This window comes from Loxodonta africana, chromosome 18 (assembly GCF_030014295.1).
Source record: "Loxodonta africana isolate mLoxAfr1 chromosome 18, mLoxAfr1.hap2, whole genome shotgun sequence".
NCBI classification, from domain to species: domain Eukaryota; kingdom Metazoa; phylum Chordata; class Mammalia; order Proboscidea; family Elephantidae; genus Loxodonta; species Loxodonta africana.
Genome location: NC_087359.1, coordinates 8215584 through 8359762, shown reverse-complemented (window position 1 = coordinate 8359762; position 144179 = coordinate 8215584).

The window sequence follows — 144179 nt, the reverse complement described above, 5'->3', positions numbered from 1 at the left end:
TGGAGCTTCAAAGTCCCAGATCACTTCATATGCTCATTCAAAACTCCCCTTCTGTGTTGTTAGGTGGCCTCGAGTTGACTCTGACTCATGGTGACCCCATATGCAACAGAATGAAACATTGCCTGGTCCTGCACCATCTTCACAACCGTTGGTATGCTCAAGTCCATTGTTGTGACCACTGTGAATTTTGTTTTTTCCAACCTAGGGAGCTCATCTTACAGCACTATACTGGACAATTGTCTGTTGTGATCCATAGGGTTTTCACTGGCTAATTTTTGGAAGTAGATTGTCAGGCTTTTCTTCTTACTCTCTCTTAGTCTGGAAGCTCCACAGAAACCTGTCCACCATGGTTGATCCTGCTGGTATTGAAATACTGGTGGCATAGCTTCCAGTATCATAGCAACATGAAAGCCACCGCAGCACAACAAACTGACAGATGGTTGGTGATTTGCTGACCTTCTGTAGCTGCCTTAAATGGATTGTAACTTTCAGAGAGATAGAGAAAGGAGAGAAGTAACAAGGGGCTTTGACAAAATTCTTGAATTTGAAAAGAAAAGTGAAAGTGGAAAAGAAAGCCAATGGGAGTAGTGGTGTGTATGTGTGTTTGGTATATGTGGTGTGTGTGCGTGGTGTGGAGAATGTGTGTCTAGTGTGTACAATATGTATGTGTCTGTGTGTGTGTGGTGTCTGTGTGTTGTGTGTGTGTGATGTGTGAGTGGTGTGTGTGTTGTGATGTGGTATGTGTTGTGTGTGTGGTGTGGTGTGCTGTGTGTATTGTGCTGTGGTATGTGATGTGTGTGTGTTGTGGTATGTTGTGCATGTGTGTGTGTGGTCTGTGTTTGTGATGTGATATGTGTGGTGCATGTATTGTGGTGTGGTATGTGGTGTGTGTGTGTGATTTTGTGTGGTGTTGTGTGGTGTGTGTGTGGTGTGTAGTGTATGGTCTGTGTGTGTGATGTGATGTGTGTGATGTGGTGTGTGAGATGTGTGCAGACGGTGTGGCGTGGTGTGTACGTGTGATGTGTGGTCTGTGCATGTGATGTGATGTGTGTAGTGCAGTGTGTGATCTGTGTGTGTGATATGTGTGTATGTGCGGTGTGGTGTGGGGGATGAGGGTGAGACTAGGGAAATGAAATTATATAAATCAGACTTGTACGGAGTGTCCTGCTTTTTTATTGGTTTGTTCCCTGTGGTGCTTTCACTAAAAGTACTTCCTCTTTTTCTAAACTCATTTTGTTCCCAGTGCAGAAGGTGTTGGCCTATGTTGGTGAGATGCCAAACATCTGGGTTGAAAGAGAGCGAGAGACAGGGGCGCAGAGGACTGACTGATTTAATCTTTATGTGTCCAATGGGATGCTCTGGGTCTTGTGATGTCTCTGCTCTGCAGAGATATTGTCACACAAGTGTGTGGACGGATGTCTCACCATTTTGTTGGAAGATAAATAATGGGCAATCAAGTTTGATACATTGTCATAAAATCCAGAGTTATAATAATTACATTATACCAAATATGTACTATTTCAATATTTCATGCATAATTAGCATACATACCATTATTGGGAACCCTGGTGGCTAGTGGTTAAGAGTTCAGCTGCTAACTAAAATGTCGGCAGTTCAAATCCACCAGGCACTCCCTGGGAACTCTATGGTGCAGTTCTACTCCATCCTACAGGGTTGCTAGGAGTCAGAATTGACTCGACGGCAGTGGGTTTTTGTTTTTTTTTTAATCATTATTAGAGCTTCCATTTTTGGAGCATTTGTCTGTGTTGGAAACCCTGGTGGCATAGTGGTTAAGAGCTACGGCTGCTAACCAAAAGGTCGGCAGTTGGAATCCACCAGGCTCTCCTTGGAAACTCTGTGAGGGCAGTTCTATTCTGTCCTATAGGGTCGCTATGAGTCAGTAATCAACTCAACAGCAGTGGGTTTGGTTTTGGTTTTTTATCTGTGCTAGGCTCTGAGATAAATGTTTTATGTACAGTAGCTCATTTAATCCTCACTGTAATCCTGTTGTTGCTGTTACTTGCTGTGAAGTTGGCTCCAACTCATAGTGGCCTCATGTACAACAAAACAAAATGTTGGCTGGTCCTGCACTGTCTTCACGATCATTGGAATGTTTGAGTCCATTGTTTCGGCCACTGTGTATTTTAAGTGCCTTCCAACCCAGGGGATCATCTTCCAGCACTATATTGGACAATATTTTGCGGTGATCCATAGGATTTTTATTGGCAAGTTTTTGGAAGTAGATTTCCAAGCCTTTCTTCCTAGTCTGTCTTAGTTTGAAGCTCCACAGAAACCTGTCCATCATGGTTGACCCTGGTGGTATTTTAAATGGTGGTGGCATGGCTTCCAGCATTATAGCAACATGCAAGCCACCAAGGTAATTATTATTATCATACCTATTAATTATTTTTACTTCTATTGTGTAGATGAGAAAACTGAGGTTCATAGATACAATATAACTTGCTCACTGTCACCTAGCTAGAAAATAGTAGACCTGTGCCATGGATTGAATTATGTACCCCCAAAAATGTGTTATCAACTTGGCTAGGCCATGATTCCCAGTATTGTATGGTTGTCCTCTATTTTGTGATTGTAATTTTATGTTGAGAGGATTAGTGTGGGATTGTAACACCACCCTCACTCAGATCACGGCCCTGATCCAAAATAAAGGGAGTTTCCCTGGCGTGAGGCCTACACTGCCTTTTATCTCTCATGAGATAAAAGGAAAGGGAAGCAAGCAGAGAGTTGGGGACCTCATACCACCAAGAAAGCAGCACTGGGAGCAAAACGGGTTCTTTGGACCTGGGGTCCCTGCGCCTGAGAAGCTCCTCGACTGGGGGAAGATCGATGACAAGGAATCTTCCTCCAGAGCCCACAGAGAGAGAAAGCCATGCCCTGGAGCTGACACCCTGAATTTGGACTTGTAACCTGCTAGGCCCTGAGAGAATAAACTTTTCTTTGTTAAATCCATCCACTTGTGGTATTTTTGTTATGGCAGCACTAGATAACTAAGACAACCCGGTATTTAAATTTGGGTCTTTCTCACTTAAGAATCCTGAATAATGATGATTTTTGGCATTGTCAGTCGATTATTGCAAATATTAATACAAATAATGAAACTAATAAATGAAGCAGTGGGTCTCCTGCTTTGTTTGTTTGAAGCTTTTTAGCTAAAATATATTAAAATACTGGTTTCAATTTTCTGTGCTTTATTTATTTACCTAAGTGCATGTACCCTTCAGTAGTTAAAAAAAGTTGTGAGCTGTTTTTACAAAGAGAAAACTTTAAATTATTCAATAAGTCTGACACTCTATACTTGCTACAAAGAATTAATATAGGCAAACTATAAGGCATTATGTTACAATTCATTGACCATCATTGTAAAAATACTTGGCCTATCAAATTTCTTCCTTCTCAATTCTAAATGGTTGATCATGATTGCTATCAATTACTTAATACTTTTTATGCATAATTAATTTAGTTGTCTATTGCTATGCAACAACCTTCTCCAAAACTTAGTAGCTTAAAGTGACAATTCTTTCATTATATTTTACAGATTATGTGGGTTAAGAATTCAGGAACAGTTCAGCAGAATGGCTCTTCTGCTTCCTGTGACAATGGCTGGGTCACTCACCAATGGTCCACTGATAATTGGGATGGTCTAGAACAGTGTTGTCCAACAGAAATACACATATATAATTTTAAATTTTCTAAGAACACATTAAAAAGTTTTAAAAAGTGGAATTAAGTTTAATGACTTATCTTATTTAACATAGTATATCCAAAATATTGTTATTTCAATATGTAATCAATATTAAAAAAAGAGTGTTTTTATGCTACTTTTTTGAAATCCAGTATGTAATTTACTGTTACAGTACATCTGTGTTGAATACCCACGTTTTGAGTGTTCAAGAGCCGCAGATGCCTGCTTACTACCGTATTAGATAGCGCAGGTCACTGGAGGGTGTAACATGTCTTCTGCCTCATATTTGCTTCCCTGATGAAGTCAGCTGGATGGCTGAGTTCAGCTGAGCCTCTGTCCCTCTACAAGTGTCTCAGGACTTTCCCACATGGTATCTCTTGCAGGGTAGTCTGCCTTTTCACAAGGGAGCTCAGGAATCCAAAAGACTGAGGTGGAAACTGCCAGTCCTTTTAAAGGTTAAGTCCTGAATGGACACAGAAGCATTTCCTCTGTTCTGCATGTGACAGAGCAGCCACAGGGCAGCCCAGATTCAAGAGAAGAAAAATAGAGCCTGCCACTCAATGTGAGGATGGTCAGAGAATTTCTATCTAACCGTAATCTGCTGGAAAAACATATTAGTTTATATCAAATTATGGTACTGTAAAATTACATGTTTTAAAAGCCATCTACACAAATTTAAAGAATGTTGAGATACAGTGTATAATGAAAGTGAATCAATAGTTATACATATTTTCTAAATTTGCTGCAGTATATTAATGTTTGAACACACACATATATACTTTTGGGAATGTGATTTATTTCATATTAGATTCTTGGCTAAGGACACACCACCTTTGTTAGTTATCTAGTGCTGCCATAACAGAAATACCACAAGTAGATGCCTTTAACAAGGAGAAATTTATTTCCTCATGATAAAGTAGGCTAAAAGTCCAAATTCAAGGCGTCACCTCCAGGCGAAGGCTTTCTCTCTCTGTTGGCTCTGGAAGAAGGCCTTTGTCTCAAACTTCCCATGGCTGAGGATCTTCTCAGGCCCAGGGACCTTGTGTCCAAAGGTCACACTCTGCTTCCGGTGCAACTTTCTTGGTGGTATGAGGTCCCCAACTCTCTGCTTGCTTCCCTTTCCTTTTATCTCTTGAGAGATAAAAGGTGGTGCAGAGCACACCCCAGGGAAACTCCTTCTACCTTGGATCAGGGAGGTGATCTGAATAAAGGTGGTGTTACAATCCCACCTTAATCCTCTCAACATAAAATTACAATCACAAAATGGAGGACAACCATGCAATACTGGGAATCATGGCCTCACCAAGTTGACATATATTTTGGGGGGACACAATTTAATCCATGACACCACCTGATATCAACATTGTTTCTACGGGAAAATAAAATCATTTTTTTCCTATTCTACCATGTTTCCTAATTCTACCAATATACCAAAAAACCAAACCAAACCCAGTGCGGTCGAGTCGATTCTGACTCACAGTGACCCTATAGGACAGGGCAGAACTGCCCCACAGAGTTTCCAAGGATCGCCTGGCGGATTTGAACTGCCGACCCTTTGGTTAGCAGCTGTAGCACTTAACCACTACGCCACCAGGGTTTCCTCTACCAGTATATATAAAAAAAAAAACTAGCATGGTGAAAAGCAAGGGGTACGCTATTTTATTTTTATAGCTATATCAAAAGAATCACCATGCATCTGTCAGCTTATTATACTGTGAGTGCTTTCGTGTTGCTATGATGCTGGAAGCTATGCCACCAGAATCTGAAATACCAGCGGGGTCACCCATGGTGGAAAAGTTTCAGCTGAGGAGCCAAATCAACTACATCTATAGAAAGAGATGATGGAAAAGCTCAATATCATCAGTCAGAACAAGGCCAGGGACCAATTCTGGAACAGACCATCAGTTGCTCAGACGCAAGTTCAAGTTGAAGCTGAAGAAAATTTGAACGAGTCCATGAAAGCCAAAATATGACTTTAAGTATATTCCACCTGAATTTGCAGACTATCTCCAGAATAGATTTGATGCATTAAACACTAATGACCAAAGACCAGATAAGTTGTGGAAAGACATCAAGGATATTACACATGAAGAAAGCAAAAGATAATTTAAAATACAAGAAGGGAAAGACCAAAATGGATGTCAGAAGAGACTCTGAAACTTTCTCTTGAATGTAGAGTAGCTAAAGCAAATGGAAGAAACGATGAAGTAAAAGAGCTGAACAGAAGATTTCAAGGGGCAGCTCAAGAAGAAAAAGTAAAGTATTATAATGAAATGTGCACAGACCTGGAATTAGAAAACTAAAAGCATAGTACACACTCAGCATTTCTGAAGCTGAAAGAGCTGAAGAAAAAGTTCAAGCCACAAATTGTAATTTTGAAGGATTTTATGGGCAAAATACTAAAAAATGCAGGAAGCATCAAAAGCAGATGGAAGGAATACACAGAGTCACTGTACCAAAAAGAATTGGTCACCATTCAAACATTTCATGAGGTAGCATACGTTCAAGGACCAATGACATCGAAAGAAGAAATCAAAGTTGTACTGGAGGCCTTGGCAAAAAACAAGACTCCAGGAATTGATGGCATATTAATTGAGATGTTTCAACAAAGGGATGCAACTCTGAAGGAGCTCGCTCATCTGTGCTAAGAAATTTGGAAGACAGCTACCTGGCCAACCAACTGGGAGAGATCCACATTTGTGCCCATTCCAGAGAAAGGTTATCCAACGGAATGCAGAAATTATCAAACAATATCATTAATATCACACTCAAGTAAAATTTTGCTGAAGATTATTCAAAAGCAGTTGCAGCAATACATCAACTGCCAAAAAGTCAAGCCAGATTCAGAAGAGGATGTGGAACAAGGGATGTCATTACCGATGTCAGATGGATCTTAGCGCAAAGCAGAGAATACCGGAAGGATGTTTACCTGTGTTTATTGACTATGCAAAGGCATTCAACTGTATGGATCATAACAAATTATGAATGACATTGGGAAAAATGAGAATTCCAGAACACTTAAATGTGCTCATGTGAAACCTGTACTTAGACCGAGAGGCAGTCGTTCAAACAAAGCAAGGGGATACTGCATGGTTTAAAATCAAGAAAGGTGTGCATCAGGGTTATATCCTTTCACCATACTTATTGAATCTGTATGCTGAGCAAATAATCTGAGGAACTGGACTATATGAAGAAGACTGTGGCATCAGGATTGTGGAAGTCTCATTAACAACCTGTGATATGCAGATGGCACAACCTTGCTTGCTGAAGTAAAGAGAACTTGAAGCACTTACTGATGAAGATCAAAGACTACAGCCTTCAGTATGGATTACACCTCAACGTAAAGAAAGCAAAAGTCCTCACAACTGGACCAATAAAAAATGTCATGAAAAATGGAGAAAATATTGAAATTGTTAAGGGTTTCATTTTACTTGAATCCACAATCAATGACCATGGAAGTAGCAGTCAGGAAATCAAATGATGCATCGTATTTGGCAAATCTGCTTCAAAAGATCTCTTTAAAGTGTTAAAAAAAAAAAAAAAAACAATGATGTCCCTTTGAGGACTAAGGTGCACCTGATTCAAGCCATGATATTTTCAATGGTCTCAAATGCATGTGAAAGTTGGACAATGAATAAGGAAGAATTGATGACTTTGAATTATGGTATTGGAGAAGAATACTGAATATACCATGGACTGACAGAAGAAGGAATAGATCTGTCTTGGAAGAAGTACGTCCTCCCATAGAAGGGAGGATGGCAAGGCTTCATCTCACATACTTTGGACATATTATCAGGAAGGACCAGTCCCTGGAGAAGGACATCATGCGTGGTAAAGTATTGAGTCAGCAAAGAATAGGAAGACCGTGGATGATATGGAATACCACAGTGACTGCAGCAATGGTCTCAGTGGGCTCATACATAACAAAGATTGTTATGATCATGCAGGAGTGTGTAGTATTTTGTTCTGTTGTACATGTTTTGTTAGGTGCTGCCGAGTTGGTTCTGACTCATAGCGACTCTGTGTACAAGACAGTGAAGCACTGCTTGGTCCTGCTCCATCCTCATGGTCATTGTTATGCTTAAGGCCATTATTAAAGGCACTGTGTCAATACGTCTCATTAAGGGTCTTCCTCTTTTTCACTGATCCCTACTCCAACAAACATGATGTCCTTCTCCAGGGACTGGTCCCTCCTGATAACCTGTCCAAAGTATGTTAGAATAAGTAGCTTTTTGAGCCACACATTGCTGCACAGTGAGAGAGGTTTAAAATGGATGTTGGGGCCTGTATTTTGTCAGGTTTCCCAGACTCACACCCTGAGATAAGGATTTGTGTGCAAATGGTTTGTTAAGGTAGTGCTCCCAGGAGAAACTGGTGCAGAAAAGGGAAGGTAAAGAAGTCAAGCTCTGTGTGTTCCAGGCAAAGTCCTGAGGGGAGAAGTACCGGAATGACCCTGCAGGGCAGCTATGCAGTATAACAGCACCTCAGGGGTGTTCTGACCTGAATCTAGAGAGCTAAGCTTTTGTTCCTATCTGGCATCCTTCAGCCTGAGGCTTAGGCCACCTGGAGAAGCAAGTGGGCAGGGTAGCTCCAGCTGCTGGAGCTCAATCCCAACAGTCTCAAATGTGGCCATGGGAGGTAAGTGCACAGAAAGAGTACAGGGATTCAAGGAGATAGGGTTGGGGCCCCAGCTGTGTCCATGAAAGGGCATACACTACACCAGGCTACAGATTTAATCTTATATGTAAACAAAGAAGGAAAAGTGGGATGGTGAGGGGAGATAGTCCCTGAATTTGCAAAATGGGGATCTAATTAAAATTAAATAGCAGTCTTCCCTGAAGTACTTTCTGGAATCTTTACTACGCATATGGATTTTGCGAATTGGAACAGACTCCGCAGCACCAAACACCAACATCTGTTTAAAATTTTTTTTTTTAATTGTGTTTTAGGTGAGAGTTTACAGCTCAAGTTAGTTTCTCATACAAAAATTTATACACACATTGTTATGTGACCCTAGTTACTATCCCTGTACTGTAACAGCACACTCCCCCTTTCCACCCTGGATTTCCTGTGTCCATTCAGTCAGCTCCTATCCTTTTCTGTCTTCTCATCTCACCACCGGACAGGAGCTGAACATTCAATCTCCTGTATGTACTTGAACTAAGAAGCACACTCTTCACAAATATCATTTTATGTCTTATAGTCTAGTCTCATCTTTGTCTGAAGACTTCCCTTCAGGAGTGGTTTTAGTTTGGTTTAGCAGAGAGCCAGGGGTCAGGTTTTGTGGGATTCCTCTAGTCTCAGTCAGACCATTAAGTCTGGTCTTTTTACTAGAATTTGAGTTCTTCACCCTGCTTTTCTCCTACTCCACCCGGAACTCTCTGTTGTATTCCTTGTTAGGGCAGTCATTGGTGGTAGCCAGGCACCATCTAGTTCTTCTGGTCTCAGGCTGATGGACTCTCTGGTTTATGTGGCCATTTCTTTCTCTTGGGCTTACATTTTCTTTGTGTCTTTGGTGTTCTTCATTCTCCTTTCCTCCAGGTGGGTTGGGACCATCTTAGATGGCCACTTGCTAGCTTTTATTCTTTATTTTTTTTATATAATTTTTATTGTCCATTAACAGAAAGTTTACAAATCAAGTAAGTCTCTCACACAAAAACCCATATACACCTTGCTACACACTCCCAATTATTCTCCCCCTCATGAGACAGCCGGCTCTCTCCCTCCACTCTCTCTTTTCATGTCCATTTTGCCAGCTTCTACCCCCTCCACCCTCTCATCTCCCCTCCAGGCAGGAGATGCCAACATAGTCTCAAGTGTCCACCTGATCCAAGAAGCTCACTCCTCACCAACATTCCTCTCCAACCCATTGTCCAGTCCAATCCATGTCTGAAGAGTTGGCTTCCAGAATGGTTCCTGTACTGGGCCAACAGAAGGTCTGGGGGCCATGACCACTGGGGTCCTTCTAGTCTCAGTCACACCATTGAGTCTGGTCTTATGAGAATTTTGGGTCTGCATCCCACTGCTCTCCTGCTCCCTCAGGGGTTCCCTGTCAGGGTAGTCATCGGTTGTAGCCAGGCACCATCTAGTTCTTCTGGTCTCAGGATGATGTGGCCCCTTCTGTCTCTTGGGCTAGTAATCACCTTGTGTCCTTGGTGTTCTTCATTCTCCTTTGATCCAGGTGGATTGAGACCAATTGATGCATCTTAGATGGCTGCTTGCTAGCATTTCAGACCCCAGACGCCACTCTTCAAAGTGGAATGCAGAATGTTTTCTTAATAGATTTTATTACGCCAATTGACTTCGATGTCCCCTGAAACCACGGTCCCCCTCTGACCCTGCTATGTTGGCCTTCAAAGCATTCATTTTATTCAGGAAACATTTTTGCTTTTGGTTCAGTCCAGTTGTGCTGACCTCCCCTGTATTGTGTGCTGTCTTTCCCATCACCTAAAACAGTTCTTGTCTACTATCCTGTTAGTGAATGCCCCTCTCCCACGCTCCATCCCTCCCCCCCCATAACCCCAAAAGAATGTTTTCTTCTCAGTTCAAACTAATTCTCAAGTTCTTATAATAGTGGTCTTATACAGTATTTGTCCTTTCGCAACTGACTAATTTCACTCAGCATAATCCCTTTGAGATTCCTCCATGTTATGAAATTTTTCACAGATTCATCACTGGTCTTTATCGATGTGTAATATTCCATTGTGTGAATATACCAGAATTTATTTATCCATTCATCCGTTGATGGGCACCTTGGTTGCTTCCATCTTTTTGCTATTGTAAACAGTGCTTCAATAAACATGGGTGTGCATATACCTGTTTGTGTAAAAGCTCTTATTTCTCTAGGATATATTCCAAGGAGTGGGATTGCTGGATTGTATGGTAGTTCTATTTCTAGCTTTTTAAGGAAGTGCCTAATCAATTTCCAAAGTAGTTGTACTATTTGACATTCCCACCAGCAGTGTAGAAGTGTTCCAATCTCTCCACAGCCTCTCCAACATTTCTTATTTTGTGTTTTTTGGATTAATGCCAGCCTTGTTGGAGTGAGATGAAATCTCATTGTAGTTTTGATCTGCATTTCTCTAATGGCTAATGATCGTGAACATTTCCTCATGTATCTGTTAGCTACCTGAATGTCTTCTATGGTCAAGTGTCTATTCATATCTTTTGCCCATTTTTTAATTGGGTTATTAGCCTTTTTGTAGTTGAGTTTTTGCAGTACCATGTAGATTTTAGAGATCAGGTGCTAATCAGAAATGTCATAGCTGAAAACTTTTTCCCAATCTGTAGGTAGTCTTTTTACTTTTTTGGTGAAGTCTTTGGATGAGCATAGGTGTTTGATTTTTAGGAGCTCCCAGTTATCTAGTTTTTCTTCTACGTTCTTTATAATGTTTTGTATACTGTTTCTGCCATGTATTAGGGCTCCTGACGTTGTCCCTATTTTTTCTTCCATGATCTTTATTGTTTTAGATTTTATATTTAGGTCTTTGATCCATTTTAAGTTAGTTTTTGTGCATGGAGTGAGGTATGGGTCTTGTTTCATTTTTTGCAGATGGATATCCAGTTATGCCAGCACCATTTGTTAAAAAGACTGTCTTTTCCCCATTTAACTGTTTTTGGGCCTTTGTCAAATATCAACTGCTCATATGTGGATGGATTTATGTCTGGATTCTCAATTCTGTTCCATTGGTCTATGTATCTGTTGTTGTACCAGTACCAGGCTGTTTTGACTGCTGTGGTGGCATAATAATAGGTTCTAAAATCAGGTAAAGTAAGGCCTCCCACTTTGTTCCTCTTTTTCAGTAATGCCTTATTTATCCAGGGCCTCTTTTCCTTCCTTATGAAGTTCTTTATTTGTTTCTCCATCTCCTTAAAGAATGTCTTTGGGATTTGGATCAGAATTGCATTAAACAAATAGATCGCTTTTGATAGAATAGAAATTTTTATAATGTTAAGTCTTCCTATCCACGAACAAGATATGTTTCACCACTTATGTAACTCTCTTTTGGTTTCTTGCAGAAGTGTACTGTAGTTTTCTTTGGATTAGTCTTTTACGTCTCTGGTAAGATTTATTCCTAAGTATTTTATCTTCTTGGGGCTACCGTAAATGGCATTGATTTGGTGATTTCCTCTTCGATGTTCTTTTTGTTGGTGGAGAGGAATCCAACTGATTTTTGTATGTTTATCTTGTATCCCGATACTCTGCTGAACTCTTCTACTAGTTTCAGTAGTTTTCTGGAGGATTCCTTAGGGTTTTCTGTGTATAAAATCATGTCATCTGCAAATAGAGATACTTTTACTTCTTCCTTGCTAATCTGGATGCCATTTATTTCCAATTGCTCTGGCTAAGACTTCCAGCACAATGTTGAATAGGAGTGGTGATAGAGGGCATCCTTATCTGGTTCCTGATCTCAATGGGAAAGTTTTTATGCTCTCTCCATTGAGGGTGATGTTGGCTGTTGGCTTTGTATAAATTACCCTTTAATATGTTGAGAAATTTTCCTTCTATTCCCATTTTGCTGAGAGTTTTTATCATGAATGAGTGTTGAACTTTGTGAAATGTCTTTTCTGCATCAATTGATAAAATCATGTGATTCTTGTCTTTTGTTTTATTTATGTGGTGGATTACATTAATTGTTTTTCTAAAGTTGAACCATCCCTGCATACCTGGTATGAATCCCACTCAGTCATGGTGAATCATTTTTTTGATACATTGTTTAATTCTATTGGCTAGAATTTTGTTGAGAATTTTTGCTTCTACATTCATGAGGGATATAGGTCTATAATTTTCTTTTCTTGTGGTGTCTTTACCTGGTTTTGGTATCAGGGATATGGTGGCTTCATAGAATGCGTTTGGTAGTCTTCCGTCCTTTTCTATGCTCTGAAATACCTTTAGTAGTAGTGGTGTTAACTCTTCTCTGAAAGTTTGGTAGAACTTTGCAGCAAAGCCATCTGGACCAGGGCTTTTTTTTTGGGGGGGGGAGTTTTTTGATCACATTTTCAATCTCTTTCTTTGTTATGGGTCTATTTAGTTGCTCTACCTCTGTTTGTGTTAGTTTAGGTAGGTAGTGTGTTTCTAGGAATTCATCCATTTCTTCTAGGTTTTCAAATTAGTTGAGTATAGTTTCTCATAGTAATCTGATATGATTCTTTAAATTTCAGTTGGGTCTGTTGTAATATCGCCCCTCTCATTTCTTATTCGGGTTATTTGCTTCCTCGCCTGTTTTTCTTTTGTCATTTTGGCCAGTGGTTTATCAATTTTGTCGAGTTTTTCAAAGAACCAGCTGTTGGTCTCGTTAATTCTTTCAATTGTTTTTCTGTTTTCTATTTCATTTAGTTCAGCTCCAATTTTTATTATTAGTTTTCTTCTGGTGCCTGTGGTTTTCTTTTGTTGCTCTCTTTCTATTTGTTCAAGTTGTAGGGATAATTCTTTGATTTTGGCCCTTTCTTCTTTTGGGATGTGTGCATTTATCAATATAAATTGGCCTCTGAGCACCGCTTTTTCTGTGGCCCAATGGTTCTGATAGGAAGTGTTTTCATTCTCACTGGATTCTATGAATTTCTTTATTCCATCCTTAATGTCTTCTATAATCCAGTCTTTTTTGAGCAGGGCGTTGTTCAGTTTCCAAGTGTTTGATTTCTTTTCCCTGCTTTTCCTGTTATTGATTTCCACCTTTATGGCCTTGTGGTCGGAGAAAATGCTTTGTAATATTTCAGTGTTTTGGATTCTGGTAAGGCTTGCTTTATGACCTAATACGTGGTCTATTCTAGAGAATGTTCCATGTGCACTAGGAAAAGAAGGTATACTCGGTTGCTGTTGGGTGGAGTGTTCTGTATATGTCTGCGAGGTCAAGTTGGTTGATTGTGGCATTTAGATCTTCCGTGTCTTTATTGAGTTTCTTTCTGTATGACCTGTCCTTCACTGAAAGTGGTGTGTTGAAGTCTCCTAGTATTATCGTGGAGCTATCTTACTTTTCAATGCTAATAGAGTTTGTTTTATGTATCTTGCAGTCCTGTCATTGGGTGCATAAATATTTAATATGGTTATATCTTCTTGGTATATTGTCCCTTTAATCATTATATAGTGTCCTTCCGTATCTTTTCTGATGGACTTAACTTTAAAGTCTATTTTGTCAGAAATTAATATTGCCACTCCTGCTCGTTTTTGATTGTTGTTTCCTTGATATATTTTTTTCCATCCTTTGAGTTTTAGTTTGTTTGTGTCTCCAAGTCTGAGGTGTGTCTCTTGTAGGCAGCATATAGAAGGATCTGGTTTTTTAATCCATTCTGCCACTCTCTGTCTCCTTATTGGTGCATTTAGTCCGTTTACATGCAGAGTAATTATGGATAGGTATGAATTTTTATGAATTTAGTGCTATCATTTTGAAGTCTTTTTTTGTGTGTTGACAGTTTCTTTTTCCCACTTGATTTTATGTGCTGAGTAGATTTTCTTTATATATTGTCCTTTCCTCATATTTGTTGTTGTTGATTTTGTTTCTGCTGAGTCTATATTTTCCTTGTATTTTATTTTGACGACTAGGGTAGTTTGTCTCCTTTGTGGTTACCTTATTATGTACCCCTATTTTTCTAAAATTTATAACTAATTTTTGTTTCTTTGTATCACCGTATCTTCCTCTCTATATGGAAGGTGCATGATTACAGTTCTTAGTCCCTCTTTATTGTTTTAATGTTGTCTTCTTTCATGTAATAACATCGCCATTACCCTGTGTTGGGCTTTTTTTTTTTTATCTTGCTTTGGTTTTTTGGATTTCCCTGTCTGGGCTTACTTCTGGTTGCTCTGCCCAGTGTTCTAGTCTTGGTTCGATACCTGATATTATTGATATTCTAACCAAAGAACTCCCTTTAGTATTTCTTGTAGTTTTGGTTTGGTTTTTACAAATTCCCTCAACTTGTGTTTATCTGGGAATGTCTTAATTTCACCTTCATATTTAAGAGATAGTTTTGGTGGATATATGATTCTTGGCAGGTGATTTTTTTTCCTTCAATTTTTTAAATATGTCATCCCATTGCCTTCTTGCGTGCATGGTTTCTGCCGAGTAGTCCAAGTTTATTTTTATTGTCTCTCCTTTGTAGGTGACTTTTATTTTATCCCTCGCTGCTCTTAAAATTCTCTCTTTATCTTTGGTTTTGGCAAGCTTGATTACAATATATCTTGGAGACCTTCCTTTAACATTTACCTTATGTGGAGTTCGATGAGCGTCTTGGATAGATATCTTCTCATCTTTCACAATATCAGGGAAGTTTTCTGCCAACAAATCTTCAAGAATTTTCTCTGTATTTTCTGTTATCCCTCCCTGTTCTGGTACTCCAATCACTCGTAGGTTATTTCTCTTGATAAAGTACCACATGATTCTTAAGGTTTCTTCAATTTTTGTAAATTCTTTTATCTGATTTTTCTTCAAATATATTAGTGCCAAGTGATTTATCTTCAAGTTCAGAAGTTCTAGCTTCTACTTGCTCAATTCTGCTCCTCTGACTTTCTATTGAGTTATCTAATTCTGTAATTTTATTGTTAATCTTCTGAATTTCTGATTGCTGTCTATGGATTTTTCCAGCTTATTAAAGTTTTCATTATGTTCCTGAATAATCTTTCTAATTTCTTCAGTTGCTTTATCTGTGTGTTCCTTGGCTTGTTCTGCATATTGCCTCATTTCCTTCCTGATGTCTTGAAGGGTTCTGTATGTTAAACTTTTGTATTCTGCATCTGGTAATTCCAGGAATGCACTTTCATCTAAAGGGTCCCTGGATTCTTTGTTTTGAGAGCCTGTTGAGGTGATCATGGCCTCTTTCTTTATGTGACTTGATATTGACTGCTGTCTCCGAGCCATCTGTAAGTTATTGTATTAGTTTATGCTTGCTTACTGTGTTGTAGCTGCTTGCTTTGTTTTGTTTTGGTATACTCCTATGGGTTGCTTGAATGAGGTAGCTTGATTATTTTTGCCTTTGGAGCTCTCGTGTCCTGTCCCCAGCTGGCTAGAGCTGTTATCAGGCATATCAGTCTAGGATTCCATTCAGTTTTCTTGTATGAATTCAGCTCAGGTTTCCAGGTAGCTGATATCAAGTGTGTGGTACAGGCTCTGTCCTACAGTCTTAGAGGGGCAGGGGTGATTGGCGTATATACTGGTATCTGATTGTAGCAGGGGGGTCATGCTCTGAACAAAGCAGGGGGCTGAGAACCTACCCCCAAGTGTCTCTGAGGAAAATGTGTCTCTGTTCCCTAGAGTGTGCTGTTGGGTGGGTTCTGCAGAGGGAGCATGGGCACCCAAAGTTTTTGGTTGTAAGTACTGCGAGGTACCAGTTATCTTTGGACCCCTGTTGCGGGTGGCTGGGTGACCTGAGTGGAGCTACCAGTCCTTAGGTCCCTATTGTGGGTAGGTGAGGACCTTGTTTAATAGGCAAAGCAATATCCAAAGTCGAACACCCATCTCTCCACTGCACAGCTGAAATGGTTGGAGTTTGCCAGCAAGGGCCTATTCTCCTGAAATAAGCCCACACAGATCCATGCAGAAGGGAAAGGTGCTCAAGGTCCATGGACGGTTTGTGCCTAGACAGGAGCCGCTTCTGTCCTGAGCTCCCCTGTTTAATGGAGCTAGCAAATTATCTTTTCCCCCCAGGTAGAAATTTTTTCCTTCCCCAAGTCCAGGAGGACGGCTCTAGGTGCTCACCAGGGTCTATCTCAGGCCCAGAGATTCAGCCGCTGAAGCCAACTTGGGAGTGCGGGGGCATGGTAAAATATACACAAGTACACGGCTTTTGCCGAGAGCACGCTGTTCTCCTCAGGTTTCGGAGGTGTGAGTGGGCTGTGTGGCTGGCTGCTTCTCCTTGAGGAAACTGCGGCCAAATGCTAGGACCAGCCCGATGCCGCCACTGCTGCCACCGCCACCACCACCGCTGCTCCAGGAATGGTGCCTGAGGTCTCCCTGCAATTCAGGTTCGGTAACTTCTCTCCACTTCTGAAAGGCCTCTTCCTTCCCCTGTCCTTCAGTTCATTGTCTAAGCTTGCCTTTGATGCTCAGGGCTCCTAGCTTGTCACAAGTGTACTCGTTTCACTTGTTTTCTTGGGTCTTTGTTGTAAAGAGGACTCGACGGAAGCATCTGTCTGTTCTGCCATCTTGGCTCCGCCTCTCTATGTGATTTGATTTTGACTGTTGTCTCCGAGCCATCAATAAGTTATTGTATTTATTTATTTTGTGTTTTTTTATTGTGCCTTAGCTTCTTGTTTTGTTTTGTTTCGATATGCCCATGTAGGTTGGTCTTTTGAGCTACTTTGATTATTGGTGTCTTTAATGCTCTTACAGCCTGTCACCAGGTGGTTAGAGCTGTTACTAGGTATGTTAACCCAGGAGGACATTTACTTTTCTTCTGTGGATTCAGCTCAGGTGTCCAGATCATTGGTCACCAAGTGTGTGATGCAGGTTCTTACCTACAGTCCTAGTCGGGCAGGGCTATAAAGGGGTGACTGGAGCAGACACAGGTATCTAGCTGCAGTAGGGAGTTATGTGCTGAGCAAGGTAGGGAGCTGATGGCTGCCCTCAAGTACCTGGGTGGAAGGTGCGTCCCTGTTCCCTGGAATGTGTAGGTGGGTGGGTTTTGCAGCCAGATTTTGGGCATCCAGTCCTGTTGTTTATAAGGACTGGGAAGCACCACTTATTCTCAGACCTGTGTTGTGAGTGGCTAGGTGGAGTGGGTGGAGACACCAGTCCTCAGGCCTCTGATGTGGGTAGGTGAGAACCTTGCTTAATGGGCCGGGCAGTGTCAAATGTCGCAAATCTGCCACTCCTTCTTAGCTTTTTTTGTTAAAAATAGGCTTCAGGTATACACCCTGTTGTACTATGCTAATGAGGGGCTACACTGTTGAAATGGGCCCACACAGGTCTAGGCAGGGATGAAAAGCATTCAGAGTCTGTGGACCCCTTATGCCTGTGCCTAGGCAAAGGTCTGTGCCTGCCCTGTGGTCCCGGCTTAGGGGAACTGGCAGATTATTTTTTTCCTGTTTGTTTATTTTTTCCCTCTCCAAAGCTGGGAGACTGGCTCAGGCGCATGTGATGGGTCCCAATCCTGGCCCAGGGGGCATGGCAATCACAGAAGCCGGACTGGGACTGGAGCAGAGTGAGGAAGGGGTGGGTGAAGGAGAGAGAGGCGCTTCCCAGCGGGGGAAGGGTTATTTTGATCCTATAGGATAGGTTAGACACTTGCAGTTAACATTGACAGATGCAGCACCGCTCCTCCCTGGCTCTGGGAGCTTGTGCAGACTCTTCGCTGCTTGGTTTCTCCCAGTGTGGAAAATGCATCCTGAGTGCTAATGCCTGCGTCGGCCTGTGCTGGCCAGCTGAGCCAGCCTGCAGGGTGCTGGCCGGGTCAGAGCTGGCAAATCCTCACAGATTCTGAACTGTCTCTCCCTCCTGTTGCTGCTCAGTCCGATTCCTCGACTCTGCCTTTGATGTTCAGGGCTCCTAGATTGCCATATATGATTGATTCACTTGTTTTGGGGGGGTCTTTTTTTTAAGAGGGACCACAGGAAGCATCTTCCTATTCCCTCATCTTGGCCCCAACTCCAGGGTGTGTCTTAACTCAATCTCTTTTAAAATATAAAAAAGATTAAACAAGCAATCAAAAAGCATAGATGGGGGAAGAGAGATACCAAGCCACATGAACGTCGCTCAGATGAAACAAGGACCTTCCTCTAGAGTCAACAGAGAGAGAAAAAGCCTTGCCCTAGAGCCAGCACCCTGAATTCAGACTTCTAGTCCCCTAAACTGTGAGAGAATAAATTTCTGTTTGTCAAAGCCACCCACTTGTGGCATTTCTGTTATAGCAGCACTAGATAACTAAGACAGGATTCAACATATGTTTTGGGGGAACAAAAATACAATCCCTAACATCAAGTAAATATAGAAATGTCAGGGAGAAAAAGCCTGAAGAATATTAAACTTCAATCTTCTTACATGGCACAGAGTGAGATTAACAACTGTAGAAGCTTAATTATCATAATTAACATAAAAAGTGATTTCACATGATCTCCTTGTAGTCAAAAATAAAATTTTCAAAGAAAATAAAACATATGACCATATTATTTATTAAGTGCTTTCTTTTATACTGGCTGAAATTGCTTTCAGTCTGCTTTCTCTCTCTTCTCTGATTGATTGCAGAGATAATGGGGATTGTTTCACCGTGACATCGGGGAGTATTCACTGTGATTATCTGTTTGGGATCACCTGACAGTAGACAGAACATGATGAAACATAGTTTGACAGAGCCCCAGAGCTCCTGACAGGGCCCCCAGCTGCAGACAGCAGAGGGGATGCAAGGCAGTGGCCTGGTTTGTGCTGAGAACTCAGAAGGGGGGCTGAATCTGTGAATCATTTTCTAAGATTAGGAATGAAGCTACCAACCTATTCTGTGACTGGCAGTAATCCAAGCTACCCACCTCCCTGTGTATCTTATTCTGTTGTGAGTCTCCAAAACATGTGAAATTAAAATAAAAATACAAAACTTTCTTCAAAAGTGTTTAAGTCTTGCTTTGGAACTTATGATTCATTTTTTAATAGAGAAAAATAGTTACAAAAATCATGTTTGTTCCCTGACCAAACTATATGTTTAATTAACCAGTAGTGTCCCTGAAATAGAGCACATGCTAAGTATTGTGGAGTAGGGAGGGAAGACAGAGAAAACTAGGAAGGAAGATGAAGAGGGAAAGTGGTTTTTACCCACTAAAATACCCAAAGCCAAATACCAAACCAGTAGCTGCTGAGTCAGTTCCAACTCATAGCAACCCTATAGGACAGAGTAGAATTACTTCCCAAGTCTGTAATCTTCACAGGACTCCCATGGAGTAGCTGGTGGGTTTGAACTACTGACTTTTCACTTAGCAGCTGAGTGCTTAGCCACTGCACCATCAGTGCTCCCCTAAGGCCCCCAGGCCTAGTTATATCAAAAACAGCAAGTGGTGCCTTTACATTCTCCCATCTTGCTTTTTGTACCTCTCCTCTCCTGCCTCCTGGCATGGACTTCCCCAGGCTTCAGTTCCTTACCCGGGGTGTGCTTACCTTGGGTGTACAGAGCACAGGCACTGTACACGTGCACCCTCATTCAAACTTTGGATTTTCCCCAAGGTGCACCCTTGGGAGAAAAATTTCTAAGATCATGTACATTTTCCTTTTGCCCCCCCCTTTCACAATCACCCTTCTCCCACTTGACAAAAACTAGGCACACCTGTTACCTGTCCCCGTGAAATGCATGATGGAGCTGAGCCCTTCCTAATGTTGGTGCCTGTGTTGAGAAAGTGAATGACCCTTCTGAAGTCTAGTGGTCTCCAAATCTTTCCTTTCAATAAAATTGATGGAGACTGTAATGCTTAGGTTTACGGGTAAACTTGGCTAGGTATGGTGCCCAGTTGTTTGGTCAAACACTAGTCTAGATGTTGCTGTGAAGGTATTTTGCAGAGGTGATTAGTATTTACAATCATTTGACTCTAAGTAAAGGAAGTTACCCTCAATAATGTGGGTGGGCCTTATCCAATCAGTTGAAGGCCTTGAGAGCAAATACTGAGGTTTCCCAGAGAAAAAAAATTCTTTCTCAAGACTGTAGCATAGATACCCTTTCTGAGTTTCCACATTGCCTGGCCTTTAGATCTGGACTTACCAACCCCCACAATCACATTAGCCAATTTCTTAAAATATGTTAACCTCTCACTCTCTTTCTCCACCCCCCCTCGCATATATATATTCATTCTTTTTCTCTGGAAAACCCTGATAAATACAGAAACCTAACAGAGTTTCAGCTGATAAATCATCAAGAAAATGTTTCTGATGGTAGAGCACAGTGATTTTAGGCATATTATCAAATATTGTGAGATACTGCTATGAAAAGCACCTTCCTGACCATTTGCTTATTTATTTATTTGGACAGGGTTTCTCAGCATTTACATCTCCAAAAACAAGAAAATAGGAATAGAATTGATATTGAATTTGAAGTCATGCTAGCAATAAGTAATATTCATAATTGTATACATGAAAAAATTGAGTTTCATATGCTTAAAATGCATTCCCAATAACATTGTACTTGTTATTGCAGGCAATTATTTATCAAAATGTACTGTATTTTTGAGTTACTATGCTCTGAAAAGACAACAATGATTAATCAAGCCAGAAAAAATACTTTTCGACTTGTAGAATTTTACAGTCAAGGAGATTCATATTGCATAGAAGAATCATATGACTTGCAGATGAATGTATTGTTGAGAGAGAGAAAAATGTATTGATAACGTCTACATGGTTTGAGAAACTGTTAGATGATGGTAACATTAAAATAGGAAAATCATACGCAGGTTTGAGAGGAAAAAAAAATCACTAGTGTGAGCTGCCCGTTGTGCTTCCCAGTGGGGATGCCAAGGAGACAAACCAAAAGTCTAGGGTTTGGGACAAAATCAAGCCTGTAGATAAAGATTTTGGAGTTATTTGCATATAAATTGTACTTAAAGCAATGAAACTGGTGCTGACATGCAGGAAGAATGTCAGGAGGAAAATGAGAAAAGGGAGCCCAAGTCAAATCCTTGAATATTCCAGCATTCTGAAGTTGTAGGGGAGAAGGAGTTGGCCAAAGGTAGTGAGAAGTAGCCAGTTGGGTAGGAGAACGTGGTGTCAGGGAAGCCCTGAGACAGAAGTATTTCAAGAAGAAGGGTAGTGCAATGGAGTAGAATTCAAGAGACCAAGAAGGCAGTCTTGGTCATCTGAGGGGCTTTGGTGATCTTTGGTGGTGATGAGTTCCAGATAACAACGGGGATGTGTGGAAATCACAAAGTAAAAAAGCCAAGAGGTTGATTCAAAGAGAATGTGTCCAAAGGGAGATGCCAGGTAAAACGAGGTCTTTGGGTCATTATTGCTATTGCTGTTTACAAAATATTCTTTGGAGAGGAAGAACATGATGGTGTGGGAGAAGAGGTGGCCGCTATTGGAGTGAAGACAGGTCTTGAGAATATAGAAAAGGAGGAGACTCAGTTGGAGCTCCAGGGTGGGGTCAGCACGCAAGGAGCCCAGATGCTTGGTCCATAGTCAAAGCACAGGCAGAAAGCACAGGTACAGGTGTGGGTAGATTCAACAACTTGGTCAAAGGGAGAGGAATTAGTTGCAGTCAAGGTGACTCCAATTCATGGCAACTCCATGCTTGTTGGAGTAGAACTGTGCTCCATAGGGTTTTCAATGGCTGATTTTTCAGAAGTAGATCATCAGGCCTTTCTTCTAAGGTGCCCTCGGCTGGACTTGAACCTCCAACTTTCTGTTAGCAGTGAGAACATTAACCATCTGCACCGCCCATGGAAGTGGAGGGAGATTCTGAGAAAATGTATGCACAGATATATACTTTTCTTTGGGATATTTTTTAATTTACCACAATTTAATGGTATCTCTGAATGTGTATTTTTTTACTTTTATGTTTTCCATTCAACCTATGTTGTCAAGATAAATATATATCTATCTCATTAATTTTAACTGTTGTATAGAAACCTGTTTTGTGACTATAAAACAATATATAACAATGGATTATCACCCATTTCCCTACCATAGACATTTAGGTTGTTCCCAATTCTTCATCATTATAAACAGCACTTCAATGAACATTCATTTTCTCGCTTCCTGTGCACATATAGTACATGAGAACGTGCGTTTCAGTTTGAGTGGATATTGTCAAATTTCTCCACAAGTGTTGGTAGCAACTTACACTCTCCCCAGCATCATAAAAAAACCCAGCATCATATGAAAATGCGTTTTCCAGACATCTTCCCTAGCACTTGATATTGTCAATCTTCATTTTTGCTAATGTGATATGTATGAAATGATGTCCTGTGATTTTAAATGGCATTTGGCTGAGTCATGAGGCCTTCTTCCTTGTGATTTAACGGGAAAAAGGCATTCATTTCTTTTCACACATCTTTTTTTCTCCTCTGAAGCTCCATCCTCTCCTAGGATGCCACAAGAATCCACATGTATATTTACCACAGCACTTCCCACTCTGCACCCAACCACCTGTTGATCTGACTCACTAGATGCTTCTCATTGTGAAAACCTCCAGGATAACAGCCAGATCACCTTCATTCGCATCCTGGTAGAGGTGCAGGAGATGTTTATGGAACGTAATTATTTTCCCTTGCTTTTGTTTTATGTAATTTGTATTTTTTTTTTGTTTTATGTAATTTGTATTCTTTACTTATTTACAACCTTTAGCTACGGTTTTACTGTATTTTTTAAGAAATGCTTAGAATGAATAATGACTTAACACCTCTCATAACCCCAAATTTTGTATACTCGCTTAGTGGAATTATCATTTGCAATAAGACTTCTGAAGAAAAACAGTCAAATTTGATTTTGTTGCACAGGAGGTGAATTAGAGAGGAGCCTGTTATATAAAGAAAGCAATGATCTTGAGACGTCATCGTTTAAGCTGGAAATTAATAAAATACAAGCTTGTATTATTGGTAAAAACAAAATCCAATTCTTGGTAATTGTTACATTACATATTCAGTGACTAATTTTCACAATTTATATTACTTTGAGACTAAATCATGGAAAATGGTATCTTTGAAATACGTGTTTAGCCACAACAGATAGATTTTAAAAAAAAAACAAACCCAAACCCGTTGCCATCGAGTTTATTCTGACTCATAGCAACCCTATATAGTTGCTACCAAGGCAACTCCAACTCGTGGTGACCCCACGTACAACAGAACAAAACATTGCCTGGTCTCGTGTCTCCTCAGGATCACCAGCTCGTTAGAGTCCATCATTGCAGGTATTGTGTCAACACATCTGACCAAGGGTCTTTCTAGCCCTTGTTGGCCCTCTACTTCAGCAAACATGACATCTTCCTCCTGATGATGTGCCCAAAACAAGTGAGTCAGACAGTGTTCTGTTGCGATCCATAAGGTTTTCATTGGCTAATTTTTGGAAGTAGATTGCCAGTCCTTTCTTCTGAGTCTGTCTTAATCTGGAAGTTCTGCTGAAAACTATCCACCAGGGGTGACTCTACTGGTATTTGAAATACCAGTGACACAGCTTCTAAGATTATAGCAACACGCAAGCCACCACAACATGACAAACTGACAGATGGGTGGTGGTTAACAACAATAGCTAATGTTTATTGATCACTCACTCCAGGCACACTTCCAAGTGTTCACATTCACTCGATCCTTTTAATAACCTTAGGATGTTGATTCTATTGCCACCATCACCCCCATTTTATAAATTGGAACATCGAGGCACAGGGTGGTGAAGCGACTTGGCTATCACCGTGGAGCTGAGCTGTTTCCCCACTGATTCTCCTCCAGGACTCATCCTCTGACCACTGTACTTCACGCTCTGAGGGCTGTGGTGTTCTCCCTGTGCCTCCATGGACAGTGAACTTGAGAAGAGGATGACTTCCCCTGCTCTAGAGTGTATTATCGCTATTTCATTTGGTGCTAGGCTTTGATGATGATTGATTAGACGCATCGATTTTATTTCTATAGAGTAAAAACGCAGTAGGCTTAAGTTGTAAGAAATATTCACAGATTCAGGGGTTTGGAGAAATACTGAGATATTTAAAACAAAATATCCCGTTACCATCTCCCAAATCATGTCCTTAGAATACTGTGTGCCTTTATGGAAGACATTTCAAGCCTAAAATCCGCTTTCAAGTGAGAGCTGTTCTCTGTCTAATATTTCAGATGAGTTTTCCTGAAGGAATCACTGTTCCAGAAGTAGGTAGGAGACCACATCTTCAGTGAGTCACGGTGGAAAATGTTCTCCAGTAAACAGCGCATAATTACAACATACAGATCAGCAGAGGACGAGTTCCCAGCAGGGAACATTGCTAAGAGCAGGCCTAGGGCATCAATGCCTGGACGTCTATGAAAATGTAATGTGTGTATATATATAAATGTATATATAAGTACATATAACATATATACGAAAAAAAATTTTTGTATGTATAATATATACATGTGTGTATATATAAATGCATACACACACACATATACATATAAAACCCACCAAACCCACTGCCATTGAGTCGATTCTGACTCATAGCAACCCCACAGGACAGAGTAGAAACTGCCCCATAGAGTTTGCCAGGCTGTCAATCTTTCATGGAAGCAGGCTACCACATTTTTCTGCTGTGGAGCAGATGGTGAATTGGAACAGCTGACCTTTTGGTTTGTATCCAAGCGCTTTAACCACTGTGCCATCAGGGCTCTTATAGAGATACGGATATATATATTGTACCAAAGTGTATATTTTTTCAGTCCATGTGGCACTCTAATATTCTCAAATTCATAACAGCAGCGTTTAAGGGTGGAAGCATGTAAAACAGGCAGAGGAAATGAACGCTAATTGAGCTCTGGCAAGTCATGTGTGGGTTCCTTACAAATTTGATTCTTATATTCAAAAAAAGAAAAGGTGTGACGATCTTATTATCCCCATTTTAGATGGTTAAAAAAAATTAGAAGCAGACAGATTGTCACTTATAACACGTTCCTTCTCATCTCAACGCTCTCCTTAGGGGTGACACACGCATGAGGAGTTGCTGCTTTGATTCCGGAAACCCCATGGCCCGTCTCCTTCCTGTAATCCTGCCCTCCTTGGGATTCTTCCCGGAAGAGAACCAAACAAAACTGACATTTCTCTGGGAGGCATCATCTAAGCACTGTGGAGCTTTTGAAGAGGCCAAGGGAAGACGGAACCTAGAGCAGCAGGAACTGCCGAGGGGTGGTCTACCAGACACTTTATTTTTTAGAATAGTTTTAGGTTTCCAGAAGAATTATGTAGAGAGTTCCCATATGCCCCTTCCCTCATAGTGTCACAATGTGTGAAGCAATATTGATAAGTTACTATTAACTAAAGTCTATGGTTCATATTGGAAACCCTGGTGGCGTACTGGCTAAGTAAAGGGTCTGCAGTTCGAATCTGCCAGGCATTCCTTGGAAACTCTGTGGGGCAGCTCTACTCTGTCCTATAGGGTCGCTATGAGTCGGAATCGACTCGGGGGTGCTGGGTTTGGTTTTTTGGTTTTCATGGTGTATATTAGGGCTCATGCTTTACATTCCAAAGTTCTATAGGGTTTTGACAAGTCCATAATGTCATGTATCCACCATTAAAATGTTGTCTACCATTACAAACCAGCAGTGGAGCAAACTTCCAATCGCCCCTCAACCTTGCCAGCATTTGTTGTTCTCTGTTTTTTTGAGAACAATGCCATTTTTGCAGGGGTGAGATGGTATCTCATTGTGGGTTTGATCTGCATCTCTCTGGTGGCTGATGATTGCAAGCATCTTTTCCTGTGTTGGTTGGCCACTTGAACGTCCTCTTGTTAAAGTGTTTTTTCATGTCTTTTGCCCAATTATTAATTGGGTTGTTTGTCTTTTTGTTGTTGAGTTGTTGAAGTTGTCTATATGTTTTAGAGATTAGACCCTTACCAGGTTTGTCATTCCCAAAGATTTTTTCCTAATCTATAGGTTTTCTTTGTGCTCTTTTGATAAAGTTTTTTGATGAGCATAAATATGTAATTTCTTGGAGGCCCAAGTTATCTAACTTGTCTTCTGTTGCTAGTGAATTTGTAGTTGTGTTTGGTCATCTATTAGTGAATAAAATTAGCTCCCATAGTTTTCTCTGTATTGTCTTCAGGAACTTTATAGTTTTGGCTTTAACATTCAGGTCTTTGTCCGTTTTGAGTTAGTTTTTTGTGTATGGTGTTAGGCATGGGTCCTATTTCATTTTTCTGTAAATAAATATCCAGCTTCGCCAGCACCATTTGTTAAAGAGACTGCTTCTTCATCATGGAATGGACTTTGACCCCTTTTCGAAAATCAGCTGCCCATAGATGGATGCATTTATTTCTGCATTCTCAATTCTATTCCATTCGTCTACGTGTCTGTCATTGAACCAGTACCAGGCTGTTTTGATTACTGTGGCTGTGTAGTATGTTTTGAGATCGGGGAGTATAAGGCCCCCTACTTTATTCTTCTTCAGTTTGTTTTGGCTACTTGGGATCGCTTCTCTCTCCATATCATGTAGATGATACGCTTTATTTTTATTTTTTTAAATTTCGATACAGAATGTTGTTGGAATTTGAATTCAGATTGCATTATATCTACGGATTGTTTTTGGTAGTGTTGACATTTTCACAATGTTAAGTCTTCCAATCTATAAGCATGGAATGCTTTTCCAATTATAAAGGTCACTTTTAGTTTCCTGCAGTAGTGTTGTATCATTTTCATTATTTAGACCTTTTATACTCTTGGTTAGGTTTATTCCTAGGTGTTTTATCTGTTTGTGGACTATCGTAAATGGTATTGTTTTCTTGATTTCCTTTTTGGAGTTCTCCTTGTTAGTGTAAAGGAACCCAACTGATTATAGTGTGTTGATCTTGCATCCTGCCAGTTGGTTGAATCCTTCTATCAGATCCAGTAGCTTTCTTGTGAAATCTCTGGGATTTTCTACACAAAGAATCATGTCATATACAAATAGGTTTTTTTTTTTTTTATTGTGCTTTAAGCAAAAGTTTACAAGCCAAGCCAGTCTCTCATACAAAAATTTATATACACCTTGCTATATACTCCTAGCTGCTCTCCCTCTAATGAGACAGTACACTCCTTCCCTCCGCTCTCTCTTTTCATGTCCATTAGGCCAGCTTCTGACCCCCTCTTCCCTCTCATCTCATCTGCAGACAGGAGCTGCCCACAGAGTCTCATGTGTCTACTTGATCCAAGAAGCTCACTCTTCACCAGTATCATTTTCTATCCTATAAAAAAATAATAATAATAATAATTCCAGTCTGAAAAGTTGGCTTTGGGAATGGTTCATGTCTTAGGTTAACAAAAGTCTGGGAACCATGACCTCTGGGGTCCTTCTAGTCTCAGTCAGACCATTAAGTCTGGTCTTTTTACAAGAATTTGGGGTCTGTGTTCCACTGCTCTTCTGCTCCCTCAGAGGTTCTCTGTTGTGTTCCCTGTCAGGGCAGTCATTGGTTGTAGCCAGGCACCATCTAGTTCTTCTGGTTTCAGGGTGATGTAGTCTCAGGTTTCTGTGGCCCTTTCTGTCTCTTACACTTCTAATTACCTTGTATCGTTGGTGTTCTTCATGCTCCTTTGATCCAGGTGGGTTGAGGCCAATTGATGTATCTTAGATGGCCACTTGCTAGTGTTTAAGACCCCAGACACCACTCTCCAAAGTGGGATGCACAATGCTTTCTTAATAGATTATATTATACCGGTTGACTTAGGTGTCCCCTCAAACCATGGTCCCCAAACCCCCACCCCTACTACGCTGGCCTTCAAAGCATTCAATTTATTCAGGAAACTTCTTTGCTTCTGATTTAATCCAGTTTTGCTCACTTCTCCTGTATTGTGTGTTGTCTTTCCCTTCACCTAAAGTAGTTCTTGTCTACTATCTAATCAGTGAAAACCCCTCTCCCTCCCTCCTCCCTCCCCTCTCTCGTAACCATTAAAGAATATTTTCTTCTCTTTTTAAACTGTTTCTCGAGTTCTTATATAGTGGTCTCATACAATATTTGTCCTTTTGCATCTGGCTAATTACACTCAGCATAAAGCCTTCCAGATTCCTCCATGTTATGAGATGTTTCATGGATTCATCATTGTTCTTTATCAATGAGTAGTATTCCATTATGTGAATACACCATAATTTATTTATCCATTCATCCGTTGATGGGCACCTTCATTGCTTCTGTCTTTTTGCTATTGTAAACAATGCTGCAATGAACATGGGTGTGCATATATCTGTTCATGTAAAGGCTTTTATTTCTCTAGCATATATTCCAAGGAGTGGGATTACTGGATCGTGTAGAGTTCTATTTCTAGCTTTTTAAGGAAGTGCCAAATCGATTTCCAAAGTGGTTGTACCATTTTACATTCCCACCAGTAGTTCCAGTCTCTCCACAGCCTCTCCAACATTTATTATTTTGTGTTTTTTGGATTAATGCCAGCCTTGTTGGAGTGAGATGGAGTCACATTGTAGTTTTGATTTGCATTTCTCTAATAGGTAATAATCGTGAGCATTTTCTCATGCATCTGTTAGCTACCTGAAGGTCATCTTTAGTGAAGTGCCTGTTCACATCCATTGCCCATTTTGTAATTGGGTATTTGTCTTTTTGTAGTTGAGTTTCTGCAATGTCATGTAGATTTTAGAGATCAGACATTGATCAGAAATGTCAAAGCTAAAAACTTTTTCCCAGTCTGTTGGCAATCTTTTTACACTTTTGGTGAAGTCTTTGGACGAGCATAGGTGTTTGATAGGACCTCCCAGTTAACTAGTTTCTCTTCTGCATTGTTAGTAATGTTTTACATACTGTTTATGCCATGTGTTAGAGCTCCTAACATCATCCCTGTTTTTTCTTACATGATCTTTATCATTTTAGATTTTATATTTAGGTCTTTGATTCATTTTGAGTGCTTTTTTGTGCATGGTGTGAGGTATTGGTCTTGTTTCATTTTTTTTGCAGATAGATATCCAGTTATGCCAGCACTGTTTGTTAAACAGACTGTCTTTCCCCAATTGACTGACTTTGGGCCTTTGTCAAATATCAGCTGCTCATATGTGGATGGATGCATGTCTAGGTTCTCAATTCTGTTCCACTGGTCTATGCATCTGTTGTACCAGTACCAAGCTGTTTTGATGACTGTGGTGATATAATAGGTTCTAAAATCAGGTAGATTGGGGCCTCCTACTTTGTTCTTCTTTTTCAGTAATGCTTTACTTATTTGGGGCCTCTTTCCCTTCCATATGAAGTTGGTGATTTGTTTCTCCATCTCATTAAAAAATGTCATTGGAATTTGGATGGGATACAACTATCTATAGATAGTTTTTGGTAGAATAGACATTTTTACAATGTTGATTCTTCCTTTCCATGAGCAAGGTATGTTTTTCCACTTATGTAGGTCTCTTTTGGTTGCTTGCAGTAGTGTCTTGTAGTTTTCTTTGTTTAGATCTTTTACATCTCTTGTAAGATTTACTCCTAAGTATTTTATCTTCTTGGGGGCAACGATAAATGGTATTGATTTGGTGATTTCCTCTCCGATGTTCTTTTTATTGGTGTAGAGGAATCCAACTGATTTTCGTATGTTTATCTTGTATCCTGATAATCTGCTGAACTCTTCTATTAGTTTCAGTAGTTTTCTGGAGGATTCTTTAGGGTTTTCTGTGTCTAAGATCGTGTCATCTGCAAATAGAGATACTTTTACTTCTTCCTTACCAATCTGGATGCCCTTTAATTCTTTATCTAGCCTAATTGCTCTGGCTAGGCCCTTCAGCACAATGTAGAATAAGAGTAGTGATAAAGGGCATCCTTGTCTGGTTCCTGATCTCAAGGGGAACTCTTTCAGACTCTCTCCATTTAGGACGATGTTGGCTGTTGGCTTTGTATAAATACCTTTTATTATGTTAAGGAATTTTCCTTCTATTTGTATTTTGCTATGAGTTTTTATCATGAATGGGTTTCGAACTTTGTCAAATGCCTTTTCTGCATCAATGATAAAATCATGTGGTTCTTGTCTTTTGTTTTCTTTATATAATGGGTTACATTCATTGTTTTTCTAATGTTGAACCATCCTTGCATACCTAGTATGAATCCCACTTGATCATGGTGAATTATTATTTTTTTTTGATATGTTGTTGAATTCTATTGGCTAGAATTTTGTTGAGGATTTTTGCTTCTAAGTTCATGAGGGATATAAGTCTGTAATTTTCTTTCTTTTTTTTTTTGTGGTGTCTTTACCTGGTGTCTTTGGTATCAGGGATATGCAACTAGAGATAGTTTTTCTTCTTCCATTCCAGTTGGATACTCTTTATTTCCCTTTCTTTTCTTATTGCTTTGGCTAGGACTTCCAGTACAATATTGAATAAAAGTGATTATAGTGGGCATTCTCAGCTCATACCCGTTCTTAAGGAGAACCACCCTCTAAGTCTTTCTCTGTTGAGAATAATGGTGGCTGTTGGTTTTGCACATATGTCTTCAATTATGTTGAGGAATTTCCCTTCTATTACTACTTTGCTAAGAGTTTTTATCAAGAAAGGGTGTTGGATTTTATCAAATGCCTTTTCTGTATCAACTGAGATAATCATGTGATTTTTGTTTGTTTGTTTTATTTATGTGGTGAGTTACATTAAATGATTTTCTAATGTTGAACCATCCTTGCATTCCTGGTATTAATCTCACCTGATTGTGATGTGTGATTATTTTTACATGCTTTGAATTCTGTTGGCTAGAATTTTGCTAAGAATTTTTGGCATCTGTATTCATGATAGATATGATCTGTAATTTTTTTTTTTTTTTTTTTTGTGGAGTCTTTTAACTGGTTTTCATATCAGGGTGACACTGGCTACTTACAATGAGTTTGGGAGTATTCCTTCTTTTTCTATATTTTGGAAGAGTTTGAAGAAAATTGGTCTCAGCTCTTCTCTAATTGTTTGGTAAAATTCTCCAGTGAAGCTATCTGGGCCGGAACTTTTGTTATTGATACTGGGAGTTTTTTCATAACATCTTTAATTTCTTCTTTTGTTATGAGTCTGTTTATATTTTCTACCTTTTTTATGTTAGTTTAGGTAGGTAATATGTTTCTAGAAATGTGTCCGTTTCTTCTAGGTTTTCAAATTTGATGGAATGAAAGGGGCAGAGTGAGGAAGAGATTGTAGATGCCCAACATCTTGGGTACTATAGCATTGTTTTTACACGGCTTGCATAGTCAGCTTTTGCATACCCCATTGATTTTGTGATTTGTGGTTTGTTTCTTCCTTTCTACCTCCCATTCTCCATGATTCTATGAAGTTTAAAACTAACCTATGCTCCTCTTAAACAAGCAGAGCAAAGATCAATAAAATCTGGGACGAGACAACCAGACAATGGGGACCTGTCTTGTGGCCGAAACCAGGATGGCATCGGAAGACCTCTACAGAATATCCACAGAAGGTCAACATGACTGAAGTGTGGTCAACATACCCCCCTCCAAAGGGGAACTGCCATTCTCCAGATTCTTTAAGCTTACGCCCTAACCCTATAAAACCCTCTGGTCAGACTCCAGCAGACAGACAGACTTTGGAGGAGCCCATTCCCCTCTGTCTCTTGTATGCTGGTATACAATAAAGCCATCTTGCTGCTTACCTCACCCCTGTCTCAGTATTGGCTTTATGGCAGGCAGCTTGAATCCATCTTTTGCAGAAACAGGAATATAGTTTTTTATAGTATTCTGTCCTCATCCTCTTTATCTCAGATCCGTTGTAATGTCTCCAACCTAATTTCTTGTTTTGGTTATTTGCATCCCCTTGTTTTTTCCTTTGCGTGTGAAAGCTGGACAATGAATAAGGAAGACTGAAGAAGAATTGACACCTTTGAATTGTGGCGTTGATGAAGAATATTGACTATACCATGGACTGCCAAAAGAATGAACAAATCTGTCTTGGAAGAAGTGCAGCCAGAATGCTCCTTAGGGGCAAGGATGGCAAGACTGCGTCTCACATACTTTGGACATGTTGTCAGGAGGGGTCAGTCCCTGGAGAAGGACATCAAGCTTGGCAGAGAACAGGGTCAGCGGAAAAGAGGAAGACCCTCAATGAGGTAGATTGACACAGTGGCTGCAACAATGAGCTCAAGCATAACAACAATTGCAAGGATGGCGCAGGACGGGGCAGTGTTTCGTTCTGTAGTGCATGGTGTCACTATGAGTCGGAACTGACTCGACGGCACCTAACAACAACAACAACATTTTTTCCTTTGTCAGTTTAGCCAGTATTTTGTCTATTTTATTGATCCTTTCAAAGAACCAACTCCTGGCCTTGTTGATTCTGTCATTTTTCTGTTCTTTATTTCTGCTTTGATTTTTATTGTTTCCTTTCTTCTCGCAGCTTAGTTCTTCCTTTGCCCTTCCTTTTCTATTTGTTTGAGTTGTTGGGTTATTTATTTTAGAACTTTCTTCTTTTTTAATGTATGCATTTGTTGCTATACATTTTCCTCTGAGCATTGGTTTTGTTGTGTTCCAAAAGTTTTTGTATTTTCTGTTTTCATTCTCATTTAATTCTACGTGTTATTTAGTTTCCATGTATTTAAATTATTTTCCTTGTTCTTCATGTTATTGATTTCTAGTTTCATACCGTTACGATCAGAAAATATGCTTTGTTTAATTTCAATCCTTTTACATTTATTAGGGTTTGCTTTATGGCCTAAAATATGATCTATTCTGGAGAATATTCCATGTGTGTTGGAGAAGAATGTGTAGCTTTCTGTTGTTGGAAGGTATGTTCTATATGTCTTTGAGGTCCAGTTGGTTGATAGTGCTGTTTAGGTCCTCTGTATCTTTGTTGATTTTCTTTCTAGGTGTCCTGTCCATCTTTGAAAGTGGTGTGTTAAAATCTCCTACTATGATTGTAGATCCATTTCTCTCTTTATTCTGTTAGAATTTGTTTTATAAATTTTGGAACTCTGGCATTGTGTGCAGAAATATTTGTAATTGTTTTATCATCTTGGTGAATTGACCCTTTAATCATTATATAGTGTCTTTCTTTGTCTCTTGTAATGAATTTTGACTTAAAGCCTATTTTGTCAGATATTAATATTGCCACTCCTGCCCTCCTTTGATTACTGTTTGCTTGGTATATTTTTTGTCATTTTTTGGATTTTTTTTTTTTTTTTACCTGTTTATGTCTTTGTGTCTAAGATGTGTCTCTTGCAGACAACACATTGGTGGATTTTTTTTTTTTTTTAATCCACTCTGCCACTCTCTGCCTCTTGACTGATGCATTTGAACCACTTATATTCAGTGTGATCATTGATAGGTATGGATTTACTGCTGCCATTTTCTTGCACTTTTTTGTGGTGTTCGTGGATTTTTTCTTCTTTACTTTCTGTGATGAGCTCTTTTTTATACGGATTTTCTTTTCCTTTCATTCGTTATTGTTGTTTTTGTGTTTGTTGAGTCTTTTTTATTTTATTTTTCTTTGCTTTGGTTGGTGGATTTATTACTTTCTTTTTAGTTACCTTGGAATTTATATTTATCACTCTAAATTTTTAAAAAGTCTGTTGTATCTTGAGATCTCCTTGACTTCCTCTCCATATGGAAGTTCTGTAACTTCACCATTCATTCCTCCTTTTGTTTTGAACTTGTCATTGCTTACTTCTTTATATCTTTGATTTCCCTTAATTAATTTCATAGCTTTCTTTTTCTTTTTTGAATTCTTTGCCTGATTTGGAATCTGGGTGATGCTGCCGTGTGTCTTTATCTCAGGTTGTAGTTTGATGTCATTGGTTTTCTATCTGAAGGATTTCCTTTAATATTTCTGTAGGGCTGGTGTGGTGGTTACAAATTCTTTTTTAATTTCTGCATATATGGGAATGTCCTAATTTTGCCCTCATTTTTGAAAGACATTTTTACTAGATATATGATTACTGATTGGGAGTTCTTTTCTTTCAGGGCTTTGTATATGTCATCCCATTGCCTTCTTTTGCAAGGTTTCTGCAAGAAGTCAGCATTTAGTCTTATTGAGACCCCTTTGTAGGTGATGCTTCACTTTTCTTGTGCTCCTCTCAAAAGTCTTTCTTTGTCTTTGGTTCTGGAAAATTTGATTATGATATGCCTTGCTGAATTTCTTTTGGGGTGTGTGATGGTTAAGATTGTGTGTCAACTTAGCTGGACCATGAATTCTCAGTGTTTTGGCAATTATATAACTTTGTGATCACTTCCCTCATGAGATATGATATGTGATCACCCCATGGTGGTATCTGCTGTGAGTAGCTAGTCAGTTGCAAGGCATTTTCCTTGGGTGTGTGGCCTGCACCCAAATGTAAGTGAATATTCTGGCTTTTGCCTTCTCTGGATCCTGCAGCTGGGTCCTATTCATCTGACCTCCAGTTCTTGGGACTTGAGCTAGCAGCTTACCTGCAGTTTTGCCTGCCAATCTTAGGATTTGTCGATCTTTACAGCTTGTGAGCAAGACCTCTGCTCTCTGGCCTGCTGATCTTAGGTTCACCAGCCCCTGCTGCTAAGTGAATTAGGAAAAGCCTTTATCTTGAACCACAGACTTGGGGTGTTCCAGCCACTACAACAACCTGAGGCATTCCTTGATATAAATCTCTATATACATTCATACACTTTATTGGTTTTGCTTCTCTAGAGAATGCAGCCTAAGACATTTGGTACCGAGAGTGGTTCAAGGGAAACAAAATTGTAAGGATGAGTTTTCAAAATTATTTCTCAAGTCTGGTTAGTCTTAAAGATGTTGATGACTCTGCTTCCAGTAGTAAACAGGGCACTACTAATCCATGGTGTGAGGTGGTGATACAAATATGCAAAATATCACCACCAATAGATCAGGTACTGGGGAAAGGCAAGGCTCTGGGTGAACACATGTGTGGTATCTTTCTATAGTTTTGTCATGATGAGAAGTACAAGGAAGCTGGTTGGTTGGTCCTACTTTTGCTAGACAAACTGGTGGAAGAAAAAGATGTGCTCAAGTCCTCAGAGTCAAAGCTCAAGTGTCACATAAATGACCTCAACATTTACACTCATGCTTTGAAAGAAAGCCTTATTTCTTGAAGTAACAGAACTGATATTGCCAAAAACCAAACCCAGTCTTAGTGTAAGAGTGGCTGAATTACAACACTAACTCAATTGTCAACCTTGAGAGGTGTCTGAAGTTAAAGTGAGGGCACTGACTGGGAAGAAATGGGATCCTGAAACTTTGGTTGGGGATATATGGGTAGATAATCAGGAGGTTGGAGACACTGAGCTCCTAAATTCTGTTGAATCACTGCTGCCAATAGAACCAGCCCTGTCACTCCGATCTGAAGAGATTAGTTCATGTTTGCCTGCTAAACCACACTGCCCAGAAACACCCTTAGCCCTCCACTCCCATCTAATGAGATTAGTCCAGCTGCCTCTAAAGAGCCCTTGTCGGAGTCATTGCAGGGAACATCACCTGAGGCAGATGCTTTACAAGACGATGTTGAACATTCTCGAAACAATTCCACACTACCAATTTTTGATTCTAGGCCTATAACTAGACCTAAGTCCCAACAAGCCCCAAAAGGTAAAGTACAAAGTATGACCCAGGAGGAGGTGTACTACACACCAAAAGAACTGCTTGACCTTTCTATTATGTACAAACAGAAACCTCGGGAATATGTGTGGGAATGGCTATCAAGGGTGTGGGATAATGGTGCAAGGAACATAAAGATGGATCAGTCTGAGTTTATTGATATGGGTACACAAAGCACGGATTCTTCAGTGTTTCAGTTTAAGAAGTTGGGAAAGGATCTAATAGTTTATATGGTTGTGTGGCTGAAAAATGGATTATGTGGTGACTTACACTAAATCAAGTTGAAGTACCAGACCTGCCTTGGTATACAGTAGAAGAAGGTATCCAAAGGCTTAGGGAAATTGGCACGATAAAGTAGGTTTATCAGGCTAGACACACAGAACCACACATGGAGTGCCCAAAGGATACACCTTTTACCACAACTGTGAAAAACAAATTTGTGAAGGGAGTCCCAGCATTCTTGAAGACCGCTGTGATTGCTATTTTATGTAAATCAGATTCGACGGTGGGAACCGTCCTAACTGAATTGAGACACTTAACCACAATGGGGCTGATTGTGACTGTTCATTGGGGAAAAGGAAATAATCAGACTTTTTGGGGATTACTGAATACTGTCTCTGAACTGACACGAATTCCAGGAGACCCAAAACATCACTGTAGCCCACCAGTCAAAGTGGGGGCATGTGGAGGTCACATTATTAATGGAGTCTTAGCTCATATCTGTCTCAAAGTAGGTCCAGTGTGTTCCTGAACCCACTCTCTAGTGATTTCCCCAGTTCCAGAATGCATAATTGGAGTAGATATACTCAGCAACTGGCAGAATCGCCACACCGGATCCTTGAAAAATGGAGTAAGTGCTATTATGGTAGAAAAAAACAAGTGGAAGCCACTGCCCCTACCTAGGAAAATAGTAAACCAAAAGCAATACTGCATTCCTGGCAGGATTGCAGAGATCACTGCCACCATCAAGGACTTGAAGGATGCAGGAGCAGTGATTCCCACCACATCCCCATTCAGCTCACCTATTTGGCCTGTGTAAAAAAAGATGGATCTTGGAGAATGACAGTGGATTATCAAAAACTTAACCAGGTAGTGACTCCAATTGCGGCTGCTGTTCCTGATGTAGTTTCATTGCTTGAGCAAATTAATACATCTCCTGGTAGACGGTACACAGCCATTGATCTGGCAAATGTCTTTTTTTCTCTATACCTGTTTCGAAGGACCATCAGAATCAGTTTGCTTTCAGCTGGCAAGGCCAGCAATAGACCTTCAGTTGCCTATCTCAGAAGTACATCAACTCTACAGCCCTATCTCATAATTTAGTCCATGGGGAACTTGATTGTCTTTCTCTTCTACAAGATGATGTCACACTGGTCCATTACATTGATGATATTATGCTAATTGGACCTAGTAAGGAAGAAGCGTGAATGACTTTGGACTTACCAGTAAAACATTCACGTGCTAGAGGGTGAGTAATTAGTCCTACAAAAATTCAGGGACCTTCTGCCTCAGTGAAATTTCTAGGGTACAGTGGTATAGGGTATGTTGAGATATTACTTCTAAAATGAAGAATAAGTTATTGTATCTGGCTCCTCTCACAACTTAAAAGGAAGCACAATGCCTAGGGAGCCTCTTTGGATTTTGGAGGCAACATATTCCTCATTTGGGTGTGCTACTCCAGCCTATTTATCAAGTGACTTGAAAAGCTGCTAGTTTTGAGTGGGGTCCAGAACAAGATGAGGTTCTGCAACAAGTTCAGGCTGCTGTGCAAGCCGCTTTGCCAATTGGGCCATATGATTGGGCTGATCCAATGGTGCTGGAAGTGTCAGTGGCAGATAGAGATGCTGTTTGGAGACTTTGTCAGGCCCCTATTGGTGAATCCCAGTGCAGACCCTTTGGATTTTGGAGCAAAGCCTTGCCATTCTCTTCAGATAACTACTGTCCTTTTGATAAACAGCTTCTGGCTTGTTACAGGGCCTTAGTAGAGACCAAACATTTAACCATGGGACACCAAGTCACCATGCAGCCTGAGCTGCCCATCATGAAATGGGTGTTGTCTAACCCACAGGACCGTAAAGTTGGACGTGCACAACAGCACACCATCATTAGATAGAAGTGGTATATATGACATCAGGCTTGGTATATACAGCAAGGCCTGAAGGCACAAGTAAGTTGCATGAGGAAGTGGTCCAAATGCCCATGGTCTTCACTTCTCTCACATTACCTCCCAACTCCCAGTCTGTATCTACGACCTTATGGAGAGTTTCTTATGATCAGTTGACTGAAGAAGAGAAAACTCGTGCTGGTTTACAGATGGTTCTGGGCAATACACAAGCACCACTTGAAAGTGGACAGCGGCAGCACTACAGCCCCTTTCTGGGACCTCCCTGAAGGACAAAGGTGAAAGGAAATCCTCCCAATAGGCAGAACTTCAAGCAGTGCACCTTGTTGTTCACTTTGCTTGGAAAGAGAAATGGCCAGATGTGCAATTGTATACTAATTCATGAACAATGGCCAACTGTTTGGCTGGAAAATCAGGGACTTGGAAGGAACACGATTAGAAAATTGAAGACAAGGATTTATGGGGAAGATGTATATGGATAGACCTCTCTGAATGGGCCAAAGAAGCGAAGATGTTTGTGTCTCATATGAATGCTCACCAAAGAGTGACCTTAGCAGAGAAGGATTTTAACAATCAAGTGGATAGGATGATGCATTCTGTGGAAACCAGTCATCCCCTTTCCCCACCTACTCTATCATTGCTCAGTGTGCTCATGAACAAAGTGGCCATGGTGGCAGGGATGGAGGTTGTACATGGGCCCAGCACCAGGAAGTTCCACTCGCCAAGGCTGACTTGGCTACAGCCACTGCTGAGTGCTCAATCTGTCAGCAGCAGAGACCAACACTGAGTCCCTGATATGGCACCATCCCTCGAGGCAACCAGCCAGCAATCTGGTGGCTAGCTGATTACACTGGACCACTTCCATCATGGAAAAGGCAGTGTTTTGTTCTTACTGGAATAGACACTCTAGATATGGATTTGCCTTCCTTGCACACAATGCTTTGGCCAAAACTGCCACTCACGGACTTACAGAATGCCTTATCCACCATCATGGTGTCCCACACAGCATTGCCTCAGATCAAGGGACTTACTTCACAGCAAACAAAGTGTGGCATTGGGCCCATGTCCATGGAATTAACTGGTCTTACCATGTTCCACATTATTCTGAAGCAGCTGGCTTGACAAAAGGATGGAATGGCCTTCTAAAGACACAACTACAGCACCAGCTAGGTGGCAATACCTTGCAGGGTTGGGGGCAATGTTCTCCAGAAGGCTGTATATACTCTAAACTAGCATCCAATGCATGATGCTGTTTCTCCAATAGCCAGCATTCATGGGTCCAGGAATCAGGGGGTGGAAATGGGAGTAGCACTAGTCATTAGTGACTCCCTAGAGAAGATTTTTGCTTCCTGCCTCCATGACCTTATGCACTGCAGGTCTAGAGATCTTAGTTCCAAAGGGAGGAATGCTCCCACCTGGAGACACATCACTGATTCCATTGAACTGGAAGCTAAGGATGCTACCTGGCCACTTTGGGCTCCTTATGCCTCTGGATCAACAGGCAAAGAAGGGATTTACCATACTGGCTGGTGTGACTGATCCTGATTACCAAGAGGAAATTGGACTGATATTACATAATGGAGGTAAAGAAGAGTATGCCTGGAATGCAGGAGTTTTCTTAGGGCATCTCTTAGTACTGCCATGCCCTGTGGTTAAAAATTAATCAAAAAGTACAACAACCCTATTTCGACATGACTACTAACGGTCCAAACTCTTCAGGAATGAAGGTTTGGGTCACCCCACCAGGCAAAGAACCATGACCAGCTTAGGTACTTGCTGAGGCTAAAGGGAATAAGAAATGGGTGGTGGAAGAAGATAGTTCTAAATACCAGTTATGGCCATATGACCAGTTACAGAAGCTAGGGCTGTAATTGTTATGAGTCTTTCTGTTTTGTATGTATACATCAAATATTTTTGTTTTCTTCACTTAAAAAATATAAGATGTAAACAGGCTAGTGCATTTTCAGTTGTATATGTGTTTGTTGTATCATGTTAGGCACAAGTATGACTTTATAATTGCCTTTATTCAGAGATTATGAATAGTTTAAGGAGATGTGTACAGGTGCCAAGTTGACTGTGATGGTTAAGATTGTGTGTCAACTTGGCTGGGCCATAATTCTCAGTGTTTTGGCAGTTGTATAATGTTGTGATCCCTTCCCTGTTGAGATTTGATATGTGATCACCCCCATGATGGAATTTGCTGAGAGTAGGCAGTCAGGAGTTTCATTGACCATGTGGCCTGGATCCAAATATAAGCAGAAAGTCTGGCTTTTGCCTACTATGGATCCTTCAGCTGGCTCCTATTCGTCTGACCTCTGGTTCTTGGGACGAGCTAGAAGCTTACCTGCAGTCTTGCCTGCCAATCTCCACAGCCTGTGAACAAGAGCCTTGCTCTCTACCTGCCGATCTTGGGTAGATATGTGAATCAGGAGAAGCCTGTGGTCTTGCTGCCAATCTTGGGATTTGTAGATCTTCACAGCCTGTGAGCAAGACTTCTGCTCTCCAAGCTGCTGATCTTGGGCAGCTATGAGAATCAGGAGAAACCTGTATCCTGATCCATGGACCTGGGACATTCCAGCTTCTACAACCACGTGAGCCATTTTCTTGATATAAATCTCTCTTTCTACATACGTTTATATGCTTTACTGGTTTTGCTTCTCTAGAGAACCCAGCCTAAGAGAGAGTCTCTCCTTTGTAGAGTTCTTTGAGTTTCTTGGATGGAAATCTTTTTGTCTTTCATGATATTTGGGAAGTTTTCTGACATATGTCTTCAAAAACTCTCTGTACTCTTTTGTCTTCGTCTGTTCTGGAATTCCTAATATTCATATATTATTCCTCTTGATGGCGTCCCACACAACACTCAGGCTTTCTTCATTTCTCTTCAACCTTTTTCTGATTATTCCTCGAACAAATTAGTATCAAGGGATATGTCCTCTATTTCCCTGATTCTTTCTTACATTGATTCAATTCTACTTCTGTGTCCTTCCGTTGAGTTATTCATTTCTGTCATGGATTGAATTATGCCCCTCAAAAAATGTGTATCAACTTGGTTAGGCCATGATCCTCAGTATTGAGTTGTTGTCCTCCATTTTGTGATTGTAATTTTATGTTAAAAGGATTAGGGTGGGATTGTAACACCATCCTCACTCAGGTCACCTCCCTGATCCAAGGTAAAGGGAGTTTCCCTGGGGTGTGGCCTGCATCACCTTTTATCTCTCAAGAGAAAAAAGGAAAGGGAAGCAAGAAGAGAGTGGGGGACCTCATGCCACCAAGAAAGCAGCACCAGGAGCAGTGCACTTCCTTTGGACCCAGGGTCCCTGCACCTGAGAAGCTCCTCGACCATGGGAAGATTGAGGACAAGGACCTTCTTCCAGAGGTGACAGAGAGAGAAAGCCTGCTCCTGGAGCTGACGTCTTGAATTTGGACTTTAGCTTACTTTACAGTGAGGAAATAAATTTCACTTTGGTAAAGCCATCCACTTGTGGTATTTCTGTTATGGCAGCACTAGATGACTAAGACAATTTCTGGCATTTTATTGTTAGTCTTCTAAATTTCTAGGGTTTTTTTTTTTTTTTTTTTTTGGTATAGCTCCTATTTCTCTATTGAATTTGTTGTTTTGTTTTTCTGAATTTTTCTAGGGTATTCTGTGTTTTCCTTGATCTCTTTGAGGAACCTAAATGTTAGTCTTTTGAATTTCTTGTCAAGTTTTATTATCAGTTCTTCCTCAACAAAGATTTCCACCCCTTCTTTTTCTCTTTTGCCAGAGCCACCGTATCTTGTTTCTTCATGTCATTTGTAATTGACTCTTGTCTTTGAGACATTAGGGTTCATTTATATTTGTTTATATATTTCTTTATTGATTTTCTGTTTATTTGCCTTTTTTGTATTGTTTTGCTCTTGTTTTGATATATGTGGAGCTTAGCTTCTTCCCTTTCTCTTTATATTGTTTACCTTTCTTTGAATTGTTTTAATTGATATTATTTTGTAGTATTGGTCTATATAGGCCAGATATCTGGTCTATACATGGGTTTAGGGCTTTCAGTTGGTTATGTGTACTTCACTGGAAGGTATGCTGGGTTGCACACACACACTGTGCTCCTATTTCCTTAGATGTGTATGATTTCTCTTAAAGGATTGTTTGGTAGTGTGTGAACAAATCCTTCCCTGATGTGAGGTACCAACTACCAGGTGGTCAAGGTCCTTTCACGGCTTTTGAGGAATAATGCATGCCCTTTGTGCTGCCTTGAGCAGTTAGTGTGACCACTGAAGAGCAGGGTGGGGTGCAGGGAGGGGTAGGCAGGATAGGATATGGAGGTCCACACGGTGAGGGAAGGGTAAGCAAAGGAAGGCATGGAGTCCCACTCAGCTGGGGGGTGAGCAACTGGGAAGGCCATGGAATTTCTCTCAGCCAAGGGGCAAGGTGTTGACTGTTCAGAACACAAAGTCCTGCTCAGCTGAGAGGGGTCTGTGGGTGGGAAGGGGAAGGGGCAGAGGCCTGCATGCCCAGGATGAGGTGAGGGGTGAAAATAAGCCTGCTTGGGTTTGTACAGGTGGTCTGCTACTCAGAGGAGGAAGTGGGCATAGCCAGCTTGCTTGTGCAATTATGAGCCTCCTGTGCCTCAGGGAGGGGTGATGGGCATGGCTGGGCTTGTCCACACAAGTGAGCTCCCTGCAACTACGGAAAGGGGTAGTGGGCCAGGCTTGCTCACGTTGTCTAGGTTCACCTGCACCTAAGGGCACACACTAATGCAGATGGCAGGCATGTCTGGTAAGAGAGAGGAGCAAAGCAGGGTCTGCAGGGACAAGAGATGACAACTGCCTGCACAGAGCCAGTTCTGGTGGGGGCTTCCTAGTTGTCACTCTGTGGGTTCATTTCTCACTGAGTGTCTCCCATATAAATGGCAGAGTGCTTCCACTGACAAGTAGCCCCTGCACTAATTCCTAGCTCCCTCCCTTCTTGCAGTCACCAGAAGTGCTAGAGCTCTGACCTACCCTTCTGTTCACCTTCTTTACTCCCCCACAAATGTACACTCCCTGTCTATACTTTCTCCTTCTCTCAGGCTCCCACCACTCAGTCTGTCTCACTTTGCTCCAGAGGCAATCCCCGTACTTCTGTGGCTTCAAAGCTATACCACTCCCACGTTTCCCCCCCTCAGGGGTGCCCTGTCCCTGGCTGTGTCCTGTCCACCTTGTTGTTTCTTTCTGGGGTTGTTCGCATAGAATCTCTGCCACCAGCTGTGCTCTCCTTGCTGTTGTTTTCCTGCGTTCCTCACTCTGCAATGTTGTTCAATTCTATGCCCAAATGACCATGCTGCCCCACGCCAGCATGCACGGCTCATTTGATCCATAAATCTCTGTTTTCCCACTGGCTTCATTCTGCATTTCCTTCCAGTAGGTGCTCAGTCTATTTCTTCAACTCTCCATTTGACATTCTGTGATCTGAAGTAATTTTTTTTGTCTGTTTTACTTAGTTTCTCAAGCCTTTGTTGTCAGGGGGTCATTACAGCGTGAGTATCTAAGATGTCATATTGACTGGAAGTCTCTGATGGTTTCAGTTTTTATTGCTTTGCTTTATTTTCTAAAGAAAAAGAGCAAAAGGTAGAATGTATGCTATAGGGTAACACACTGCCATAATTCCTCCAGCTTTTCTGTTTTAATAGAATATTTAAATGTGTAAATATATTCATTTTTTTACAAAATCAGATCACATGACACATGTTCTGATTTTTACATTATCACTTAAAAGTATGACAAAGACTTTCTTCTATGCTAAATCATTTTTCTTAGTATACAGGTACCGTTGCTCTGTTGACCATTTGTATCTTTTCCCTTTCATACCTGTTTGCCCTTGTTGGGTTCATAGTCCCAGATTTTCTCCTGGGGATTCACTAGTGGGTCCAGGAGAGTAGACTCACCTCTCATCCCAGCCCCAGCCCCAGGCCCAGAAGTTGTAAATGGTTCAGGCCTAGTCAATCAGAGCCTTGGGTTCCTCTGGTGTCAGTGCTGGACTGGAGAATGGGTGTATGTCACCATCAAAGTTAACAAATGAGGGTGAGGTGTTTGCTGAGGCTTCTGAAACTGAAAAGTGTGATCTTTTTTTCTGTAGTGTCCCTGGAAATAGGTTGGCTGAAGCTCCTGCCTCCATCTTGCCACTGTGTGAGAAACATGAGAGTATAACCCCATGCAGAGGGCAACACCGATGAAAGACAGAAGAAACCAGGTCCCAGCAATTTTAGTTGAGTCCTTATCAAGCCTTTCCTGAGTTCAGTCTTATCTCTGGACTTTTCAGGTTGAGGGGTTAATTAATTTCGTTTGAATTCAGCTGATTTATTTTGTGCATTCTGTCACAACATTTAGGTTGGAGGGGGCAGATTCAAAATGGTGAGAAATTACTAATCCTCTCCCACGTTTCTGAGATGATAGGAGAAGCGGGTCTTTTTCATTAGCAAACCTCTGCATTCCTATGAACTTGTTCTCTGAATTAGAGCATGCAGAAATTTTACTTTAGGAAAAAAGAATAAGAAATTCTTTAAATAATATGGGAGGTAGTAGAGTCCCTAGCTGGCACAAACGGTTAATGTGGTATGCTGATAATCAAAAGGCTACTGGTTCAAATCCACCTAGAGTCACCCCTAAAGAAAAGCCTGGGGATATTCTCCGGAAAGGTCACAGCCTTGAAAACCCTATGGAGCAGTTCTACTCTGCAGGCATACATTCACCATGAGCCCAAATTTACTCAACTGCAACGGGCAAAGCATTGAAAATGTTTGTACGACTGGAATAGTTTCATCTTATACTCCTGATATTTTTGCAACCCAAAGGGCACTTTTAAAGTCAGATACAATTAAGATGATTGCATAGCTAGTAATGTAAAGTGATCTTCTGCTACTAAGAGTAGGAAGAAATTGGTTTTCCTCCCTTCACCCCGGCTCCTCCCTCTCCCTGACAAACAACCTTTGTTCTCAGTACAGGCTGGCTCAGCGGCTTGGCTGCAGTCATACGTGGACAGATTTTTGTTTACCTTAAGTGAGAGATGGACAAAAGGAAACACCAAACAGATGACTGAGTAAAAGTATGAATAAACAACTCCTGAAGCTGAATAACAGATGACTGCTAGGCCTTCTTGAGTAAACAAATGGATTTACAAGAGTTCTGGAAGGAGACACTTGTTAATGTTTTTCTCAAGCAGAAATTATAATGATAGAATAAAAAACTATCTCATTGTGACTTAGCCTACCATAAAAACAAAGAAAACGTTGTTTTAGAGGAGCAAATGAAGGCATTCTTGTTGAGTTGTCCTTCATTCTCTCATTTATTAATATATCCCACAAATGTTTGCTAAGTGTTCTTTATTCGCTGAAAATAGTGGGGATCTGGGAATGCCAAGAAGAACAAAATGCCCCTTGTCCTCTTTAGTCTTCAAGAAGTTCTCAGGCTAATTGAGGAGAATGTCTCCCACACACAGAAATTATAACGTGCTCTGAGGAAACTCTAGTCAAGGTATGGATCACACATTACAGACAGTGGTATGCATTGTGGAGAATGGCAAACCTCATGAGCTTAGGAAGCTGACAGACCAGGGTTAGAATCTTGAGTGAGTCTTTCCTGGCTTACTTAGCTTTTCAGTGTTTTGAATTTTTTCCTTGTCAAATGAAAATAATAAAAGTTGCCCATGCCTTTATTTACTAAGACAACATGTGCTAAAAGCACAGTTTCTGGTTTTCAGACACATGGAACAGAACGAAAGGTTAAAGGAAGAAGCACATCTCTCATATGAGAAATTCTGAAGGCTGTCACCTCCCTCACAAGCTGTGGTGAGAATTGCTTAGAGGCTTATCGAAAAGACAGCTAAAGTCGGTGGTTGAGCTCACACATCCTGGAACCTTATTCCTGGGTTCAAATTCCAGCACGGAATTTACTATGTGATCTTGAAAAGGTTACTTAACTTTTCTGTGCCTCAATTTCTTCATTTGAAAAAATGAGGATTATAATAGTAACAGTCTTAATGGGTGTGGAGAAATGAGTTTATTTACGTGGCCTTTGTTCTTTGAAAAACAGCTTGAGAAGTTTTTTTCCCCTAAGCCCTGAGGGGTTAGCTTTGCCCTTGATTTCTACACCAGAAGGTTTGTTAGTTTTGTCCAGGTTGATTGTCATTTCCTGGTAAACTGTAAACAACTTGGTTTTCATACTTTTTATCTGGTCCTGGGCTGCAACCTGCCCTATGATTGGTTTGTGCCTCACAGGCACTGACCAAGAGACTTTGCAGATGAAGTGACTATAGACCAGGCAAATGAAGTGTCTGTAGTCTGCTATGCAAATGAAGTAACTGTGCCTTACCAAGAGGAGATTAGTCAATTTGTGGCCCTGGTGGGAAAGCCGTGGCTTGAAATTGATGAGGAGTTTGTAGACATAAACAGCCAACCCCACAGAGGTTTTAGAGACAGAAACAAGCAGGACACGAAGCAGCAGGAAGAAGCAGGAGGAATATAGAAGACAGAAGACTCAAGGAACTGCCTAAAAAAGCTGTAACACAAGTCAAGGGCTATAACACTGAAGACAGTGAGAGGCCTAGTAAGGGGCCCAGTAGTAGAGTCGGTGGTGACAGATGGCAGGTCCAAGAGGAGCCTGTCCTCAGGGGCCCAAGAGGAGCCTGTCTTCAGGGGGCCTACGTAGTTAAGAGGATCTAAAAGAGCTGTCCTGCACTGAAGAAGGGAGCCTTTGCCTACAGGCTTCTTGATCTTGATCCTGAGTTGTAGCCTGTTGATCTTAATCTTGAGCTGTACCGTGCTCCTTAATAAACCACTTAGCTGTAAATATGGTCTGCGAGTTCCGTGAGGCCATTCCAATGAATTACTAAACTCAGAAGAGAAGTAGACAGCTGGTGTCAGAATTGGTAAAAAGGTTGGAGAGTGAGGGTATGTCTGACCTCCACCTCATAGAGATCAGTCTTGGGCTGATCTTGTTTTGCATTAGCCCCCCTGAAGTTAGACAGGTTCTGACAATGCTCCTGCTCCTGCTCCTGCTCCTGCTCCTGCTCCTGCTCCTGCTCCTGCTCCTGCTCCTGCTCCTGCTACTGCTGCTCCTACCACTCATATTTCACACTGGGTTACTATGAGAAGTAAGTGAATTAATAATACACGTAGACACTTTAGTGCAAGGCCTGGTACATAGTATTATTATGGCAATAAAATATTTGCAGTGAGGTTTCTAATACATAAACAAAAATAAAACAACCAAACTGTTCACTTTTGTTCTTTTAAGAAGAGGAGAGAACACAATAGTTACCTGCTGCCTCTGTGTCCCTTGTTGTCTCAGCATTCTGGGATTGTGCTCCCCTAGGCTTTTAAAGATGGCCTTATATTCATAGAGTGAGTGGTCCCTGCATGGTACAGACATTATCTAGCTGCTAACCAAAAGATTAGTAGTTCAAGCATACCCGGAGGCATCGCAGAAGAAGGGTCCAGCTATTTACTTCCGAAAAACTAGCCATAGAAAAATCTATGCAGCACAGTTCTACTCTAACACACGTCGGGCCACCACAAGGTAGAGTTGAGTCCACAGCAACCGGCTTTTAATATAATGAAATAGTACTTAAATGAGTGGCACTTGGCCCAAAACTGGAAAAACAGATGGTCCACACAAAGGAATCTATCTTACAACCATGGAGAAGTTTGCACAGTGTGAATCATTTTCCTAGGTCACAGGCCATGCAGAAATAGCAGTGGCCTGAATCCCAGCCTGCCCTGGGCCTACTCACAGAGGGACTCTAGACAAGGTCCACTGTCTACTCTTTTCTCCCTGGTAGGATATGAGATTCGTCTGCAGGGCACTCAGAGTGCTTACCTTTCCCTGGGCTTTGGGTGTAATAATAGCAAAGAGACCCTCAATGAGATGGATTGACACAGTGGCTGGAACAACAGGCTCAAACATAGCAACAATTGTGAGGATAGTGCAGGACCAGGCAGTGTTTTTTTCTGTTGTACAGGGAGTCTCCAGGAATCTAAAACAACTCGATGACATCTAACAACACAACTGTTTATTAGCCAAGCGCTTTCTCAGATTATCTTCCCAGCAAAACTCTAGTTCCTTGTTTATTTTCCTCATTGTTTAGGTAGAAAAAATGAGAGAAAGGACAAGATCTTGCCAAAAGCACACAGCTAGGAAAGGGTAAAGTGGAGATTGTAACTCTAAACCCATGCTGTTAACTTCAAGGCCTACATTCTCAATCTTGGTTGCTTTGAATTGGCTTAAACAAGCAGGTGAGACAAAGACAAGTTTTTAGGGTACATAACTTATTCCAAAATCAAATTTTAATGGACTCTGTCTTTTAGAGACATTTTTGTTTTACAGAAAAATTGTGCAGAAAGTACAGAGTTCCATATACCCCTCTCCCCCCTGCACACTATTTCTTCCATTATTAATATCTTGCAGTCCTGTGGTACACTTATTACAATAAATTCTGATACAGTATAATTTACTACAGTCCACAGTTCACATTAAAAATCAAACCAAACCTGTTGCTATCCAGTCAATTCTGACTCATAGTGACCCTATAAGACAGAGTAGAACTGCCCCACAGAGTTTCCAAGGAGTGCCTGGTGGATTCGAACTGCTGACCTTTTGGTTAGCAGCCGTAGCACTTAACCACTATGCCACCAAAGCCCCATATAGTTCACTTTAGGTTTCATTCCTTGTGCTGTACTGTCCTATGGAAAAAAAAAAAAAATTGTCCTATGGGTTTTGACAAATGCATAATGTCATATATCCACCATTACAGTATCATACTGAATAGTTTCATTGCCCTAAAAATGTCCTGTGCTCAAGCTATTTTTAAAGTAGATAACTTATTCCAAAATCAATTTTATCATTTTAATGCTTTTACATCTAATAACTGGCTTAGTAAAGGATCAGAGAAATTCCCACATGAAACTCATCAGTTGTGAGTGGCACCATCTGACTCCCTGGGTCTGGAATCCTGGATACAGCAGAAGAGAGGAGCTAGGGCCCAGCTGACTCACCAAGGCCCCTTTCTCCTTGCTGGACTCATGATATCGCTTCTCTGAGCTGCAATAATAAGCCCACAGGAAGCGAAACTCAAAAAGGCCCCAGTGCTGTTTACTGGAGAGGTCACAGCGAGAACTGATGAACACGTGAATGCGGGCACCTCTGTGTTTGGCCAGCTTCCCACTCACATGTGTTTTAAATTGACAGTGAATAAGGGAATGGAAGAGCAGTCCCTTGAAATGACACATGGGTGACTGTTGAAAAAGTGCAAGCTCTATTTGTATACCCAAGTTCTCTGCACAGAGACTGAAGTCTCTTTCCCTGGTGGTTACAATTAGTGAGAGGCAAGTTGATTTTGGAAAACAAAATTAAGAAATTATTAAGTGTTATTATCAAGAACTCCCTTTAATCATGTACACAGAATGTATTGAAAAGAGTCCACTGTATCTTCGGTTTGCATTTTAAAGACTACAGTTTGAAAAGTATTTCATTTTGTTTTGAGTTTTGCTTTTCCTCATTCGTTCATTTATAAACATTCATTGCAGGCCTACTCTGTGCCAAGCTCTGTGCTATGTGCTAGGTAATGTAAGGATGAAAACACATGGTCCTTCCCATAACAGTCAGGCAAATAAATTAGTAGAATTTATAAGAAATTTGCTCTTTTGTAAAGGCTAAGCAGCATTAACAACCAACCCGAGAACATTAGTAATTATCAGAGCAAGCTCTTTCTTGCACCCGTCACAGTCTGACCCGTCTAATGTAGGCCAGAAGCAGTGTCTGGAGGTCTCTGTACCGTGCCGCCTTTCAGGGACGCGAGAAAGAGTGAGAGTTGCTCTTGGGAGGTGTGTCACACCCTTCCTATAAGTAGCACACATTACATCTGCTCACTTCCCTTTAACCAGAATTCAGTCCTATGGCCACAACTAAATGCAAGGGAGGGTAGAAAATAGTCTAGATGTCTATCCAGAAAAAGAAGGAGAATCTGAATATTGGTACGCGCCAGAAAACTCCTCTATGGAATTATGTTGAAGGGTGAAAGCATGAGTTATACTGCTGGTATACTAACTAGGATAAATTAAAGCACATTGACTGGGGCCCACATAGTTAGTTATATACCCAATAAGAGTTCTCCTCTTTATTATGTGTTTAACAGAACCCTGATTTTGTTCAATGGGCTCCGTCATAAGTAATAAACTATTATTGTGCCAAGCTGATCAGGACAGTCCTGCTTCTATTTAGCAGATGCACATTATCAGCCATTCTTGCAGCTAAGGGTGGGCAATAACACGTCTAATGGGAGATTCTGGAGAAGCAACTGTTTTCCGATAAAGGGTCAGGCCTGGGAAGCAAGTTTGCTGGCATTACCTCTTGTTATGCATTCAGTTGTTTCCCCCCAAAAAATATGTGTTGTAAATCTCAATTGCAATACCCGTGAATGTAATCCCCTTTGGACGTAGAATTTTCTTTGTTATGTTAATGAGGCCATATCAGTGTAGGCTGTGTCTTAACCCAATCACTTATGAGATATAAAAAGAGCAGATTAGACACAGAAGCAACTAAACACAAATGGGGCAAAGATAGATGCGATACCACATGAAGATCACAAAGGAATCAAGGAATAGTAGCTGAAAAGAGGCAAGGCCCTTCTCCCAGAGCTGAAACAAGAGAAAGACTTCCACTAGATCTGGTGCCCTGAATTGGGACTTCTAGAGAAAAAAATTTTTTTTTTTTTTTTTGTTAAAGGCATCCTCTTGTGGTATTTCTGGTATAGCAACACTAAGAAACTAAGACATCTCTTCCCCTTGCTTCTCGTATTTGAAAATGGTGTGAGGAGCAATGCTTGAAACTCAGCTATTTTGGAACCATGAAGCAACAGCATGAGCAAAAATAGGGTAATTATATGTACTGAGTGGTGCAAACGGTTAATGTGCTCAGCTGCTAACTGAGAGTTTGAAGGTTTGTATCTACCCAGAGGTGCTCTGGAGGAAAGGACCAGTAATCTACTTTCAAAAAAATCAGCCATTGAAAATCTTCCAAAGAGCAGCTGTTGGATTTGAACTGCCCACCTTTTGGTTAGCAGTCAAGCTCTTAACCACTGCCTCACCAGGGCTCCATTGAAAACCCTACGGAGCACATTTCTACTCTGACACAGATGGGGTTGCCATGACTTGGAGTTGACTCAATGGTAAATGTTTTTTGTATTTTAATATGTGCTGGTTTGCCCTGGAAAGTTCCAGGTGACACTTAATTATATTGCTATCCCAATATAATTATTAATAATGCTTTCTTCCATACTCAAAAGTGTACTGGATTAAAGAGTGTACTGGATTAAAGGAAAAAAAAAAAGTTTTTTTTTTTAGACACCAGAAATTACGGTTACCCCACGAGAAAGCTTCAAATACTGAGGCAGGTGGAGCAGAAAGAGAAATAACATCAAGGCTGTTCAGTAGCTGAACAATTACTTGGTTTCTATTTTAAGTGAACAATAAATGCCTCATGTTTACACATATGTTAGCCCAGTTTTGTGTTACTTTTGGCTAAAAGCTTTCCTTACTGGGGTATAATTATCTCCAACTAAGAGATTTTGGAGTACAGTTAGAGCTTGACCATTGCTTTCAAACTAAAAGCTTTTAAAGTTCAGAAATTTTTGTGTAAGCTTTTCTTTATTTTTACATTTCTGAATTGGCACCATGATTACTGAAATGTTGCACAGAAGGCTTATTTTGTGGTATTTCCAATAGGACTAGAAGTAGAAGTGTCAAAACTCTCACCAGAAAGCTGGTTATGAGATGTTCCACCCAAGCTGGCAGCCCCAGGTGGTTTGGAAAGTACAAATAAGAGGTATAAAAAAACTTTCTTCAGTTCATCTGATTTTCCGACCTTTTAGGCTTCAACTTTTTGGAGCAGACAGTACGCCTTTCACAAGCTTTTAAAGATGTTAATTGTAATCTTCCTCTCCATTTCAAGTACAGAACAAATTGTCAAAAAAAAAAAAAAAAAGACTGAAGGAAAAAAAAATTCTGGAGGAAAATATAAGACTTTGCTCTCTGTTAAATATGGGAGGGTAAGGCTTTTTGGGAACAATTAGATTTCTAGCTTTTTTTTTTAGTCTTTCTCAAGAAAGTTAAAAATATTAAAAAAAACACCTAAGAATTAAGTATAAATCAATAACAGGAAGAGCGAGAAAAAAAAAAAAAAATACCTGGAAATTGAATAACATCTTGCTTAAAAACAACTGTTTAACAGAAAAAATCAAAGAGGATATTAAAAAAAACTCCTAGAATCAAACAAGAATGAAAACACATCATACCAAAACCTTTGGGACATAGCAATAAATGCATGCATTAAAAAAGAACAGACCAAAATAAAAATGTTAACCCTATAACTCAAACAAAATTGACAAACTTTTGGCCAAACTGACAAAAGAAAAACAGGAGAGGAAGTAAATAACCTAAGTATGAAATGAAATGGAGGACATTACAACAGACCCAACTGGAATAAAAAGGACTGTAATAGAATACTATTAAAAAAAAAAAACTGTACTGCAATAAATTCAAGAATCTAGAAGAAATGGACAAATTTCTAGACACACACTACCTACCCAAACTAACACAAACTGAAATAGAAAACCTGAACAGACCCATAACAAGAGAAGAGCTTGAAAAGATAATAATAATAATAAAACTTCTAACAAAAAAAGCCCTGGCCTGGATAGCTTCACTGGAGAATTCTACCAAACATTCAGAGAAGAACTCACACCAGTACTACCCAAACTATTTCAGAGCATAGAAAGGGAAGGAATACTCCTGAATTCATCCTATGAAGCCGGCATAACCCCAAAGTCAGGCAAAGAAACCACAAAAAAAAGAAAGAAAGAAAGAAAGAAAATTAAAGACCAGTATCTCTCATAAATATAGATGCAAAAATTCTCAACAAAATTCTAGCCAATATAATTCAGCATCGTATAAAAAAAGGAATACATCATAACCAAGTGGGACTCATACCAGCTATGCAAGATGGTTCAACATTAGAAAATCAACCAATCTAATCCACCACATAAATAGAACAAAAGACAAGAATCACATGATCATCTCAATCGATGCAGAAAAGACATTTGATAAAGTCTAACACCCATTCCCGATAAAAAGTTTCAATAAAATGGGAATTGAAGGGAAATTCCTCACCATAATAAAGGACATCTATACAAAACCACCTCATAGGGTGGCTATGATTTGGAATTGGACTCAATGGCAATGTTTTTTTTTTTTTTCTTAAAACAAAACCAAAAGGTTGGCAATTTAAATACTTGGAAACTCTATAGAGCAGCTCTTCTTTGTCCTATAGGGTCACTACGAGCCAGGATTTATTCAACGGCAATGGGTTTGACCTTTTTGGTTTATATAAAATGAGCAGCCTCTGTCTTTCTTGATGGAGAGAGATTGAAAGCATTCTCCTGAGAACAGGAACAAGACAAGGATACCCCTTATCCTCACTCCTATTTTACATTGTGCTGGAAATCCTAACTAGAACAATAAGGCAAGAAAAAGAAATAAAGGGCAACCAAAATGGAAAGGAATAAGTAAAACTATTCTTATTCACAGATAATGTGATCCTGTACATCGAGAACCACAAAGATTTCAAAAGAAAATACTGGAAAGAAAACTAATAGAAAGATTCAGCACAATAGCAGGATACAAGATGAACATAAAGAAAGTCAGTTGGATTCCTATATACCAACAAAGAGAACTTTGAAAAGGAAATCAGGAAAACAATACCATTTATAATAGCCCCTAAAAAGATAAAATAGGAATAAATCCAAGCAGGGATGTAAAAGACCTATACAAAGAAAACTACAAAACACTATCGCAAGCAACCAAAGATCTACATAAATGGAAAAACATACCATAAATGGAAAAACATACCATGGTCGTGGATACAAAGACTCAATATTATGAAAATGTTAACACTATCCAAAGCAATCTACAGATATAATGCAATCTTGATCCAAATACCAACAGCCTTCTTTAATGAGATGGAAAAATAACCACTAACTTTATATGGAAAGGAAAGAGGCCCCAGGTAAGCAAAGCATTATTGAAGGAAAATAACAAAGAAGGAGGTCTCACACTACCCGACCTTAGTAGGTCAGAACCTACTAAACAGAACCTACTAAACAGCCTGGTATTGGTGCAATGACAGATACATAGACCAATGGAACAGAATTGAGAACCCAGATATAAATCCATCCACCTGTGGTCAGCTGATTTTGACAGAAGTCCAAAGTCTACTAATTGGGGAAAGCACAGTCTTTTTAACAAATGGTACTGGTAAAATCGATGTCCCTTTGTAAAAAAATGAAACAGGACCCATACCTCATGCCATACACAAAAACTAACTCAAAATGGATCAAAGACCTAAATATAAAACCTAAAATGACAAAGATCATTCCAAAAAATTGGAAACAACACTAGGGACTCTAATACACAGCATAAAGAGAGTGTAAACTATAACTAACAATACACACACACCAGAAGATAAACTAGATAACTAGAAGCTCTTAAACATTAAACACTATGCTCTTCAAAAGACCTCACCAAAAGAGTAAAAAGAGATCCTACAGACTGGGAAAAAAAAATGGTTATGACATCCAACAGATGTCTAATCTCTAAAATCTATAGAATATTTCAACACCTCAACAACAAAAAGACAAATAATCAAGTTAAAAAATGGGCAAAGCATAGGAGCAGACACTTCACCAAAGAAGATATTCAGGCAGCTAACAGACACATGAGGAAGTGGTCACCGTCATTAGCCAGTAGAGAAATGGAAATCAAAACTACAGTGAGAGGCCATCTCACCTCGACATTACTGGCACAAATCAAAAAAACAGAAAATAACAAATGTTGGAGAGGTTGTGGGAAGACTGGAACTCTTATGCACTGCTGGTGGGAATGTAAAATGAGACAACCACTATAGAAAACGCTATGGCATCATCTTAAAAAGCTAGAAATAGAAATACCATACTTTTCATTCTACTTGTAGCAATATATCCTTGAGAAATAAGAGCCATCACACAAATAGACATATACAAAACCATATTCATTGCAGCATTATTCAGAATAGTAAAAAGATGGAAACAACCTCAGTGCTCATCAACAGATGAGTGGATAAACAAACTATGGTACATACACACAATGGAATACTACACAACAATAAAGAACAATGATGCATCTGCGAAATATATCACAACATGGATGAATCTGGAGGGCATTATACTAAGTGAAATAAGTCAATCACAAAAAGACAAATATTGTATGAGACCACTATTATAAAAAATCCAAGAAAAGGTTTACATGTAGAAAAAACAGTCTTTGACAATTATGACGGAGGGTAGGTATGGGAAGGGAAATAACTAACAAGTGTTAACTTTGGCAAAGGGAAAGACAACACACAATACAGGGGAAGGCAGCACTACCTGACTATGGCAAAGTTGCAGAAGCTTCCTAGACACGTTCGAACACCTTGATGGGCCAAATTACTGGGGCTGAGGGCTGGGGACCATGGTCTCAGTGGTTATCTAGGTCAATTGGCATAACATAGTTCACAAAGAAAATGTTCCACATCTTACTTATGTGAGTAGTGTCTGGGGTCTTAAAAGCTTGTGAGCAGCCATCTAAGATGCATCTATTAGCTCCCATCCCAACCAGAGCAAAGAATAATGAAGAAAACCAAAGACACACAGAAAATGTTAGTCCAAAGGACTAATGAACCACAGCCTCCAACATCCTGAGCCCAGAAGAACTACATGGTGCCAGGCTACCACTACTGATAGTTCTGATAGATATCTAAATAGAGGGTCTGGGACAGAGTAGGAGAAAAATTGTAGAGCAAAATAGAGTTCAAAAAAGAGTAGACTTACTGGTCTGAAAGAGACTGGAGGAATCCTCGATACTATGGCCCATGGACATCTTGCTAACTCAGAAATGAAGTCACTTCTGAAGTCCACCTTCACCTAAGCCAAAGATTAGACAAACCTATACACATAAGTTCAATCAAGTATACAAAACCAAATGGGCAACACTTGCCCAACAACAAAAATGAGAAGGCAGAAAGGGACAGGAAAACTGGATGAACGGACACAGGGAACTTGCGTGTAATGGAAAAGTGGAAGAGTGCTGACACATTGCTGGGATTGCAACCAATGTCACAAAACAATTTGTGTATAGATTTTTGAATGAGAAATGAATTTGCAATGTAAAATTTCATCTAAAGCCCAATAAAATTAAAAAAAAAAACAACTAGAATTTCATACTAAACAATAGAATAACAGAAATAACTCAATGGAAGAAAACAGAAGTGGGACTGAAGGAATGGAAGAAAGAATCATCTATACTGAGGACAAATCTCAATATTACTCTGTATGGGAAACAAAAAGAAAACATATTGGAGAGAAATGAAGAAAGCCTGTGGATTATAGGGGACACCAATAAAAGGAAATCCCAGAAGAAGAAGAGAGAAAAAAGTACAGATAGAATTTTTGAAGAAATAATGGCACAAAACTTCCCCAATTTTATGACAGATGAGAAGACTTTCATCCAAGAAGCTCAGCATACTCCATATAGGATAGACTTCAAGAGAAATTTACTGAGACATATCATAATCAAACTTTCCAGATCCAAAGACAGAATTTTGAGAGCAGCAAGTGAAAAGCAAAATATCACCTACGAAGTGTTCCTAATAAGATTAAATGCTGATTTCTCATCAGAAACTATTGCAGGCAAGTAGGTAATGGATGACATATACAAAGCCCTGAAAGAAAAGAACTGTCAATCAAGAATTATATATCCAGCAAAATTGTCATTCAAAAATGAGTGAGAAATTAGGGCATTCTCAGATAAGCAGAAATTAAGAGAATTTGTAACCAGCTCTACAAGAAACATTAAAGGGAATTCTTCAGATATAAAGCCAACCACATTAGATAATGCCTGAAGGTAAAGACACATGACAGCATCACTCTGATACCAAGCCAGGGAACACAACACAACAATAAAATAAATTTTAAAAAATGATTAGAGGGAATACAATGTACAAAGTTGTAATTGATGACAACATCAAAACAAAATGGAGAATGATTGGTGTAGTTATTGAACTTTCATATGGTGAGGTAGTTTAGGCAATTTCAAATAGACTCTTTTAAATATAGGATGTTAAATATAAATCTCATGGTAACCACAAAGAAAATTAATAAATCTACTCACAAAAACAAAGAAAAACAAAATACTCAGTAAACACAAACACAACAATAATAAATGAAAGAAAAAAATCCATATGCAAAAAGAACTCAGTACTTACCACTGAGTATTGAGCGTTTTTAAAATATCATCTATATGACATTAAACGGTCAACAATTACTCTAAAGCAAAGATGAAGGGGAAAGGGAACAGGGAAACCAGATTACTGGAAGGAAAACATCCAGAAGAGAATTAATGAGAATATAAAAACATTGTGAAAAATATAACCAATGTTTCTGAACAATGTGTGTAGTAACTGTTAAATGGGAACTAAGTTTGTGGTGAAGAAATCCTGCGGATTATACAGGACACTATCATGAGGAATAATATGCACATATTGCGAATCTCAGAAGAGTGAAAAAAGTACAGAAAAAATTTTGAAGAAATAATGGCACAAAACTTCCCCAATTTTATGAAAGAAAGTTTTCTACTCTGTCATATTGAAATCAACTCAATGGCAATGGGTATTTGGTATATGTATTTTTGTGCGTGCACATATATATAGGGGCACAGTTACGGATACTTCTTAGACATAACCAAACACCTTGTAGGATTGGGTTTCTGAGTTTGAAGGCTCAAAACCATAGTCTTGTGGCACAACTTGGTCATTTGGCATAATATCGATCATAAAGACTATGTTCTACTTCCTCGTCTGAGGAGTAGTATCTTGGATCTTAAAACTTGTGAGCAGCCATCTAAGATACAACCATTGGTCTCTACTCATCAGAAGCAAAAGAGAAAGGATGAAACCCAAGACTCAGAGAATAAACTAATCTATAGGACTGTCTACATGAACACAGCCTCAACTACTCTGAGACCAGAAGAACCGGATGGTGCCCAGGCTACTAATACCAATCATTCTAATCATGGCCACAATAGACAGATCCTGACAGAATGGGAAAGAAACATGGAACAGAACCTCAATTCTTAAAAAAAAATCAGACTTACTGGACCAGTTGAAATTAGAAGTTTTCTCAAGACTATTGCCCTGAGATACTCTTTAAACCTTGAATGAAAACTATCCCCTGAGGTCACCTTTTAGTTAAATAACACCGTGGCTCACAAAATAAAGAATATCACCCATGAGTACTGCACTCCTTTAAAAAACCATCTATATGAGACCAATGGTCAACAATTACTTTAAAACAAAGATGGGAAGGTAAAGGGGCAAGGAAACTAGATTAAAGGAAACAGCACAACCAGAACAGAAACAGTGACAATGTTCACAGTGTGAAGAATGTAACCAAAGTCACTGAACAATTTGTGTAGAAATTGTTGAATGGGAACCTAATCTGCTGTGTAGCCTTTCCCAGAAAACACAATAAAATATTATTTTTAAAAAAGTGATTGGGTTTAAGACACACCCTACACTGATAATAGACTCATTAACTTAACAAAGAAAAATCTATTCCCCAATGGGATTATATTCACAGATATAGGGGTTAGGAATCCAGCACTTGTTTTGAGGGGGACACAATTCAGTCCATATTACCCTTGTTTACTTCTCCAGCCTCTCGTGCCCTCAGCTCCCACCCTGTACCCACTCCTTGCCCCAATCATAATAAATTTCTTTTAGTCCCTGGCTTTGGTGATGCTCTTTCTCCCCTCTCTGGCTCTCTGGGCCTCTGCATCTGATTTTCTTCTACACGGAATATTATTCTCACCCTCTCACCTCCATAACCACAGTTTTCACTGTCTTCTTTTTTATGCCTACTTTTTTTTTATTCTCTAAATGTCAGCTTTGGTGTCACTTTCTCTGGAAGCCTTCCTAACCTGGAGTTCTATGTTAGGTGACCACTGTGCAGTGAAGGATTAACTCAACTCTAGGTTCCCTAAACCCTGAACATTCCAAAGAAAGTTTTGACCCTTGCCTGGCTCTTGGAAGAGAACCGCTAGGCCGTTGGAATACCCTGCCTAATAAGAGTATCCTTGTTTACTCGGGGGGCCTTTGGTCTATGCTGACAATATGATTTATGGTGGGAACCTTGGGCCATGTGGTATCAGCTTGACCTCCTCAGAGGCTGGAGTCTAAGGTCAGCCATGCATGTAGTCTGCCATGCCTCACTGATAAAAACCCTGGGTACCAAGGCTTGGGGGAGTGTTCCTGCTTGGGAATGCTCTGTACTTGGCATACTGTTACATGCTGTTCCTGGAAGAATGAAACCCTATCTGCACGACTTCACTGGGAAGGAACAACCACAAGCTTGTACCTGGTCTCTCCTGGGCCCTGTCCCATGTACCTTTTCCTGTTGCTGATTTTAATCTATATCTTGTCATCTATAATTGTGAGTAAAATGGCTTTGCTGAGTTCTGAGTCCTGTTAGTGAATTATGATACTAATGGTGGTCTTGGGGACCCCAAACACACCCTTCTAGGCACTCCCGGAGCACATGGACCTTCCCCCATCAGGACGTATAGACTGTATGGTGACTGCCCTCTTACTTCTTCAGATGCACCGCTAAACCGTAAGATCTAGGAGAATCTGTGGTCGGCAGAATAATTGTCTCCCAAAAACATCTGCGTACTAACTCTTGAAACCTGTGAATATGTTACCTTACATGAAAAACGGGAATTAAGGTTGCAGATGAAATTTAGGTTGTCAATCAGTTGACCTTAAAATGAATAAAGTATCCTGGATTAACCTTGTGGGACCCATGTAATCTCAGGGTTTTTTAAAAGTGGAAGACAAAAGTAGAGGAGTTAAAGGGAGATGTGGCTGTGGAAGAATGGCCAGGGAGATGCAATATTGCTGGCTTTGAGGATGGTGTAAGGGGGTCATGAGCCAAAGAATATGAGTGGTCTTTAGAAGCTGGAAAAGGCAGGAAAACAGATGATCCCCTAGAGCCAACAGAAAGGAATGCGGCCCTGCTGACATCTTGATTTTCGCCGTGTGAGGCCATGTTGAACTGCTAACCTACAGAGTGATAAGATAATAAATTTGTGTTGTTTTAGGTCACTATGTTTGTGGCAATTTGTTTCAGCAGTAATAGGAAACTAATACAGTAGAGAAATGCTATCTTTCTTGCACATAGTTATGTCCCCAAGGACTATAATTGTCCCTGGAATGCCATAAGTGCTCATAGCCATCTGTTGAACAGGAGAATAGAATGTCAGCACAGGAATGGCCCTTGAGGACTACTCTGTAAAGATAAGTGTAAAGGATAACAATGAACTTCATAGCCGTCACCCCATCATCCTGCCCACGAAGGACGATTCTTTATTGTCCACTTACTTCCTCCCCTCTGTCTTGCTAAAGAGGAAGAATATTTTTCTAATTGTGAAAGAGCTTAATATTACCCAAATGTTGTGATAAAGAAGAAAGGAGAGCGACCAGGCCAGGAGTGTTTTAAGTTTTAGCATCTGAGAGAGTCCACAGCAGCTAAAAGTCCTGAGTACTGAGGCATGGTTTCAGGTCTTTTGAGAGGTGTTACCATTGTTATGAATTAGATCCTCCGTAATGTCCCTTGAAAGACATGAATACAAAATGGAATTATTTTAAAATCACTTATGGCTACTAAGCTGTTATGTCTTTAAATTCAACTTTCTGCAAAAGTTTAGTTATTTGCATGTTCTACATTTATTAAAGGAGCCCTGGTGGCATAGTGGGTTAAGGGCTTGGATGCTAACCAAAAGGTCAGCAGTTCAAATCCACCAGCCACTCCTTGGAAACCCTACGGAGCAATTCTACTCTGTCCTATAGGGTGGCTATGAGTTGGAACCCAGTCAATGGCACCTAACAACAACAGATTTATAAAGGTTACAATTTTTTAGACATCACAACATAATGATATGGATCCACTGTTAAGTTCATTTTGGGAGTCTAACGTTTAAGCAAACAATGTGTACATTTCCATCAACTGAATGATTTTTTTTCCCTAGCTAGTTGAGCTACTGGGAAGCCAACACATGAGTTCTTGGTTTATCAAATTCAACACAATGTAAAGCGATATGCTAGGATTTAACTGAGTACCTTTGGAATCCTTCATTATAGTAGAAGTGTTCAGGCAGAAGCCATGGGGTATTAATAGATCTCAGAGTAGTAAGAAGTCCCTGCAGAAGTTTGGCTCAATTGCTCTAACATTCACACTTACCTTACTCTTTTGTTAGTTGCTGTTCTTCTTTTGTTAAGTTTAAGTGAGAAGAAGCTTTGTTTAATTAACACCACTCTGAATAAGATGATACTTTATACATTAAATTTATAAGCAACTTTCTCTCTTCAACATCCAGCTACAGAAAAAGCTAAAAATAAAAGGAAACCTTAAAAAAAAAAAAAAAAAACCTAGCATTTTGGAATTTAAGAAAAGTGGGGAAAAATTTGCTGTGGAAACTAAAGAGGAAACAGTAGACTGATTTCCAAAATTTCTAGGTTATAGAAAAAACAAAGCAAAACAAATTAACAACCTTAAATTTTAAGCCTGGAGAAAATTTGTAACATCTATTTTTGTGCATTTGCTAAATAGGACAAGAGCATTGGGAAGTGCAGAAGCTGAAGGCTGGTTTTTGTCATAGATTGAATTATGTCCCCCCAAAAATGTGTGTATCAACTTGGTTAGGCCATGATTCTCAGTATTGTCTGGTTGTCCTCCATTTTGTGATTGTAGTCTTATGTTAAGAGGATTAGGGTGGGATTGTAATACTGCCCTTGCCCAGGTCACATCCCTGATCTAATGTAATGGGAGTTTCCCTGGGGTGTGGCCTGCACCACCTTTTATCTCTCAAGAGATAAAAAGAAAAAGGAAGCAAGCCGAGAGCTGGGGACCTCATACCACCAAGAAAGCAGCACCAGGAGCAGAGCGCATCCTTTGGACACAGGGTCCCTGCACATGAGAAGCTCCTCAACCAGGGGAAGTGTGAGGACAAGGACCTTCCTCCAGTGCTGACAGAAAGAGAAAACCTTCCCCTGGAGCCGACGCCCTGAATTTGGACTTGTAACCTACTAGACTGTGAGAGAATGAATTTCTCTTTGTTAAAGCCATCCACTTGTGGTATTTCTATTATGGGAACACTTGATGACAAAGACAGTTTTGAAAGGTAGACCTGACTGCCATCCTCGTAACAGTGACGACTGAAACAATGACATTTTTTATAGAAAAGCCAGCAGGCACCAGGAACAAAGCAGTGCTTCACACCAAGGAGATGCAGTGATACAAATATTTAAGCGAGTTTCCTGTAATTTCTCTTTCAAGAAATGTTGGACTGGGTCAATCCATTAACCACTGAAAACACAGAAATTACAATACAAATTTTAAAGTCTGCAGGCCTTACCTTAGCAGCTAAACACACTTTTTTCTTTCTTTCCAAGAGCTTAAACCTTCTGCACAAAGGAGCAAGGTAGGAAAAATGTAGGCTTGTGTTTCCTAACTTGCAAAAGCCTATTTTCAAAACTGCATTTGTTACTTACAAAAATAAAGAGAGCATATAGTAAAATAATAATAATAATAAAACAACAAAGAAAGCTATGCAATGAAAACCACCAGTTGCCATCAAGTTGTTTCCGACTTGTGGTGACCCCATGTGTATCAGAGTAGAAATGTGCTTCCTAGGGCTTTCCGTGCAAACTGGGTGATGCAAATAGTTAACATGCTCGACTGTTAACTGAAAGGTTGGGGGTTCAAGTCCACCCAGAGGCACCTCTGAATGATGACCTGGCAACATACTTCCAAAGAATCAGCCATGGAAAATGCTATGGAGTACGGTTGTACTCTGACACACATGAGGTCACCATGAGTTGGTATCAATTCGATGGCAACTGGTTACTGGTTAACTTGCTCTTCAAAACACGTTCTTTCCCCTAAGGAAACCCCTGTCTCTGGCTAGAGTGATTAGGGACTAATTCACTGCAGAAGTGAAATTTGAGGTAGACCTAAAAGAACAGATAATTTTGCATATGCAATATTGACAATGTTTTATAAATCTTGCTCCCCTGATTCCTTAGCATCATAGTGCTTGATTAAAAAATGTAAAAAGAAATGAATGAATGATGCAGTTATAATTTGGTGGTGACTCTAGGAAATAGTGTCCTAGTGATAGGACCAGTTCACAGATGGCCTTGAATACCACTTCAAGAGCAGGGCTTTACTTAGTAGACAAGGGATTTTTCACTTAAGAGTGTTGCGATGAATTATACCTAACAAGTTTTATATAGATGGCAGTGTGTAGGGAAGGTTAAAGAGAGACGTTGGAGGTGAGGAAACCAATTTGCAGTCTAGTGTAGTAGGTTTATATGGAGCTCTAGTGGTGTAGTGGTTAAGTGCTATGGCTGCTAACCAAGAGGTTAACAGTTTGAAATCACTAGCTCTCCTTAGAAACCCTGTGGGGCAGGTCTACGCTGTCCTATAGGGTTGCTATGAGTCAGAATCAGCTCGATGACAACGAGTTTGGTTTTTTGGTTTGTAGCAGATCTAAAGAGAGGTTTCAGAGACATAACTTACAATGATATTAGTAAGGAATGATAGAAAGTTATGAGAAATTGCAATGATGTTTACAAATAACTGGTTATGAACAGTTGAGTATTAGGATTAGTCAAAGCCTAAGCCTGTGTGTTGTCTTTAATTAGGGAAATACGATTTTAATAACAGACATAGAGAAGACCAACTAACTTGGGGGAGGAAGTCAGATTGACTGTGTTCATAACCCAGCCTGACCAGTTATCTGGGGGCAGTGGCTGTTCAGGGGTAGAATCCTCACCTTCCATGTGGGAGACCTGGGTTCAATTCCTGGCCAATGCGCCTCATGTGTGGCCACCACTCACCTGTCAGTGGAGGCTTGCGTGTAGCTTTGATGCAGAATAGGTTTCAGAGAGCTTCCAGACTAAGATGCACTAGGAAGAAAGAACTGGTGATATGCTTCCAAAAATCAGCCACTAAAAGTGCTATGAATCACAACAATCCATTCTTCAGCCAATCAGGGTAATGACACACAACCAGGTGGCCTTTCATTCTGTTGGTCACGAGGTCACCATGAGTCGGGGACCAACTTGACCACAGCTAATAACACAACTGCAACCAGTTATCTAACTACGTGACCTGGAGTGAATTACTTCTTAGCTCTGTGCCTCAGTTTTCTTAACAATAACATGAAGATAATGGTAGTACTTTCCTTCGAGGGATGCGCTTAAGGATTGAAAGAAATAGTGCTATGCTATACACTTAGGACAGCACTTGGCTCATAGGAAGCACTTGGTAACTATCAGCCATTTATCATTATTATCATTATTATCATTATTAGTAGTACCATTATTAAATTTGAGGTCCTAGTGGCATATCTGGAAACCCTAGTGGCATAGCAGTCAAGTGCTATGGCTGCTAACCAAAAGGCCATCAGTCCAAATCCATAAGGCACTCCTTGGAAATTCTATGGGGGCAGTTCTACTGTGTCCTATAGGGTCTCTATGAGTCAGAATCGACTCAACGGCAACAGGTTTTTGGTTTTGATTAGTGGCATATCTAGATCCAGGTAGAGGTGTTTAGAGGAGAGTTAAAAATATATGCCTGGGCTTCAGAAATAATTGTGACTAGAGGCATATCCTTTTGATTGTTGGCATTGACTTGGAGAGTGAGTGAGAGCACCAGGAAGAGATTGCAGTATATGGAAGAGGACTGGACAAAAGCTCTCAACAGAGGATTAAAGGGAATGAAGAAGGAGACATGGGTTGATCTCAGGTAGAAGAAGGAACAGTAATAGCACAGATGGTACATGATTATGGAGAGCAGAAGTCATCATTAGAAAAGTTGCAGAGAAGCAGATGAAGATGAAGCCTGGGAAAGCTGACTTTATACTTAGGAGCAGTGAGAGGCAATTTTCAGAGGCGTGGTATAGGCAGAAATCAGGTTTCAAGAAATCAAGTATTGACTAGGTAGTGAAGACACGGAGATGTAGCCATTCCTTCAGTAACTGGTTGTAGAAAGAGGAGCTGGCATGGGAACAGGGCTAGGGAAAGTCTAGTGTTGATGGAAGATTTCAAGTGTTTTTTAGAAGGAAATCAAGCCTGAAGAGAGAGGAAGGGTAGCTTCCTTCTTTTCTCAATTGTCATTTCTATTTTTCACTCCCTCTTTAATTCAGAGCAACACTGAGTTTCTAGTATGGAGCAAGCACTGTTCTAGGAGTTGGGAGCAAAATTAAGCCATCACATTGTCCCTTCTCTGGAGACGCTCTTCACATCAATTCAGCATGACCAATTGAAGACAACTAACTGAAATGGAATGAATACCTGCTAACTTAGTGTTAAAAACACAACAGTGCTTTGAGAATATAGATCAGATTAACTAATTTCTTGCATCGACAGGAAAGGAATTAGGAATTTTTTCTATTGTCTTATAATCTATCATTTCTTCTGTTAGAGTTTTATGCTAAAAATAATAAATTTTTTCCCTTTTCCATATGGAAAACTATATTAACTGTTTACTTGCAACTCTAGCGCTACCCTTTCTTTCCTATAATCTTGTCCAAATGGCTCCAAGCCTTTTGATATGGTGAATTAAAAGCCCAGGTGTCTCTGGGTATCCTTTCCATAGCCTTATCCTGGATGCTGGGATCTTGCCTGGGTCCTGTCTTCTGTACCCAGGAGTCCCTTAAAGTATTTAACATCATCATTCTCTTATGTGCTTAAGTTTTTCTTAATGAATCAATTCCTTCCTTGAAACAACTTTGTCTAGAATTCTGCTCATTTCCTTTTGGCTGTTATGCTCCACTCTGCTTTCTTTGTTTTGTTTTGCTTCTTCAAAAGCTTTTTCTCTTTGGATTTTTAAAAAATATTTTATTGCCACATGATAAAAAATAATAATTAAGATGGAATTTAAAATCTTTCTTTCTCCAGAAACATGTTTTTCTCATGCTTTCTTCACACAAGGTAAAAAACTAAAATAAATAATCTCTGATCACTAGAAACAGCTATGTACAAAATCAGGTCATTAAACATTTATTCATCGTTTTTTCATTTATTGAGCAAACATGATTGAGTGCCCTCTATTTGCAAGAATACAGTATTCCCAGCCCAGTTCTCAGTCATCTGTGCTTCCTATGACTGCATGCTCTTCCCCTTCAAACAGCCCATATTCTCATACTTACTCCCCTTTTCTTCGTCAAAGCAGCTAAGAGAACAGAATCTAAAAATTATTCTTACAAACATGTGAGTGAGTGATAACAGCTTGAAGGTTCCATCTCGCAAGCGTTTTAACTTCAAAATGGATAAAGCTATAAGTAAAAGCAACAAAGCTTTGTTGATTTCAGTATGATTTCAGACACTGTCAGATACAGACAGCTGTCTGAAAGAGGAGGGCAATCTTCCCAATAGCCATTAAATGACACTATGTCACAATCACCAGTCCTTTCTAGTTATCTTGACCCATCAGTGGATAACTTCCAATGTGACTAAATGATGAACAATTTGGACTTGTTCGAGTTGTACAAATTATTTAGCCCTTATGGGTGACTTCTACAGCATGTATATTGTACATTATATAAATGATACCCATATGAGAACTTGTGAAGACATGATAAAGGAAAAGAACAAGATGGCACAGTAGAGTGTCAAAGGGAAGCCCAGTTATGTCAGATGTACCAACTGTGCTCATATTTTTAACTTCTTTTGCCTTTGCCAGCAATGCTGTTACTTGCTTCATTTTCTTATCTATCTCTTATATCTTAAGCTTCAACCATTCATAGAAGCCTCCCCTGTCTGCTCCCACCAGATTATTAAGTGACCATCCTCTCTGCTTCTTCTTTGTTCTCCAAGAGGCATCATCTGCATCTTTATTTTAGTATCAACCACACTGCATGCTATTAATGATTTCTTGTTTATCTCCTGTATTGGTCATCTAGTGCTGCTGTAACAGAAATACCGCAAGTGGGTGGCTTTAAGAAAGAGAAATTTATTTCCTCATAGTAAAGTAGGCTAAAAGTCCAAACTCAGGGTGTCATCTCCAGAGGTTGGCTTTCTCTGTTGGCTCTGGAGTAAGATCCTTGTCCTCAATCTTCCCATGGTCAAGAGCTTCTCGGGAGCAGAGACCCTGGGTCCAAAGGACTCGCTCTGCTCCCAGTGCCGCTTTCTTGGTGGTATGAGGTTCCCTCTCTCTTTGTTCGCTTCTTTCTTTTATATTTCAAGAGATTGCCTCAAGGCATAATTTAGTCTTGTAGATTGAGTCCTGCCTCACTAACACAACCGCTGCTCATCCTCCCTCATTAACATCATAGGGGCAAGATTTACAACATAGAAGAAAATCACATAATACTGGGAATCCTGGCCCAGCCCAACTGATACATTTTTGGGGGGACATAATTCAATCCATGACACCTCCCTCACTTCCTTCTTTGAGGATGAAGACTCTGTCCTGCTCTTTGCTGTATACTCAGTGTTTTTAAAAAAAGCCCTCTAGGACCTAGTGGTTTTTAATAACCCTTGGTTGAATAAATGCTAGGGTTAAATCAGGAAAATAAAATTTAAAGAGTTGCCATTAGATTAGACTGTACATCAAGTTGGTCTAATCAACTGTTTTGTTTATATATACACTCCAAACATTATGATCAATTCCACAAATTGCCAAGGGTTTTCAGAAGACGGAGGAATCCTTTAATAACCATTTGCTCACGAGCTTCTTAAAAACTAGAGAAAACTCAGAATAAAAGGAAGCTTTTTTTCTTGTAGTCATTTTGGATGGCCTGGAAGCAATATGGCAATTTGCCGTCAGCACGCAATTAGTTTGGTGATGTACTACAACAAACACCAAGGGGCTGTGAGTAAAAACTTTGTCAGTGGGGAAGTTCCTAGAGATTCTGGCAAGAGCTAAATTGATTAAATGAAATATTGCTCATTTTTAGTCATATTGGCCGGGCAAAATGGCTATGTAAGCTTGAAATGAAGGTTGCACCTATCATATCTCCTTAAATTCTTTGCAGTGGATGATAAAATTTCTTGACAATTTAAAAAAAGGAACATGCCTTCTAAGACTATGAAATGTATCACTATTGGGCCAACAGTTCCCTAGTTTTCTAGGGTAAAACCAAGCTGCCTTTACCATTCAACTTATAACATTCACAAGTTCAGAAAGCATGAGCTTATGAAGTCTCCAGTGTGAGCTTATAGGTTCATAGTAACAGAACTAGGGTCAGTAAGACATCTAGCGTACCTTACACACACCAGATTAGCCTCTGGATGTGTTTCTGCATCTTAATTGGCTCTTGCTATCCCCTCAGTGGTCTCTCGTTTTGTATCAGTCCTCAAAGGATGACCATGCTCTGTACAATGAGTTCCCTTATGTGGTCTTTTGCCCTTGGTTTTTGGCCCTTATGTGACCTTTTGCCCTTGTTTTGGAAGAACAACTTAGGTGCTAGTCTGACTAGGAAGCCTGCCCTGTAATTGACAAAGCCTGAGTTGATTGACATCTTCTGGGTAATGGAAGATTAGTTGGGCTCTGTCTGGCTAGAGACCCCACCTTGTGACTGACAAGGAGCAAACGGAATGGCTTATAAAAAGCCCTGGAACACAGAGGTTTGGGGGCCTCCTGGTTGACAGGGCTGGGAGGGGAGTGCATCCTTTGGACACAGGGCCCTGAGCTAAAATTCTCCCAGACCTGGAAAAACAGCCATAGACAGGTAAAAGAGCTGAACATGGGCAGCAGGCAGGAAGAAGCAGCAACTGGGAGAAATGGTGGTGGCAGCTGCCAGGAGAAGCAGGCATGCTGTCTGAAAGGAGAAGCAAAAGCAAGTGCCCACCAGTGAAGGTGTGGTAGCATCGCAGCCTGAGAGGAGATGGGCTGAAAGCTGAGTGCTGCCAGCCCAGAAGCCGAGTGCAGGGGCCTGGCCTGCACAGCCGAGGTGGGGGCACACAGGCCCCACCCAGTCCACAGAGCAGAGACAGCGACACCTGCAGGGCCAACTGGGCTACAAAGAGGTGGTGCCCAATGGCCCACCCAGAGCACAAGAGGCTGCCAGTCCAGATGCAGCCCTGGGTCTCCTGACTATGGAGGCTCCGGGAAGAAGTGATCGATAGCTCAGCCAGCAGAGAGTTCTACAAGTCCACAAGGAGAACAGTTCCTGATTGGTGAGAGTGAAATCTGTTCCCAGGGGGTAAGTGAGTCCCTTTCAGGCTTTGAGGCTCCGTGATAAGACCCCCTCTCCAAGACCTTACCTTATGCATTTCTCTGTTTTTATCCTCTGTTATGTTAAAGTTGTTATAGCAGGTATGGTGACTTCACGAGTTTTTTGGATGTTGCGTGAATTATAGAACCCAGCAAAAACAAAGAGTGCTGGGGGACAGCTGGTGCCAGAAATAAAGAGGAAGTTGGAAAGTGGAGATATATTTGACCTCCACCTCGTAGGAACCAGCTTTGTGCTAGTTCTTATAGGTGAAGTTATTGATTCACTATGCTATTAAACCTTTCCTGAGTCTTCATGTGTAATCATTGGCTTCTTTGTCTATCTCATCTTTTCTTCAGCTGCTACTTATTTTCTTTTGCCTTCTTGCCTTCTGTTATTTACTTTTCTTGAGGGTATAATCCTTGAAGGCAGAGCATCTTATGTATAAAGACCTTAACAAATATGGTTGAATGAATGATTGCTAAAAAAATAAACAAACTCAAGTAAACATCTTAATCTCCTTTTCTCCCCAGGAGATCCTAGAATCAGAAATTGAAGTTTATGGTTAAAAAATCTACTTGTTCAATGAGCCTAGATCAACTGTCACCACCCCCACTGCCATCACCTGGCTGTCCTTATCGTGCTCATATTCCCATCATCACCATCATCACTTAATCATCAGTGCAAATTATAATGTATTAAATTACTGTAGAATATATTTTTGGACTTTTCACTACCAAGGAAATCATGGACCTAGAATTCACCTCCAGGAAACTATAATCTAAAATATCATTGCCAACAAATTAACCTTATTATTTGGAGAAAAAAAAAATTTTTTTAATAATTTTTATTGTGCTTCAAGTGAAAGTTTACAAATCAAGTCAGTCTCTCACACAAAAACCCATATACACCTTGCTAAAAAAAAAAAAAAAAACACTCCCAATTAATCTCCCCCTAATGAGACAGCCCACTCTTTCCCTCCACTCTTTGTTTTCCTGTCCATTTCGCCAGCTTCTAACCCCCTCCACCCTCTCATCTCCCCTCCAGGCAGGAGATGCCAACACAGTCTCAGGTGTCCACCTGATCCAAGAAGCGCATTCCTCATCAGCATCCCTCTCCAACCCATTGTCCAGTCCAATCCATGTCTGAAGAGTTGGCTTCGGGAATGGTTCCTGTCCTGGGCCAACAGAAGATCTGGGGGCCATGACCACCGGGGTCCTTCCAGTCTCAGTCAGACCATTAAGTCTGGTCTTATGAGAATTTGGGGTCTGCATCCCACTGCTCTCCTGCTCCCTCAGGGGTTCTCTGTTGTGTTCCATGTCAGGGCAGTCATCGGTTGTAGCTGGTCACCATCTAGTTCTTCTGGTCTCAGGATGATGTGGCCCTTTCTGTCTCTTGGGCTCATAATCACCTTGTGTTCTTGGTGTTCTTCATTTGGAGAAAATATTTTGAGAAAAAAAAATATCTATGTGAAAATAGGGTGGAGATGGGGAGAGAACATGTCCATGAAGGGAACAAAAAAATACATTTGGTTCAATAGTGGGGGCATGTGTTTGACAGAAAGATATATTTGAAATTAAGTCTGAAGTCACCTGCTTTTCAAAATTCTTATCTCAGAAAATTCTTAGTCCTGTTTTAGTAATGATTTTTTTTTTTGGTCGGTGAAATCTAGAGATATGGGATATCATACTCCACACAAATTCCAATGCCAGAAGTGCAACACTATAAAATAATAGTGTGTTAGTTAAAGATGTATTAGGGGACCATATTTGGAATTAATACAAAGAAAATACGTTAAGCCAGGAAATATGTTTTCTCCTTATGACAATTCTTTTTATTTTTGTTTTTTCCCTCCTTTTGTTTGTGTCTATTGATAGAGGAAAAACAATAAGATAGAAATGGTCAGAGAATAAAACCTACTTTATAAAAGTACAGTGACTTTTACTACGTAAAGTAGAACACACAGACAGGATTTCAGAGATGTAAATAACTCACTTAAATCTAGGGATTGTGAGTGACTGACTAAACAAGCAAAAAAACAAATAGAACATTTGCCATGGAGTTGATTCCAACTCATGAAGGCCCCATGGGCTTCAGAGTAGAACTGCGCTTCACAGGGTTTTCTCAGACTGTAATCATATGGTAACAAATTGCAAGGCCTTTTTCCATGGCTCCGCCGGGTGGATTCAAACTGCCAACCTTTTGATTAGTAGCTGAGAGCAAACCATTTGCACCAACCAGGGATTCTTTGAGTAGCTAACAAACACAGTTATTATCCTGCTTCATGTGGATCAAAGTATTGAAGAGCAGCTATCGAGACAGAATGAGATTCAAAGCCAAGCTTTGACATTTAATAGCTACGAAATCTTGTTGTTGTTGTTAGGTGCCATCGAGTCAGTTCCGACTCATAGTGACCCTATGCACAACAGAACGAAACACTGCCCAGTCCTGCGCCATCCTCACAATCATTGTTATGCTTGAGCTCATTGTTGCAGCCACTGTGTCCACCCACCTCGTTGAGGGTCTTCCTGTTTTCCGCTGCCCCTGTACTCTGCCAAGCATGATGTCCTTCTCCAGGGACTGATCCCTCCTGACAACATGTCCAAAGTATGTAAGATGCAGTCTCGCCATCCTTGCCTCTAAGGAGCATTCTGACCAGAATGAAGTCTTAGAAAGTCTATTTAAGCTCAGATCCTCGATTTTTTCCATCTATAAAATAGAGATGATGACACACAGCTTTTAAATTGTCTGAAGTCACATATGCAAACATGGCGCCAGAAGTGGAATGTGCGGTGCTCAGCCATGGACAGCTGCTACTTCACCAAATTGCACTTTGCCTGGGTGCAGAGTCCATTTCAGCTTTGTTCACCGTTTATTCCCAAGATGCAGCCCCGTTATGCATAGGGTGAACATTTATCAAATATCGATTAAATTAATGAATAAGGTTTTAGACTTGTACAAGATTTGAGGAGAGGAGAAGAACCCTTCACCAGAGTAAAAAATAACCATTTACTATAGTAGAGGGAGAATTGACCCCTTTGAATTGCGGTGTTGGTGAAGAATATTGAATACGCCATGGACTGCCAAAGAATGAACACATCTGTCTTGGAAGAAGTACAGCCAGAATGCTCCTTAGAAGCAAAGATGGCAAGACTGCACCTTTTGCATTTTGGACATGTGATGAGGAGGGATCAGTCCCTGGAGAAGGACATCATGCTTAGTAAAGTAGAGGGTCGGTGAAAAAGAAGAAGACCCTCAATGAGATGGACTGACACAGTGGCTACAATAATGGGCTCAAGCGTAACAACGATTGTGAGGATGGTGCAGGATGAAGTAGTATTTCATCCCACCGTACGTAGGGTCGCTATGAGTTGGAACCGACTCGACTGCACCTGGGAACAACAACAGCATAGTAGTCTTGGCCAGGATCATGGCTAGGTTAAGGGCTTAGGAGTGAGACAGGATGGACTGCGTTTATCTTTGAGTGAAGACTAATTCTATCCAATAGTAATAAATTTAATATTTCATTTATTTTAGGGGCATTCCCTGAATACTGCAAAATACTTTGGTGGGCAGTATTTTAATGTCACGAATGTGTCTCCAAATCTTGCGTATGTTATCAGATATTTAATGAATGCACGGAATTTGTCCTGATTGTTTTCCTAAGGTGGTGCCAGGACACGAGGCCAGAAATGTATGATTTCCTTCTCTGGAAATCTTTCCAAACAGATGCTGATCTGTTTCCCTGGGACACTCAATCTCAGCTGCACAAATCAAATCTACTTTTGCCTCAGTTGCCTTGAAAATTGAAATTAAAGCTCAATTTTATGGTCTATGCTTTCTCCAAGGACTGTTGCCATTACCCAATCCCATTTTCACAATAGGAACAAGGCATCTCTGCAGATCCTACCCAGAAGCAGACAGTTACAGTAGCACCTGGTTTCCAACACTGTTCTTTCCACGTAGTGAGGCAGACTGTGGCGAATGCAGCTCCACTACTACTTGGTGCAGCTGGGGGTCAGCTTTTACTATTCATTTTAATTGGGCACAAATTGAAATCCTACAATAATTAGACCAAGGAGACTTTAAGACTCTACCTGCTTTGGGCTCCATAAGTCAGCGGGAAACCTGCCAAAACTTCTGGCTTGCAGAGTATAAAAAGGTCATAAAGCTTTCCAGACCAGTGTTTTTCAAAGTAGGCAGTTTTTTTTAGAACTTTAATGGCCTCTTGGGTGTCTTGGTTGGGTATAATTTTCTGGCTATTTAGAATAGAAATATTTCACACAGGATAAAGAAAATGAATTTAACTGGGGAGTAAATGTGACAAGGTGGCTTTGCTGCATAAGTCCCCAGAGATGGTAACAAGAGGACTTAATCCTCACTAACTACCTCCATGGCCTTCTGACAGGTAGTAAGGTAGAAGTGGATCAGACACTGGAACGTGCCTTTCCCATACCAACTAGTAATGAAGCAAATGTGATCATGTAATGGAGGGGGAGAGGTATTTTGGGAAAAGATATGAAGGAATGAGGAAGGCAAAAGTTAAGAAAAGATTTTTGGTGGGGACAGACTTTTACAAGCTGGGCTATTGTTGCTGTTAGGTGTAGCAGAGTAGGCTTCGAATCATGGGGACCCGTGCACAATGGAATGAAATGCTGCCCGATCCTGTGCTGTTGATTGACTAATTTTCAGAAGTAAATCACCAGGCCTGTTTTCCTAGTCTGTCATAGTCTGGAAACTTCCGTGACCCCTGTTCAGCGTCTTAGCAACAAGCAAGCCTTCTCTGATAGATGCGTGGTGGTAGTGTATGAAGTACATTGGCCTGGAATTGAACCTGGGCTCCTGAATGGAAGGTAAGAGTTCTACCACTGGGTTGCTGTTAGGAATGGAAGGGAAAGCATGGGTATGACAAAGCATTCCAGTCGCAGAAGAAGCCCGTGGTAACTCTTGTAGGCGGAAGAGACATGCAAGGATACCTAAAAAAAAATGTCATTTAGGTATTCACTTATACATACTCTAGACTCAAAGGTTTGTTACATTGAGTTGTAAGAAATAAAAAACATAATGCCTGATTTTAGAAAGATTGTATCACTTAAATGCTGCTGGCAGTGATGGGCACATCACTCCTAATGTGCAATCTGTTGGCTGAGAGAGAGGCTTCCTACAGACACGAGGGAGAGCCACCGAGGAAACTGGCTCAGAGGGAGTCTGGTGGGTGCTGACAGCACTCCACCCTTTCCAAGCGCAAAATTAGCTAATGTAAAACAGTAAAACATGACACTTGGAGTATCTTTTCTAGTCATTCTTGCCTCTCGGTCTAGGTATTTTATATCTTCTTTTATGCCAGGGACTCCTAACTTCTTACAGACCCCTTAATTACAGACCAACAAGGTTTAACAACTTACAATCATGATCAAACAGATACAAATTATCAACATACACACACACATAAAACACAATTAAATCAATATTCAAAAATAATGTTCGCTTGCAAAAACAGCTTCGCAAGGTCCTGCAGTGTGTCCCTTTAGACTGCTCAGTGCAGCTTCACGTCCTGTTCTCCCCCAAAAGAAGCACAGGGGGCAGTAGCCTCAGCTGCCATTTTCCTCTGGCCAAGCTTCAGATCAGGAAGTTTACTGAGTGCCGAGGGAGGGTCTCATAGAGGTTGAGAAGAGCTGGCCCACGATTCTCAACTTTGTTTTAATGGCCGGGACAAGAACCCATCCTGAAGCTTGTCTCCTCCGGGTATCTGCCACTGCCTATACACCTGAAGGACTTCCTTATTGTCCTTCTGGTTTTGGTCTTTGGTTCAGAGCATATACATTTCTGGTGATCTTTCTAGACACTTGTAAAAATGGCATTGTGGCATCAGATCTCTTCATCTGATGCCAAGAGGAGGAGAGAGAATCAAGATCAACAGCATCATCCCAAGGCTGATTCCTATGAGATGGGGTCAAACATACCTCCACCCTCCAATCTTTTTACCAGTTCTGACATCAGCTGTCCCTCCAATGGCACTCTCTACTTATCCACTGGGTTCAATAATTTGTTGCAAGGGCCCCACTAAACTTACAGACCATACCGACAGTTATGGGGTTTATCAGAGAAGTAGTAGGTACAACTCAGGATACAGTTCTTCATCAGGACAGCTTCTTCTCAGCTGTGGCTGAAGGCAGGCCTCTCCCTTGGCCCCACGGTCCCTTGGCCCTGCTTGGACAAGTGTTACAAAGCTCTTTAGCTCTGCCAATAAGTGCCTGGGGGCACCTAACTCCACCTGCAAGCCTCCTGCTGGAAGGCACTCAGGTTTCTTGCTGCATGGGCTGGGAATCCCACTAGGCTGACTGACACCAGTCTCTTGGTTCTGCTGCTGCCGTTTCTCTGCCACTGGACTCTGCCATGTTATAGCTCTCTCTGTCTCCTGGGTCTACAAGGTTCTCAGCACAGGGACCCTGGGTCCAAAGGACAAGTTCCCCTCTGGCTTTTCCTCTTGATGACAATGAGGTCCCATTTTCTGCCTCTGAGATGACTCATTTTAAGCCTGGTGGGCAAAACCAACCAATACTCTTATTAGGGTTCCATACACCTTATTTGCATGATCTCACCCCCACAAGGGTTCCATGCACCTTATTTGCATTGTTAGCAATCTGTCCAATCCCCTTGGTGGGTCATAAGCACCTTATCTGCACTCTCCTACCCAGTCATTTTGTGGGTGTCAGGAGACCATGAACGGCTAAAAGGGCCATATTGAGTAATTCACTGCACCTCAGCACCGCTGTTAACCTTGACAGTTCTAATCTGAGTCATGCTTCTAGTTTAGAAACCAGTAAGTTATTTATGTTGTTCTTGATGAATAGTAACGTAATAGTATTAGCTCTCTCAGAGTGCATATAGGTAAGAATCAATTCTGTGCCTTCTTAATAGTTACAGTAGGTGAATTGAGTGCCTGACTTCTCAGTAAACCAATCATTAAATCCTTTTGTGTTTGTTTGTTTGTTTTAACACAGCTGCAAAAAAATGCAAGAAGCAAGATTCTTCATAGATATTAATTAACAATTCAGTTTTTCTCTAAATTACTGGCATCAAGTAAAATCAGCCAATAGTCCTTTTTCTGCAAAGTTCTGTTGGTTAATAAAACATCACTTTAAATCAAAGTCTATCCGACGTGTGTAAGAATTACTAATTTAACAAGTATAGGCAAAGAAAGTCCTAAACAAAAGATTTTGTGTAGAGCGGAATGTGTTGTCATATATGTCTGCATTGACCATTTATTCATTTTTGGTTATTTTTAATCCAGAGCTAAAACAGTGATTGCAATGTGACTTTTGATATTCCAGAGAAGAGGGGAGTGGTGAAGAATTCAGTTCAATTTTCTTTTTATGTAAATATTCTCTCTTGAGGAAAAAAAAATTTAGAAAGAATTCATTTCAGTGATAAAGTTCATTAAAATCTTACATATACCAAGCAAAGCATTCTATGTTTGTCACCAGGAAATGACAATACTGAACTCTTCCCAAAATTAATTTCTTCTACTTATTTATTATGTTTACATAATTATTATTACCAATGCTGGTTTATGTTTGATGTTACATGTAATGGTTAAGTTTTATAGGAATAATAGAAAAATATGTTCAATGATATTCATTGGAGAATTGTTTATGAGCGAAGAGTACTCTACAGCAAAAGTATAGAAACATCCTCAACTTCCATCAACAGGAGATGGATTAAATTTTAAATGTATCTATATAAAAGAATACCGTGTAATTTTAAAGTTATATGGTAGATCGACATTTATTGACAAGATATCCAAATATATTGTTGAGTCACAAAACTAAGATGTGAAGCAGAATGCAGAACCATCGCACTTATGGTAGCATGTATGCATGGGTATGAATTTTGCTAAAGAAGGTGAGGCTGTGAGTAGTGGTGAGAAGTGTTGGTGGGGAAGGAGAGGATGAAATAGTTCATGTCAGAATGCTCCCAAAATTTTCCATCTCCCAGGGCAGCAGTACTCTAGGCTACAGAACAGTAAGGCGTGTTACAACTCATTTCGTTTTTCTGACTTTTGGATTTAGGGGTGTGAGTGGTCCTGTTTTGAGATGTGGCATTAAGTAGCACGTGTTAGGTACCCCACCGTCTGTTAAAGGATAAAAATGACAAATTTGTCTTTATAAGAAGCATTTTCTCAAAATAATTTTGTGTTTTCCCTTCAGTGAAGTATTTATCCTCACCAATAAAATTATATTTTTTTAACTCAAAGTGAGTGACTCCAATTAAGAAACGAAATTACTTTCAATTTTTAAAAATCTTCACTTTTACCTGTTGGGGCATAATTTTCCATGCAACTTTGGCGTTCCTGCACATCTTGCAAGCAAAGACATTGACTGCTTTTGTTCCGGATTATCTTTTAAATTATATTCGCATGGTGAACAACCTTGGAATACAGGGATGGTGTCTCCCTTCAGGCAAAGGGTGGACTTGTTTACCATCTAGTATAATAAAAGTCATGTCTCCCTTCAGGGCAAAGTTCAGGCAGGTTTAATGTCCACTATAAAAGACTGGGTTTTCCTAAGCTTGGAGTTCCTCTCCTGTAAAGCACCCCACTCTGTGTGCAGGTGTGACTTCATATGTTGGGAACTGGTGAAAATGCTAAGACTTCGTTTACTGCTATTACTGTGAGTAGTAAATCGATATTTGTCTCTGATGTAGGAGTCTCGTGTCATCTGCCAGCATCCATGAAACTGACAGATGAACTTATTGGCTTGGACATAGAGGAAAGTTTCAAACCCTTCATAGTTATCGACTGTATTCTGACAGGCCACAAAGTTACCTAAATTGAAAATTACTCCCTTAGCACATTTAACCACATTTTTTTTTTTTTGGTAGAAATTAGAAAGGCTTATTTAATGTCAAATCTTGGTAATTCTGAAATTTATTGATATTTCACATTTCTTCTTAAAGGAAGTAATTTTGGTCAAATTGATCAAAAACTCATTTAATATACATATCATAGTATAAAATGACTTTAAAAACACATCAATAAATAACTTTCCTGTAAAAGTCATTTAGATAAAAATGGCTGATAATTTACCAGAACAGTTCTCTGATAAATCAATAAAAGGAAAGGCTCTTGGTATTGATTGATTTACCAAGGTTCAAGTTACCTATTAATTCAAAGCAATCTAAATAGAAAATAAGCAAGAATGGATCAGTATCAGTGGTCAAGTTAGATCACATTCTATAATGGTCGGTTTTTAAGTAAATGATAAATTGTCAGGAAGAATATTCCCCGAGGATATTCCTAATTTTCCTCCTTACTTTTATATAACTTTGGGAGGTCATATTCCGTATGATTCCATATAATTCATAACAAGTCGCTCATATTTGTACCTGATGCAGAAGGCTGACCCATCCCCATTCAAGAGCTGCACATCACAAATTTAATACAGAAAGAAGCTGCTGTAATAGCAGACAAGGTACAATATGTGTGAGGGGTGTAAGGGGCAATAGAAGCTGGAACATCTCAGGAGTCTTTTTGGAAAAAGTAAGATTTTACCTGGACAGAAGTCTAGGTAAGATTTCAACAAGTGAGATGTGGAGAAAAACCTGTTATATAGAGAGAAGGCACAGAACAAAGGTGTGGAGGCTGAAAGGATGCAAAGAATATCAAGGAAATGATGACTAGTGTGCTATACCTGTAGTGCTCAAGACTTTAGTGGAATATCCAGCTTGAAAGATGCTTACTGCGTTCAAGCCTAGAGGCAATAAGCACTTGGGGAGTGTTTGCATGGAGAAGATATTTGAAGTGACGGGAGTGGATGAGATCACCAAGGAAGAGTGATAAACAGGCTTACAGCTTAGCTTTGAGGAATGCCTGCAAAAGAAGAAAAACCCACCCAGGAGACTGGGAACACCCGACTGCAGAAGCGGGAAACTTACTTGTGTCCCAGCAGCCCTGGGATAATGAGTGCAGGCATCTAGTTGAGCCGGTCTGTAAATAATCATGTGACCATAGGCAAAATAGTTCCTCTTCCCTGGTGCCAATTTCTGCAACTGTCTGATGAAGAGTGATTGTCTGACAACACTGTTGTTCCTCCCATTATGGTCCTAAATCCCCAATTTTATTTTCCCATCAGTAGTGCGTAGAGAGTCTGAGATAAGATCACTGGTTGGACAATACACCAAGGAGTCAGTGAGTCACTGAGTACAGCCACTGAGTAAAGACAGTAACTGGGTAAAGACAACAACCATTGATTGCAAAGATTCTTGCAAAATCTTGTTTCTGTGCTGGCTCTTGGTAAACAGTAGCTATTATGATATATTATAAATATCAAGGTACAATCTGTAATCACAGACTCTTGCTTTTATTTTGACAAATGTTTGAAGTTCATTTATATTTCTGTGTCTGAGCATCTCCTAAGACTTGTATTAAAAGCAACAGTAGCACTGGTACCCATGGCGTGTCTGCTAATAAAGCCAGCTGGAGAAATGATGATTAGATACATGCGGTGTGGTATGAGAAATCCCATTTGTATCCAGCCCAAATCCCTTAATTCATGTGCTCTGGAACTAAATAATAATAAACTGGATCATTTCAAGTTGCTTTGATAGATGAAACTCTTGCTGGAGTGGCTTAAAAAAATTCAGAGCCCGTGTCTGTGTGCCAGGCAGGATCTCCTACATTCGAAAAACAAAGTTTATGCCAAATGTCTTAATCCTGAAAGTAAACTTAAAATTCAACAGTGGTACCTCAATCAAGGGAGAAGCATAGCACAGTTGCTATCTTCCAGGATGATCTAATATTTTTATCCAATTATATTGTTGGGCTTTTATTTTTATCCACCCTAGCACAGGTAGTCCCAGACTTATGATGAGGTTTCGTTCTGACAATTCTGTGATAAGTCAGTTCCAACATAAGCCTAATACCTCATTATTTTTGTTTGTTTTCATTATTATTACCTTTTATTATCAGTATCTTGATAATTAAATCCAAACATTATTTGTCTTTAGCTGTTGAAAACATTACATATAAACTTACAGATATATTTTAATACATATATACATTAAAAATACACAAACCATAAAAATTTACTCCGATGATGAAGAAGAGTTGGGTGACTTTGGCATTTTGTCGGTAGGCAGTAATAATTCCACTTGTGGAAGGTTCTGGATCATCTGGATTATCCCTGGGAATGAGAATGGCATTTCTAGCCAGAAAATTAGTAAGAGTTGTCTGTATGGTCCTTTTCTTTTTTTCTTCACGTATTCCACGCTAACATCGCACTGCTTCCGGAATCTGCCTATCGACTTTAGCAAAGTGATCAGTGTTTGGTTTCATTGTTTCAAGCAACTGAAGCCCTTGATTTATCTTAGAAAAAACTCCAGCTAACTCTTTCACTGTAAAATTTTTTTGACAACTTCTTTCCTTCCTCATTATTCCTTTCTTCAGCATTTCCCTCCTCTTTGAAACACATTAAGCCTTGATCTGTCAGCTTCCCTTCTTTGTGATCTATGAGCTATTCCACAATAGCAACATCAAGTTCTAAATTCAGTGATCTTGCCGTATGGATGATTTTTTTTTTTCCACTGATCTCTCCCATCTTATTATCCTGATCAAATGCTTGAAGCGTGTTCACATAACTCAGCAATTTTTTCCATATCCTCTGTGCGCATTTTCCTGTAACTTTCTCCCAGGAAGATGCAATGTTCCAGATACACTGATGGTGGTGAGTGTGGTTCGTCATAATCCCAATACATTGTAAGTCAGGGACTGCCTGTAGTTTAAAGCCTGAGGTTATCTATTTATCAATAGTCTATTAATTGGGATACTTTATCTCTGTAAAAAATGTTATAGCTGACAGGAAGTATTTCCCTTTTAGCATATTACTTTTGGGGAGGAAAAAGGAGTATTGAGAGTTGGCTATGAGCCAAAAAAAAAACTATTATGAGCCAGGTATGGTGGTAATGGCTTGGTAATTCAATCCTCACAGCAAGCGTGACCTTTCCCAATGAGGAAATGAAGAATCACAATTTTAAATATATACCCCAAGCAGTGGGGGTATTTATTTAAATATCCTTCTCTTTGACTCATAGGAAATTATTCTTTTGTTAGGAGGTGGTTCCTAAACAGAGCATAAACTTTGAGTGACTTCTTTTCTACAGAGAAATTTTAAGATTTTTGTGAGGGACATGCTAAGAAGAGCTCTCCCTTTTGCAAGAGTCAGCAGCATGACACCAGGTGGAACACTGGACAGAGGGTTAGAGGACCTGCCTTCTTCCTCCATTTCTTTCACATTAGCTTCCTAACTGGGGAGTGTATCATTCCTTCTAAGTGAGGGGGTCACACCTCTTCTAGTTTATGATTCTCATTTTCCCTCTTACATCTAAATTCCCTTAGGAGCCTCAAATGTTAACCATTTTTCCCATTGATAATAACTATTATAGGACAGCATACTTTCCTCTTCTTCTTCTCCTCCCCCTCCTCCCTCTCATCCCTGTCTTCTTCCTTGTCCTCCTCCTTTTTTTAAATAAGGATTTTTAAGCTCCAACTTGTGACTGGATGCTTAGATAATAAGTTAAGAATCCCAGATCAGTTTTAAATCATTAACCTGATTACTTGGAAGTTGTTAATCAGATATCACAGTTCTGAAGTCAGACATATATGAGACATATACTTTGCTTGTTGGTCACTGGTGTAGATGACCTAAGAGTGCATCACATTAGTTGTGTCTGTAAAAGGCCCTGTTGCATCTTTCCTATCCAGAGCGATAACTGATTTTACATGTGTTCAAGTTTCTTGATGCCACAGTTGAGTCTTTTTCCAATTTCTATGGAGATTAGTGAAATAAGAACTGCAAATGTGTAAAATCATACAGTTTAAATTAAGAATAGTGAAATCTGCCTTCTCCAGGAATAAAATTCTGAGATTTTGGTAGCCAACCATTGAACAAAGTTTTCAAGATGTAATATCAGGTGGGAAACAACTAATTGAAGCCAGGAATTATTATTTTTCCATGTTTAATTAAAATAGAAACACTTTCGGTGGTCCAAATGGTTTCACAATTAGAATTTGAAACAATTTATTTGTGAAGACAATGGCTCTATAATGAACCAGAGCTGAACCACCAAAGATTGCCCTCTGACTGAAAAATCACCATAGCTATGGCAATAGGGATGAGGTTTCAGCAGACATGGCTGAAGCCTTTGGTCGTCTTGCCTGATGTATCACGTCAAGAAGCTCCCTATACCTGCTTACAGATTTATGTTACATCTCCAGATATCTCTGAGAAATCCTTCACTTCAAATTCCTTTCAGTTGCTATCATTCTACTCATGCATTCCTTTTGCCATAAATCCATCTCATATTTTGCCATCTTTCTGGCAACTGACTTCCTTTCCATCTCACTTTTGTTTGAATTTATCTTAGCCTCCCATTTGTCTGAAAAGGAAACTCCTTGCTGGAGAGCATACATTTTTGTTCAAAATCTTGTCCTTATAATTGATTTGGCTTCATCCATTCTCCTGTACCTCTCCCCTCCAGCCCAAGAGGAAGGCTGAAAATATATTTAATGCTTTGCTTTTTCTAGTGACAGCTTCTTCCACCAAATAGAGGATTTGATGACTATAGCAATACATGGTCAGTTACCACACTTAAGAGAGAACTGGCCATATTGGAAGAATGCATTACCCAAGTTTTTTGTGACATGTGTGCACATCTGTTATTTCCTCAAGTAATAATAATAATAAAGAAGTTTATTCAAGTTATTTATCACATCATTTTAGTTAGCTAATATTTAATCTTTTTTGATTGCATAACATCATTCAACTGATGGCATCAACCAACTTACCTCTTGATCATTTAAGTCTGAGTGATGCTTCGTCTAGCATTGTTTCAATTCTGCACAACCGAATTAGTGAGAGATAAGGCTTATTTCTAAATTTCTAAGATTTTCATCATCCAGTGATTCTTAATTTGGGCAGAGCATAGATGGACTTTACTCAGACCCTGCATTCATTCACTATAGTCAGATCTCTGATGAAGCCCACATTTTCCATGAGATCCATCTCAAAATGGGCTTGCAATCACCAAAATCTACCCAGGCTATCTCCATGCCCTTATGGGGCATGCTTAAAGTAGGCACAGACCCACAAGATTGGAATAGACAGGGTCACTGTCTGCAATGCCCACTTATTTTCCGAGTGATGTGAACACACAAAAATGACTGTAGTAGACTCCATATTTGAACAATTGTTCAGGGAGAGGTCAGAAAAGAACATTCTGGACAGAGGAAGGTAAGAAGCAAAGACTTGCATGTGAGACATGATCTGACACACGTGGCAACAGGGAATTCTGGTGTGGGTGCAGCTGGAGGTAAAGACATCAGTTGAGAAAGTAGCCCTAGAAACATTTCAACAAAAAAGACACAAGGTCAATAGAATTATGTTGCAGTCATAGTATTTTGATGAATATTTGTTGAGTGGAGGAGCCACAAAAATTTTAAGCTAATGAAGAAATTTTCAAGAAAAGAACAGGCAAAAAGCTTTAATTTGGGTGCCCACACAAGGAAAACTGCACGAATTGTAAGGTGTGTAGGAGGCTCATAGGCATATGTATTGCTAAGGCAAATACTTCATCTCGAGATGTCTATCTAAACTCATTAAAAAAAGAATTGACAATATTGTCAGAGCACACATAAATAAGGCCTGTAATGAGGAAGCTGGATGGCATCACTCTTATGAGATGTAGGAGGTACTCAGTGCTTGAGGAATGAGTCAGCTCTGTCGCACACAGTTTTTGATAGTCACCCATATACAGTAGCCTGCATAGCAAGAGAAGATGTTCCACTGCCAAAGCCCCTGAGAGTAAACCGGAGGCTTCTGGGGGGATGAGGTACCCCTCCTACCTCTCTGGGGGCTCCAGCTGCTCAAGCAAGACTAGAGGAACAAGCTTTGGACTTGCTTACTTCATTATATGGACTTGTTCCAGGCCTGCATGAGGCACGTGAGAGTTGGCCATCTTCAGATTTCTATGTAATAGAATAGATGTTGAGTAAAGCAAAGCAAGATAGGTGTCTGCACTGTGTCTTGCCCTGGAGAGTGAATAGTTTCTAGAAAGAAGCATTGATTAGGGAACCGTCTCTGTGCTTTTGAGTGATTGCCAGCTTCTCAGAACGGTGAATCCTGCTGATGGATTACGTGGAGGGGTAGCACTGACGTTAGCAGATCAGCCACCTGCCAAAATATCTGAATCAGGGCCACCGTGAAGAGAGTGTCTAAGATGATTACATTTACTGAATATTGTCTGTGCAAACTTACATGAAACTCACAAAGATAATATTGTAAAATATTTCCAAAATTGTGTCCTGTGGAGCTAATAAGGAACTTTTAAAAAGAAACATTTTATTAAATAGTCAAATAAATTTGAGAAACAGAGCATATTAACATCCTAACTAACATACTAACATCTTCAGCATTCACTGACTTTCACATTCAGCATAAATGTATTCAAAGCTCAGAAGTGTATTGCAGCAAACAAACTTGCTTACCTCCGAATTTCCCAAACGTTTTTATTATAGAAGCATTTTTAATACCACCTTCAATTGATTGCTCTTGGCTTCTCTATTGAGGTCTAGTTCTCTCAGAATCACCCCTTTACACACAAACTCTAATCTTAACAGTCATGTTTATCCAACGGAACTAAGGAGGTTTTTCAATTGGCAGGTTAGACAAGAGGGCAATGCTTACATTCAGAAGTATGTATTTGACACCCATACCTCCAAGCTGCTTGGCCATCCTCTGTTCCTTATGCACTTCCAGCACTCCCTACTGATAAGTAGAAGGGAAGTACAAATTCTTTAAGGCCATTTGCCAGCCATAGACAGACAAGCAATAACCAATAAATTCTATGATCAGTCTTTGGTGCTCAGACCTATACCTGCCAGGACCACTTTGTAAAGAAGGATGGAATCAGCTTGTAGAACTGGATTTTCAGAACTCTGTATTCTCAGTTTTCTGTGTATCTCCTGCCTCCAGTGGTTGCCAATATATGGGAATAAAATGAGCGTGAGCTGTCCCAAAGTCAGGGGCTGCTATGTCTCCACTGGTTTTCAAAGGCTTTGAGGTGCTTTCCAGTAACCAAGGGGCTGTGGGCAAGCACTGTAGCCATAGCTGCCACTGCATAAATGAAGCAGGCTCATGCAGCCTCGAAGAATAAGATATTAGAGAAACTCTGGAGCTGTGAGATTGTCCGATGTTTCATTACATAGCTAGGGAGCAGAGGAAACTAGGCCATAGGGAGAGGAGGAAAAACAAATGCAGAGAAAGGATTCCAGTGTGTGATTCCAGGTCCTTCTAGAAACCCAGCTTCTTGGGTTTCTGGGACACTCCAGTGTATATTTTTTTGTGAATGCAAACACACTCAAGCTGGTTTTGTTTTATGACTGATGGTCTTCACCAGCACAATACAAGTTATCATCACAGGAATTCAGTGCTCACTTTGAACATACCTTCGAACTGAAAGCCCTGAAAACCTCCAGGGAATACAAGGGACAGATATAAGATGGTATAGCCTACCATTTGCCTTTATCACAGCATTACCAAAGAGGCTGGATGGCACAATTGTTAAGTACTTCCCTTCTAACTGGAAAGTTTGTACTCACGCAGTGGTTCTGTGGGAGAAAAACCTGGAAAACTGCTTTCATAAAGATTACAGCCAAGAAAACCCTTGAAGCAGTTCTACTCTGTCACATGGGATCGCTATTAGTTTGTATTTTTAATTGGATATGGAGAGACAGATTTTGAATTCAAGGAATCGCATGGTTGTTGGTACTAATCAGTAAGAAGTGGAAGACTCTCTGCTAGCTTGGTTCTGGATTTGACAATGGTAAACGGATATGATAATAGTATCTCTCAGATTGATTCCACAACACCCAACAACAACTTTATTTAATGCACATTGAAGTCTTATTCAAATCCATCTCAAAACTATCTCACTAAACCAACAGTATGAGGATTCAAAGAAAGTAAGGCAAACTTCCAAAGGCAAGCAGTTCACAGCCTTGTAGTTAACTAGACTAAGAGTGAAATCAGATGGTCTTCTCCAGTGCAATACGAGTTATCATCACAGGGATCCAGTGCTCAATATGAACATACCTTTCAACTGAAAGCCCTGAAAACTTCCAGGGAATACAAGGGGCAGATATAAGATGGTACAGCTTGCTATATATTATATATATTTACATATAAACAACAAACAACACATAGAACCTACCGTGCTTTTCCCAGATCTGCTTACTGCTCCTCATGATCAAAGTCTGTCCCCAACTTGAGCTCTCTTATAAGAAATAAGCAGCTCAAGTTGATGCAGTCTCAGCCTCTGGTGACAGTTAAAGATGAGAACATAGCAACCAAACGATTCAAACTGAGAAGCCTCACAACTACCTCAGTCATTGCTGGGGGCATTAACTTCTCTCAGAACCTGTAGAACAAAGATGCAAAAAAGCAAAAGGCTTCTTTACTAAGTAATAGGCACCTGAACATATTAGTTTTCCCCCCCAAAAAATCATATTAAATTATTGTTATTGTGTGTCTTGCAAAGATCTTTATGGTTAAAAGAAAATCCAGGGCCTATAAGTACCATTTAGTGCCATTTTGATTCAAGATGCCATTCCATCTCTATATATTAAATTTGCCTTGGTTGTTCATTGCTCCAATTATGTACTGTTGTGTAAAAAAACACCCCACAACAGTGACTTAAGACAATAACAACCATTTATGATTATTGTTATCATTCTCAGGGCTTCTTATGCAGTTGTTGTCAGATGGCAGTTGAGACTGCAGACATCGCTAAAGCTTCCTGTCTCCCATGTCTGGTGCCTTGGCTGGCAAGACTCAAACAGTGGGAGGTAAGAACAGCTGGGGCTTTTCTAAGAAAAAGCAGCAGAAGCTAACTGGCCTTTTCTAATCCAGCCTTGGAAGTCATGCAGCATCTCTTCTGCCGTAGTATACACACAGAGTCATCAAACACATCTAGGTACAGGGAGAGGGGACTGAGATTCCATCTCCTGGTGGCAGCAGTGCCAGCAAAGTTGCAGATGTGTTTTAAAATCATCCTGATCCTAATGTATGAAAAATACTTAGGCCATGGAAAATTCTTTTTTAAAAAGTATCTTCTAATCATCAAGAACTTTGGAGTAATTTTAATTTTGTTTAAAGTTTCTGTTCCGCATCTTTCTAGTTGCACAAACAGCAGCAAGTTATATAACTTCTCTGAGTCTGTGTTTTCTTACCATTAAAATAGGAATAACTTTTTAGGATATTAGGAGAACTAAATAAAATAATCCAAATAAAGGGCTTAATACTGTTCCTGCCTTGTAGTAAGGGTTTATTAAGTAACCACTAAATAATAAACCATAACAAATCTCAATTTAAAGCATTCCACTTTCAAATCATCACCTCCCAGCTTTCCTGCTTACTCTAGGCTCCAACTGTCTAAAGAAGATAAGTGCTGCTTAGTACCCTTTTGACTCAACATCCGATTCTTGAATTTTATGTTAAATTTCCCATGGTTGTTCCTTCCAGTGGCCACTGTTCCATAGACATACGATCTGCAATTCTGCCACAATGTTACTGAACTTCAGCTCTTCCTGTCCTCAACTCCCACCTCTTCCCGAGATAATCGTTATAATCACTGCCTTGCATGCACTCCCTAGCCCTGCCTCTTGTCCTCTCAGCCTGCTGACATCCCCCCTCTGCTACTCCTTGCTGTCCCCCACAGAGTTCTGGATGGAGAAAAGCAGAGCTGTGCTGCCTAGCTTCACTACAAATCATGCCCTGTAACCTCAACTTAAGGCTGCCCAGCCATCCTTCTTCTCTTCCACTCTCCGAGATGACTCTGTCTTTTTTCTTTCTTTTTTTAATGCTTTTAAATGAAGGTTTACAGAGAAAATTAGTTTCTCATTAAGCAATTAATACACATATTGTTTTGTGACATTGGTTGCCAACCCCACGATGTGTCAACACTCTCCCCTTCTCAGGGTTCCCGTCCAGTCCTGCCTTCTGGTCCTTGCCCCTGGGCTGGTGTGCCTGTTTAGTCTCATTTTGTTTTATGTGCCTCGCTAATCTTTGGCTAAACGGTCAACCTCAGGGATGACTTCAGTACTGAATTAAAAGGATGTCGTGGGGCTATACTCTCAGGGTTTCTCCAGTCTGTGTCAGACAAGTAAGTCTTGTCTTTTTTCGTGAGTTTGCATTTTGCTCTACTTTTTTCTCCATCTCTCTCTGGGACCCTCTACTATGATCTCTGTCAGAACAGTCAGTGGTGGTAGCCAGGCACTATCTAGTTGTGCTGGACTCAGCTTGGTGGAAGATGTGGTAGTTGTGACCTATTAGTCCTTTGGACTAATCTTTCCCTTGTACATTTAGTTTTCTTCATTCTCCCTTGGTCCAGATGGGGTGAGACCAGCAGAGTATCTTAGATGGCCACTCACAGGCTTTTTTGACCCCAGATGCTACTCACCAAAGGAGGATGTAGAACATTTTCTTTATAAACTATGTTATACCAGTTGAGCTAGATGTTCCCTGAGACCGTGGCCCCAGCCTCTAGATGACTACTTATTGTCTCCTCTCTCCTCAAACCCAGCACCCCCACCCCTTCTTCACTCTCAGCTGATGACTTCCCTCCCTAGTGCACTGTGACAATAAAGCAGTCAGGGTGGACACCTCCCTCAACCTGTCTGTGCCCACCTAAGACGGCAGCCTTCCTGTTGGCATGAAAGACCTGATCTTAGCTCCCCACATCCCTCTGCTAAACTTCACCAAAAACCCATTTTGAAAATTGTCCCTATTCAAAGTATCAATTCCTCCCCACTGGTTCTTTGTTGGGCCCTCTTCAATCAGGCTTCTACCTTTTCATTGAAACTGCCTTTTGCCATGGTCACTGATGGCCTTCGCGATGCTAACACTGGCAGTAGATTCTCAGCCTCTGTTTAGTTGACAGGAAGGAGCACCAGGCAGTGTTGACCAATCTCTCTCCTCCTTGAAACGCTTTCTTCCCGTGGATTCCATGATAACACACTTTTCTACCTCACTCTCCACTTCTGTTTAATCTCCGTTGCAGCTTAATCTCCTCTGCTGATATCTCCTCATCATCCTGACCTCTAAATTTTCTGTCCTTACTCCTATTTTCTATTTATACTCACTTCCTAGTCTCAAAGTTTTAAATACCATCTGTATACAGAAAACTTACAATATTATATCTTCAGACCATAGCATGCCTCAGAATTCCAAACTCCTGTATCCAGCTGGAAACCCTGGTGGCATAGTGGTTAAGAGATACAGCTGCTAACCAAAAGGTCGGCAGTTGAAATTCACCAGGCAATCCTTGGAAACACTACGGGACAGTTCTACTCTCTCCTGTAGGGTCTCTATGAGTCTGAATTGATGACGGCAATGGGTTTGGTTTGGTTTTATATCCAGCTGCCCGCTCAACATCTTTACCTGGATATCTAGCAACAATTCCAAACTTTATATGTCTGAAGCCAAATCAACAGTCATTGTTGTGAAGACAAATGGATATTTGTACCTATGTGCTTAGAAATGTTGCACAGATTTCCTATTAGGAGACTTTTTTATTAGCAGGAAACAAAAGGTACTGACCAATAAGGCTATTTAAATGATCTACCAGTGTTTAGCTTTGGATATCCATTTTCTTGTTACTTGACTGAATTTCAATAATCCCTTTGTTACAGAGTTGATATGCTCCCGTATCAGATGGTTTTATATGCAAGGGATGGCACCAGGTTATAGCTAGAGCCATTTAAAGTGGCCCTCCTCAACCATGCTGTGGACCAGAGTGGGTGCACGGATATGGATCTTATGACTACTCTGCGTACGGAGCTAGCAAAAGCATATTTACTAGTATAATTTTATGCTTAGAATATTAAACAAAAACTTGGTTTGTAATAAAAACCATTCAATGTGAATTTGGACAAAACCTTACTGGCTGAATTCAAGAGGTTGGGAAAAAAATGTGTTAACAACTTGTACATTTCCCCTTACTCCTTCCTTCTAAATAAGAGTTGGGTAGGTGACCTCTCCAGTCCTTTCCAGCTGATTCAGGGTGCCCCTCATTTACTTAAGTACATTCTTTCTTTCATTACCTTGGAGTCTAGAGTAGCCTGAAACTTGAAGCTCTTGTGCTGTTGGAAAGGGCTCACACTTTCTCTGGAGAACTGGGGATCATGTATATGTTCCTCAGGTACTGAGACAGGGACTGGGGCTGAGTTACTAGGGAACTAGGGAGATGTATTAGTATTTGCATTGGGCAAATCTATTGAAAGAGACCTCTTTAAAGTTTTAAAAAGCAAAGATGCCACTTGGACTACTAAAGTGCTTCTGACCCAAGTTGTGGTCTTTTCAATCAACTTGTATGCATGTAAAAGTTGGATAATGAAAAAGGAAGACAGGAGAATTGATGCACTTGAATTGTGGTGTTGGTGAAGAATATTGAATATACGGTGGAGTGCCATAAGAACAAACAAACTGGCCTTAGAAGGAGTAAAAACCAGAATGATCCTTAGAACTGAGAATGGCAAGACTAACTCACTTACTTTGGATATGTCTTCAGGAAAGACCATCTCTAGAAAAGGACATATTGTTTGGTAGAGGGTCAGCAAAAACAAGAGAACCCTTGGTGAGATGGATTTGCATGATAGCCGCAACAATGGATTCAAACATACCCATGAAAATGAAGATGATGCAGGACCAGTCAGCATTTGTTCTGTTATACATGATGTCACCATGAGTAGGACTGACTTATTGGGGCCCTGGTGGCATAGTGGTTAAAAGCTTGGCTGCTAACCCAAAGGATGGCAGCTCAAATCCACCAGCTGCTCCTTGGAAACCCTATGGGGAAGTTCTACTCTGTCCTATAGGGTCTGTATGAGTTGGGACCAATTTGATGGCATCTAACAACAGCATTAACACATTAGGGGCTAAGGCAGATGACTGAAAGACAAGGCGCAGTAAAACTGGGTGACCCCATTGAACTGCTGCCACTGCATCCTAAGGACTTCTGAGTTACACAGCCACCTAAGTATGGCAGACATCTCCAAAGTCTCCAGGACCTGACTTGCAGGAGCACTCTGATAAGCAGCCCATGCTTACTGTATCTGCTGTCACTGAGGCACTGGAGAACTGGGGTAGTGCTCAAAATCCGAATCACAGAGAGCCAACATGATGTTGAGCTTTGTTGACTAATTCCCATCTGTACTCTTAGCAAGACTCAGCTCCAGCAGGGCATCAGTGGGCTCGGAAATCCTGATGTTCTCACTGTGATGCTTGTAGAAGGGAGTCTGGTGCTTTCTCCTCAGGGTCTTATCAGTGCTGGAAATGCATGGGACTTTTAAGACACATATCAAAATTAGAATAAAGCATGATTTTTCCAGCAGCTAATAAACATTCTTTAGTGGATGAGCTAGCCTTGGTGGGAGATTGCTTGCTAAGCCTCGCCAGGAAAAAGATTGAGCTTTCTGACCCTGCAAGGTGTGGTCCCTGGAGGGCACTGGGGCGTGGAGCTGCTGTCCATAACATAAAAAGAGGAGAAAGGGAGAGGAGAGGACCCTTGTGCCACTGAAGGGATGTGGTCTTCTGAAAGAAGAAACATCGGATGAGAAATTGGGTGGATGAGTGAGTGGGAATAGTGGTAGCATGCTGGTGGGCCTGCTAGGACCTGAGCTCAAGCCTGTGAGAGTTCTCTTTGTGGTCACTACCAGACAAGCAGACACAATCTGGAGATGCCATTGCTGATTGGAGGTATGGTGCCTGATGGACAACAAGGCCCAAAGGGCATACAGAGCCAGGAAGAGCCACCACCCCATCGTCTGGGACTGATTCCAGAGCCAGACACCAGAGGGCAGCTTTCCTGTGTTTGGGGTATCAATCTCACTTGAAACCCCTTTATTGCACAGGCAAGAAAGAGGAAAACTTGGACCTCAGGCCAAGGTATGACAAGGAAAGCGATGAAGTATAGAGCCTGTGGAACTGGTTGTCCATCTTTATAAACCTTAAGTGAGCATACCTGGGAGAGAATCAGGTATGCAGGCTACACTCTGTTCAGAAATGCATCCTGCCTAAGAGGGAAAAAAGTGAAGGATGAAACCAGCTTGTGCTTCATTAGCCTGGCAGCATGGTGGTGAGGAGCTGCTTCTGCCTGGAGGAAAGGGCTTCCTTTTCTACTTAGCACAAAAATGCCTCTGGGCTAACAGCAGCTTTGGTGGGAACTTCCATTGAGCTGTTCCATTTGCCAACTGCCCTCTATTCCCCCTCCTGGTACAGACTTGATTCTGGCTACAATGATCTGTCACCTCCTTATTCTACCTTCTGTTACCATTTTGTAGCTCACCTTCTTCTCTGTGAAGCAACACACTGGCATGCCCAGGCTTCTATAAATGAAAGGTTTCTTTCCACATTTTGACAGAGTGTATCTTATCTCCATGTAAAAATGCATACTCTCCTTCTCTGGAAAAAAAAAAAGCATCCTTAAAAAAAGTTATAACTCCATCCATTTGAATAATTCCCTATTTCCCCAATCTAAGGAACACTTATTACTCCTGTTTCCTTTGAAATTTCTTCCACTGCTCTCCTCAAGGGTGAATGGTTTGGCAGAAACCTTGATCTGTGTTGCACTGTCTTTCAAGGATGAGCCTTCAAAGGGAATTAAATTCTAAAGGATTTTTCAAGCACAGATCTTTTATCCTTTGTATCTAGATTAATTCACACAATTCTCTATAAATCCCCCTTCTCCCTTCACTTCTATGTCAACTTTAGCATAAATTACTCTTATTCTGCTTTATGGTCAACAAAAATCGATACGTTTGACAAGAGCCTCAAAATGTGCTAATTGTCTGAGTACTATAAAATGAAATATTTGACACTGGGAAATCTTTGGTTATCCTTGCTAATCCAATTTTTGAAACAGAAATCAACTTCAAATGTTAATCAGTATTATTCTTCAGTAGTTCTTATGATTTAAGTCACATATCAGGTCACATGTGAGCCAACATGAGCTCATTTGAGAACGAACTGCACAAAGGCAAAGTCAACCACTACTACCATCACCAATCTCAGGAGTCCCTCTAAAGAGCATAATAAGAGATGAAAAATTACATAACCCATTTGAAAATTGCTTTAGCTAATCCAGCTCTAAAACTGAAGACATATTCTCTCTTGTCCATATGCTACTTGAGTTGAAACAAAGTAACCTAAGGAGGCATCTTTTGTGTCATTCACATTTCCAGAAATATTTTTTTCTCAACTTGTGCTGACAGCTGAACATTAGAAAAATTATATTGCTATGGTTGGATATAGAGATTTAGTAGGTAACTAGTGGGGGTATTTTATGGACAGTATCAACTCAACCATGTCCCTTAGGTGGAAGCAGCTAGTTTGGGGCAAATATCAACTCTAAACTGGGACCCTTGAAGCAAACACCCTTCCCTTCATGCCTCCTCCATGTCATCTTCCTCTCACAATGCTATGGAGAGGACAATATTCTGCTAGTAAAAGGAGAATTTCTTTTTCCCCTCGTGCTCTTCCTCCTCTACTCTCTATGGCCAAGAACTCCCAACAACTTGAGGAAATGTTGGCTTTAACACTCTGTTTAGCTACTTGGTCTCTAGGAGTTTAGCTTGAGATTCAAACCTTTTACCTTTCTCCATACCTCCCTCCCTTGTTCCTGTTAATGAAATGATCAATTCCTTGGTTTTTCTGAGGGGGGCAGATGTACACAAGAGCACTCTCCCTGACTGAGTAGCACTGCCTACTTTCCCTGGCTAGCAGGGAGTCTTCGATCTCTGGGCCTGTCATTACAACTTGTTTGGAAAAATGAGGCAAAGAGTGTAGCCCAACCTGAATAGAATGCCACACTACAGAGTGTGAAAAGTGTTGAAGTGTTTAGCACAGTCAGTTACCAAACTAACTGTGTTTTAAAAAATGAGTTGAGACGAAAAAAAAAAAAAAAAAAAGATGAAGCACTTCTAAAATGACAGAGTAAGGGCTTCCAAAATTTTTCTGCTCCATAAAAGCAATGAGAACACTTACGAAAAAGTAAAATGTCAAAATCAACTTATTCAATGCTCTGGAAATTAACGAAAGGCTTTAAACAGATTAAAGAGTATTTTTCCCCCAACAAAAATGCTATATCATGGTAAGAACAGTAAGTCTGTGATCTTTTAACTTGTTCTTTTCCAATACTCCTCTCCCAAACTCTGCAGTACCATTGGAAACCAACAGCCTTGCAACCATGGTAGCTAAAAACAAATAAACAGTAGGATGGCATCCATTAGAGTGTGTGTATGTGAATGGATTTTGAACTCCCCAAAAGTCCTATCCACAGAGAATTTTCATCGACCTATCTGGCAGATCTCTGGAAAAGTCCCATTCTCAGGGTCTGTCTTTATTTGATCTTGCCATAATTTCCTCAGTGTAAAGAGCCCTAGCTCAAGAGTGCTTGTCTAAAATAATCAGTGGCAGTTGTTGAACATAACAGTTGTCTGATTCAGTGATAGCAGTTATAGCAAACAAGAGGCTGGACAAACACTTAAAAGAAAAAAACTTGGAAATGATATGTCCATAGGGATCTTTGAAAAGGTCTGCCATACCCCTGGGATTCTAGAAAGTGGTGCTCATGAGCAGGGCTATGTGCATGCCCTGAGAAGGTTCTAATCTCCCAACTCCGGCTGATGTTGAGGCTCTGTGGAAGCAGGAAATGAAGCCTAAGACAGAGGTGTAAACTGCTGGAGCCTCGAAGATGTGCCTGACAAAGACCGGGAGACATATTGGTTCAAGGCATTTAAGAAAATCTCTGTCCAGGTTCCAGACTTACTGCATCTATTGAGGCTAAAGGAACCCCTGAATCTATCACTCTGAGAAAATTTTCAAATCATGGACTGAAATTATTCCTTGAAGTCATCATTAAACTAAATGCAATATACTGAGTTCACAAATTCTTAGTATGAAGGACCATTTGAAGCAGAGCACAGATCAGTTACTGTTCTAATGGAGTAACCCACATGTGTTTATTATTCACAGAATAAACAGGACAGCAAACATTATCATCAATTTTCTTGAAGTTAGGCTCCCATCCCAGAGTGGGAATGTTATGACCATATCTGAACATGCCTCACTTCACACCACCAGTGAGGAAACCCAAAGCCCTTCTTTCTTTGGGTTAATATACTAGCAAGCTATAATGATTGTGTGCCAAACAACACGTACAGAAAGAGAGTAGGGGAAAAAAACAGAGAGTAGGGGAAGGGGAAATAAAACAATAAAGGGGGTAATAAAATGGGAAATGGGGTAATAAAAGGGGAAAGCGCCCTGTTACTGACAAGCGTGAACAGTCCCTCTTCCTTTACTCCACTAAGACAGTTTTGGGTCTCTCAGAGGACAGTCATCTCCCCTTAAGAGACACACACTTGGTCTATTAGTAACTATTATGTCCATTAGTAGCTATGGAGACAGTGAAAGCAATATAATACAGTACTCCTGTGCACCCAGAATTAAACAACTGTTTAGTTAAACTAGTAAAGAATGTTCACCATGAGCATAATTCTTTTAAAGAATTATCCATATGAGATTTGATTGTCAACAGTAACTAAAGTATAGATGGGAAGTTTAGGCGGTAATGAGTCTAAGTCAATGGTGGTCAAACAATATGAATGGAGAAAACGAAAATGGTGACACAAACTGAAAAATGTATCCAATATTATTGAATTATACGTGTAGAAATTGATGAATAAGTGTACGTTCTGCTGTATATATATCCACCAACCATAAAAAAGAAAAGAAAACCTCTGTCTAATCATTAGATGACCACAAAATAACCTGTCAGGGACTTCACTGGCTACACATGACAAGAATATATATTTTATAAAAATTAGTCCTGGAAAGTCACTAAACAAACATACGGTGGCAGCGACAACAAGTGCTGGGAAGAGGAGGGAAACTGACTTACAAAGTTGCCACTTAATATTATTTGAAATGTCCAATCTTCCTCAAAAAACTACGAAACACACAAAGAAACAGAAAGGTATGGCCCGTATACAGAAAAACAGACAAACATAAAAACAAACACTAGTCCATATAAACTGTCTCTGAGGAAGCACAGATATTTGATTTACTGAACAAAGACTTTAAATCAGTTATTAATATGTTAAAAGCAATAAAGGAAATCATTTTCAAAGAAGCAAAAGGAAGTATGAGAGTGTCCTTTCACCAAATAGAGACTATCAATAAAGACATAGAAATTATATAAAATAACTAATGAAATTGTGAAGTTGAAAAGTAAAATAACTGTCAAGAAAAACTAGAGGGAATCAACAGCATATCTGAGCTGGCAGAAGAGAAAATCAGTGAAATTTAGGGTAGGTCACCTGAGATTATCCTGCTTAAAGAATGGAAAATTAAAAAAAATAAAGAAGAAAGAAAATGAACAGAGCCCAATAAAGCTGTGAGGCACCATCAAGTATACTAACATTTGCACAGTGGGACTACCAGAAGAGGGGAGAAAGAAAAAGACAGAAAGAATATCTGAAGAAATAATGGATGAAAATATCCCAAATTTGATGAAAAACATTAATCTGTACATCTACAAATCTCAATGTACTCCAAGTAGGATAAGCAATTCATACCTAGACACATCAGTCAAACTTTCAAAAGACAAAGAATCTTGAAAGCAGCAAGAGGAAAGTGACTTATCATGTATAAAAAAAAAAAAATAGTATAAGGGATCCTAAATAAGGTTAACATCTAGCTTCTCCTCAAGACCCATGGAAGCCAGAAGACAGTGGGACAACATACTCAAAGCACTGAAAGAAAAACACTCTCAACCAAGGCTTCTATATCCAGCAGAACTATCCTTTGAAGAAAAAAAAAAAAAATTAGACATTTTCAGATAAACAATAATTGAAAAAAATTATCACTAGAAGACCTCTCCTACAAGATATACTAAAGGAAGTCCTTCAGCCTGAAATGAAGGACACTGGATAGCAATCATGAGTCTACTCAAAGAAATAAAGAGCATTAATAAAGGTAGCTAAACAGGTAAATGTAAAAGATAGGATAAACATCCTTTTGATCGTAATTTTTTTTTTATCTCATTTGAAAGACAATTGCACACACAGTAATTATAAAACTGTTGGTGGGCTTAGTAGAGTGATAAGAACAGTAATTAAAATACAAAAAACAAATACAAAATTGGCACCTGTAAATTCTACATTATTGGTAATTACGGAACAAGCAGTCAAGAGGCAGAGATTGTCAGAGGTTAAAAAAAAAAACCACAATCCAACTATAAGTTGTCTACCAGAGAAACACTATATTCAAAGACAAATAGATTGAAAGTAGGATGTCTGTTCTCACCACTTCTGCTCAACATTGTACTGCAGATGGTAAACAGGGTAATCAGGCATGAAAAAGACACAGAAGACATCCAGATTGAAAAGGAAAAAATAAAACTCTCTATTTGCAGATTATATGATCTTCTATACAGAAAATTTAAAAAAAGGGAGGCAGAGCCAACATGGCATTATAGACAGAAGCATCACACTGTCCCTCCACAGCAAAGACCCAAAGAACTAAGTAAAACTGATACAAACTTTAATCCTGTAACCGTAAGCATCATATGAAGGGATAAAGAACTCATCCAAGCGCCAAATAGAGTAAGAAACTGACAGAGAACAGAGAACAAGGTGAGCTACGGAGTGGAGGTCCCCTAGAAGTGAACATGGCACAGATTCGCCATCTCAGACCCCTTAGGCACCAAGAATAGTGGACAATGAGTATGGGAAGGCAGCTTCACAGAGCTCCCAGCAGGAGACAGAGCACCCGGCAACCAGCGATACAAGCTTTGCCACCCGCCACCCCTCTACCCCCTCCATGGACTCCACCACTTTCTGGTGGGCTGTGGTCCCTCAGCCAGGGCATCACCAGCTCCTTGCTGCTTGGACTTGCTTGCCTCCACTGGCTGGCTCCTTCAGTGCCATTTGTTTGTTGCTGTTGTTGCTTTTTTGGCTGCTTTTGGTTTCTTCTTTCTCTTTAACATCCTTCCTTTCTTTTCTGATGAACACCTGGAACTGTCCACCATCTCTGCTCCTTCCTGATGGGCTGTACAGTGCCGCTTGGCTGGGGAACCACTTACCTGGTCCATGCCACCAAGCCGGTAGGCCCCCCTCAGGCCTTTTTTTTCATCGTTTTCTTGGTTTCTTGTCTCTCTCTACTTTCTTCTCTTACCCTTCTCCTGAATACCTGGCACTGTGTGCCATCTCCACTCCTTCTAGGTGGGCTGTGCAGTGCCACTTTGCTGGAGAACCACTTCCGGTGGGCTCCATTGGGCCTTTTTTTTTTCCCTCTGTTTCCTGTCTTTCTCTACCTTCCTTCCTTTCTTTTCTCCTGAATACCTGGCACTGTATGCCACCTCCACTCCTTCTAGATGGGCTCTGCAGCACTGCTCCACTGAGGAGCCACTTTCCTTGTTCAAGTAGTCACTCTAATGGGCTCCCTGGGAGCATTGTTTTCTGTTTTCTCGCCTCTCTCTACTTTATTTCCTTTCCTTTCTCCTGACCACTTAGCTACATGTGCCTTTCTCTCTTTTTTTCCTGTTTCTTATCTATTGTTTCCTTACTTTCCTTTCTCCCACCCACATAGCTGCATGTGCCAACTCTGCCCCTTCTTGACAGGTTGTGCCACACCATTTGGCTATAAAGCTACCGGCACTTGGCTTCACCAGGTCTGCACCACTTCAATGGCAGGCTTCTACAGAACCTTTTTTATTTGTTTGTTTCTGTTTCTCTCTCTTCTATCTCTTCTTCCCCACACTCACTTAGCTCCCACATCGCATGTTCCCAGTCCCACCTGCCTATCTGCATTGCATTCTGAGCACTGCACCACTGAGCAGCACAGGCACTGGAACTACCTGACACGGAATTCAAAACTAATATTCAGGACTATCCAAGAGATGATGGAAAAAGCAGACAAAATAAGGAAAAAATAGACAAACTCATAGAGAATAAAGACAAAATCATGGAAAAGACAGACAAAACAAAGGAAAAATTCAGGAAAATAATACAGGAACAAAATGTCAAAATAAACAAACAACTTGAAAACATACAAAAACAGCAATTAGAAATCCAAAAGATAAACAAGACATTTCAGAAATGGAAAATGTCATAGAAGGTTTGAGGAACAAGAGTGAAACAATGGAAGACATGATTAGTGGAACTGAAGACAAATCCTTGGATACCACTTTGTTTGGGGAAAAACAGTACAGGTATAGAGCTTCCAAATAGAGAGGAAGTCAAGATGATACTAAGTAATAAAAAACTGGTTCAAACTTAGGAAAATGGGGTAAATTTCAAGATAACCTCAAAGGAAGTTAACAAACTTACTCATCAAAATGAAGAAGAAAAACATAAAGTCTCAGTAAACACAAAATCTACAAAAAAGAAACAAAAAAAAATCAACAAACAAAAGGAGTTTTGCACAGGAGAGTGAAAGGAACAATGAAAACATCAGCATCACACACACACAAAAACCACTACAAAATGACAGCAATAAACTCACACCTATCAATAATCACACAGAAAGTAAATTGCCAAAATGCACCCATAGAGAGACAGAGTGATAGAATGGATTAAAAAAAAAAAAAAGGACCTATTGATATGCTGTCTACAAGAGACACACCTTAGAAACAAAGACATAAATTTATTAAAATTCAAAGGATGGAAAAAATATATATCAAGCAAATAGCTACCAAAAAAGAGCAGGAATGGCAATACTAATCTCAGATAAAATAGACTTTAAAACAAAATTCACCATAAAGGACAAAGAAAGGCATTCTATAACGATTAAAAGCACAATATATCACGTAGACATAATCATAATAAATATCTACCCACCCATTGACAGGGCTCCAAAATACATAAAACAAACTCTAACAGCATTGAAAAGAGAAATTGACAGTTCCACAATAATAGTAGGAGACTTCAACACACCACTCTTGTTAAAGGACATAACATCCAGAAAGAAACTCAACAAAGATACAGAACATCTAAAGGCTACAATCAACCAACTTGACTTCATAGATGTATATAGAATACTCCACCCAACAGCTGCAAAACACACATTCTTTTCCTGCGAACATGGAACATTCTCCAGAATAGACCACATCTTAGGCCACAAAGTAACCCTCAACAACATCCAAAACACTGAGATAATACCAAGTATCTTCTTTGATCACAACACCATTAAAGTAGAAATTAATAACAGGAAGAGAAAAAAAAATCAATTACATGGAAACTGAATAACACCCTGCTTAAAAACCACTGGATAATAGAAGAAATCAAAGATGGAATTAAAAAATTCCTACAGTCAAGCAAGAATGAAAACACATCATACCAAAACCTTTTGAACACAGCAAAGGCAGTGCTCAGAGGTCAATTTATAGCACTAGTCACACACATCAAAAAAAGGGAAAAATCAAAATATTAGCTACACAATTTGAATAAAATAGAAAGAGAACAGCAAAAGAAGCCCACAGCCACCAAAAGAAAGGAAATGATAAAGACCAGAGCAGAAATAAATGAAATAGAGAATAGAAAAACAATAGAAAGAATCAACAAAACAATAAGTTCGTTATTTGAAAGGATCAACAAAATGAACTAAACACTGTGTAAATTGACAAAAGAAAAACAGAAGAGGATGCAAATAACCCAAATAAGAAATGAAATGGGGGACATTACAATCGACCCAAGTGAAATAAAAAGCATCATAACAGGGTACTATGAAAAACTATAGTCCAACAAATTTGAAAACCTGGAGGAAATGGACAAATATCTAGAAACACACTATCTACTCAAACTAACACAAACTGAAGTTGAAAATCTGAACAGACCTATAACAAGGAAGAGACTGAAAAGGTAAAAAAAAAAAAAAAAAAAAACCTGCCAAAAACAACAACAAAAAAAGCCTAGGCCCAGATGGCTTCACTGAAGTATTCTCCCAAACATTCAGAAAAGAGCTTCCACCAGTACTACTCAAACTATTTCAGAACACAGGAAAGGAAGTGATACTTCTAAAGTCATTCCAAAGCCAGCATAACCTGGATACCAAAACCAGGCAAAGACACCACAAAAAAAGAAAATTACAAACCAATATCTCTCATGAATATAGATGCAAAAATTTTCAACAAAATTCTAACCAATAGAATTCAGCATCAGATAAAAAAAAAAATACGCTGTGATCGAGTGAGATTCATACCAGGTTTTCAAGGATGGTTCAACTTTAGAAAATCAATCAACCTAATCCACCACATAAATACATTAAAAGAAAAGAATCACATGATCATCTCAACATGCTCAAAAAAAGACACTGAACAAAGTCCAACACCCATTCTTGATAAAGCTCTCAAGAAAATAGGCACAGAAGGGAAACTCCTCAAGATAATAAAGGACACCTATACAAAACCAATAGCCAACATCATTCTTAATGAGAAAATAAAAAAAAAACTTTTTTTTTTTCTCGAAGAGAGGCTGAAAACATTCCCCTTGAGAAGAGGATCAAGACAAGCACTCCCTTTATCACCACTTCTGTTTAACATTGTGCTGGGAGTCCTAGCCAGAGCAATAAGGCAAGAAAAAAGAAATGAAGAGCATCCAAATTGGCAACAAAGAAGTAAAACTGTCCCTATTTCCAGATGATATGACACTATACATAGAAAGCCCAAATGACTCCTTGAAAAAACTACTGGAACTAACAGAAAGATCTAGCAGAGTGGCAGGCTACAAGATAAACATACAAAAATCAGTTGGATTCCTATACACCAATAAAGAGAACAATGAAAAAGAAATGAGGAAAATTACCATTTATAATAGCCCCTAAAAAAATAAAATACTTAGGAATAAATCTAACCAGGGATATAAAAGACCTACACAAAGAAAACTACAAAGCACTACCAGAAGAAATCAAAAGAGACCTACATAAATGGAACAACATACCACACTCATGGATGGGCAGACTCAATACTGTGAAAATGTCAATTCTACCCAAAGTAATCTACAAACACAATGCAATCCTGATCTGAATACCAACAGTATTCTTTAAAGAGATGACAAAAATAATCATTAACTTTATAGGGAAAGGGAAGAGGCTCCAGAAAAATAAAGCACTACTGAAGAAGAAAAAGAAGGTAGGGAAACTCTCACTACCTGACTTCAGAACCTACTATATAACTGTGGTAGTCAGAACAGCCTGGTGTTGGTACAATGATGGATATATTGACCGATGGAACAAAATTGAGAACCCATATTCACCTACCTGATCTTCGACAAAGACCTAAAGTCCATCAAATGAGGAAAAGACAGTCTTTTTAACAAATGGAGCTGGCAAAATTGAATGTCCATCTGCAAAAAAAAAAAAAAAGGAAAAGGACCCATACCTCACACCATACACAAAAACTAATTCAAAATGGATTAAAGATCTAAATATAAAACCAAAAGAATTAACAGGATAGAAACCATAACTAACAATACACAAACACCAGAAGATAAGCTAGATAACTGAGATCTTCTAAAAATTAAACACTTATGCTCATAAAAAGACTTCACCAAAAGAGTAAAAAGAGAACTTACAAACTGGGGGAAAAGAATTTGGCTATGAAAAATCCGACAAAGATCTAATCTCTAAAATCTACGGAAAAACTCTACAGCAAAAAGACAAATAATACTACTAAAAAATGGGCAAAGAATATGAACAGGTACTTCACCAAAGAAGACATTCAAGTGGCTAACAGACACTTGAGGAAATGCTCAAGATCACTAGCCGTTAAAAAAAAGAAACCCGTTGCCGTCCAGTCAATTCCAACTCATAGTGATCCTATAAGGCATAGTAGAACTGCCCCATAGGGTTTCCAAGGAGCACTTAGTGTCTTCAAACTGTGAATCTTTCAGTTAGCAGCTGTATCTCTTAACCACTATGCCACCAGGGTTTCCATTAGAGAAATGCAAATCAAAATCACAATGAGGTGCCATCTCACTCTGACATTACTGTCGCGAATCAAAAAACAGAAAGTAACAAATGTTGGAGAAGCTTCAGGGAGATTGGAACTCTTATACACTGCTAGTGGGAACGCAAAACGGTACAACTATTTTGGAAAATGATATGGTGCTTCCTTAAAAAGCTAGAAATAGAAATACCATATGATCCAACAATCCCACTCCTAGCAATATAGCCTAGAGAAGTAAGACTCAACACATGAATAGACATACGCACACCCATGTTCATTGCAGCATTGTTCACAAGAGCAAAAAGGTGGAAACAACTGATCTGCCCATCAAGAGATGAATAGATAAACAAACTGGCATATACACACAATGGAATACTACTCAACAATAACGAACGGTGATGAATCTGCCAAACATCTCACAACATGGATGAATCTGGAGGGCATTATACTGAGTAAAATAAGACAGTCACAAAAGGACAAATATTGTATGAGTCCACTACTATAAAAACTCATAAAAAGATTTACACACAAAAAGCAACAATGTTGGTTACGAGGAAGAGGAAGGATAGGAAGGAAAAAACACTAAGTAGACAATAGATAAGTGGTAACTTTGGTGAAGGGTAAGACAGTACACAATACTGGGGGAGCCAGCAGAACTTGTCCAAGGCAAAGTCATGGAAGCTCCATAGACACATCCATACTCTCTGAGGGGCCAAATTACTGGGCTGAGGGCTCTGGGGACCATGGTTTGGGAGAACATCTAGCTCAATTGTCATAATACAGTTAATAAAGAAAATCCTCTACATTCTACTTTGGTGAGTAGCGTCTGGGGACTTAAAAGCTTGTGAGTGGCCATCTAAGATGCTCCACTGGTCTCACACTGCCTGGAAGAGCAAGGGAAAATGAAGAAAACCAAAGACACAAGGGAAAGATTAGTCCAAAGGATTAATGGACCACAACTACCACAGCCTCCGCCAGACTGAGTCTAGCACAACTAGATGGTGCCCTGCTACCACCACTGACTGCCCTGAGAGGGATCACAGTAGAGGGTCTTGGACAGAGATGGAAAAAAATGTAGAATAAGAGTCTAACTCACAAAAGGAGAGAGAGACGAGACTTACCGTTCTGACAGAGCCTGGAGAAACCCTGAGAGTATGGCCCCTGGACACACTTTTAGCTCAGTAATGAAATCACTCCTGAGGTCCACCCTTAAGACAAAGATTAGACAGGCTTATAAAACCAAACGAGAATTAATGGACACACCAGCCTAGGGGCAAGGACAGAAAAGGAAAGCCGGTAATGGTAAGTTTGTGAAAGGCAGAGTGTTGACATGTGGTGGGGTTGGTAACCAATTTCACAAAATGATATGTATATTAATTGCCTAATGACAAGCTTTTTGCTCTGTAAACCTTCATTTAAAGTACAAAAAAAAAAAGAAAAAAAAAACTAAAGGAATCCATTAATAAAGCTATTAGAATTAATAAGTAGCTCAGAAGAACTGCAGAATATATGATCAACATACAAAATTAAATGTATTTTTATACACTAGAAATGAACAATGTGAAAATGAAATTAAAACAATTTCATTTACAATAGCAACAAAAACAATAAAATACTTAGGAATTAATTTAACAGAAGTAAAAGTTTTATACTCTGAAAACTACAAGACATTGCTGTAAGAAATTGAAGAAGACCTAAAAAAGTGTAAAGATGTTCTATTTTCATGGTCAAGGGACTACAGACTTAATTTTTTTTTAATTTTACTTTAGATGAAGGTTTACAGAAGACACTAGTTTCTCATTAAACAGTTAGTGCACATATTGTTTTATGACATTGGTCAACAACCCCATGACATCTCAACAGTCTTCCTTCTTGATCTTGGGTTCCCTATTACCAGCTTTCCTATCCCCTCCTGCCTACTAGTCCTTGCCCCTGGGCTGTTCTGCCCCTTTAGTCTCATTTTGTTTTATGATCCTGTACAGACTTAAAATTGTTAACATGTCAACAGTCCCCAAATTGATCTACAGATTCAGTGCATTCCCTGTCAACATTCCATCTTCCTTTCCTGCAGAAATTGAGAAGCCAATCCTAAAATTTATATGGAAGTATAAGTAACCCAAGATAACCAAAACAATCTTGAAAAAGGAGAATAAATTTGAAGGACACACACTCCCTAATCTGAAACTGATTACAAAGTAACAGTAATCAAACAGTGTAGTATTGGTATAGAATAGACATATAAATCAATGGAATAAATTTCAATGTTCAGAAATAAACACAAACATTTATGGTTAATTACCCTTTGACAAGCACACAAAGTTCATTCAGTGGGAAATTAACAGTCTTTTCAACAAAAGGTGGTGGGGCAATCGAATATCCACCTCCAAAAGAATGAATTTGGACCCTCACCCCACACCACATACAAAAATTAATTCAAATGAATAACGAACATAAATGTTAGTGCTAAAACGATCAAATTAGAAGAAAATAGAGGAGTGAATGTTTGTAACTTTGAATTAGCCAATGGTTTCTTAGCTATGACATTAAAAGCACAAACAACAAAATAAAAATAGATAAACAGGACTTCAGAATTTACAACTTTTATGTTTCAAAGAACACCATTAAGACAGTGAAAAGATAACTCACAGAAGGGGTGATAATAATATTCATAATAATGTATATAAAGAACCCCTACAACCCAAGGATAAAAAGACAAACTCTTTAAAAAATGGGAAAAGATTTGAATAGGCGTATCTCCAAAGAAGGTATAGAAAAGGCCCATAACTATATTAAAAGATGTTAAACATCATTAGTCATTACCAAAACAAAAACCAAACCCGTTGCTGTTGAGTCAATTCCGACTCAGAGCAACCCTAGAAGACAGAGTAGAAGTGCCCCATAGAGTTTCCAAGAAGCAGCTAGTGGGTTCGAACTGCTGACTGGGTGATTAGCAGCTGAGCTCTTAACCACTGTGCCACCAGGGCTCCTTGGAAAGATTCAAAGCTGGGGACCATCCATGCCCAGCCCCAGAGGGGCAAGTAGATGCAAATCCAAACCTCAGTGACATATCATTTAATACCACCTAAGATTTTTTTTTTTTTAAGATGATTAGAATAAAAAAAGACAGGCAAGACGGAGCCAAGATGGCGGAATAGATAGATGCTTCCAGCGAGCCCTCTTTACAACAAAGACCCGAAAAAACAAGTGAAACGAGTATATTTGACAAGCCAGGAGCCCTGAGCATCAAAGGCAAGCTTAAACAATGAACTGAGGGACAGGGGAGGAAGAGACCTTTCAGAAGTGAAGAGGAGTTACTAGACCTGAATTGCGGGGAGCCCTCAGGCACCATTCCCGGAGCGGCGGTGGTGGCAGTGGCAGTGGTGATGAGCTGGTACTAGGGTTTGACCTCAGTTTCCTCAGAGAGAAGCAGCTAGCCAAACAGCCCATTCACACTTCCAGAACCTGAGGAGAATGGCGCTATTGGCAAAAGCTAAGTACTTGCGTGTATTTTACCACACCCCCCCCATCCCCAAGCTGGCTTCACTTGCTGAATCTCTGCACCTGAGATAGGCCCTGTTGAGCACCTAGAGCCATCCTTCTGGCCTTGGGTAAGGAAAAAATTTACAGCTGGGGGGAAAAGATAATTTGCTAGCTCCATTAAACAGGGGAGCTCAGGACAGAAGCGGCTCCTTGCCAGGCATAAACCGTCCATGGATCTTGAGCACCTTTCCCTTCTGCATGGATCTGTGTGGGCCTATTTCAGGAGAACAGGCCCTTGTTGGCAAACTTCAACCATTTCAGGTGTGTGGTGGAGAGGTGAGAGTTTGATGATTAACATTGCTTTCCTATTAAACAAGTTCCCCACCTACCCACATCAGGGACCTAAGGACTCGTAGCTCCACTCAGGTCACCCAGCCACCTGTGACAGGGGTCCTAAGATAACTGGTACCTCTCAGTTCTTACAACCAAAAACTTTGGGTACCCATGGTCCGTCTGCAGAACACAGCCACCTGCATGCTCTAGGGAACAGGGATGCGTTTTCCTCAGAGACAATCAGGGGTTTGCTCTCAGCCCCCTGCCTTGCTCAGACCGTGACTCCCTGCTGCAATCAGATACCAGTATATACGCCAATCACCCCGCTCCTCTAGGCCGGTAGGACAGATCCTGTACCACACACTTGATATCAGCTACCTGGAAACCTGAGCTGAATTCATACAAGAAAACTGAGTGGACTCCTAGACTGAAATACCTGATAGCAGCTCTAGCCAGCTGGGGACAGGACATCAGAGCTCCAAAGGTGAAAATAATCGAGATAGCTCACTCAAGAAACCCATAGGGGTATACCAAAACAAAACAAAGCAAGCAGCTACAACACAGTAAGCAAGCATAAACTAATACAATAACTTATAGATGGCTCAGACACTACAGTCAACATGAAGTCACATAAAGAAACAGAACATGATCACCTCAACAGGCTTGCAAAACAAAGAATCCAGGGATCTTCTAGATGCAAGTGCATTTCTAGAATTACCAGATGCAGAATACAAAAGTTTAATATACAGAACCCTTCAAAACATCAGGAAAGAAATGAGGCTATACGCAGAACGAGCCAAGGAACACACAGATAAAACAACTGAAGAAATCAGAAAGATTATTCAGGAACATAATGAAAACTTTAATAAGTTGGAAAAATCTATAGACAGCCAGCAATCAGAAATTCAGAAGATTAACAATAAAATTACATAATTAGACAACCCAAAAGAAAATGAGAGCAGCAGAATTGAGCAAATAGAAGCTAGAATTTCAGACCTCGAAGATAAATCACTTGGCACTAATATATTTGAAGAAAAATCAGATAAAAGAATTAAAAAAAAAAATGAAGAAACCTTAAGAATCATGTGGGACTCTATCAAGAGAAATAACCTACGAGTGATTGGAGTACCAAAACAGGGAGGGATAACAGAAAATACAGAGAAAATTGTTGAAGATTTGTTGGCAGAAAACTTCCCCGATATCGTGAAAGATGAGAAGATATCCAAGATGCTCATCAAACTCCACATAAGGTAGATCTTAAAAGAAAGTCACCAAGACATATTATAATCAAGCTTGCCAAAACCAAAGATAAAGAGAGAATTATAAGAGCAGCGAGGGATAAAAGAAAAGTCACCTACACAGGAGAGCCAATAAGAATAAGCTTGGACTACTTGGCAGAAACTATGCACGCAAGAAGGCAATGGGATGACATATTTAAAAAATTGAAGGAAAAAAGTTGCCTGCCAGGAATCATATATCCAGCAAAACTCTCTCTTAAATATGAAGGTGAAATTAAGATATTTCCGGATAAACACAAGTAGAGGGAATTTGTAAAAACCAAACCAAAACTACCAGAAATACTAAAGGGAGTTCTTTGGTTAGAAAATCAATAATATCAGGTATCAACCCAAGACTATAACACTGGGCAGAGCAACCAGAAGTCAACCCAGACAGGGAAACCCAAAAACACAAAGCAAGATTAAAAAAAAAAAAAACAGGGTAACAGCAATGTTATTATCCAAAAGAAGACAACATTAAAATAATAAAGAGGGACTAAGAAATGTAATCATACATCTTCCATATGGAGAAGAAGACATGGCGATACAAAGAAATAAAAGTTAGATATAAATTTAGAAAAATAGGGGTAAATAATAAGGTAACCACAAAGGAGACAAACTATTCTACTCATTAAAATAAAATACAAGGAAAAAATACAGGCTAAGCAGAAGCAAAATCAGTAACAACAAACATGAGGAAATGACTATATAAAGAAAATCTACTCAGCACATAAAATTAAGGGGGAGAAGAAACTGTCAACAACACACAAAAAAAGACATCAAAATGATAGCACTAAATTCATACCTATCCATAATTACCCTGAATGTAAATGGACTAAATGCACCACTAATGAGACAAAGAGTGGCAGAATGGTTTAAAAACCAGATCCGTCTATACGCTGCCTACAAGAGGCACAAACAAACTAAAACTCAAAGAATGGAAAAAAATATATCAAGCAAACAACAATTAAAAACGAGCAGGAGTGGCAATATTAATTTCTGACAAAATAGACTTTAAAGTTAAATTCATCAGAAAAGATACGGAAGGACACTATATAATGATTAAAGGGACAATATACCAAGAAGATATAACCATATTAAATATTTACGCACCCAATGACAGGACTGCAAGATACATAAAACAAACTCTATCAGCATTGAAAAGTGAGATAGAAAGCTCAACAATAATAGTAGGAGGCTACAACAAACCAGTTTCGGTGAAGGACAGGACATCAAGAAAGAAGCTCAATAAAGACACAGAAGATCTAAATGCCACAATCAACCAACTTGACCTCATAGACATATACAGAACATTCCACCCACCAGCAACCAACTATACTTTCTTTTCTAGTGCACATGGAACATTCTCTAGAATAGACCACGTATTAGTTCATAAAGCAAGCCTTAGCAGAATCCAAAACATTGAAATATTACAAACCATCTTCTCTGATCATAAGGCCATAAAAGTGGAAATCAATAACAGGAAAAGCAGGGAAAAGAAATCAAACACTTGGAAACTGAACAATACCCTGCTCAGAAAAGACTGGATTATAGAAGACAGTAAGGATGGAATAAAGAAATCCATAGAATCCAATGAGAATGAAAACACTTCCTATCAGAACCTTTGGGACACAGCAAAAAGTGGTGCTCAGAGGCCAACTAATATGAATAAATGCACGCATACAGAAAGAAGAAAGGGCCAAAATCAAAGAATTATCCCTACAACTTGAACAAATAGAAAGACAGCAACAAAAGAAACCCACAGGCACCAGAAGAAAACAAATAATAAAAATTAGAGCTGAACTAAATGAAATAGAAAACAGAAAAACAATTGAAAGAATTAACAAGACCAAAAGCTGTTTTTTTGAAAAAGTCAACAAAATTGGTAAACCATTGGCCAAGCTGACAAAAGAAAAACGGGAGAGAAAGCAAAAAACCCAAATAAGAAATGAGATGGGCAATATTACAGCAGATCCACCTGAAATTAAAAGAATCATATCAGATTACCATGAAAAACTATACTCAAACAAATTTGAAAACCTAGAAGAAATGGATGAATCCCTAGAAACACACTACCTACCTAAACTAACACAAACAGAGGCAGAACAACTAAATAGACCCATAACAAAAGAAGAGATTGAAAAGGTAATCAAAAAACTCCCAACAAAAAAAAGCCCTGGACCAGACGGCTTCACTGCAGAGTTCTACCAAACTTTCAGAGAAGAGTTAACACCACTACTACTGACATACTAAAGGTATTTCAGAGCATAAAAAGGACGGAATACTCCCAAACTCATTCTATGAAGCCACCATATCCCTGATACCAAAACCAGGTAAAGACACCACAAGAAAAGAAAATTATAGACCTATATCTTTTTTTTTTTTTTATCCCTCATGAACGTAGATGCAAAAATCCTCAACAAAATTCTACCAATAGAATTCAACAATATATCAAAAAAATAATTCACCATGACCAAGTGGGATTCATACCAGGTATGCAGGGATGGTCCAACATTAGAAAAACAATCAGTGTAATAAGTAAAACAAAAGACAAGAATCACATGATTTCATTAATTGGTGCTGAAAAAGCATTTGACAAAGTTCAACACTGATTCATGATAAAAACTCTCAATAAAATAGAAATAGAAGGAAAATTCCTCAACATAATAAAGGGCATTTATACAAAGCCAACAGCCAGTATCACCCTAAATGGAGAGAGCCTGAAAACATTCCCCTTGAGTTCGGGAACCAGACAAGGATGCCTTTTATCACCGCTCTTATTCAACATTGTGTTGGAGGTCCTAGCCAGAGAAATTAGGCTAGATAAAGAAATAAAGGACATCCAGATTGGCAAGGAAGAAGCAAAAGTATCTCTATTTGCAGATGACATGATCTTATATACAGAAAACCATAAGGAATTCTCCAGAAAACTACTGAAACTAATAGACGAGTTCAGCAGAGTATCGGGATACAAGATAAACATAAAAAATCAGTTAGATTCCTCCACACAAACAAAAAGAACATCGGAGCGGAAATCACCAAATCAATGCCATTTACAGTAGCCCCCAAGAAGATAAAATACTTAGGAATAAATCTTGCCAGAGATGTAAAAGACTTAGGCAAAGAAAACCACAGCACACTTCTGCAAGAAACCAGAAGAGACTCACATAATTGGCAAAACACACCTTGCTCATGAATAGAAAGACTTTACATTGTAAAAATGTCTATTCTACCAAAAGCGATCTATGCGTTTAATGCAATTCCCTTCCAAATCCCAACGACATTCTTTAATGAGATGGAGAAACAAATCACCAACTACATATAGAAGGGAAAGAGGCCCCAGATAAATAAGGCATTACTGAAAAAGAAGAACAAAGTGGGAGGCCTTACTTTACCTGATTTTAGAACCTATTATACTGCCACAGTAGTCAAAACAGCCTGGTACTGGTACAACAACAGATACATGGACCAATGGAACAGAATTGAGAATCCAGATATAAATCCATTCACATATGAGCAGTTGATATTTGACAAAGGCCCCAAAACAGTTAAATGGGGAAAAGACAGTTTTTTAACAAATGGTGCTGGCATAACTGGGTAACCATCTGCAGAAAAATGAAACAAGACCCATACCTCACTCCACGCACAAAAACTAACTCAAAATGGATCAAAGACCTAAATATAAAATCTAAAACGATAAAGATCATGGAAGAAAAAATAGGGACAACGTTAGGAGCCCTAATACATGGCATAAATAGTATAGAAAAGATTATAAAGAACATAGAAGAAAAACTAGATAACTGGGAGCTCCTAAAAATCAAACACTTATGCTCATCCAAAGACTTCACCAAAAGAGTAAAAAGACTACCTACAGACTGGAAAAAAGTTTTTAGCTATGACATTTCTGATCAGCTCCTGAACTCTAAAATCTACATGATACTGCAAAAACTCAACTGCAAAAAGACAAATAACCCAATTAAAAAATGGGCAAAAGATATGAATAGACACTTCACTAAAGAAGACATTCAGGTAGCTAACAGATACATGAGGAAATGTTCACCATTAGAGAAATGCAGATCAAAACTACAATGAGATTTCATCTCACTCCAACAAGGCTGGCATTAATCCAAAAAACACAAAATAATAAATGTTGGAGAGGCTGTGGAGAGATTGGAACACTTATACACTGCTGGTGGGAATGTCAAATGGTACAACCACTTTGGAAATCGATTTGGTGCTTCCTTAAAAAGCTAGAAATGGAACTATCATACGATACAGGAATCCCACTCCTTGGAATATATCCTAGAGAAATAAGAGCCTTTACATGAACAGATATATGCACACCCATGTTTACTGCAGCACTGTTTACAATAGCAAAAAGATGGAAGCAACCAAGTTGCCCATCAATGGATGAATGCATAAACAAATTATGGTATATTCACACAATGGAATACTACGCATTGATAAAGAACAGTGAGGAATCTGTGAAACATTTCATAACATGGAGGAACCTGGAAGGCATTATGCTGAGTGAAATTAGTCAGTTGTGAAAGGACAAATATTGTATAAGACCACTATTATAAGAGCTTGAGAAATAGTTTAAACCGAGAAAAAAAAACATTCTTTTAGGGTTACGAGACGGGGGAGGGAGGGAGGGTAGGAGAGGGGCATTCACCAATTAGATAGTAGATAGGAACTGGTTTAGGCAAAGGGAAAGACAGCACACAATGCAGGGGAGGTCAGCACAACTGGACTAAACCAAAAGCAAAGAAGTTTCCTGAATAAACTGAATGCTTCCAAGGCTACCGTAGCAGGGGCAGGGGTCTGGGAACCATGGTTTCAGGGGACATCTAAGTCAATTTGCGTAATAAAATCTATTAAGAAAACATTCTGCATCCCACTTTGAAGAGTGGCATCTGGGGTCTTAAACACTAGCAAGCAGCGATCTAAGATGCATCAATTGGTCTCAACCCACCTGGATCAAAGGAGAATGAAGAACACCAAGGACACAAGGCAATTACGAGCCCAAGAGACAGAAAGGGCCACATGAACCAGAGACTACATCAGCCTGAGGCCAGAAGAACTAAATGCTGCCTGGCTACAACCGATGACTGCCCTGACAGGGAACACGACAGAGAACCCCTGAGGGAGCAGGAGAGCAGTGGGATGCAGACACCAGATTCTCCTAAGACCAGACTGAATGATCTGACTGAGGCTGGAAGGACCCCGGTGGTCATGGCCCCCAGACCTTCTTTTGGCTCAGGACAGGAACCATGCCCAAAGCCAACTCTTCAGACAGGGATTGGACTGGACAATGGGTTGGAGAGGGATGCTGGTGAGGAGTGAGCTCTTGGATCAGGTGGATACTTGAGACTCTGTTGGCATCCTGCCTGGAAGGGAGATGAGAGGGTGGAGGGGGTTAGAAGCTGGTGAAATGAACAGGAAAAGAGAGAGTGGAGGGAAAGAGCGGGCTGTCTCATTAGGGGGAGAGTAATTGGGAGTGTGTAGCAAGGTGTATATGGGTTTTTGTGTGAGAGACTGACTTGATTTGTAAACTTTCACTTAAAACGCAATAAAAATTATTAAAAAAAGAAAAGACAGGCAATAACAAGTGTTGTCAAGGTTGTGGACAAATTTTACACCTCATACATTGCTGGTGGAATTGCAAAATGGCACAACTGCTTTGAAAATCTGTTTGGCAGTTTTTCAAAATGTTATACATAGAGTTACTGATAAACCCCACTGCTGATATGACCCAGAAATTTCACTTCCAGGCATGTACCCAAGAGAATTGAAAATAAATGTTCATAGAAAACCAAATAAAAACAACAAAGTATTATTTACAACAGTAAAAAAAAAAAAAAAAGTAGAAATAAATGAAGCATATATCAACTGAAGAATGGAAAACAAAATGTGGTGTAAGTGAAAAAAAAAAGTAATGAAGCACTAATAGATACGACATGGGTGAATCTTAACTTTATACTGAGTGAATGAAGCCAGTTATAAAAGCCAGGCATATTTATGTATAATGCCCATGATAGCTAAATTTATAAAGATAGAACGTAGATTAGTAGTGGCCAGAGAGGAATGAGAAGTGATTGCTAATGGTACAGAGTTGCCTTTTGGAGTGATAAAATGTTCTTAAATTAGCTAGTGGTAATGACTGTACAACTCTGAATATACTTAAAAACCACTGAATTTTTTATTTGTCCCAATCCCACTGTGTAAGGGTGAATTTTATGATGAGTTATATCTCGACAAAGCAATTTTAAAAAAAGGAACATATTTATGAATAAAGTTAAAAAAGATTGAGAGATCCCCATGAATTTTATGTCCCATAAATAAGAAAAGAAGGATATATTTGTCGAGGAATTTGCTTGTTCCTTTTTTGGAATTGCCAATGTGTAAGTTTCAGATCCATTTGTGAGTTAAGCTGAATTCCAGGGGCTTGAGTTTAAACTGCCTGCCGTATTGTATCTTCCAGGCAGGGTAGCAATTTTTTTCTACTTCCCCAAACTGAAGGGCAGCAATTTCCACTGTCTGAAGAGGTCAAATTGTACAGACTATGGTGGTAAACATAGATCCTACTGAGAGCAAAAACTTCATCACAGAGCTTGGAAAATAACCTAATTTTGGAAATGAAAGATTTACTGACAGGCCGAGGATTACAGTGAGTCAATATTTCATTCATTCAATCCATAAATAGTTACTGGGCATCTACATGTGTAAAGCATTTTGTTTTTTTTTCAGGAGCTAGGAATAAAAAAATGATCAAGACAAACTTCTTGCCTTTTAGTGAAGAAAACAAACCATAAACAAATAAATTGGTACTTAACATAAGGTCAGGTACCTGTTGTAAAGACAAATAGATCAGGATAAGGGGTAGAAAGTCCTGCAGTCTGCTATACTACCTAGAGTGGAAGGGAGGCCTTTATTATTATCGTTGTTGTTGAAAGTATACACAACACAACATACACCAATTCAACAATTTCTACATGTACAATTTACTGACATTGATTACATTCTTCATATTGTGCAACCATTCTTGCCTTCCTTTCTGAATTATTCTCCCTCCATTAACTGCTTCCTAAGCTTCCTACATAACCTTTTGAGTTGCTGTTGTCAGTTCTTCAAAGAAGCGTGATGTTCAAGGCAAACATTCTTTACTAAATAAGCTAACTTAATGTTTGGTTTAAAGTGGACTTCAGGGGATATCTTTGGCTTAGAATTTAAAGATTATCTTAGGGCAACAGTTTTGGAGGTTTAACCCAGTCTCAGTGGTTCCAGAAAATCTGAATTCCATGAGAGTTTAGGATTCTACCTCTCATTTTTCCCCCTTTTGACCAGGATTCTTCTATAGAATCTTTGATCAAAATATTCAGTAACGGTAGCCAGGCACTATCTCATTCTTGTCTAATGCCAAAGGAGTCAGTGGTTCAAGGAAACAGTTAGGCACACATCCCTTTCCTCCTCCTATTCCTGATGTTCCCTCTTTTTCTGATGCTCCAGGCAAATATAGACAAGTTGTTGTACCTTGAAATGCTACCTGTAAGCTTTTAAGACCCCCGGGCACTATGCAATGAACTAGGAGGTAGAACAAATGCATGAAACATGTTGTTAGACCAATTACCTGAGATGTTCTGTGAAACCATGACTCTAAACTTTCAAACTAAAAAACCAAATCCCATGATGTATTTGGTTGTACATAAGCAGGTTCTGCAGCTGCTCTTTTTTTTTTTTTTGGTTAGAATATATGTCGTATAACATTTGCTAATTCAACTTTTTACAAGTGTGCAACTTATTGACAACAATTGGCTGTGCAACCAACCAATGCAAATTTTCCATCATCATAACCAAAAACTCAGTGATCCATAAACAACCCCCTCCATTTCCTCCTCCCTCCTGCCCCTGGTAACTACTAACAAACTTTGGTTGGTCTCTGTGCCGTTTTTGTTTATTTATGTAAGTGAGGCCATGCAGTATTTGTCCTTTTGTGACTGACTTATATCACTCAATATAATGTCTTTAAGCTCCACTCATGTTGTAGCATATATCAGGGCTTTATTTCTCTTTTGGCTGAATAGTATTCCATTGCATGTATGTACCACATTTTGTTTATCCATTCGTTTGTTGATGGGCATGTAGGCTGTTTCCACCTTTTGGCTATTGTGAATAGTCCTGCAGTAAACATTGGTGTGCATATGCCTGTACACATTGCTGCTTTCAAATCCCATGGGTGTATTCCTAACAGTGGGATATCTGGCTCATATGGAAGTTCTATTTTTAGTTTTCTGAGGAACTGCCACACTGTTTTTCACAATGGCTGTACCATTTTGCATTCCCACCAGCAATGGATAAGGGTTCCAATTTCCTCACACTGTCACCAACATTTGTTATTTTTCATTTTTTTAAATATTAGCCATCCCAGTGGCAGTGAAATGGTATTTCATTGTGGTTTTGATTTGCATTTCTCTGATGACTAAGACTAGAGCATTTTTATCATGTGTTTGCTGACCATTTGAATATTGTTTTTGGTGAAGTGTCTGTTCATGCCCTTTGCCCATTTTTTGATTATTTGTTTTTCTTTTGTTACGTTGTAGACATTTTATACATTAGATCCGTCTCAAAATTTTTTCTCAGTCTGTAGGTTGTCTTTTTACTCTTTTGGTAAAGTCTTTTGATGAAGATAGATATTTAATTTTTATGAAGTTCCAGTTATATATTTTGTCTTCTGCTGCTCATGCATTTGTTGTTGGACTTTATAATCTATTGTTGAAAAAAACTGGGTCCTAGAGTTTCACCCCTATATTTTCTTCCAAGAACTTTATTGTTTTCGCTTTAACATTTAGGTCCTTAATCCATTTTGAATTAGCTTTTATGCATGGTATGAGGTACGGATCTTGCTTCATTTTTCTGCATGTGAAAATCGAATTTTGCCAGCATGATTTGTTGAAGAGACTGTTTCTTCCTCATGGAATGGACTTAGCACCTCAGTTGAAAATTAGTTGACTATAGATGTATGGATTTATTTCTGGGTTTTTAATTCTATTTCATTGGTTTATGTGTCTATCATTAAACTAGTACCTGGCTGTTTTGCTTACTGTAGCTGTGTAACATGTTTGAAGTTGGGAAGTGTGAAGTCTCTTACTTTTTTTCTTCTTCCTTAAGATTGCTTTGCCTATTTGGGGACCTCTCGAGGAAGATCTTTCTGATAATTACCATTTATAGGACATCTAATTCAAATGAAAGTGATAATCATATCTGAATACATTTTATGCAAAGGGAAGAGCAAATGCAAAGGCCCTGAGGTGGAAATGACCTTGGCAAGTCTTGGTGCATTAAGTACTGTGCTGTAACTGAAGCCCAGAGATCAGGGCACACTTTGAAAGGAGATGAGGCCGGAGAGGAACCAAGAGCAAGGCCCTACAGTGCTTCGGTAAGATCTTTGGATTTTATCCTAGTATCAATTGAGAATTTAAAAAGCCTAGATCTTTACTTTATTTTTCTGCAGCTCTGGCTTTCAAGAAATTAATCCAAAAATCAGTTATAGAAGATGTGCTGTCTCAAATTTTCCAAATTTCTGATAAAATCTTCTGATTTCCCCCTTTCTTTCACACTTGCATATGCTCCAAGAAAGGTATGAAAAGTTTGAAATGCCAAGTATTTTCTTTTCAAATTACATCACTGTTTAAACCTGGTTGCAATCTTACTAAAAAAAAAAAAAAAAAAAAAACTGCATTAGAGAGTACTTCTAGCTACTGAGTATGTCCAGCAGACAGTAGCACCTGATTTTTGGATTTGCTGCAACCATTCTTCATCTAGTCCCAGCCAACCAAAGGATGTGGAACAATTCAGTTGTATCTTCTTGATTCAATTGTTCAATTTAGCAAACAAGCAAAGACAATCAACCAACCAGTTTATCAATCAGTCCTTTCACTTTTCAGTTGGTGGTTTTATTGCATGTGTGTGTGTGTGTGTGTCTGCATTTGTGTGTGTGTGTTTAGCCACAAGCTTAGAATTCTGGAAATAAGGAATTTAATCAATGCATGGCTTTTGCCTTGGAAATCTCAGCAGATAAACATGAAATCTATCAGCATGCATCAGGGTCCCAGCAACCTACAAGGGAAATCTGACGCAGAGTCAGAGAAGGTGGTGGGATTGGGATTGCTTAATGTCTGTGTTTGCAGGTTAGGCTTGGTCCTTCTAGTGGGGTTGAGCAGAACAAGTTGGGTGAGAATGATGTTGCCCAGTTTTTGGGAGGGGAACGGATATTGTTCAATCAGAGTCTGGCAGGAAACCGATGGCACATTTGACTGGAGGTGAACAAGGAGAGTTTAATGAAGACATCATTTACAAAGGTGCATAGAGTTTAAGGAAATCAGTTAGAGATGGTGAGGCACGCAAGAGCTAACAAAACAGGGGGCTGTTACTACCACTAGGTCTGAGGGGCAATAATAAGGAGCAGCTTTAGGAGAGCACCAGCCACAGAACACAGCCATTGCTAACCTCTGGCCCAGTAGATGCGGAGCTGAGGAAATAAACACTGAGCTTTCTCTGTAAGACCAGAGAATACAGGAGCCCAGCTGACGCACTGCTAGATGGCAGCCCCCAGGGACAGCAGAAAGGAATAGAGAATGGGTCTGGAGGGACAAAAAGCTGACTTCAGTGCAGGAGCAGATCATGGGGTCCGGGGTAAGTTTGGCATTTTCCAAACAGTTCAAAAATATATATACAACTTTCTCAAGATTTTTCTTGTTTGCCAAAACATTTTTTATTTCTGTTTTTATCTCTAGAGGTATGGAGAAAGAACAGTTTCATATCCAAGATATTTTTTCCTGTATTTCATAGAGAAAGAAGTTCTGAGCCTGGTAACTCAGTTGTGTGGATTGTAGACTTTTTTTTTTTTTAAACAATGTATCAGGCTTTTGTTTCAAAAAACAATTACTAATAATGATTTCCTTACTTAGGGTTGCCAGAATTGATCTTTATTACATTCTTTGAATGTGTCGATTTTGTGTGTGTGTGTGTGTGGCATATCAGTAAGTCAGATTTAAGCAGATGAAGATTATGAAACCATTTGAAAGTGTGCTTTCCAGTATCAAGGCCGAAGAGTTAAGCAGCTGCTTTATCTGACCTGATCTCTACCTGGGGACACAGTCACTTGCTGCCCGAGCTTTGTCTTAGAAGGAGTGCAGTAAAGACCTGATATAAGCATAGTGAGCAGAATTAGACCCTTGCTGCCCTTTGCAAAAGAATACCACCTGAAGGGCGACCGATCATGAGAAAGAAATGAAATCTTCTGGTTAAATTACGGATTTGCAGTGAAGAAATTTGACCACTTCATTTGTTCCCTGAATAGGCTCGGGAATCCCAGGTGATGTAGAAAGACAAGGACACACCGTGCACTGGGTTGGCCAGTTACATGGGCCAAGTAACAAAGTGGATGTTGTCAGAAGACATAGATATCACTGTGAAAAACAATTTATAGAAAATAAGTTCAGTGCTTTCCATGGAAATATTATACATTTGTTTCTTGCCCAAATCAGAATGAGAACAAGTGCAAGACGCTGAGCAATGGGTGGGGGACTAGAGAAAGGGTGGAGAATAATAGCTTCAGGACCTGAGGCCTCATTAAAGTGGGGGTGGATCAGGTTAGCAGACTAAGACAGGGAGGGGCACATTGCATCTATATCATACCAGACAGGCTATCTTCCTTTCCTGCTCCTATCTGTAGAATGGGGCTGAAGGTATTACCTACCTGCAGGGGCATCACTAGGGTTGGTGTCACCCAGTGTGGTATTCATGGTGTCACCCCCCACTCCCTCCTGGGGGTCGGTAGGCTTGGCTGGCGAACCCTCCCCCCAGCCCCTGGTGGGTGGAGTGGCTGGATCCCCCCCTCAGCCCTGCCCTGTCAGCTCCCTGCAGCTCCTCCCCTATCCTATTGGCCAATGGTGGGCATCATGGCTTGGCTGCCCTTGCCCTGACTCGTGGATGACTAGAGTTGGTGGGATTGACGAATTACTTCACTGGGTAATGGGTAACACCAACTGTAGTGATACCACTGCCTTGGTGACCCATCCCCCATGGCACTAACTCACCCGAACCCCAACACTGCCAAGCCACTGCTGCTGTCCCTGGGGTCATTTCAGTGTCACCTCTTCTGACTGTGTCAGGGGGTGCAGTCCTCTCTCCCTGTACCCCCCTGGTGACACCACGGCTACCTTACTTGTATCATCAAGAGAAATGTGAATCATTTGCAAGATAAACAAACAAAAACACACACAAAAAACAATTGCCATGGAGAGGATTCCGACTCATACGGGCCCTATAGGACAGAGTAGAACTGTCCCCATAGGGTTTCCAAGGAAAGGCAGGTGAATTCTACCTTTTGGTCAGCAGCGGAGCTCTTAACCACTATGCAACCGGGGCTCCATTTCTGAGATAGCTGTCTGCATAATTTAATCAACTAATTTTTTTATGTTTGTGTAATGAGGAAGGTAGGAATTTTTTTTTTTTTTAATGAAATAGATAAATGTCCAGGGGTTTTGTGTGCAATTATTACTGTTAGCTGCACTCTGGGAAAGAGCAATGAGTAATTTAAATACTGAGTTTGGCAAAATGATAGGGACAGGGCAATACTGTATCATTGAGAGGGATGTGCTCTCCTGTATTTAAAGAGAAAAATCAGAATAAAGCCATGTTAGATAATTGTATGATGACTCATTAAGTCTACAGGATAGGCAGAAAGTGCATAAACATTACACAGACATCACACAAACTGAAATGCATGAAGAGAGGCATCAAGTGACTTTGTTAATGACTCTACATTCTGACTCTAAGCATGATTTTCGAACCTCAACTCTATTCTAACCCACTAGTGGTTCAATTACATATCTAATAAATTCAGATGTATCTAGAGAGGATACGGTTTTGAAGAGTAAATGCATTAAAGATTGATTTGACTTATTTTTAAATTTTTAATTAATATTTTGGGTGTCATTTTTGGTATCATGTGTTGTGCTCGACACTGGAGAATCTTTACAAAGATGTCTGCTTTGTCTTAGTAGGATCCGTGTACATATTGAAGAGATATCCGTTGGGGATCCCACAAGTACCTGTGGCTGGGGTCACAAGGCCAGGGTAGGTGAGAGGCAGGCTATCAGCTTCCATGATGCTATTTATTTCTTAGAAACTGTAAATTTTGTGCAGCATTGGAGTGGCTTCTTCCATTCATTAGGCCTTTTGGGTATGACATAGAAATCTTTATCTGCCCTTGAAATTTACCTTTGATAATCCTAGGAGATAATTGGGCCATATTGGCTTAGTCGTCTAATTCTAAGACTCTGGAAGGTGTTGGGAAAACCCACAGAGAGCATCGCTGGGTGGCTCCCTATGGTCACCATCAGTTCTTGGGTTTCGTAGGTCGTAAGTTCAAGGATGACATTTTGTCCATTAATTTTTCTTTGACAATCCTACCCTTCAAGATGCAGCTCAAATCCCTCTCTTCAGTGAAACCTTTCCTCATCACTGTAGACAAAATGGCCATCTCTTTCTTTCTGAGTCATGTGATATTCAATCTCTCTACCAGTGCTGGATGCTTACCCTGTCTTTTGATCTATTTGCATACTGATCTTCTCCTCTATATTGGAAGCACCTAGAAGATAAAGATGTTGTTGCCATACATCTTTGTATCCTCCTACCACTGTGCATAGAAGATTTTCGATAAATATATATTAAAAGAATAATTTGTTAAAATTACTTATCTGGTTTGAATGTGTGTGTGGGGGGGGGAAAAGTTCTTTAATGCTCTTACCAGTGAGAACATACTAAATGGATCAATAGTGTCAAGATGTGTTAACTGTAATTAAATAATTTTGAATGCCTACCTTCAGTCCTTATGGCAAAACAGAAATGGTAGCTTACTTTTTAGATACTAAGTTAACTTTTCACTGAAGCATAACCATTAGGACTACACTCCGGACTGGTTAGTTTTCCCCTTGACTGACTTTCACTGTGCTCACACTCGGGCAGCCACCCTCAATACCAAAACGACTTGTCACACAGGGAGTTTTATTGCTTCTCACCTGAGCCCAGTCAAAATCTCTTGCCAAATGTCAAAGCTGTAAATACTACTAGATTGTGTAGATGTGCCTTTGGAACACAAAATTTAAACCTTACACTATATTTGTAGGGAAATGTCTGAAATGCAAAATTCTGGATCTTTTCTTTTTCCAAGTAGGAAGCACTCTTGGACTTTGCAGTGGAGAAAATTGGTTAGGGCAAGGCCACCCATGCACTGGCTGAGGAGGGGACTTCATTACCCTTTAATTATTCCTCCTGTGTACATTTGACATATAACTGATTTTTTTACAATCTCCACAGTATCTCCTTTTCCCCTCCACTGGTCCAACTGGTTCATGAAATTCCTATCAGTTGGATCACACCTCCAGGCTCCTGCAATTAAATGAACCATTGTTTTCAAAGTGCCTGGGTAGAGTGCCCATAATTTAGGTCTAGGTGAAATAGCTAACAGATTCACAAGAGATTAATTTCTCAGATTAAATCATTGTTGGGCAGGAAAGATTGATCCTGAGGGTATAAGTCATAGAGTGAAAATTGCCCAGAGTCTGGGTGGTACCTGAGGAATGTAGGTTTGAGCAGGACACCACACCAGAGGCAGAGAAGCTGCCTGTGGGTAAAGTTCATGAGGACTTTCCCCTCGTGTGGATGACTGACCCAAACACAATTCTCAACTCCCCTCAGCTGAGCTTTCCAAAGCTAGGAGCAAGTTGCAAATATTATTCATGCTTTGTTTAGGTTGTTAACAATTCTAAATAGATGATGGCTTGGTGTCCGAGTGGCAAAAACAAAAGATTTGGAATGGAAATGCATACATTCCAGTCATAGCTCTTCCCTTAAATAGTTAGTAAATGCTTGATAATCATTTCCTAACTATCCTTTAGCCATAGGTGGCAGTGGTGGTTCAATGGTAGAATTCTGGCCTTCCGTGTGGGAGACCAGGGTTCAATTCCCAGCCAACGCTCCTCTTGCACAACCTCCAACAGATTTCAGTGGAGTTTCAATATGAAGGAGTAGGAAGAAAGGCCTGGCAATCTACTTCCAAAAATCAGCCAACGAACAACCTATGGATCACAATGGTCTGATCCCCAACCAATCATGGGGATGGTGCAGGAACAGGCAACGTTTTATTCCTTGTGCACGGAATTGCCAAGAGTCAGGATGCCGACTCAATGGCATCTAACAATAATAACAACAACGTTCAACAACATCAGCATTTTATCTATGAAAAAATACTCTGACAAGGTTGTTGAGAGTGTGGCAGGCTGATCATTTGACCTATTTATCTGTACTTCCTTCCTCAGCATTTCCGGATATTCCATGCTTTCTCACAGTCAGGCAACAGTAAGAGTTCCTATACTAAGTTCCCTAAGGTTTTGAGTTTCAAATTAGACTTTTGAAACCCATGACTGAGAAAAGAGGTATATGGGCCTAATACCCTAAGACTCCACACAGGATTCTTAGCATTACGTTAAAGTCACAGCACTAGCTATGTGAGCTCCTCAAAATGGAGGCTTCTTGCTCACACTGGCCAAACCATTGGAAGGGAGGGCTACTGGAACCCCAAGATATGTTTGAGTATTACTCAGTCGTGGATTTGCATACCCCACTTTTTTCTGGAGATGTCGGAGGTAAATAGACTGGAGTTTTTTGAGCCACCAACATTGGGGTGGGAGGATTGAGTAGATATGACATTGTGTGTGCCTACGCCAGGGGTCTCAAAGACTCCTCCCAAGTTTTCCCAGAAACTTAGATATACATTTAACTGTGTACACACTTGTACACTTTGGAAACAACGGTTTAATGCATTGGGGCAGCTGGGGGTATGATTCTGTAAGTTGGAATTTCATGAGAAGAGCAGATGATTATGCCAAATGCCTTTTGGGAGAATATGGAAATAGTTGATAGAGTTATAGTAGACCTGAAAAAAAACTAATACTTGGGAAGAGGTTGTAACTGGTAGGTAAATCATAAGACTGGTGACCAGGCAGGAAAAAAACGCTTCTGCATTTGCCAGCATGAAGGGATAGAAGCAAGGAAGTACCAGAGCTGGTGACACTGGATGCTGTGTTGTATGGACAGCTGATGGTCAATAAGCAGACCCTGCACTCCACTCACTCCCTCTTGGCTTGTGGGTTGTAACCTTCCCGTCTCTCCCCGGAAAAGCTTATTATATACAACCCTAGAGAAGGGAGGAAGAGGGATAGCCTATACTAACTAATAAGGCTGTAAGTTTACTGTGTTTAACATGCATTCACTAAGATTAATTTTTCTGCCACCAGTTAAAATGTTGCTTCCAAATAAAAATTAATTTCAGATATATTATAAAACATAATTTTTGCATGCCCAAGTTTGTGGTTTATGAAATCAATACCTGCCATACCGTTAAATGAAGCAATCATATGATAAAGCATTTTGTAAACTTTGAAACATTATTTAGAGACAATAATAACAACTAGAAATCACAAGCGTGTGTAACTGATAAATTTTTTTTAACTATATATTTGTATTGATATCTTTACCAGATATAATCTGTCACCTACACATCGCCCTTCACTTCTGTCCTTCCTTCCTAACAGACCCCTACTTTCGTTCAGGTAGGAGTCCCTGGGTGGTGGAAATGGTTGACATCCTTGACTGGTTAATGTGCTCAGCTGCTAGGTCCACCCAGAGGTGCCTCTAATGAAGGGCCTGGCTTTACAGCCATTGAAAACCCTGTGGAACATGGTACTACTCTGACACACAGAATCACCAGAGGTGGAGTTGACTCCATGGTTATACAGTTTTTTTTTTTTTTCCTTCAACTGTCCATCCTTCTATTCTGGCCACGTCTTTCCAGGAGGAGGGCCTCAGGTGGTGAATTGTGATTGGTCTAAGCTGACCATGGTGGATCTTCCCATTTCCACAACTTGGTTTCCATGTCAGCCAATTCTGGCTAATGAAACGTAATTATAAATCTGCTGAGGGGCTTCTAGGAAAGATTTTCCTTCTTAATAGTGAGACTCATCAGAAGATACAGTCCATTTTTAGCCTTTCGGTATCGCCATGCAAAGTAATATTTAATGAGAGGGGTTAGCCTGAAGATCTCAGAGGGGAAATGAGATTCTTGGTATACTGTACTCACAGCTCTGAAGACAAACCATCTCTAGAATTTGTGTTGAGTAGATACATTTATTATCTTTAAGGTAAGTTGGCTTTCATGTTAGTTGGAGCTGAAATTCATCCTAAGTTTTAGTTTTAATAACATTTTAATGACTGAAAAAAAAATTTTTTTTTCCATTGAGTAGCATCTGCTCTGCACTTAAGTTCGAGTTTAAGGCAGGCGTCCCATGGCCTGGCCAGCTGTGTGTGGGTGGAGCTAGGTGGAAGCAAGAAATTTCTGGTAATTTGGACCATACTTGACCAGTTTCCTTCAAGGGTGACATAATGGTTATATACTAGATAAGGGCATTAAAAAATAAACCAACACAGCAAACGTCACCTATTTTTTGAGAATTCCACCCACTAAACCTCATCCCTTGGAAGCCTAAGGAAATATTCCCAATATGCTCAAGTAAGGTAGTCTCACCCTCAGATATAAAGAGGAAAATGTAAAAGCAATTGCACTCTTAGTTGGTCTTTTTCTTTATTCCTGCCTAAGGGGAATTAGTCAATTGAGGGAAACATTTCAGAAAGTACCCGGTTTTAAACAAATGATACAGTTAAAGATTTTCTCTCATCTTATAACCGGCACTTCTGCATTAATCACCATTCTCTGATCCAGTGGTCAACGGTATTTTTCAGCTGGGAAAAATGAGTCTCTGTCGTGTATAAATAAAGCATGGCACTGTGTCCTCCAGCTCACTACTAACAATTCCAGGTCTTTATGCAGGAGTGATCCACAAGAACAAAGTGCTATCAAAACGAACCGAGTCTTACTCACATGCAGGGCTCTATCCTCAGTAATTTTACACAAGGAAATGAGAACCGAAATAAGAAGAGTGCCAAATGCGTAACATAGTTGAACTGGTCTCTGACATCTAACCAAATGACAAAATAAGATTTGACACCTCGAAGTTACCAGACAGATGAGAATCTATTGCTAATTCACACTTTCTCGCTAAAAGCCAAGGGAAAAGGACCTGAAGCCATGACAGACAATAAATGGAAAGGCTCTCCTTGTCGGGCTCCTGGGGGGCTAACCCTTTCTGACAGTGGCAGTGAAATTGCTTTGGTCAGGAGATGTTCATTTAAAGGTTTTCCAATTCCTGTTCACCCAAGGATGTTCAATAATTTGAGGCTTTACCTTCCAGAACAAGCTACTTACTCCAACTGTAACTTGAAGCCTCTAAAGGAATGAAACTCAGAAACTTTCCTGTCCTTTTGTATTGGAAAAATTCTGTGTTCTGAAAGCAGGAAACACCAGGAAAGATAAAACTGAAAATAAGGTGATCTGTATCGATGACCACAAAATCTGATTCAATAAGCTGGTTGATAATATGATAAAGTGATTACAGTGGGTTATTTTTCTGAGTCATTGATAACATATATTCCCTCTGCCAACGCTTTGCATTCCCAGCTAATTATACGAGGAATTCTGAAATTGTGCATAAAGAAACTGCCTAATCGTCCTTGAATGATTTCCAAGCTTCGCTTTAGTGTTTTATCCTGTGTTCGATGCCCACCTCTGCCTTAGTTTGTAGGCTTTTGTCCAGGAGGCTTGAACTTGTTGCTATTGAATAGGTTCTGACTCAAAATATTCCTCTTGAAGCCAAAAGTTTGTTTAGGTACACAGGTGTTGTGGATTGAATTGTGCCCCCCTTTTTACCCCTTACCTCGGAAACCCTGGTGGCATAGTGGTTAAGTGCTACGGCTGTTAACCAAAGGGTCGCCAGTTCGAATCCGCCAGGCGCTCCTTGGAAACTCTATGGGGCAGTTCTACTCTGTCCTGTAGGGTCCCTATGAGTCAGAATCCACTCGAAGGCAGTGGGTTTTTTGGGTTTACCTCCTACATCTGCAAAAACGTGTTGTAATCCTAACCCCTATACCTGTGGATGTAATCCCATTGGAGAATAGGATTTTCTTTGTTGTGTTAATGAGACTTGTTAGCATGGGGTGTATCCTAAGCTTAATCACTTCTGAATTATAAAAAGAGCAAACTAGACACAGATTGAGGAGCCCTGGTAGCTGATGGTTAAGCACTGGGCTGCTAACCAAAAGGTTGGCGCTTCAAACATATCTGCCGCTCCTCGGGAGAAAGATGTGGCTGTCCGCTTCTGTGAACTTTCAAAACCAAACCGAACCTGTTGCTGTTGAGTTGATTCCAACTCATCGTGACCCTACAGGACAGAGTAGAACTGCCCCAAAGGATTTCCAAGGAGCAACTGGTGGATTCGAACTGCCTACCTTTTAGTTAGCAGCTAAACTCTTAGTCATAAAGATTACAGCCTTGGCAGCCCTATGGGGCAGTCCTACTCTGTCCTATATGTTCTCTAGGAGTCAGAAATGGACTCCACGGCACACAGCAACGGACACAGAAGGAAGCACAAACAAGGGGAAGACAGGTGCCACGTGAAGATCCCCAAAGAAACTAGGAACGCTGGGGCTACCAAAGCTTAGGCAAGGATTTCCCCCCAGGGCCAACAGACAGGGAGCCTTCTCCTAGAGCCACTGCCATGAATTCACACTTCCAGCCTCCTCAACTGTGACAAAATAAATTCCTGTTCTTTAAAACCACCAGCTTGTGGCACTTCTGGTGCAGCACTAGGAAACTGACACAACACGTAAGACAAAACAGTTAACGGCAATGCGGGGCAACAAGGTCTGTGGGCAGAGCACAGGTGCCCCCACAGCCCACAGCTCGGGAGCTGAGGGTCCCTCAGTGCATCTGCTAATCTCTCACCGGGCCTCACACTCCTCATCGGGAAAAGACTGATGTTACTATCTCAATCACAGGAAGGTATCTCGGACGGTGAAATCACTCTGTAAACAGCAGAGTGCTGTGAGTGGGTTATTGACTGCATAAGAGCATTGTCACAGGAGCCAGGAGTGGTGACCCAATATTCAGCAGGCTTGGGCTAATAGTAAATCAATACACTAACATTTACGTCAACGCCGCTGGTGTAGTGGCATCGTGTAAGATGCCCATTCTTTGGATACCTGGCAGCCCAGCGGTTAAGAGTTTGGCTAAAAAGGTTGGCAGTTCGAATCCACAGTCCACCCCTTGGAAACCCTACTCTGTCCTATAGGGTTGCTATGAGTCGGAATCTACTCGATGGCAAGTTTGTTTTTTTTTTTTTAACATCTATAAAACAACTACTCTGATCATCTGAAGACGAACTTTTCTACCAATTTATGAACATCCTCCCATGATGCAGCTGTTCTCACTTTATTCATGAAGCTCTTCTTGAGTGTACCTATTCTCTGTTGTTTTACTTTAGTATATACATACATACCCAGGTTGTCATTGTCTTAGTCATCTAGTGCTGCTGTAACAGAAATGCCACAAAGTGGATGGCTTTAGCAAGGAGAAATTTATTTTCTCACAGTCTAGCAGCTGGAAGTCCAAATTCAGGGCGCCAGCTCTAGGGGAAGGCTTTCTCTGTCAGCTCTGGAGGAAGGTCCTTGTCATCAATCTTCCCCTGGACTAGGAGCTGCTATGCACAGGCACCCAGGGTCCAAAGGACACGCTTTGCTCCCTGCACTGCTTTCTTGGTGGTATGAGGCCCCCAACTCTCTGCTTGCTTCCGTTTCTCTTTATCTCTTTTAAGATAAAAGATGGTGCAGCCCACACCCCAGGGAAACTCCCTTTACATTGGATCAGTGATGTGACCTTAGTAAGGGTGTTAAAATCCCACCTAATCCTCTTTAACATAAAATTACAATCACAAAATGGAGGACAACCACCTGAATTGATAACATATTTTTGGGGGGACATAATTCAGTCCATGACAGTCATCTTCATAATTTATCCAGCTTTTTTTTTTTTTTAGGCAATAGCAAGTTGGTATGGATTGAGTTGTGTTCCCAAAAAATGTGTGTCAACTTGGCTTAGGCCATGATCCCCAGTATTGTGTGGTTCACTTCCATTTTGTCATCTGATATGATTTTCCTATGTGATATAAACCCTAACCTCTATGATGTCAATGAGGCAGAATTAGAGGCAATTATGCTAATGTGACAGAACTCAATCTACAGGATTAGGTTGTATCTTGGGCCAATCTCTTTTGAGATATGAAAAAGAGAAGGGAGCAGAGAGGAGAGGGACCTCATACCACCAAGAAAGCAGCACCTGGAGCAGAGTGTGTCCTTGGTACCCAGAGTCCCTGCACTGTGAAGCTCCTAGGCCACGGGAAGATTGATGAAAATGACCTTCCCCCAGGGCTGACAGAGAGAGAAGGTCTTCCCCTGGACCTGGCAACCTGAATTCAGACTTCTAGACTCCTAGATTGCGAGAGAATAAACTTCTCTTTGCCAAAGCCATCCACTTGTGATATTTCTGTTATCGTGACACTAGATAACTAAGACATGAGTTAAATAAGTTATGCAACAATTGCTTCATTTTATTGAAGCAAATATTAAAGATTTGTCATATACATGGGATCCCTGGTTAGTACAAATGGCTAAGCACTCTGCTACTAACTAAAAAGTCAGCAGTTTGAATCCACCCAGAGGTACCTCAGAAGAAACATCTGTGGATCTACTTCCAAGAAATCTGTCACTGAAAACCTTATGGAGCACAGATTTACTCTGACATGCATGGGGCCACCCTGAATTGGAATCCACTTGACGGCAACTGGTTTTTTAGTTTGTCATGTACATGCAAATATAGACAAATATATACATATAGATAGAAATATATATCCATTTTATATATATATATATGTTTTTTATATACACGCACATACGAGGGACATGTTGTCAGGAGGGACGTGTTTTCAGGAGGGATCAGTCCCTGGAGAAGGACATCATGCTTGGCAGAGTACAGGGTCAGCAGAAAAGAGGAAGATCCTCAACAAGGTGGATTGACACAGTGGCTGCAACAATGGGTCAAGCATAACAACGATTATAAGGAGGGCTCAGGACCGGGCAGTGTTTCGTTCTGTTGTGCACAGGGTCACTATGAGTCGGAACCGACTCGATGGCACCTAACAACAACATACATAGAAATAAATATTCAACCTACTCTGTGTGTTATTCAACTACAAACAGGTTACCAGGTGCACATGAAGCACCTTGAATGAACAAAAATTTGTTAAAAATAAGGAGTCCCAACTTCCTAGAATGGCATAAATTTATTGAATTAAGAACTAATGACAAAAGCCTTATACAATGCAAGATACTTCAGGAAAGAAAATGTTCTTACCGCTCTTTCTAGCAGAAACAAGATTGCTTTTGTCTAAATTAAGTATAATTTCTAGTTAATTACTTAGTACTGCACTTTGAGATACACTAAGCATAAAATCATTCTATAAATATAAATCCCCTTCTGCTCCAACGCTGCTGAAGTGATGGAGTGAAATAATGTTGGCTATTTTTTATTTTTCCTGAAGAATTTAAAAGACAGAAAATGGACTGAAAATTGACCATGCATTTTACTCTCTAAATGGCAGGCTCCTCTATTTCCAAAGTCTTACAGGCTTAAAATATAGCTAAAACTGAGCTAAATTTAAAGCGAAATGCCTTCTTTGTGATTTGATCAATGTACTCAGTTTGAAGAAATTCTCTAAAGCTGCTTTTTCATTTATAGACCTTTTACTATTCTTTAATCAATTCATACTACTATATAGATTTTTTAATATGCATATACAGATATTCATTAATCTTATTAAAAAAAAAAAAAAAAAAGGAGTGGCAGTCCTTTAACTCTGAGGCCCTGAGAATGGAACAGCGGGGCAACTGACAGGAGCTCTAGTGATTAACCACCACCACCCCCCCGCCTCCCCCCCCCCCCCCGCCAAGGTTAATGTTACTACTGGTTAAGCTGCTTCTCCTCATTGGGCCTCAATAGTCTCATCAATTGGAGAGAGTTAAACTATATCATCTCTCTGTCTGTTCTTCAGGTATGTTGCACAGAAAATGTATCAAATCTTTGAAATAATTGCCTTTCATCACTTACAGTTATAGCCGCAGATGCAGGCAACCGTGAGAGAAGAATCTGGGCTTCAATGAAATGACGATAATGTTTTTAGATTCATGTAGGTAGAGAAAAATATGAGAAAAGTGAATTCAATCAGGAAATAAGTTGCTTAGTAGGATACATTCAAGTGCAGAAAGAACCTATTAGGGGTTACAGGAATCTGTTGATAAAGCAGGTGATATAATTTGAAAAAGTGAAGAAATAATTAGGTAAAGGTGAAGCTTGAAGTCCTGCTGGGTTGGTGGTTAAGCACTTGACTGCTAACCAAAAGGTCGGCAGTTCAAACCCACCAGCCACTCTGCTCTGCAGGAGAAAGGAGTGGCAGTCTGTTTCTGTAAAGATTTACAGCCTTGGAAAATTTATGAGAAAGTTCTACTCTGTCCTATAAGGTCTCTATGAGTTGGAATCAACTTGAAGGCAAAGAGTACATAAACCCTAAAAGTTGGTTATTGAACCAACCGCACCTGAAGGGTGTGGTCTTGAAGTAGCATGGCCAACTCTTGGCGCAGATAGGCATGTAAGCCCTGTGTTCTCTGGTGTAGGGTCACTGAAAAATATAAAACCATATCTTGTGGCTATAAATGTAACCAGCACTCAAGAGAAGGGAAAGGAGTTTTCTCTCTCTCTCAAATTGCAGACCACTAGGCACCTCTAGCTTATTATAAATTGTAGACATCAGACCTCAATTAGCCTGATTTGGTAAATCTGATCCTCTTGGCTGGGGAAATGCTTCACAGCCCTGGAGAGATTTGAGTAAATATTGAGATGATGGAAGTAAGGAAAAGGCAGAGTGTGAATACTTTTACTTTGGGTTCAATACAGTTTGAATGTTTGTAATGTGTCTGAGAATTTAGCACTTCGGGGAATTTGATTTGATTAAATTTTCAAATTGTAGTTTTAAGTTAAAAGGCATAAAAGATATGACTGTGTTTATAAACATTTTAAAAAAGAACTAGATATTTGCTACATTTATATGATTATTTCACTGGTTTATAGGAATAATTTAAGGACATGGAAAGACTTTGCTTATTAGGGTCATAAACGTCCATTATCAGATATCTGAAGGCTTAAAAAAGGAAATCAAATTTATTGAATTCACATATGGAATTTAAAATGTTTTATGAATTTTAATTATGTTAAAAAGAGAGTTAAAGGAGTTTTTCAGTGCAATATGAGTGAATCAAACACCAATCAGAATAAGGGTAATTGTACTTATTTTACTAAGGTTAGAAACAAAACGATCATTTTTGTATATTGAACTTAAGGAACTGAGGAAAAATAGATTTGGGAGTTGTAACTTTTTAATAAATTGAATAATAATTTAAAGCACATTAGCTGTGACTGTTCTTTCTAAGGCCCTGCCTCAAAGAGAAAAAAATCTGATAAATTAACACAAATATTTGCACTTCTTGAAAAAAATTAAGATTCTGTTTGGAATTATCACTTCGCTCAAATTCTGAAGATCCTATGATCTTATTTATTATTTGTATAACATTTCATCCTTGAACTTTTCCTGTCAATTCCCTCAAAACACATTGATGATATTCAGCAGCAAAGAGTAAAAACATTATACTTGAGAGTCATAATTTTCTGATATTTTCCTCTACTTTATCTGTATTCATTTCTGAGATATCTCACCCAGCCTATTGGATGTAAATATAATCTGTTGTATTTATGCTGATACCTCTCAAATTTACAGCTCCATCCTGGGCATTTTTTCGCAGTACTAGACATACATACCATCTTGCTTCTATCAGTTACTCACTTAACTTCTCTTGTGGGCTATCTAATATGTACCTCATACTTTGCCTGTCCAAAACTGAACCTCTGATGCTCCTCTCCAAAACTGCCTCCTTCCAGGAAAGTCACCCTTTCAGGAAATGCAACCCCATCTTTCAAATGCAAAAGCCATCAGCCAATCCTGTGTGCTAATCCTTCCAAGTACGTCCAGAATTTGACTACTCCTCTGGTCCAGCCCCATCATATCTGGTTTAGATTACTGCAATTGGTCTTTAACAGTTCTCCCTGTACCTGACCTTACTGTCTTGAGTTTATTCTCAACCCAGAAGCCAGAGTGATCTCTTATAATGCTGCCCTGTCTTATTCAAAGTAAAAAGCAAAGACCTACAAGGCCCTACGTTAGTTGGCTCACCTCATTTAGTACTGCTTTCTCTCCACTCCAGCCAACTGGCCTTGAGCATGCGTAGTGTGATCTGGCTTTAGTGTCTTTATACTGGCTGTTCTTTCTGTCTGGAAGCTCCTTTTCCATATATCCCAATGGCTGGCTTCCTCATTTCCTTCAAGCATTGTCTCTGAAGGCATCTCATTGAGGAGGACTTCCACGCCCATTAACTAGAGTTCACATACACATCCGCTTTGATTGTTCATATCCCTCTTACTAAATTTATTATTTTCTTTCAGATTTATTTTTTTCACCTGAGCATCTTTTTCCATGTGTCTATTTGTCTATGTGTCTATTTCCTTGGAAACTCTATGGGGCAGTGCTACTCTGTCCTATAGGGTCGCTATGAGTCAGAATTGACTCGATGGTACTGGGTTTTTGTTTTTGTTTTTTTTTTTTGGTATTTCCTCTAATAGAATGTAAACTCCATGATGTAGGATTTTATTTTGGGAGGGAAGGGTCTATTTTATTTACAAATGTATCCCCAGTGCCAAGAATAGCTGTCTGGCACATATCAGGACTCAATATTTGTTAAATGAATGAGGAAATGAATACACACAGAGGAGCTTTCATTAGGTAGATATGGAGTTATCTGTCTAGACCATGGGTTCTGGAAGGATCTATCTTTCGGCCATTCATGTTGCTTGCTTGCTTTTTAACTTCATTCAGGCTCATTTCAAATGCCACAGAGAAGCCTTCCTTGCCTTTCCTATCAAAAACAGCACCCTCCAAAATGCTGTTTTCTCCCCTGCTTTTAGTTTTCTTTGTAGGTTTTTCAAGATCTGACATGATATTGTGTATTTATTTGTTTATTCACTTTTCTCCTCCTCTAGAATTTCAGAATGATGAGTACAGAGACTTTTTTCTGCTAGTCACTGTCAATTCTACACCTAGAACAGGGTCTGGCACACAGGAGGGACCTGATCTGTGTTTATGAATGAATGAATGAAAGCAGCTAGACCCCTCTTTTGCACTCCAGACTCACATCTTTAAGAGTCTAGTAGACACCCCTGTCGGAATGTTTCACCTCTGTCTCAGCAGATCTCAAACTGAACTCATTAGTCCCATCCTCCTTTGTTGTTTGGCTTGGTTGTATCACTTAGAATACAAATCACATATCATGTTTGGCTCTGCTGCTCATGCAAATTTATATCCAAATTTTCCCAAAGTCCAGTTCTTACTGCCTGTTTCCCTCCTGCTCTGCTCTTACTGATGACTGTTTCAAATCATCATCATACTGCAGAGTTGTCCACTGTCTTCCCTAAGACTTGAGACTCTCTCCAACTCCTCATCTCTACCATTACCAAAGTTACCTTTCTGAACCTAGATCTTCTCAATTTTCCTTCTTAAAAACTTCAACAATCCTTAACTAAAAATTTCCTTCACATGGCATCCAAAGCCCTTCATAATCTAATCCCAAGCAACTCTCCAGTCTCAACTGCTGCCATTTTAAACCTATATATGTTCAGTCCAGAACTTCTCACCCATTGCCTACAGGCCACATATATCAAAATCACCTGGGATGCTTGTAAAAAGCAAATACTTGCATCCCATTCCAGTCTTAATTACTTAGTGCCATAACACAAATACCAAAAGTGGGTGGCTTTAAAGAACAGAAATTTTCATACAATTCTGGAGCCTAGAAGTCCAAACCAGGGTCTTGCTGCGTCGATTACTTCAGTGAACCTCACTCCTAGTTGTGGTGTCTGCTGGCAATCCTTGGCATTCTTTTGCTTGTAGATGGTCCTCACATGTTATCTGTCTTCCCCTGTATGTGTGTCTTTGTGACTACTCTGGTGATTTTGTAACTCAGAAGTAATTAGGTTTAGGACCCACCGTATACAGGTAAGTATCTTGACTGATTGATTACATAATATTGCATAATGGGAGGTGATTATATTGTATTACATTACATTATAGAAAGTATTCTGCTCTACCCAAGGCCAACTGTCCAAATTATATGTAACTGCTCCATGATAGCAACTAGACTAGTATTCAGCCAAACCACTGAGAACCATAACTTAGCCAAGCTGATATATAAAATTTACCATCACACAATCTGACTGATGAGATTCTCCTGATAAACAGTCCTGGAACCCAAATTTTTGTAAGCTTTCCAGGTAACTTTTAGCACGTAAACATTTGAGAAGCTCACTACAGTCACACTGCACTATAAGGTGTCCTCCCAACACACCTTGCTCGCTCACTCTCCCTGACCATGTCCGTGCTTTCTGCCTAGAAGGCCTTCCACTTCTGTAGAGCCACTATTAGGATGTTTCTTCCTCCAATTCCCTGACTCTTACTCTACTCCCTTAGTGGTATCCATTGTATCTTTGTGTTTCCTTTGTCATGCAAATCTTTGAACTTCTATCTTATTCACATGTGTCCTCAATGCCTAGCATGTCATTTTGCGCTTGACAAGTCCTCAGTCAAGGTTTGTGGAATTGGATTTTTGAAATGCTCTATGATAGTTGAAAGCCAACACACTCTTAGGTCACAGGAGTATGTGAGATTAATCCACACCAAAAGTGCCTGGAAAGGTTTTAACTGGTTTGCTTTTATAATCTCTGTGTTGCTGGAGAACAGAGAAAGTGTCTGACTGCAATTAGCAAGCACTTTTTTCCTCAGGAAATGAGCATGGATGTAGATAGTCTGCAGAATGGAAAGCCAAATTGGACACGATGGTCTCCATGTTTTTTCTTTTTTAGTATTTCATTTCTCAGTGTGCAATCTAAGCACTTCTTTGATCAAAAATATATGTAGTTTACAAATTTCGTAAAGATTATTTTCCGTAAACTTACATTAAGTTGGGCATTGTAGGATGAGAAGTATTTCAGCAGATACAAATCATGATTATGCAGCCTAGATTGAGGAAAAAAAAAAAAAATACAGCAGGGTAAAAAATATTGAGTTAGTTAATGTACTTAAAGGGCAGGTTAGACAGGAGCAGGCTGATGATAAACTAGAGTTATTCTGCTAAGAAATCTGGCTTCTTTATGTTTTATCAGAGGTATAAGGCTTTGCTGCCTTCAAGGTGAAATGTAACCCCTGCCCCTTTGGGAACCACAATTACACTGTGACTGATTGAATGATGTTCACTCTTGCATCTGGCTTGCTTTTAGGGAGTAGTGGGAGTAGAATTGGAAGAAGAAAGGAAAACAATAGCAAAAATGCAACCTTTCTGCTGACTCAGGGACACTAACTACTCCTTGTGTTCAAAGGGAAAGCACATGATGGCTTTCATGTTGCTATGCTGCTGGAAGTTATGCCATTATTATTTCAAATACTAGCAGGGTCACCTATGGTGAACTGGTGGACAGGTTTCAGCAGAGCTTCCAGACTAAGACAGACTAGGAAGAAACTGTTGGAGATCTACTTCAGAAAATTATCTAATGAAAACCCTAGGAATTAGGATAGAATATTGTTCAATATAATGCTGGAAGATGAACCCCCTAGCACTCGAAATATACGGTGCTACAATACTGGACTCCAGCATACGAATAATCATGAAGATGATGCAGGGCCAGGCAACTTTTCGTTCTGTTGTATGTGCCATGAGTCAGTGCCAACTTGATGGCAACTAATAACTACAACGAAAGTTACCATTTGAAATCTTCGGAATTATTTTAAGTTGTATTTTTTTTTAATTTTAAAATCAAGAAAAAATATCATCTTTTACTCCTTGTCATAGGTTGAATTGTGTCCCCCCAAAATATCTGTCAACTTGGCTAGGTCATGATTCCCAGTATTGTGTGATTGTCTACTGTTTTGTCATCTGATGTGATTTCCCGATGTGTGACGGGTTAACGGGTTGTAAATCCTATTACTAAGATGTAAATGAGATGGAATAACAGCAGTTATATTGATGAGATCTACAAGATCAGATAGTGTCTGAAGCTAATCTCTTTTTGAGATAAACGAGAGAAGCCAGCAGAGAGACATGGGACCTCATACCACGAAGAAAACTGTGTCAGGAGCAGAGCACTTCATTTGGACCTGAGGTTCCTGTGCAGAGAAGCTCCTAGACCAAGGGAAAATTGATAACGAAAATCTTCCTCCAGAGCTGACAGAGAGAAACTTTCACCTGTAGCTGATGCCCTGAATTTGAACTTGTAGCCTACCGGACTGTGAAAGAATAAATTTCTCTTCGTTGAAGCCATCCACTTGTGGTAGCTCTGTTATAGCAGCACTAGATGACCAAGACACTCCTCAAATATAGACAAAATGAAAACAGTAATTTCAAAATATTTAGCTTTATCTCTTAAGTTAGAATAATCTTCAGATTCAGTCTATGTAAACTTTTGGGAGTAGGGAGAATATGCTTTTAATCTCCCTACTTGGAGTCAAAAGGAGCCATGGTGGCACAACAGTTAAATGCTTAGCTGCTATCTGAAATGTTGGTGGCTCAAACCCACCCAGTGGCACTGCCAAGGAGAGACATGGCAATCTGCTCCTGTAAAGATTAGAGCCTAGAAAACCTTATGAGAGAGTTCTACCCTGTCACATGGGTTTGTTATGAGTTGGAATTCACTCAGTAGCACCTAGCAACAACAACTTAGAGTCTAATTGCCAAATCTGTGTGACCACAGTATCTATACATCTATGACAAAAATTTTTTTTATTTAATATATATTGTGTTTGTAAAATGGAAGAAGAAGGTAGCAATCTTTTTTCCAATAAATACATAAACAATATAAAAGGAAGATTGATTCTAATTAGTATCATTGTATTTGGGATCAACCTATGCTATAGGGAATAGAATGAATTCTATGTTTATAACAAATAATAATTGTCTAAAATTTCTGAGGTTGTTTCCCTTGCTTCCCACATAACTTCTCATCTTTCTATCTCAAGCTTTGCAAATTTTGTTCATGAAGAAAAAAAAACAACAACAGAATAGAGTTTGTAATGATATATGCAGTGCAGTGAATTACTTAATATGGCCCTTCTTGCCATAGTCTTTGTAACTCCCACCAAGTGACTGAGAGGGACTATGCAATAAGGTGCTTGCTTGTGGACCACCAAAGGAATATAATAATGTAAATAAGATTTATGGCACGCTTGTGGGGGGTGGGACCATGGAAAGAAGGTATATGGAACCGTAATAAGGGGTTTAGTCAGTTTTGTCATCCCACTAGGCTTAAAATGAGCCATCCCCAGAAGCGGAAAGGGAGGATCTCACCACCACCAACAAAGAAGAGCCAGGAATGGAGCGTGTCTTTTGGAGCTGGGATACCTTCATCGAGAATCTCCTGGCACCAGAAGACAGAGAGAGAGCTGTAACCTTGAAGATGGTGAGAAGAAATGGCAGAGAAATGGCAGCAGCAAAGGCAGCAGAAGCAGAAGACTGCATGGTGGGCTTCCCAGCCCACTGAGCAAGAAAGCTGAGGGCCTTTGGGGAGAAGCCTTGCTGGCAGAGTAGGGTGCCTCCAAGCACTTGGTAGAGCTAGGTTTGCTCACTCATAGAGCTAGAGCTGAGAGCCTTCCAACTCAATTCCAACTCATAGCGACCAAAAGGAGACAGTAGAACTGCCTCATAAAGTTTCCAAGGAGCACCTGGCAGATTCGAACTGCTGATTGTTTGGTAAGCAGCTGTAGCACTTAACCACTGTGCCACCAGGGTTTTTACTGGCAGAGCTAAAAGAGCTTTGTAACACTTGTCACAGCAGGGCAGAGACCAGGCCACGGCCAAGGGCTAGAGGGAGATCTGCCTGGGGTCAGGGCTGAGAAGAGGCTGTCCTGACTGAATAACTGTACCCTGAACATTCCTGAACCTGAACTGTAATCTGTTACTTCCCTAACAAACCCCATAACTGTGAGTAAGATCTGTGAGTTCTGTGTGGCCATTGCAATGAATTACTAAACCCAACAGAGAAATAGGGAGTGTTGTGGGAGGGATGGCTGGTGTCAGAATTGGTAAAAAGGTTGGAGAAAGGAGGTGTGTTTGACCTCCACCTTATAGGAATCTGCTTTGGTATGATGCTAATGGTGATTCTCTCTCCCCCTTCTGAAGTTAGAGGATGCCAGATGCTGCCCCTGTGCCATTTTTAGACTACATGAGATGATTAAAGCAATTTCCACCTACAAGTATATTTCCATGAGTGGACACTAATGTTCTGATGTTCAGTGCTTAAAACACTACCAGACATTTGTTACTTACTAAATAGGCCTTTGTTTTCAAACCACTTCCATTTTATTGCTCTTTCCTAAAACTTTTTTTGAAAAAATATTTGATTTTGTGGTTTTCTGCCCATGCTTTTCTTTTAAAGAAGAGTTCATTATTAAAAATTAATATCCAAAATCCAGAAATAACAGAAGAAACAAGCAAAGTTCTTATTTCTTCATACCCAAGATACGGATTTTGATCAGTTTTGTTTAATATTTCCAGTGTTTTTCTTTCTCTGATTGACTGGTTTATTGAACAGGTGTATTTTTTAGGACTTGCTTACGTGTCAGGCACAAAGCAAGGCCCCAAGAACACAAGAGGAATGGGACACAGTAGGTAGCATCATAGTGCTCGTCCTCTATGAGGGGAAACCAGCAGAGCTGAAGATTATTACCATACTGCAAGGGCTGTGTATTAAGAAAAATATGTACAAAGCAGGAGTTCCTAAATGATGGTTCACAATCTCTTAGAGAGGCTCATGAAGGTGTTCATGGGGTTTGAGCTATCCTTGTTGCTGGGTAAAAACCCCAGGTTTTGCTCAGAGTGACCTGTTACAGCCAATAAACAAGAGGCCGAGGTAGGAGATCAGAAAGATGCCTTTATTTCGTTGTAGAAGGGAAGGTGCAATTGGAGCTCCAAGATTGCTTGCAGGCAGCTTGGGGAGGAGAGCTTCTGCAGAGAGCAGACAAGGAAATTCAAATTCATCATGAATATTCAGGATTGACCTTCAGGCAGGGGCTCAGAGCTCGGGGATGACTTTGTATTTTCTTTAGATAAGGTTTGATCCCCCAGGATTGAGGAAGTGATGAATTTTTCCTCATTAGGATGTTAAGTCTCCACCCAGAGGCGGGTTGAGGCCATCTATGGTCCATTCTGTGGTTATCTTGTCAAGGACAGTTTCAGAAGAAACCAAAAAAAAAAAAAAAAAACCAAACCCAGTGCCGTCGGGTCCATTCAGAAAGAGCAGCTTATTCTGCTTGGTGTAGTCAGAGCACGTGTCCCTCAGAAGGGTTGGGCTCTGCGGCTGCCTGCCTCATTCTGAAATTTCTGCTTTTAAAAAAGCAATTAATAAAGAAAGGGAATCTTTTCTCCTATAAAAGAATGCAGTTTGGTCGTATTTTAGTGTCTGAGAGCATACAGTGAGTTTGTGCAGACATCAGGAGAAGGCACATGACATAGGTACATGATATGCTCCTGATTCACTTTTTTTTTTTTTTGATCACTCAATTCAGTACTGAGATATGTATATTCATTGTTGGATATATTTTTAAAACTTTTTATTTTGTTTATTTTTGTTGTGGTTGAAAATGTAGACAGCAAAACGTGCACCAACCCAACAATTTCTATATGTACAATTCAGTGACATTGATGACATTCTTCCACTTGTACCAACTCTCTTACCCTCCTCCTGAGTTATTCTAAACCTCAGAATGAAGATACATTTTAATATATACTAAAGTATAAATTTTATACAATCTAATGGCTCAGTAAGTTTAGCAACATGTCCACAGTCAAGACATAGAACAATTTTACCAAAAATTTCCTCATGCCCCTTTGCAGTCAGCCCCACCCCTGCCCTCAACCATCAGTGACCTGACTTCTAACACAATAGATTAGTTTTGCCTCTTATAGATTTTCATATAAAAAGAATCATTCAATATGTAATTTGTGTCTGGCTTCTTTCATTCAGCACAATAATTTTAAGATTCTTCCATGTTGATGTATGTGTCAGTCATTGCTTTGTATTGCTGAGTAGAATTTCACTGTATGAATATACAAAATTTGTTTATCTACTCACTTATTGATGGACATTTGGAATTTATCCAATTTGGAGCTGTGGTGAAACCTGTGAGAGCCGGAACTACAGGATTGCCTTGTTTTTCTGGGCATCACAAGCTTTCCACTTTTGACAGCATGCTGTCACCATTTTTCTATAGCTCTGTATTTAGTGGAAAATATTTACGTTTTCCTTCTTTGACAGGCTTTCTTTTTATGCAGGTGCCGGCTTTCACAGGTTTTACTGTATTATGAATGAAGCTGCTATAAACTCTTGTTTGCAAGTCATTGAACATTTGGACTTTCATTTCTGCTGGGAAAATACCTAAGAATAACTTGCTAGATCTTCCAAAAAATGTGTGTTTAACTTCATAAGAAACTGCAAAAGTGTTCTAAAGTGATTGTGCCATTTACACTCCCAGTGGTAGGTATACATATTCAGATTATCTCACATCCTCGTTGATGTTTGGGGTTACCAGTCTTTTTTACAGTTGTCAATACAATATGTATGAAGTGGTATCTCCTGTGGTGTTAATTTACATTTCCCTGACGTTGAGAGATGTTGAGCATCTTTTCATGTGCTTATGGGCCATTTATATAACCTTTCTCATAATGTGCTTCTTCAATTATTTGCTGTCTTTTTAAATTGGTTACTTTTGCTGTCTTGAGTTGTAAGATAATGTCCTTTGTCAAATGTATGTATTGAGAATACTTTCTCCCACTCTGTGCTTTGCGGTCTCATTTTCTTAATGGGGTCTTTTGAAAAGGATAAGTTTTTAGTTTGGTTGAATGTAACTCACTGACTTTTCTTTTGGAATAAACCCTTTCCCAGAAAACTTTGCCTAGTCGGAAACTCTGTGGGGCACTTCTACTCTGTCCTATAGGGTCACTATGAGTCGGAATCGACTCGACGGCACTGGGTACTGGGGTGCTTGAAGGTTGTAAAGATTTCTCCCAGAAGTTCTCTTCTTTTGCATAAGTTCTTTTTTCCTTAGAAGGTAGGATCTTTTAGCTTTTACATTGGGTCTGTGATTCATTTCAAGTTAATGGTTGGATATGGAGTGAGGGAAGAGTCAGGGTTCACTTTTGTCCATACGGATATCCCGTTGTTCCAGCGCCGTTTGTTGAACTCTCGATTCTTTCACCTGTTGAATTACTTTGGCACCTTCGTTAAACTCCATTAGCCATATATGTGTGGGTCCATTTTTGCCTTCTGTTCTGTTCCACTGATTTACATGTTTATCCTTCCACACAGACTGCAATATCTTGATTATTATAGCTTTGTAGTAGGTCTTTGAAATCAGATAATGTAATTCCTCTAGTTTTGTTCTTTTTCAAAATTGTTTTGTCTTCACTAGGTGTGAGACAAAGAACTCAATTTCTCCATTGGCTTTGGTTCCAGGAAGTTAGCCCTTTAAAATCCCCAGTAATTGAGGTGCCTTTCTTATGTAAAAATCTCCGGACAACGCTTAAATTTGTGCAAAGGACCGGGTGCTACAAAGACTCTATCTGGCAATTAACCTCAGGAAAAAAGGGGACATGATCCATTCGTGCATATTCATTGCTTCAATCAATAATGACTATGCAATGAAGCTAATAAAAGGTTCTGAACATGGAAGGTCTTGGGCTTCCTGGATTGGCCAGAACATCTGCTCTCAGGAGGGTGGTGTGTCCCTGCGGACAATAGAGGTTTCATGCCAGGACCTATCTCAAACCTCCCCTAATGCATGTCTTTAAGAATTAGGGTTGCTAACCAAAAGTCCCGCAGTTCTAGTCAACCAACTGCTCCTTGGAAATCACATGGGGCAGTTCTACCCTGTCCTATAGGGTCGCTATGAGTCAGAATCGACACTACGGCAATGGGTTTTTTTTCCCTGGTTATAATAAATGGGTAACTGTAAGCATGGATAATCTCCACAAATTCTGAGAGCTGTTCAAGAGAATTTACAAACCCACAGAAGGCTACTGAGAGCCAGTAGGGGCTAGTGTCTTCTTACTTGCCAATTAGAAGGACTCGGTCCTTCTAACTTGTGAATTCTGACTTACCCTAGGGTGGCTAGTTCAGAGAAGGGCTGTGCAGGCTGTTTTTTTTTTTCCCACTTTGCCCTTGCTTATTAATGCAGTTAGCATTCTAGGCCTTTGCAATTGCACTTAAATTTTAGAAGCAGGCTGTCAATTCCCATAAAAATACCCTTCTGGGGTTTTGATTGGGGTTATGTTGAATCCATAGATTCATTTAGAAAAAAATTAATGTCTTAACAATATCAACTTTTCCAACCAAGAAATGTGGTATATTTCTCCATTTATTCCGATCTTTAATTTCTCTCAGTGATGCTTTGTGGTTATCTGTACTTACAGTTACTCATTTACTATAATGAGGGTAAAGGTCTTACATATCTTCTGTTAAATCTATTTGTGACTTTTTTTGATGCTATCTCA